Source organism: Strix aluco, chromosome 13 (assembly GCF_031877795.1).
Source record: "Strix aluco isolate bStrAlu1 chromosome 13, bStrAlu1.hap1, whole genome shotgun sequence".
NCBI lineage: Eukaryota > Metazoa > Chordata > Aves > Strigiformes > Strigidae > Strix > Strix aluco.
In genome coordinates this window covers 964,697-1,107,300 of record NC_133943.1, presented here as the reverse complement: position 1 = coordinate 1,107,300, position 142,604 = coordinate 964,697, and the positions used below count along the sequence as shown (strand labels likewise).

General features: G+C 48.0%; 2 protein-coding genes and 1 long non-coding RNA gene across 5 annotated transcripts; 1 reads left to right on the top strand and 2 right to left on the bottom strand.

The window, feature by feature from the left end:
- Positions 1–23,280: 23,280 nt before the first annotated feature.
- LOC141929170 (uncharacterized) lies at positions 23,281–31,691 on the bottom strand. The gene is made up of 3 exons (XR_012624978.1): positions 31,349–31,691; positions 24,404–24,638; positions 23,281–23,557 (listed from the first exon to the last, which is right to left on the bottom strand). It is a non-coding gene; the product is annotated as an uncharacterized LOC141929170 (long non-coding RNA).
- A 2,411-nt stretch (positions 31,692–34,102) lies between these two features.
- YIPF5 (Yip1 domain family member 5) lies at positions 34,103–41,423 on the bottom strand. The gene is made up of 6 exons (XM_074838653.1): positions 41,337–41,423; positions 41,002–41,112; positions 39,312–39,484; positions 37,973–38,118; positions 35,835–36,016; positions 34,103–35,178 (listed from the first exon to the last, which is right to left on the bottom strand). Exons 2-6 carry the CDS (start codon positions 41,100–41,102, stop codon positions 35,016–35,018), a joined length of 765 nt encoding a protein of 254 aa, XP_074694754.1. The 5' UTR covers positions 41,103–41,112; positions 41,337–41,423; the 3' UTR covers positions 34,103–35,015.
- A 122-nt stretch (positions 41,424–41,545) lies between these two features.
- Positions 41,546–128,898, top strand: KCTD16 (potassium channel tetramerization domain containing 16). Of its 3 annotated transcripts, none has more exons than XM_074838499.1 (3): positions 41,546–41,884; positions 50,314–51,451; positions 122,021–128,898. In XM_074838499.1, exons 2-3 carry the CDS (start codon positions 50,620–50,622, stop codon positions 122,470–122,472), a joined length of 1,284 nt encoding a protein of 427 aa, XP_074694600.1. In that variant the 5' UTR covers positions 41,546–41,884; positions 50,314–50,619; the 3' UTR covers positions 122,473–128,898. The 3 variants fall into 3 exon arrangements, with proteins under 3 accessions (XP_074694600.1, XP_074694599.1, XP_074694598.1); XM_074838498.1 differs by having other exon boundaries at positions 41,546–41,958; XM_074838497.1 differs by lacking the exon at positions 41,546–41,884 and adding an exon at positions 49,628–50,041.
- Positions 128,899–142,604: the final 13,706 nt, after the last annotated feature.

The following is a 142,604-nucleotide window of genomic DNA, read 5'->3' as shown; positions in this document are numbered from 1 at the left end:
ATGCAAACAAATAGCTTGCCTCTTCCTTCCGAGGTAAGAATTTATCCACAACCAGGTGGAACCCACCTCTTGGAAACAGCCTTTTGTATTGAAAAGTTGTAAGAGATCCTCTTCCTTGTGCACTTAGCGCTGCCTGTGTGAGTAGAGCTGTGTTCTTTTAGAAGACAGACTTGTCTGGGGTGCTCCATACCTTCCACCATTGCACAATTAGTTTTTCAGTTACACATTTAGGAACTTATGTGTTCATTTCACCATAAAGGCATTTATTCTTGTGCAAATTTCACATAAAATATGAAGAATCAGACAAATGCTGAGACCAAGCAGACAAACTGTTTGATATTCCCGTTCTCCAGTGAGAAACTACAAATGACACAAGAAAGTTGAAAAATTAAGTCCCTCTGATTAAGGTCTATCCTCTGCTGAAAACATACAGATCCTAAAATGTTCATTTTCAGCAAAGCTTAGCTGTTCAACATGACGAGCTTCATTTGCTCTTCAGTCCCAGCTTGCCTACCTGCGATATGCAATAACATTTACCTGCTTCAAAGAAAATTATGATATTTAATTAAGGACTGTTAAGCCACTTGAGATGCTTGATGGCAAAGTTTATTATCAGAATAATCAGCCCTTAATGAGTAAAAATGCAAATTACTGCAAATAAATTCACATATGCAAGTCCATCTAGCTTTTTTTTTTTTTAGATTATTATTTCATATTACTGCTGAGCAAAGCCTCTTCTACCTGTTGGGCTCACCTACAGCCATCGTTACCCCAGGGGTGTACACACATCCTCATGTACTCAGAGGAGTTTTGGGTGTGTGAAGAGAACAACCAACCATCGTGGTGACACGATACTCTGTGCCTGTTCTCATGTTTAACAACATATCGTCTTATCAGGCCTGAGAAGCTTCAAGCATCCTTAATGCTTAAAGTGACTCAACAAGAACAGCTCAAATTGAGCCAGAACTGAAGAGGCCAAACGCAGTCATCAGTGGCAGCACTAGATGACCGCAGCACACACAACCAGGGTGCCTCGGAGTCAGGATCAAAGATGATTTTGCCTTCCATAACTGCAGAAATCTGTCCAAGCATGTTGTGCTCTGTCTGTACTCAAACCGAACGCAGTCCAGCCAGTTTAGGGAAGGACAGCAGAGATGGGGCTGTCAAGGACGTCAGTACCAATTAATAAGACAAGTTACAGACCTGAAACATCTGCGTACATTAGCTACTTGAATTCCTCCTGCCAGAGGCTCCCCCACCAGTTACACAACCTGCTGTGAAAGTTGTACCTCTGCATTATCATCTCTACCAGCACAAGTATCGATCTAGTAGCCAAATTCAGTAGTCCCATCTAGCCTCTAGACATGCCTTGGCTAGGCTAGACACCTCCACAACCACAGGCTGCCCCGCTGAAGTTAAATGGGAGTAGGCATTACACAGGAGTTGAAATGAAAGGTTACATTTTGATGCTAGCAATGCTTGTAGACCTCAATAAAGACAAAACCTATGCGTCAAGTCATGCCTAAGCATACACTGAAAGAAACAGAGTTTCCAAGACATGAGCCAAGCAGGGGGCAAAGCACAGATTTGAATGGAATTGCCTGAGGTCACGGGGCAGCTGTCGAGCTGGAGCAGAGAACAACATCTCCACAATATGCTCTCATGTTTTACAAGCTGGATCTCGGTGCCCCACACAGTTCCTTGTCACTTGTTTGGTGATGGGCCAATACAACCGAAATCCTCCCTCTGTTTTGTCTCTATTGTTATTGTTTTCTTATGTCCTAACACTTTACAGATCGTTACCACTTTCATTTAGCCATCTCCATCTTCCCCTCAGCGCACACACACCCCACAGATATACTACTCTATACACATCATTACAGTGTCCGCCCAAGATTAATCATGGAGGATGAACGTAAATGCTTTATTATGTATCATTACTCACTAATGTGGAAGAGAAAATACTTTCAGATAGGCACGTGCTGTTACAAATTTAGACATGGCAGACGCACTTTGCCGTGTTTTAGCTGCATTTGGTGTTCGTGGGGATTCACAAGCAGCTCTGTCATTAAGGCAGACAGGGCACAGACACGTCGTTCCAATTCTGCACTGCTGTAAAGCAGTTTTGTATCGACTACAACATGATTTTCCTTAGCAATTACTGGGATGAAGCTATTGGAAAGGCAAGGATTTAAAAATTAAAAAAAAATTAAAAATCAAAAGGTTAAAGAATCCTTAGTGACATAAACTGTAAAGATTTTCACCGCTCTTAACTACAGAGGGAAGATACTGGAATAAACATAATCTTATCTCCTTTAACTTTGAGGTTTGGGAGGGCCTGAAGTCCAGCTGGGATGATCGGAGGTAACAGCACCAATGGAAATCAGCTCCCGTTCACGCGCTTAACACACAGGTTTAAAATGCTGGCATTATTGTTTATTTTGGCAGCTCCTCAGTTTTGTTTTTAAAATTCTAGGAAAGTCTCAGCACATATATAGAAGCACCTGTTCCCGAGCCAAGAGCTAAGAAAATCTGTCTTTGTAGGATGGTCTAGACAGGAAGAATCTGATGCCTGGTGTACAAGCGATTAATGCAAATGGATGTCCTGGAGATTAAATTATTCCCTCTTTCCCCCCCCTCTCCCCATATACAGCACCTCCAATTAAAACCCATGCTGCTATTGCACGAGAAAGCCCCACACTTATTTACCTACAGATTTCTTATGTTATGGATTACTTTTAGCTGTACAGTAGTGAACAGTGGTTGCAGCTGAAACGCTAACGACGGCTTTGCTGTGCAGTCACGCATACTGGTTGTTCAAAGGAATCCTCGCAGGTCCTGAGCAACAAGGCACAGCTCTTTCCTGTCTGCACTTTGTAAAATTTAAATGTTATTATGAAGAATTCACAGAAAAGAGTAAAAGCCTTAACTCATATCCCTAGATGAATCTTATGACAGTAACTGCAGCCGTGGAATCAATCATATCTTGAACTGTAGACTTAAGTTTTGCTTGATGGCAGGCACATAGATCAACAGTTTTTGAAATACTCTTCAAATGCAGCTGTAAAATGCCCACTGCCACGAGGCTGTCAAGAAATCCTCAAGACAGAAGCAATATTTAGTAATCTTCTGGCTTCCCCCAGCAAATATCCTGAAGCCTTCCTGCGTTTGATCACTGGATAGTAAGGTGTTCACACAGCTGCATTCCTGGGCAACATCTCATCTACTCCTGCTGAACGTATTAAATGTTCCCACCATTCATTATGAACATGCTATTAGTTTTCTGATTGAAGACTTCACTTACTGGCCACATTTTCCCATTACCAAACCAGCACTCTTCATTAGTGTGTCCCAAGCCTTATCTGGCACTGACCACGGGAAAAACAAAGACACAGGTGATGTTCTGGGTCAAATGCATTTCATCAGAAAGGACAGGACAGACCAGCAGAAGTGAGTGGCACACTTTTATCCTGCTCAGCGTGTGTCTGAACACAGCTTTATCCAGAGCACCATTAACCTTTTGTCACCACCCTCAGTCCCTGGGCAGTGGCCCCACTCGCCCATCACCGGTGGCCAGGACGGGCGGGGGGTCAGGCAGCAGCGGGTCTCTGCACAGGTCTCCGACACCTTCAGCATCACGCAGCCAATGAAAACAGCTGAATGTCAAGCAATAACGTCAGCCACTGGTAAAAAAAAACCAAACCACCCATTTGCTGTTTAATTAAAGCCATCACCTAAGTGGCAGACCCGCCTGTGCTCACAGCAGCCGCTCGGCCGCGGGTTTGGGAGCGACCAGTCACCAGCCAGCACAGTGGCTATGGAAGGAAACACTGTATTTCCTAATTAGCTGTTTTCATAAAATTGATTAACTGCAGGCAGACATGCAATCAACAGGAACTTATGGAAAGCTGTTTTACAGTCAGCGCATGTGACACTGAAGTCACTCGGGTGTTGGAGCATCAGGTCGGCCTTTTCCAGCAACCAGCTCTGCCTGTTTCTGGGCGAGCCCCTGCCCCCAGCCGGCCCGAGGCACAGCGGGCTGCTCACATCTGAGGATGACAGCTTTTTTCCCCATCACACTCCTTAGAGAGGTCCCTCTGATTCTTTTGTGATCTTAAAGCTAATTAATCCAGCAAAAGGAAAAGCTCAGTGTGGGGTTTTTTTCTTTTGTCATTTTTGTTTGGTTTTGGGTTTAATTTCTAACTTCACTTTTCTTATTGCTTTCTCAAGAACTTCAGTCCCCTTTAAAGTAAAAATACATTCCAACCAGACCTCAGGACTTATAGTTGTTATTGTAAAAACCCTGTAATGACTCCTGGCTTTTTTATTCAAGGCACCTCTTGCCAAACTAGGACTTACTCAGTGCAGCAGCTGAAGTTGGCAGCCGCAGCTTTCAGAGAAACCTCAAAACTTCGCAGAGGATTAACTAAGGTGACATTGAGATTCAACAGCATCTTAGCACCATCTGTTCCCTGATAAAAACCTCCTAGAGGGGAAAACGCACTAAACCAGCTTTGTCTCGACCTCGATGCTTCACGGCGAGCTCCTGCTGCCAGGCAGCCGTGCCCTCCCCACTCCTCCCGCCCGGGACCTCCGAGCATGAAATGGGATTTGTTGCCTCTGCTGGGAAAGGGGCATCTCACCCAGGCTGCTGGGTCTTCATCAGATGCGTTTGCAGCCTCAGAAGAGCCCCGCAGCTTCTGTGATGCAGAGTTTAGATCAGATGAATGGGGCTTTGCCGTTCAAACACCCAAGAGAGCTGCACAGACACTGGTATCACAACCGCAGGCTCTTCAGGTCTGTGTTGTGACAAATACCACCTTTGTTTGAAGACACCCCCAGAATTATTTTTTGTCATTCTTGGGGAAAATGCTCAGAGGTAAGCGTTCTCTCATGATTTAAAAACAAGACTAAGGTTGCTTTTCCTCAGGTCTTGCAGCCAGCACTCCAGCCACAGCTCTGCCCCCAGCAGAACCGCTCCTTGTTCAGCAGCTTTCCCTTCTTCCCAGTCCCCAGACCTCATACTGCTCTGGAGGATGAACGTAATCTTCTTAAAAAGAGATAAACCAAACCACACACCTCCATTGCCAGAGGTACCTGGTTCACCTCAGGTCCCCAGGCAGCGGGCTCAGCACACCCTGGACCATGGGGCCCTGCACAGGATCATATCCCCCTGCATGCTCCCCAGGCAGCCCCTTGCTCCCAGGTGCCTCTTTTTTGTTTGTTTTGGTTTTTGGTTTTGCTTGCGTTGCTTTTTTTTGTTTGTTTGGGGTGGTGGTTTTTTGTTATTGTTTTGGTTTTTTTGGAAGTTAAAGGATACATAGTAAACAGCTTGCAGGTAGCAAATTGTGGGCTGGAGAAAAGCAGTATAGTTAACAGAATTTAAACGATTAGCTGAGCTCAGGAGATGCAGCCACCTTCTAAGTGACTATGAATATTCAGGTAAATATGTTTAGCTGAAATATTGAGTCATCAGCAGACACTACATGCACAAAATGTACTCCTGCCTATTTTTCATTAATTTAAAACACAGTACTGGCTAGCACTCTTGACAGCTTGCCATGACACATCTGTAGTATTTCTCAGGTATGTTATCTTTCAGGTCGGTTTGCTTTCTGCCAGCATGTTACAGAATACAGAAAACAGCTTTGCATACAGCAGCTGAATCTATAGAGATAAAACTCAACAGCCGGGGCTGGAGCAGGAGGAAGAGGAAGGCAAGAGTTAGATGGCATGTTTTTCCTTACAGAGAAAACTTATTTACCGTAAGACAGGGCTCCTTAAATGACAAGCTTCAAGGATTTCCAACGGCAAGGATGGAAGTCTGACCCCAGGACATCCACCCTTTCCTAGCTGGCGCGTGCAAGGGAGGCAAGCCCAGAGATGGCAGCGGAAGAGCAGGATGGAGCAGGGGCATCGCCTTGCACCTCGTGCAGCGAGGGGAGCAGTGGGCACCGGGCAGAATAAAATTTAAACAGTAGGCAGTGCTTGAGGATTAGGGAAGGGAGATAAAACCATGCAGAAAAGAAATGTCTGCTAGGGGCAGGGAGGCAGAACAGCATTTTCAAGGTAATATTTTTCATTAATTGCTGAGAAATGGGGAGAGCTGAACTGACTCAGATGAAGTTCTGCAGAACAGCAATGGAATAAAGACAATAAATCTCTGGGATGTTAGAAACAGGCAAAACCAGCCAGAATTAGAGGAGCTAAGCAAGGAAGAAGTCTAAAACAATGAACCATAGCTGTTATGAGCATGATGGAAAGGAACTAGAAAGGAGCACAGGAGGAAAACTGAGCCCCCTGTGCAATCCGTTGGGAGTCAGTTGGCAGCTCAGCACACGGAGTGATAAAAGGACCCACCAAGATACGCTCCGTGAACTGGCAAGAAGAGCTGTCTCATGTGTTTCTCACTAAACTGTCTGAAATGGGCTTATACTCATTGTTCCAAGACAACTTTTTTTTTTTAACACATCACTGTCTTAACAAGTTGTTTCAAGTCGTACGTTGTCTGATCCCGCTGGCAAATCTGGCCCCATACACTGGTGTAAAACACTGCAAACCAGCCTGTTGATGGAGAGATGGTGACTAAGGGTCAACTGCCAGTGCTCTGCTGAACTTCAGAAATCTACAGGCAGCCTGCACCAGGTGAGGGACAAGTGCTGCACTGATTTTTATTTATTTGTTTTGAAATAAATCCTTATTGGAGACCAGGAGCAGCTCCTGCACAAGCCCCTACAGATAGTCCCGCACTGCACAGCTGCCGGGTCACACCACTGCAGGGACATGCGCTGTCCCACCCATCGTCCCCGCTGACCTCTCCCGCCAGACAACACGACTTCAGCTTGTGGAGAAAAACATCATTCTGGTAACTCCAGTGTTCAGCCACCCGGATCCCCACGGTCCCTGCCGCTCTGGTTTGGAGCAGAGGCTCAAGTTGCAGTTTTACAGCCCGATCTGAACAGAGGCCAGTAGAACTCTGTAGCTCTGGGACAGCACTAGGAAGTCAGACAAGTAAAGCAGGAGGTAACGATGTGACTCAAATCTCAAAGGGAAAGTGTTTAATCCATTTCACTTGGAAGTCACATTCTCCCCTCCAAGTCTGGCAGCAGCTTGGAGGGTGAAGCTCGCTGGGGCTCTGGCCATCAGCATCTCTTCCCCTCTCAGCACACCCAGGGCTGGCTGAGGGAAGGGACGTTCTCACTTTTTTCTTTTTAAAGTCTGTCTATTCTTCTAGAAGGGTCTACAGCTACCACATCTCTCCTTGTTCTGTGTTCAATTTGGAAGCCATGCATTCGTAGCTGGAGAAATCCCTGTTCCTGAAGGACGTGGCCTTTGCCAACATCAACAAATGGTTTGTGTTTGTTTCAGTAAACCCTGCCATCTCATATTTTTAATGTGCTTATGGACTAGGACCAAAGCTTTCCTTACTAGCTGGTGTAGACTTCAGACTGCCTGTGATCTATTTCTATAGCTTGGCTGCATTCACTTTTCCTCCCAAATCTCTTGTTTCTGTTGCATGGAATTTATGCTTTTGTTCAGCTGTTGCTGTGTGACTCCAGGTCTTTCCGAGGCTGCGTACGGCCTCTGGTCATTCTGTGCTCAGTTCCTAGGAGGAAACCTCCTCTGCTGTACAAAGCCAATACTGTTCTGGAAGAACATCTCAAGTACTACATAGCCCAGACTGTCTGCTGCCTCTTCTCCAAGGGCACATTAAAAACACACGCTCTGCATTTTCAGAGTAACTTATTGGAAAGTTACCACCATCAGAAGCAAACCTATTGATGTGGTACTGCCTTTAAACCCAGAACTTTGTCTTACATGCAGGAGAAGGTGTTCCCTGGTTTGGGGAAGGGGTGAGATGGGGAGAAGAGGGTAGGCTATGCATTTTGCTAACAGGTCTGGATTAAACGGTGCACAATGGAATTTCTTTAAAGCTTCCTTTGACATCTGAAGAGAATATGATCTTTAAATTTGACCTCTCATCCAAGCCATTTTTTTTAATCTTAACAAAACAAAATTCACACAAAAACCCAATTTACTGTTGTAATTAATCAAGGCCTTTACATCTCCCCTCACTTTAACAATTGGAGGCCAGTGCAGATTTAGAGCAGATTTAATATGCAATACACATCTCAGAGGTTTTCTGATATTCCTTAGTCTTTCTTACTTGAAGTGCAAGTCACACAAATACACTTAAAAAGCCACTGGCGTCTCCTTCCCAATTTAAAGAAGTCTTCTGAAGATGAACACAAAAGGACCTCACCCTGCCACAGGGTAAATGGTATCTCAAACCTGTGAGTATGTGATAAAGAGCAGAACCACAACACAGATCTCTGCCTCCTGATGTGTTTATCTGAGAACTACAACGTGGACGCAGATGTGCCAAGCAGCTGCCGCTGCATCACAACTTGCCCCCCGAGAGAACAAACCCCCAGACAAATCCATACAAGCCACACGGCCCAGGAGGGGAGAGCTTCTTCAGCAGGTCTCCTCCCCTTGTCCAAACCAGCCGCACCATCATTCAAGCACTTTGCGCAGCTGATGTCTGGGAGCTGCTGGCCTCTGAGGACTTGTGCTCAAAGCAGAGCTGCAGGGACCCTACAACAGGGAGCAGGCAGTAAGGAATAACAAGAGCAAGATGCAGAGTCCTGTAACTGCAGGGGAAGGGGCCCAGCACCCCAGTGGGACAGCTCGTGGGGACACACTCCATTCCAGCAGCCACTCGGTCCCAGGGAAACCACAGATGTGGTGGGGCAAAGAGAAGCTAAACTGCAGACAGCAATGGGCACTCAGTCCTCACGAGCTAATAAGCTACTAGGCCTTCCTGTTAATTACTATGTAGTAAAAGCAGAAAAGCCCTCAGAAAAGGAGGGCTTCAGCATTTCTCAACACTCATGTGCTTCTCCACCCTCTCCATAGCCCGGGCATCTCTTCCTCCAGCTCAGCATCCAGGGGACAACCATCTCCTGAACATCCACAGCAACTAAGTCTCTCCACGGCTTCTCGTGTGAACTTGCCACACGAGGACAGTGATCCCATACCACCCTCCGACGAGGGCATCAGCCTCGGAAGTCCTTCAGGCTCAGCCCCACAGCCACTGCAGTTTCAGAGAGCTCAACAACCTGACAGTTTAAGGGGGAAGCCCCACTTGAAGTAAAGTTTTGGTCATCACCAAAAACCAAAACACACCCCCACCACCCTTAAGTGAAGATTTAGCACACATGGAGTATCTCTCTGGGGAATTGGTTAGTGAGTGGTTAACTGCCCTGGAAAACTAGTTTGAAAGGTACCCATCACTGAGGTTAGCTAACAAACCAAGAGAAGCACAGGGTAGTGAGGCTGACGACAGCCCAGCACACTGAACACTGCACAGCCAGCTGGGGAAACAAACATTGGATGAAACAGAGTCCCTAGACAAGCAAAGCTGTTTCACTCAATAGCAGTGAAAAAATACATTGTTAAGGAGCAGAGAGTATTGATAATTAACCTCTGGCACTTCATCATAATTGTATTCATCAAAACTTATGATTTGTTTGTTATCAGCTTTAAAACAATCATTACTAATAACAGCTCAGGCTTGTTTCGCTAGCGCTTTGTTTGACTTGCTGCTTTAATCTGTATTCTCCTGCCATTTCTGAGCTCTCCCCAGCCAGCGCCGTGTGCTCACCCAGCTCGGGCTGCGGTGGCGTCGCCAGCTCACTGGTGAGAGCTGGGAAACACTACACACCCTCTTCAGATCACGTCTGGTACCCAGACGCAGCCACTGCTGTCAAGATTCCCATCTGTTTTATAAAGACAGTCACAGCAAATAGAGCTGAACAGGGAGGAACGTGGATGAGCTGGGTGCAGGTGAAGCACACTGCAGCACCTTCCTCCTCCTCCTCCCACCAACACTGCGGTGGCTGTCCCCGTGCCGCCTGGGCCAGCCCAGGTTCACTGCAGCTCACTGCGAGGGCAGCAGAGGCGAAGGTGGGAGCTAGAAGGTCTTTTTTTTTTTTTGATGGCAACTCTGCTTCTTGGATTGGCTCAGTTGTGAAGTCAAACCACACCTTGCGAGACAAGTTACACATGTGCAAACACAACTGTCATAGTATCATTAAACATTATTATGCTGGTCACCTTAATAACCCCAAGCTATAATGTCCTGCTCACAAGGGTAGCTCTGATGCTCCTTTATCCCAAAGCCATCTGACTTCAGCCTGTCCAGAAAAGCTTCAACCCTTGCCAGAGAATCATCCCTTGGGGCCTAAAGACCTGGCAGATGTTTGCAGCAACACAGAAAAGCTTGTTTCAGAGCAAGACCACCTTTTTATTTTTTTCCCCTTCAACTGAAACAAGATGCTCAGGACCTTAAAAAGCAAAGTCTGTGCAAGGGAGAGTCCCCTCCTTCCTGGCCCAGGTATCCCAGACCTGTGATGCTCCACTCAGTACCAGCAGTTTTGTCACAGCCTCAACAGCACAAGACCTTCCCGGCCAACAGTCAGCGCAAGTTAAACATCCAGATGATGGTTTCAATTACTGCTAAAGAGCAACTTCATCTGCATACTGGCAGCTCTTTACAGATTAACTACATTCATCCTGATGCACGGATGTTTCATCCCCAATATTATGAAAAGGAGAGAGAAAACCAAGTAGGGTAATTTCCTTAAAAATAATCCAGCCCTTTCTCATTAACTGTGAACAGAGGGTGCAGAATATCTGTATTATTGACTGCAGAGAAACAGCTGAATTATCCCTAATCTTTGACTAAGCTGTGTTGTAGCACTCAGTGAACATTTTCTTTACAGTCCACAAGCTCTTCTCATTTCACTCAACACATGGATCTTATTTAAACAGGCTTAGTGGTATGAGGAGTAAAGGAGAACTGGGAATAAGAAGTGGTGAGGGGGAAGTTAGGAGAACAATGCAGTAACAAGTTTCCAAAATCTTACATTTATTTACAAATTTCCAGCAATTTCAGGTCTGCAGGGTACAGAAATATATGCTTAGGAACACCAGGCCACAAAAGTGCAATGGTTAAGAAAAACGGATAAAAAGCAAACTGGCAACAGAAAAGGGCAAACCCAACAACTAAGCACATGCAAATTTCCATTAACTTAAAAGAAAAATCAGGATTTTGTCCAAAAGTTAGTAGAGATTTAGCCAATAAAATGGCCAAGGAAAACAAGGTACAGTTAGGAATGCCCATAGTCTTCCAAACACTGGTTTAAGTACAGCATATGGGTAATACTGGACTTACTTGAATCTACTCCCACTTGGCAGGAAAGCTAATCTTTTTTCCTCCCACAGCTGTCTATATGGATGTCCTGTCTTCTTTTTAAGTACATCTAACATCTAATTTAATGCCTATTAAGTGTTCTCAATCAGATGTAATTTCTTTCATTTTAGGGGGGAAGAGAGATACATCAAACACACAGTTTGCTCACACCAAAGAGCACCTAGTTATTCATGAGATGATGTTAACAGAAAGCCAGGTCCCACGGATGCTCCTATAAGGCCACCTCTAGGCCAACCACTGGAACCTCGCCGGAGCTGAAGGTAAAGCTCACGGAGGGAGACCTGTACCAGCCGCGGGCAGCGAGGGGCTGCAGGCCCTGGAGCGCTCCGTGGGCATTCTCCAGCTCCAGAAATACACTAGCACCAAAAAAACATTGTAATTAACAAATACCTGGCATGATTTTGTAGAGGACAAGTGATTGCTTGTATGGCATCACTGAAAAAAAGATGGTCTGCTTTTCTGACGCCCAGGCTAGGAGGGGAACACACCAAAATGTCTCACTGCAAGACATTTTAAATATTTTCCTTCAGTTTCAACCTTTTCATGACAGTTTCAAACAGAAAGTTACTCCCAGCTTAACAGGTCATTTTCAAAAAGGTCCTCTAAGATTAAATTAGAAGGCTAGGAAGAAAACTACCCTTTTTATGAATAGTTTTTGTTTTACAGATCAATATTTTTCAATGGAAAAAGAGGTCTTAAAAATTTTCCAGACACTGCCATATGCAAAGTAAATGTTGTGATTACTTTGGTAATTAGAAACATAATGACTCCTATCATATGTTCCCTCAAATCCTGGTAACTGCATGCTGCTTTTCTACATGCTCCCAGTAGCATTCAGACCTGACAGCATCGTTCCTCCCCGCCTGTCCCAAACAGCTGAGCGTGTCTGTAAAACAGCCAAACTTCCTTCCCAGACTGTGGGAGGCTGAAACCCCTCATGTAGGAAAAAAGTCTCACTGAGTCCATCCAGATCAGACATAGATAGGGCCAACATTATTTTGAAATCAATATAAAAACAGTAAATTGGGGGGCTCATTCTCTAACGAGGCTGGAGCAGATCAAGGGCACCTCTTCCTGCTCAGGCAGTAGCAATTGCTTTTGTTTCAGGTATGTTTAATAATTTTATTTACACATCCTCAGCAAAAGCAGGCTAAAATTTGAGGACGCCATGTGAGTTAACAGAAGCCAAACTTACTGAAGAGATGTGAATGAATTTAGGTGAATACACTGAACTTTAGAAACACACCCCTTGCTACAGAATAGATTAGCCTAACCTACATAAAACATGACTGATAACAAATGCTGCTGTTCTGCTTCTCCAGCCCTAACCGCACTATTAGTATCAATCGCAGTGACCTGATATCAGAACAGCAACCAGTTGAAACACCTGAATATGTGACTTTGAGCCCACTCCACCCCTCCATCATAGTTTTATCTTTGCATTCAAGTATACTGACTCTTCAGTAGCACACCAAGACTCTTCCCTGGCAGTTCTAACAGCCCATTTGTTTGCTAAATAATGACACTTCATCCATCAGGCTGTTGGCTTTCAGACTAGTCCTGAAGGTAACATCATATTTTTACTAGATGTTTGGTTTAAATCCAACTGGATTTCTGTATTTCAATACGTGTATTTGTCCAGCAAGAGCATTCGAGGATAGAGGGGTCACCATGTGGAGACACCAGCCTTGCTCCAGAGAGCAAATGCTCTTAATAGAAACAGCCGATGGGGTAAATAGGGCAATAGTTCAAGCAGCCTCTGGGTTCAGCATCAAACACAAGCATTGCGACAGAGCACGAAGTGCCACACCAGCCCAGAGCTGGGGCCCCGACACTGCTTTGGATGTTTATGTAGCTACGCGGCACCACAGACACCACCATGTTACCAGAGGTCTTTTAACAGAGTAAATCTATTAGAAAGAAAACAGTCTGGTAGTTGAAACACAAGGTTGGAGACCCCAGAAGTAGGCTGCTTTACAAATCACACCACACATTTTATCTGTCATCCTGTAAAGATGGCAAGATCCTCCTGGACACAAGTGCCTCACATGCAAATGAAGCTGCAGATGCCTGTGTCACCACAGCCAGCTGTAAAAGCTTTGACATATCAAGCAGAAAGCATTGACATGTTACTTCAGGACAACCCAAACTGCCAGCATTTATGAGACACAGGGTAAACCCTTGTTTTTTTACACTGGGGAATCAGACCAGTCATTCCCAGGCAGCCCCAGTAACCAGTGCTGGGAGCACAGGGGAGTCCGGTGACATCACACTGGATTCTCTGCGGACACACAGAGTCCCCAGAGGGTTTGAGGTTCCCATTTAACCACAGCCCCAGCAGGCCTGAACCTGGGGTGCCTATACCTGCACCCACGCACAAGCGTGCCAGAGCCTCTGCAAACACTGCTGCTTCCCATGAGGGGTGGCGGACAGGAATAGCAGGTCACCAGGGAATTGCCCCCACCCTAACCCACCCTGGCCAGCAGGGTTGAGCTCACCCCTCCGTGCCCGCTCCCCCCTCACCCCAGCACACCAGGGAGCAGCGCCAGGAGAGCTGCCCCCACGCAACCATCAGCTCTTGGAGGCCCTTTCATCCCAAAACAGCTGTAGAAAAAGGGGAGATAAGGGACAAACAGAGCAGTGGTATAACCGTAGAGATGTCATCAACAGGAGATTTCAGAACCTTGAGCAGAAAGCACAAGTTTTACTGTCTACTACCCCAGAATGCCACATCCCACAGTAACGAGGGAAACGACTATGGCAACCAGCAGCCATTTGCTGCGGTCTCAGAAGAATGATCGAACAAACACAGCACCAGTGATGGCTCAGGCACTCGTTAACAAAACACGAATCAAAGCCCAAATCCAGGAGGGGCTCCTTGATGGGACAAGATGTACCAGGAGAATGCTCAGAGAGGGTGGAAAAAGCCTGACTTCTGCAAGCACAGCACCGCTCTCAGGCCATTGCTTCTCTGGGTTCAAAGAGCTCCCCATCAGGAGCAGCCTTTCTCCTCCATATTTGCAATTTTTCATGCTGTTGCAATATAAACAGTAATGACTATGGGTAAATGTTAGCTTTCAATGACAACCACTGTACATATAGATTTCATACAGTTTACTTTTCGTGTTTTGGTTAAAAGGTCAAAGTAGTGCTCAAATATTTGGAAGAAGCACGAAATTTATAGCACCTAAGAAATTACAGCACATAGTAAACACACATGCACCCTATTTATATGTCTATACGTATAAAGAGAAACAGCATGGCTTTGGCAGTTAATTTGTTCCTGCTGGAAGGCAGGATACAAGAAGTAAGCTCGGGTGCACGGCCTCACCCCTCCGTGCTCTTTGGAAATGCCTTCATTCTATGGCACATACTAAGCTAACGCATATTTCTATTTACATTATCTTTATTTAATTAAATACCGCTTTTCACACACACATACTATTTAGCTGACCCTTGCAGCTCTCCCTCTGAATGGAGGAAAATTTCCTTTCTGTGGCCCCTTCTCCAGATGTTTGTCTTCCAGCAGAGATGCGGGATCAGCCCAGCTGCAGGAGAAGCAAGCAGTGTGCCCGACACCATCCCCACCTCAAGCCCCAACACACCGGGGAGGTGCATGTTCCCATCCCTAACACTCTGGGGGGGGGTCAAGGCAGGGCTGTGTGTCCCCCCCCCAGGCTGGCTCTCCCCCACTGCAGGCACCGCACCACACAGAGGGGTGCAAGCAGCTCCTGGCATCCCTAAAATCCTCCCACCTGAGCTCTGCTCCCAGCAGGGGGGGGCTGATCCCCCTTTTCCTCTGGGTACTTTGCTGTCAGCAGGAAGGACACAGGTTTTCCTGACTTCCACACAGGCAGCTTCAGCCTGCGGGTGGGCACCAGCTCTGCAGGGGACACCCTGCCATCAAGAAGGGTTCACTGCCTCTCACCGTGCCTGTGAGGCTCCAGAGATGTCCAGTCACAGCATTACACATCAAGAAACCTCAGCAGCAAGCAGCTGCAAATAGCCCCTCTCTCCTTTTTGCACCAAATCCCCAAAAAAGGGCGGGTGCGAAACCTTGGGAAAGCAGGAAAAACTCTCCAGGGAGCCCACGGGACATGCTGCCGTCCAGGGGAGGGTGCTACCACCAGTCACAAGGTATCTACCAAAGAGGGACCTAGAGACAAGACAGGCAAAGCACCTTAAACGATCCTCTCCAAGCACAGTGAAACATCAAGGGCCTGACCCCAGCACACGCGTGAGCACGGGAAGGGGCAGAGCCGTGTCCTGCAGCGGGGACCTGCCGCGAACAGCACCGACCCCAGGATGTCCACCAGGGCATCCACAGTCTGCTGGGATAAGGATAGAATCCCCATTTTCAGGGGGAATTTGCTGTTCTGGCAAATACCATAAGCAAGCGCCCTCCCTGCAGCCCTTCTTCCCAGCCAGGGCTTTATGGCTCAGTCACGCTGGTGCAGCAGAAGGGAGCCGACTCGCCTGGCCTAGCGAGCACATTCATGAGCAACTCCATGAAAGTTTAATTATGATTAATAAAAGGATTGCAGCTGCAGCTTGGATTTGACATAATAAAACTCATTTCTCCAGTCGTTCCAAGAATGACCTAAGTTCACTGTTCTCTGCAGTTCAAACGTTGGTTCCCAAGCAGCACCCAGCGGCAAGAACAGTGGGCTCTCCTGATAAAGCAGAGCCTTAAGGTTTTGCAATGTAACCAACTAAATTTAGAGAGTCCGCCCAAGCAAGAATGTGTTTATTATTATTATTAAGAGAAAACAATACACTCAGTTTCAAGAGTTGTCTTTCACAACACAGAACTAGTGGGAAAAGCAAAAAAGTAAAAGCTCCTGAGCTGGGTTACAAAGGATGGGGAAGGCAGCCAGTTCTGGGCAAACACAGCACATGCAGAATAATGCAACTGGAGGAAGGTTACCTATAAAGTCATTTGTTCATAATGCCAATATGTGATTATTAGGATTAGCCTAACAATTGTTACTATTTACCTGTACAACAGCCAGCCCAGACGCCGCATCCGCCCCCAGTGTTTGCAGATAAAGCCATAAAACAGCTATTGCTGCTGCTTGGGTTTGTACCACGAAGTCCCACAGTAGGATTTTGCTCAGAAAGATTTTTAAGTTATCCCAAAGATGAAACTCCAACTTCTTTTCCCTCAAACAGATTATGTCTATACATTCAAATTCTGAGCAGGAACTCCCAATAGATTTCGTCTCTATCCTTTATATTCCAGCATGGCAACTGCCACCATGCTGAGCTGCAGCAGAGAAAACACGCCGGAGTGTCACCTGCCAGCTTCTGCAAACATTTTTGCAGTACCTGACTCTTTCTAGGCTGTAAGTTACAAAGAGAAGGAAAACTTAAAAATAAACACCAGAATTCTTTGCATAGAAAGCATTTTAGAAAATCCTCATAATTGAAATAAAATGTGGTCATTTTGATGTACATCATCTTTTTCCCAGGTTTATTTTTGGAATTTTAGTTGCCATAACAACACAAAGTATTTTACTGTATGGTATATACTGAAATGAGTTTGTTCTTCCTTCTAGTACACAGCAGAGCCCTGACCACCCCCTATGCCCCAAAGGGGAGGAACATTCCCCCTGCTCCAGGGCACCCTGGTGTGCTCACAGCCCCAGTACTACACATGCCCAGCAACAACAAGCCCAAGAGCCAGGACTGCAGCTGTAGTAACCTGGGCACACACAGCAGCAGCACACACAGAAAAAGCAGCCAGAGAAGCAGACACAGCAGCCTGGCAGCATCAACCCAGCTACGTTCTGGGTTGTAGCAACTATTGCACAGCCCCCAAGGAACCCCTCTCCCACCCCTGAAGCCCATGAGAAGCTCTTACCTGCATCCAACACCCTCTCTGCAAGCAAAGTGACCCCCAGAAAAGGAGCAAGGGCCTGGGCTGGCTGCACAGATAAGCAGGGCTGAGCAGATGGGGCACACCTGAGCAGATGGGGCACACCTGAGCAGATGGGGCACACCTGAGCTGGCTGGGCAGTTGGACTAGACGGTCGTTGTAGGTCCCATCCAGCTGCAACAGCCTATTCCGTTCTATTCTACCCACCTGTGTGGATGGGGCACACCCGCAGCCCTCTGCCCAGCCTGCAAACCTGCCAGACAGGGGTTGGGAGCTGCTCTGTGCTGCCCAAGGGCAGGAGCTGCGTTTCCTGGGGGTCTCTGGCCGTAGTTACAGAGCTGAGCTGCAGGCAGGGGGGCCTGAAACAAGCAGCAACAGGCTCCTTGCTGGCATCCTGCCTTGGCTCCCAGCACCTCGTCCTGCCCATTTGCCTGCTCTGATTGCATGTGACCTTTAGAATATATGTTTTTGCTAGTAAATAGTGTTGTTGCTGTAGCCACAATGACCTAAGACTGTAAGCAAGGGAGGAGGAGATGCAAGAGTGCCTCTTGTGCTGATGCCGATTGCGTACAGCTGGGGACCAAGGGGGCTTGTTAAAAGTTGTCCTGCCCCAATGGCTGGAGAGCTCAAGGGGTGCAGGGGAAGGGGGAGTAGAGCATTAACCTGTTCACTGTGTGCTTTAATCCCAATCCAGCAAATGCAGGAGGGCTTTGATGGGGTCTGCTGCTGCCAGACTTTGGCAGCCCCAGGGCCCTCTACAGCAGGCAAGAGGCTCCTTAGGATTAGTCATGTATATAAACTGTTTATTGTTTCAAAACATGTTTTATCTGAAATGCATTTCTTCTGCTTGAGCAGTACTTTGCTTCCCAAGAGCTGCCTGGTCACCAGGTAACTAAAAGAAGGGAGTGGTGGATGCTGAACCCAATTTGGAGAGCTGGATGATTGCTAAACGCAGTTTTTAAATGTTTTCAAATGTTTACTCTCTTCTATATACCTTTTTTTGCAATAAAACCGACAGTATTGCTTCCAAACAAAATAAACCAGAGGCAGTGACAGCAGGTTAATGCTCCTGGACACTCCTGCCATTTCCAGTCCAGCTCCCGCAGCAAACCGGGCTCCCTCGCCTGGCCCTGGCGCAGGCGGACGCGCTCGCACACACTGCGTGGCTGTAGAAGGCACGTTCCATCTTCAAGCAACTGAAGGACTTTAATTAAAACCAGGGAAAAGTGTTTTAAGCACAGAAAATACCAATCTTCTCCAAAATTATTTGTTCTGCTTGAAAGCTAAGGCTCTGCTTTAAGTCTGTTTTTATATGTCTCTTGGACTTGAATTATGGCACATTAATTATAGCCAGAGGCAATGAAGAAGTGTTATTCCTTTACAAAGAAGATGGAGAAATTCAGTTAAAAATAGATTATAACAGTGCTGTCAGGCACAGGCATTTTCCTGCCTCTGCTGGATTTCTGTTTTCCACAGACCAAGGAGGAATTTGCTCACAGAACATATGGAATTTTTATATTACTCAGCATAATTAAGTGTAACTGGTTAAATGAGTGCAGTGACTGTGGAGGTCACTAGAACAGCCGTTAACTTTTCCCTGCTAAGTGAAGTGGCGGTTAGCCAAAAAATCATTATCTTCCTCCGCCTCTTTTTTTTTTTTTTTGTAGTATTGGTACACAGGATTTTGAGCTTCTGTTGGAAGGGACGAGGAGAGGCTGCGTGCACCTAACACCCACGGGTGCTGTGGGACTGCGCTCCCAGTAGGAGACAAAATTCGTGACCAGATCTGAAGTCAGACACAGAGCACCAGACCCAGGTGATCCACTGAGTTCTTGTAGGACCTGGTGCCACCTGGAGACATTGCTGAGCTTTACTCAACAGGAAAGGAGTACAGAAACAGCAGGTACCCACCACCCCCTCTGGGAGAAGAATGGAGTGTTCTTTAAAAATGTAAGCTGTAGAGAAAGTGGAAACTTTTGATAATTCACAGGTCAAAGTGAGGATTTCTTTCCTTACGCTCTGACATATTAGTGAGTATTCTTAAAACAGTGTCACTGCTTTGAATATCTTTGAGTATCTTTGAATATCACTGCTCGGCCACACTGTCATGCTGAAGATGTTCTGCCTTGTTGCCCCCCCGCTCCCTTCTTGTCCCCTCCTGCCGCATTCATGTGGCCCTGCCACAAGCCCAAGCTCAGGGAACTGATTCCACTGAAAATGAACCCAATCAAGCTAAGAAGAACCAGTCGTTGGCAGGCGCATGTTCTGGGCCCAGCTCCCCCAGCCCCGCGTCCCGCACCCATGGGTGACCGTTAGCGCTTCCCTGGGGAAGGCATCCCACCTCGGGAGCAGAGCCCATGAGCCGCCAACATTCTAGCAGTGGAGAGAAGGTGGAATACACAGATTGCCATCTAGTGGCACAGGAAAATGGGCGCTTGGAACTTGGCACTCGAGTTTTGTTGACAGGGGATGCTGATTGAGTCTAAATATTGCCGCAAGGCTGCTCTGAAATTGCCTGACCTCTCCTCCTGCTGCCCGTGGCAGTGCTGCTGCGATCAACGGGTCTGGAGGTCACATTGCTCTGCTTTCTTCCTTTGTTAATCCTGTATTTTAAATTTTCAAGATATTTTGGCTAGAAAGCAAGGCCAAAGGGTGATGTTGGGAAGAAGGTTCATTGTCGGTGCTGCTTCTCCTGGGTGAAATAGGGGTTTGAAGTTGGGGACGCTCTGCCCGTGCTCACACTTTACACCAGGAGGTTTAGGGAACCCCAGTGGCCTTGCCAACGCCCCACTCACATGGCCAGCGTGCACGAACCTGTAGGACACGACCTTTTCAAGCAGCCAGCTGGAATCCAGCGACGGCACTGGGTCAAGGCGTTACTGCCTGACTTGGAGTTGGCTATGGGGCTCCTGCTCACCCCCCACTGCCAGGTGTCACTGCACAGGAGATCCCCTCCCACGGGGACACGTGCCCTGCGTGAGCCAGCCTTGCAGCTGGCCACCTGCACCCCTGCTCCGGCCTCGGGAAGGGTTCACCCCACGGGTTACGGAGGCCTCGTGCGTGTCTGAGTCATCCCGGGTTGCCTCTACGGTCAAAGGGTGTGACTCATCTGACTGATCACGGTAGTCTACTTTAAGGTAAGAAAAAGACCTTATAAACCCTATTTATTTCCACTGCCTGTAGAGCCTCGAGTGATTTACTCCTATATCTACACGTGCGTTACAGATATCCATCTGATCAGGACAATCCCCCAGCCGATGAGTTGAAACAAAGGCTGAAAATGGTGAGAAGTATTGAGAACCACAGCAATATAAATATAGCAGTTAAAAATACTTTATTGGTTCAGAGAACGATGCAGATAGGTTGCTGATAACGGTATAGATTAATGAGCAAAAGGTAACTTTTGCTCTGGTTTTGTTTTCCCAGCAGAACTGGGGACCTCGAGTGTGGTTCTGCTTTGCTCGCTCAGTGACCTCCAGACAAATCATTCCCCTTCTCTGTGTCTCAATTTCTCCCTCTGTGATACAGAAATGATAATAATTAACCAGCATTTTTCTAAACTGGATTGGCTGAGACTGGTAAAAAGGGAAAAAGCATTTTATAGTAGGAGAAAACCAGAGCAGAATTATAATCCGTGAAGCTTTGTTGGCTTTCTAAGCTTCATCAGGTGTTGAGTTCATGCGTTGCTCTTGTGCTTGAAAGTCAACACTCCTGCCAAGATGTATCGCCTGAGGATCTGCCACCTTGCTTAGCTGCAGGCTGGGAATAACAGAAACTTGATGATAATAGAAAAAAGCTGGGTAAAGACATCAGTGTTTTGGTTTGGGTGACCCAGGCCCGAGCCTGCCACGTGTGTGTTGCACGAGGCGCCCGCACCAAGGCACGAGCCACTTGAATCTTGGTTTGTGAGGGGCTGGAGCTGGCGGAAGGGTCGTGCTGCAAACCCCGGGCAGCCCGGCCGGGCCGTGAGCAGGCCCCGGGCCCCAGCGATGGGGTGGGGATGATGGCTGAAAAAACCTCTGCAGTGCGAATTCTTGGCAGCGCTGCGAGGGGACTGAGATGCTGTATGAGCACAGGCCAAGGCTGTTTATACTGCCAGAGTTTCTTGGAAGCGACTAGCAGCGTTTCTGCATCTAGCAAGCCCATCTCTACCCAGCACACTCCAGATGGCATGTTCGTATACCAGTCCTCCAACTTCTTGTGATGGTTAGTGGATTAATCAGAGGTTATATGAAAAAGAAAACAGGGCCATAGCAACCAGACTAACACAGCCGGGTGGTATCTAAACATCAAGCCCATATACATGAGAGTGAAGTGAGTTGTTTGGGGGATTACACTTCAGGTTTCCATGGAAAAAACTCCCATAGAACATACTTCCAGCCGAATTACTGTGTAAACTGAAGAGAGGTTTCAGAGCTTCAGCTTGGTGTTTTTAATGAGTATTATCTAGCTGCTGCCAGCATTTTACAATTTCAAAATTTAGCTTAGCTGTATTTTCTCCAGGGTCTAGAATTCTGCCTGTATTTGCTTTGAAAATAATGAAGGAACAAGAAATGGCCTCTGTCGTTACTCATTCATCTGCTTAGCAATCCAGAGCGAAAACAAACAAATGTGCTGGAGGTAGAAGCGGGGAGAGAGCTGAACGTGAATGCTTCAGAGCTCCTTACAGCACGAGAACGTTGGTGCCTCCTCAAAAACGCTGCGCGCCTGAAGAGCACGCAGCCTCCCTTATACAGACAAAATAATCAGAAGTAGGAGCAAAAACCCCTACAAATCAGCAAAGCCAATTTATTACAGATTGTGGCAGAAGGACAAAAACTGTTGTTGCGTTTCACCAGCGTATATTGAAGATGCTTTCAAGTGCCGTGGTTAAAGGGGAGTTCAGCACCCCTAAGGCAGGTCCCTCTGCGCAGGGATGCTTCGCCTTTCAGCAGTGCAATGGAAACTCGTGAGCGTGGTTGGAAGTGGCCTGGATTGTGCAGAGAAAGGAAGAGCTCTGCACTGGCAAGGAAAAGGGGCCATGAAAGGATTTTAAAGACTTTTTTTTTTTTTTCCTTACCTCCAGTATTTGAAGTCCATTGGGATCCCCAGTATATCAAACTCTGCTGAGTTTCAGCCGGTGAGATTCTCCACATCAGTAAAATTAGTTTTCTCACCCAGAACTGGACTCCAGGGTAAGACTAAGGTATCGTGCACCAGAATTTCTGTACTATCAAAACCCAGTATTTTTCATATCAACTTGACACAGAGTTCTGGCTGAGAGTTGCAGCTACTGTAGAGCATTGCTAGGATATACTTTAATGCTTTAAAAAACATGATCTGAAATAATCTAATTTGAATATTTTCATGCTGCTCAAAAGAGGTTAATTTTTAATAATTATAAATACCACATTCATATGTAATTCATGATGGAGAGAAATTATTTTAATAACATTTATTATTTGAGAATAATAAGGAATATTTGGTACGACTACTTAACAGTTATAGAAGTTAGGCTGATAGCAGTTTTTACAGCTTCTGTGATTCAACTGGAAATAAATATTTTGGTAGCTCCCTGCCGGCCCTTCCCCTCCTCTCCCCCCTCTCAGCAGCACAGACCCTCAGTCCCAGCTCCTCGCTCCTGCTGACGGGCTGTGCATGGGCGCAGCGAGGCCGCTCCCTCGCTGTGCTGGAAGACGGGACCCCCAGCCCGGAGAAGGGCTCAGGCAGATGGCGAAATGAATAATAACGGTGTGCGCAGGCTCCAGGTGTGACCAGAAGAGCCAGAGCTTGCCTAGAGCAGGGCGGGTGTTTGCAGAGCTGGGGGGTGCTGCTACAGCTGCTTCTCTGGCAGGACGGGAAGGGGAAAGTCTCAGTTCTGCTTGTGTGGGGGGAGCAGACGGGAGAGGGAGGTGGGACGGGGTGAAAGTCCCCAGAGCCATGTCCTCCATCGGTGCTCCAGGCTGGTCCGTACGGGAGCCACCGGGCTGGGAAGGCCCATCCCTGCGCTCCCAGTTTGGACTGGAAAGGGGCTGATGAGCAGCCGAAGCTCATAATAACGGATGATATTTGAGCACAAGTCACACCCGCCCCACAAATTCACTGATAATCGATAATTTGAGAACTTTTAACTTTGCCTGTTCACCTCTTGCCAACTTTGTCCTCCTGCTTCTTATCTGTAATCTGCAATAGATCAGCTGTTCACACCCCCAATCTGATTTAATGGCAAATTAACATTCTGTGCTTCTACTTAGCCAGTTTTGGTTTGGTTTTTCTCCCCTGCTAGCGAGGCTTTGCTGGGACAACCAACAACAGGCGGGTTTGCAGCCTGTGGACAAGCTGCAGACGGGCTCTGCACCGCGTGGATTCGCTCCCCGAGTTCTTTTTCTGTCATCCATTCCTCAATCCCAAATAAAAAGAACCTGCAAAAAAATAATTGGTTGTTTCGCCATTTGCATGCAAGCAAACAGAAAAGGCATTGCTATTCTTTTTGTCTCCTATTCCCTACTTAAACCGATGTATTTTTTTACAAGGTACAATTTTGGATGTCTTGTAAAACTATCTGAAAGATACTGAATGCAAAAAGTACAAAGAAGAACCAAGGGGGTTTTTTGGTGGTTTTTTGTTTGTTTGTTTGTTCTTTGTTTTTTGCTGGGGTTGGGGTTTTTTTGACCATTTATCCTCTGCGTCCTGTCTACAGACACAGGCAGATACTGGCAGGCAGGAGGCAGAAAGCTGCCTCAGACCCTGTTATACTCAGATGGGAAGGGAAACGCTTGCTGTGTCTTAACAGGAGGCTCGTCTCCGCTTCGTGTGAGCCGTGGGCTCGCTGCGGGCTCCGCTGCATCCCCTGCGCCGCTCGGCCCCTGGCCCTGCTGACGGCTGGACCCACCCAGGAGCATCCCATGGCTGCATCCCACTGCTGCATCCCCCGGGAGCATCCCCCAGGAGCATCCTGTGGCCACACCCCGCCCACCACACCCAGGGTCGGGCTCCAGCCTGGCCTCGTGCAGGGTTTGGTACCGTGACGGGGAGGGGAGCACGGGGCGAGGGGCTTTCAGGGTAGAATTTACTACATATCACCACGTCCACTATGTACGCTGGGATGATTTATCTATGCAGGGAAAAGCCAAGAAAATTCCCAACTGAACTGTGCTCCTGACTCTTACATTTAAACAACTTCATAGCCAGGGAACATGTTTTTCCTCTCTCTCTTTTCCTGTGTTTTTCATGACCATTTGTTAAACATATTACAACCCACGACTTACCTCACTCTGAAGCTCTGAGACCTTTCGTGGCTTTATTCCCTCCTGGCATTCTCTAGATCAATCACTGTATACTCACAACAGATTTTATGAGAAGTGATAGGAGTAACGTGTGGAACACGCGATCCCGTTCCAGACGTGCCTGTGTCTCAGCGATCTGCTCTAAAGCGACCTCAGCAGCCAGAGCAGCGCGTCAGCAGCTGCGCCGCAGCCTCCGTCCTTGCGTGGATGTCGGAGCCTGGTGATGGAAGGAAAGACTGGGTGGGAAAACTACCGCTAGCTAATATGTAGACAGGAGGATCATTTACAAATTTAAACTCTACATTCACTCCAGGTCTGAAACAAAAATAAGAATAGATTTGAGGCAGAATTAGGCCCTTAAAGCTCAATTAAAGCTCAGGCAGAACATTAAGATCTTCATACTTACTACACGAGTGAAGATCACTTGATTGCTGCAAATTTATTCCAAATTAACAGTGTGCGAAGGAGTGAAGAATTAATCCAGTGATACGGGCTTGGACCAATCAATCATTTATAATCATGATCTTGTCTTTTGTCAATATGCGTATTTAAAATTTAATTCTGATGCTTTATTCAGATATGACAGGGAAATCACCAGAGATTAACGAGTGAAATGAGAGGCCTGTTCAATTAAAAAAACCCAACAAAAAACCCCCACACAAACCGTGATATTTAAAGCAGATAATGTTATCTAAACATTAAATAAATGAACAGAAATAAACTACCCCATGGCATCAGAATTGTTATCATCTTGGTTGTGTAAACAAGGAAATAAATAAACTCATTCAGTCTAAAGGATACTGAAATTAAGTTAAGATGAAACATCTGCCTCTCTCAGAAAGCTGTTACTGACATATAAAACTGTGAATTCTCAACCTCCAGATCAAACCTACTATTACATGAGAGTTAAGTACATCTAGTTTAGATAAAAGGATTCTGAGTGTAAGAATTCCAGGAGAGTATAAAATAGCCAGAGGAAACATTAAAGCCCACTGCAGCTAATCAAGCAGATGTTCTTGTCACTGAACCACCGCTACTGAAACCCACACCCGGGGCGTTCTTTTCCACGTAAGATTATACCCACAGATCCCTTTTCATCCTTTAGCTTTCAAGAACAATACAACTGCTGCGGCTTTTATTCAAACAAAATGTAATTAAATGATTTAATTGTTTTACTGAAGTGCGCATTTTTAACGGGAAAAGCACTGGATTGAGAACCTGCACTAGCAGATTCCACTCACAGCACAGTGCTCACCTTCAGTGACGCTGCTCCGGTTTGCCTCTGCCTTCAAACACTCTCCCCCTACTCCTCCGCCCATGGCTGCAGCTCCAGAATTAGCAATCCCATTTTATAATTGATAAACTGATCTCAGGCCAGTTAATTCCCAGACTTGTTTAACTCAAGGCTGGCTGCTAAAATCAGCAACCTGATTTGCAGAGGATTGAGCAAATATTCCTGCAAACAAACAATTCAAAGCAAAGCAAGGGCCGCCTTCTCCTGTGTTGTGTAATTCAAAAGCACTCAAAGTCACCATTTTGCATGTATTTAAAGACTGAAGTAGACCCAAAATATTCAGTGATGAAACTGTATGTCTGAAAGGCATCGAGAAGGTCAAAATACGGAGCGCTATTTTTATAATACTCTAGTCTGATTATTTCAGCTTCTTCTCTAAATAACATCTCAATGGCTGATGACAGTAAATGAGGCCATCAAAGAAAATTTGATGCGTGTTCTTCTAGTAAAGATGATGGAAAAATAAGCAGCCTACGCTGAGGTAAAAGGAAGAGTAATAAGTGATCTATAAACAAAGCTGCAGACAAGACTAACCAAAGTTTCTATGAATATATTAGAACAAAAAGTAAAAGCAAAGTACATGACCATTACTTAACAGGGAAGGGAAGCCAGTGCTGCCGGATGATAAGGAGGTTAACGTGCCCTTTTTATGTGAACCCTCATCAAAACACCAGCTGTGACCAAATGCTTAAGCCCTTAAAAGGTTAAGACTATTTCTGTAAATTGTGTGGCTTTATTAAACGGTACTGGAGGATTCTCAGGGAACCAGACAGAGCAATTGCTCAGCCACCTGCAATCATCTTGAGAACGTGTGCTGCCAGCGCAGGGATGGGGCCACAAACGCCGTGGTTACAGAGGGACAAATAAAGCACTTTTTAAGAGGAAGGCCTGAGGAACAAATGCTAATGCCTGTAAGGAGGCTGGAAAAGAATTAAAAGAATCTGTCTGTAAATACATAGAAGAAAATGAGGTGATAACAAACAGCCAATATGGGCTTGTAAGGGAGAGAGCAGGTTAGGAAAACCTAGTTATCTCCTTCCCCAGCTAACTGGTCTTATTAAAGTCAGGGAAGCAGCCGATGTGATATTGTGGTTTACGAGAAACACAGGTCAGAAAAATTTACTATAAAGGTTGAAATGTGAGCACAAAATTATGACTGCACCACTATAAAATGCAGGCAACATACCCCACCCTCAGTCTGAACTATCAACTATTTTAATCAACATGGGGGATGAAACTTAAAGAAATTTAAAGATGATAACAAAGTGGAAGACATTGCAATCACTTTGGAGATGGGATTAGAGTTCAAATTGATCTACATAAATTGGAGAAATGATCTGAATCGTTAAGATGGAATTCAGTACAGCGCACAACGCTACTTTAAAGAAGAAATGTCAACGCCTATACACAAGACGGGATCAGTAGCACTTCTGTAGGAGAGGACTTGGGGATTGCAGTGGATAGTCAAACAGTTTTTTTCAAGAAAAGAGAAGAACGACAGGGGAAATTAGAACAAGTTCACCATTATGTAAGAGGCTGCTGCCAAAAGGAAGAGAATAAGCTGCCTTTCATGTCTAGTGTGGATAGAATAGTAATAATACAATGCATTAAAGGGAGGAAGAAATAAGCCTGACATCATGAGCCATTTTCTAATCATAAAGTTAGCAAAGGACTGACAAGGTGTTCAAGGGAGATTGTGCCATTTCCTCCAGCTGGAGTTTTAAAGGACAGGTCAGCAATGAGATAATCTTGCCATTACACCAGGTGATGAACTTCTCTGGTCCCATCCAGACCAACCTTCTGCAGCCGAGCACAGAGAAGGACATGGGAACAGGCAGCCTTCACAGGGCAGGGGGGAGGCAGCCACGGGAACCCAGCCGGGGTGTTAACTCTTGGAAAACCGCCCTGTCACCGGTGGGCTCTGCCTTCACCCCCAGGCCAGGCCCTGCCTCTCCCACAGCAGAGAAACGGGGCTTCACCGCTGACTCCGTGTGCCCCCCTCCTGCCCCAGAACAGGGGACCTGGAGGAAGGGGCTTCCCCCGGGGAACCAAACCGGGGGCTCACAGGAGGGCGATGAAACAGGGCATCCATATGATTTTCAGAGATCAGTTCTGAGGCCTCACTTCAGAAAATCTGGATCCAATTTCATGAGTGCGGCCACTAGACTGATCTTCTGCCGAGCACGACAAGGCGGTGACAAGGCAGCCAGAAGTCTGTGCTTTCAGGGGGTATGTGCTGTGTAGAGAACCCCATCTGACTTCCCTGGACCACTCTATTCCAAAAGATAAAAATCACTCCTGTGTCCTCAAGGGGAATGATAAAATTTTTCAAATCCCCTATAAAATGATTAAAGGTAATTCTGTACCTTGCAGGCTCAGGGCTTTTACAATAGACCAAATGGGCATTTGGCAGAATTTATCTAAATGAATCTGTAAGAAAGTAGAGTGGCAAGTAATGTGACATCTGCTGTTGGCATTAGTTAAGTGCAGACACGGCATTCTTTAGATCTCCTAACCTTGTCTGAACCAGTAATTTTTAATTGGGACAAAACTCTGGAATGAGACAATCATCCTGAATTTAAATGTTTCGATTTGTGATTCAATAAAGCAGCTGCGCTACCAGCAGAGCCTTGCCAAGATGCTAGATTATCTTTTCCTACTGGTAATTAAGATTTAAACTAGCCACTAAAACAATCGGAAGATTGACTCATATTGATAAAGTGGAGATTAAATAAAGAAAGAAAACGGCACCAAACTCATTAAAAACCTCCATAACATGTCATGAGTCTTCAGTGTTTTTCTTGATGGTATGAGGACAATATGACCTTAAACTTTCTTGGGTAACTGAACATGAACAGGTTAATACAATAAGTTCTTAAGGTGGATTTTCACTTCTGCAGATTGCATCCTTTACTAGAACAAAAGGCCTCTATGCACACACTTTTCAGACTCTACATTTCTGAGGTAAGGAGCTGGCATCGATCTCTCAACACAAATTCTTTTCTCTGCGGATGTGGCTAGTCCGAGCACAGGCTTGGGAGGCCGGGCACCGCTCGGGTCCAGTGCTGTCTGGAGTAGAGGTACTAGCCAAGTGTCCTAGTCTCTCAGGTTTATTCGTAATTAAGGGTATTTGTCCAGATTTGCCTGACATAATTATTGGCCAAATATTCATCTTGTTGATTCAGCTAAGTCTCCTGTTGAGCTAAATGGGAATTCTGCCTGGAAAAGAACCGAGAAGCTGGCACCCACCAGAGTGGGATAAATCACGCCCCAAGTAAGAACGTCTGGATTTTACCCTGAGGCCCAAACGGCCTCGAGTTTGGATTCATAAAAACTGTGGAAGATAAGCCTTTGCTGGTGCTTGCTGCCAACGGGCCTGGAAACTCTGGCAAAAAGTGCTGGGTCCCGCGCTGAGCTGGGCCGCTAAACCGCCATCTCCAGTGAGCCCCTCTGAGAGGCTGGTGGGTGGGCAAGCTGCGCGGGGGGAGAAATAGCCGAGGTGAACTAACCTCTTGTAGTGCATTTAGCAACACGAGATGCAAACCGTGCAGTCACAGAGGCAAAAACACAGCCTGTGCCACAGGAACCACCCAACCCTCTGTGCCGGGAACCGGCAGTCCAGAGAGAGGGAATCTTCCCGACTCCTCTTTGGCAGTAAATCATTATTCTCCAAACTTGAGAAAATAGAGTAGGTAGAGTGCTTTTGGCAGGGTCTGGTCCAAAGCCCAATGGCAAGTGCGTGTCACTGCAGTGGAGAGAGGCCCGCGGGAACTGGGGTCGTCCTTCCGACCCAAGCACAGGCGGCTTCTTCCCTTTGGCTGCAGCTCTGGCACGGAAGCGGATGCAAATTCCATGACTGAAAAGCGAATAGGTCTGGTAGATCAATAGGTGAGGCAGGTATCCAAGAACATTAGATTTTCCTATGCTAACAGCAGAAAAGCAAGAATGTTGGGAAAAAACAAATAGAAATATGTACGGTAAGAGCACTGTAATTCCAAGGATGATGTGGTGGAGTTTAGCGTGTAAAGAAATAGAGCAACGCCCGCCTTCCTAAAGACACGTAATTACAGGACAATTTTTGAGAGAGGCCTGTTCCAGTACTAGTGTCTAATTTTAGACAATCTTCCACTTCATCGTGCCCGATGAGGACCAAAGAACCCTCGCTTTTCTAATGTCAGTGCTTCCTGCAATAAAGCAAAGAAATAATAGGAGAAAAAGAATGCCCTTAAGAGCACAATGGTTGCAGTCCTTCCTAAAGCATGGCCTGCTGTTTGGCTAATGGCCTGCTGGCTTTGATTAGCAAAGCACAAAGCTGGCAAACACAATCGACAGACTTTTGAATTACAAAATCTCCTCCTACTTTCAAACTGTGTCCCAGAGAGCTGGGCTGAGAATTCCCCCCTGGAGAAACACCCCGTTATGTTTTGCTGGGGTAAAGATGGTCAAATGCAGCAGGACTTACACAAATTACCTACAGCTCCTTACTCCATTCCTCATCTACAAAACAGGACAAGAGAACTTCCCCATCTCACAGGGCGCTCAGGGATAACCACAATCAATAGTCTGAGGTCCTCACATCTTGAGGCATTAGGGCTTGCAACTCCTAAGCAACAAAAAGTATTTTAAAAAACTCTTTTAATCCCATAGATTGTGTAAATAATTTTTTTTAGTTTTGAGAGGGATGCTATTTAACAAAATTTAAAAAGTATAGCAAATGAAGGACGTGTCAACTTACACAGACAAAAGATACCAAGACAGCGCTACAGCACAGTGTGATCCTCGCTAGGAAGAGCTTGCCTGCCTGTGTCACCCAACACTTGGAAAGGCACCGAATTACCCAGAGAAAAATAGTTTTATGTGCTTTTGGACTGTGTACAGAAAACGAAGAGACTTCCTGGTAATGGGAAAAAAAAGCTGGTCAGAAATATTACAGCTTTTTACAAAGAATGAGACGTAGCAAAGGTTTCCCGTTGGCAGGAGGGCTCCCCAGCACACACGGCATCTCCGCTAATCCGACAGGCCACGACTGGAACGATTCCCTTCCCCATCGCAGGGGACAGAAACCCAGCCTGACAGCGTTAGCTGCTCGCCTGCCTGGGAGCGTGATTGCTACTGATGTTGGGGCAGACGAGCGAGGAGGGGAGGAGGAGGGGAAAGGCTTCCTGGTGCCAAGCCGTGCCAGCCCCGAGTCCTGCCTCGCAGCGCGGCGGGAGCGTCGCAGCGCAGCAGACATGCTGCAGGCCCACCCTGTGGAGAAGCAGGAAATGGCAAGTCCCAGTTACTCCATTCCTTCACTTTTGTTAAGATGCAGCGTGTAACGTGAACAGCAGACAGGCCAAAGCACCTCGCTGAAGACACCGGGACTGACAGCCTGTCCAGGTAAATCAACCAGCAGAGCACAGCGGGGCGCTCTCTTTTGCCACCCCTGCCTCTGTGCTGTAACATCTGTCGTACCCCAAAGTGCTGGCCGTTCTTTTAGCTAATGGAGCTCCTAAAAAACATTTACAAACTTTTAAACAATGATGTTGACGTGAACTAACGCACCATTAGTGCACTAGCGAGCGGCTCCCTCCCCCCTACGGCTCTCGGCTGTCTCCCAGCCCAGCCCATGCACCACGAAATGTGTGCCCAACCTCAACCATCGCTCCCCAGAGGAACAGGAGTCCCAGCTCCTTGTGCACGGATTATCCACTGAAAACATCCTGGTGCTGATGCCTGGAGCCAAGCCTAAGGGTATTCCAGGAACCCGGTGTGGAGCGCTCCTCTCCGCAGAAATAAGGTCATCGCTTTGGGGAGGAGGCGGTGCGAGTGCGAGCGGTGTCGGTGCCCCCAGCGCAAACCCAGGATGCTCCTCTCCAGCTGCGAGGACGGAGGAACATCTGGCTTCCCACGAAGCACCACATCAGTCCCTGCTCTCTGCAGCTTCTGAAGGTATTCATCCATCGCTAAACCAGTAACAGCCCCTCGAGAACAGATGCCAACACCAGCGCACAGCTGAAAGGCAGAAGAGCACAGAAAAAACACGTTTTAGTAAAGGACGCACCATGGGACTTGTTGGTACTTACAGAAATGTTGCCTACAGAAACCAACTGAGCTGCAGTCAGCAGCCGCCTCACAGCAAAGCAAGTGACCTGCAAAACAAAGTCACTGTGGAAACATCCACAAACCGGGACAAAAAATGGACAAACCAGGAAAGGTAACTTTTAACTTTTGTAGAATAGGAAGTAATTTCAAGATTGGGCGTGATAACAGAAGTGGTTCTGAAAAAGCAACACCCGCATTCATATTTGAACGCTTTAAGCTGAGTAACATGAAAATGTCAACAGACAATGCAGGATGGAAGCAAGTAATGTTGGTATTTCATCTGAAAACTACATGAGAATACCGATGTTAACAGACTGTGGGGGAGAGATCAGATTTAGAAAGTAAAAAGAATTAAAAGTCCTACTAAATATGAAAGGCAAATGTGGGAGTAAAGACTTACAGCATACAATCTTGTCATTCTATGAGACGGCAAGATTAAACCGTCTGAAGTGTAACTAAAATTGAAGCAAGAACTAGGACAAAACATTATTACAGAAAATCAATGGAATTGATTTTGGAAAGGCAATAAACACAGTCAATGGAATCACGTTGATTAATGTACCAGGAATTTGGGATATTTAGGACTACCAGTCTAGACATAACATCTTGTTTTTATGAAGCCCTCTATGAATTACAGCGTTGGACCTTCTACACCCCTCCGCTTCTCTCCTGCCCCCAGGAGACCAGTTAGAAATCCAGTGCTAAACACTCCACAATGGGAGCTGGAGAACACAAAATGCTCCTGAAACTCACTGGCCAGACCTTGTGGCTCAAGTAGAGTATGTAGGATCCTCTGTGGCCAGAGCAAGGACTTGGTGAACGTATAGATCTAAATAAACACCTTTTCACGTGGCCTTTCCAAACGCAGCAGCTGTATGGCCAGTGCTACACTGAGACAAGCTAATTTTAATGTTTTTCCTGGGCACTTAGCTTGCTCGTGCTGTGGTGAGAGAAACAGTTACTATAAATAACAGTTTAACACAGATGTAATCACCCTGGAAGTGATCCACAGAATCAGCGCAAGCCTTAAGAAGTGAACCACATCTGTCTATGCAAGGTAAGCTTAATTAGCCACTTCACAAATATACAGTATTTGAGAATTAGAACCTGATACGCTCAAGAAAGTTTGTGAGCTTTTATACTTACTAGAACAATTCTGTATTTAATTAGGCCTCATTAGTAAAGATAATCAGTGTAATTTATTTGCACAAATACAGGACATCATGCTCCATCAGCAGGTAATGTTCTTCATTAAAAGGAGTAAGAACTTTGTGCACCAGGGCAGACGTGGTCTACTAATCTGAAGAAATCAGAACTACAAAGTACAGAGTAAAATGTTTTGCTAAATAAGATCAACTCACCGTTTTACTTAGGATGATAACTTGCAATAACATATCAAAGTAGAAAATTATCTGAGCTCTTGAATTTGCTTCTGGGAGAAAACTGAAGTGTTTTATCTGCGTCTTGAGTTTTAAAATTCATTGTAACAGCCAGTTACAGCCCCTAACACGGGTCAGAGGGGCTTTGGGCATCCGCGCGTGGCTCTCAGAGGCTTTACGCTCAGATGACACTTCCCACAACTCCCAGTGACACGAGCAAAAGCTGGCCCAGGCCAACAACAAAGGGGGTTGTCAGTAGCTTCTGGTGGCACTAGGAAGGTATTTTTAGGAGAACGCCCAGGACTAAGGAAAGAGTGAACAGAGAGGTGTGCTGAGCCTTCGCAATCATTCATTCATGGATCACAAGGAACAGAGTTTCCCTCTGAGGATGCATTTGCACCCTGAGCCTTACCAGAAGGTGTAAATGTAACACACCTGACCCCTGACTCAGCTCCCCAAGTCTAGAACCAGCCCATCCCAGGGACATGACAGAGGAACTTCAGACTAACCCCTGCGGTAAATTCAGGGAAATGAAATCCCTTGGATTAAATTGCTGAAGAAACAGCCGTTATAAACTAGCACCTGGTTAGAGCTTTTCCAGGTCCAAGGCGGGGCAGGGAATTACTAAGTAACCCCCCCTCCCCAATATGAGTTAAACTATGCCTGTATCCTTTTCTTAAGAATTGGCAAGTGCTGATGTGAAGAACAATCTCTGCTTTCCCACTTCTCACACTTGTAAGACTTCTTGTAAGTGACTAACATCACAATCTCATTGTGCTTCTCATGGAAGATTAAGTATTTGTGACTGAGGCAAATAGCCAAGCCACTAACTGAACAGTTTTAAATATGATTTTGCTTCGCTGTTGAAGTTTGTTTTAGTAAGTGAACCCCATTAAAAAGGAAAGATTAGAAAAATCAAACACCTTTTTCAAAATCTAAGGAAAATTTAATCAATACGCCTTAAATTATTTTACAGTAACTACAATACTGACAAGCATAACATTTCCAAAATGGTGTTTTCCTTGGAAGTACTGCAAAAGAGATTACTCTTCATCTACCAGTATGTGCACCATTAGGAAAAGAGACTCTAGTTGAAGTCATCTTCAGAAATCCAAGTTAACATATAGCTACTTAGACATCCAAATGTATTCAGAGTTCAAGTGTGACAGAATTACAGATCCCTTTAACTTTTAAGCATCTGTTTTCTAATTCATAATTTAAGTATGTTAAATCCCGAAATACCATCACATCAAATGAACAAACAAATGAGACCAAAGAGCTTAAGAGTATATTTGTCAAAATATAGAAAACACTCTAATTGCTTGTGTTCATTTGTGCATTTTGCTGTTGGTAAGAGGGGAAGGAAACAGGTTCCTTATTACTGCAGATTTATTCAGAGTACCCCAAATCTACTGCAAGTGCAGTTCCGTTAACTTTTCCAGATAAAAATCTATCATTTTATAACTGCAACCCTTCTCCCTCCCTCACTCCCCTAAAAAAAGAAAAAACAAAACAAACAAAAAACACAACCCTCAAATAAACAACCAAAAGTTACTTTTCTAAAGATAGAGGAATAGGAAAGAAATTACATTAACCTGATAAGCATGAACACTTATTAAAGCTATAGACACCTCAGGTCAATTGAAAACAGTATTCAAAGTCCTAAAAAAGTGAACACGAGACATTTGTTTTCATTGTTCCAGATGATTCAAAACAGGTCTAAGTTTTGTGATAGCAACACTATACAGTTGTTTGCAGCTGCTTCTGGTCCAACTAAAGGTTCCAAGTTGATGTTTTCATTTTGGCCCACTGGAGTCCAACGGTTTGGACAGTCTATTCAAAACACAGAAATGAGAGCAAAGACTCCGTACAATAAAGCACAGGGGTATGCTACTAGAAGTTGTTGTCCTTCCATTGCTAAGGCAGAAATAAAGATTTTGGAAGCAGAAAAACTGCACCAGCCAATGATACCAGCCGTGAGAATAATCCCCATCATTCCCCTGTAAAGACAGAAATAAAAAGAGAATTCATGTAAGACTGGTGTATGTATGCTTATAGGAGTCCTAACTGGACTCCTCCTAACACCTTTTACAGATTCTAAGATGAATTTCAGCTTTTATCTTTGACTTTTTAAATTAAATAGTTCCAGTAAAGACTTCAGAATGATATTATTCAATTATGACAGTATAAAAAAAACCCCAAACTATGTGCATACGAAATGTAAAAGCGGTCAGTAAAGGAACTGTAGCAAGTTCTTCCTTTTCAGTCCCTAATTCTGTACAGCTATGAGGAATCACACTGATTTTCTTCTGTTTGTCAAATTCAAATTTGCATCTTAAATTATAATTACTTGTAGACTTCACAGGTACTGAGATCTGTCAGATTCGAAGCTGACTGCAAACAAACTTGATATTGTTATTTGAGTCTATGTACTCAAAAGCTGCCAATTGACTCACAGAGAAAACCAGCATTCACCTTTCATCCAGTAAATGCCTGAAGACCGTTGATATTTATGTCTTCACACTTACTACAAATTCCTGTTATATTCAAATTATACGCAGCTTCATCACTGAATATGACAATCCCTTTTAATAACTTCCTCCACCATCTGACGGGAGAGGAATCTACTACCAGATCACAAAGTTTATGTACTTACTGCAACGAAAATACAATTGCGAAAGTGGAAAGTAGGATCATAGGAAGGAGGCAGTATCCAAGGACACTGGCGATGCAGCCGAAGGAGACACCCGTCATGCTCATTAAGTTCAGAAGACAAAACATCCCCAAACACCCGATTGCACTTATTCCATACACGTAGCCAAACTGGATTTTACCAGCCTGAAAGCGAAGCAGAGTAACGCCCGTTAGTGACCAGCACGAGTAACGCCGCCCGCAAACGAATGTTTCAGGGAGTGTCTTCACCTTCCCCCCGGTCCCCCACCCCCAGTTCCTACATTCAAATCCAACAGGCAGTATTTTCCCACAACGGGAAGGAATTCCAGGACGTCTGTATGTTCCAGGCACCCAAGAGGCACATTTATCCAGACTTTACCTATCTCGATGAGCAGATTTTGATCGAACTGTTACTCTTCGATCTGAGCTGCAAATCCTATGCATTCTTTAAGGTTTAATCAACTAGCTTCTCATGCTGATTACTTCCAATAATAATCTTTACAGAGCTAGTGTGTAAAGACAAAAAGTTGTAATTCAGGAACTTCCTAACAAATCCAAACCTAATGTCCTTTAATTTGTGACAGACTCCACAAAGTTGTAGCACAACATAAATTGTAAAAAAATTCCCACAAGCAGCTGAAGCTGAGCTGCAAAGCACTGTATGTGAACGGCAGAATTAACTCACGTCGATTTTAAAAGGTTGAAATCAGAACGTTGCTTACTACCAGTATGCAGAAAGCACACACACATTGTTCCAAGACATACATATCCCACGTCACCGCCTCTTTTTCCAGCAACGTGACCGACGCTTCCCTCCTAACACCCATCAAAGCACACACTGCTCGGTGCACGTGCCTGCAGGAACACGGCACGGGGCGTCTCCCACTACTAACTTCCAGTTTACTTATAACCCAGCCCTCTTCTTCCTCAAACACTACAGAAACCAACCGTATCTGCTTTAATCTTTTTGGTAAGCCAAGCTTGTTTTCTTCCACTATAATCAACGTATTTACAAAAAAAAGCACACAGGAGAAAGTAATCATTTCTTGGGAAAAGAACATCCAAATGTATCTATTATAAACATGTTCATTACTTCTACTGGCCTAGTTTCCATAAATAAAAATTACTTATAGAAGTAGGCTTGAAGTCCCTTTGGTACCAAAACACTGTGTTCTAAGTGTCATAGCAATGTGAAAGTTTAGGCAAAAATTAAATGCAGTGCCCAAAGGCAGAGAAAAAATCTGATTAAAAATATTGAAGCTTTCAATGATGAGGAAGACCGTTTGCTGCTACTCTGTCATTTCATAATTGGCAGTTTTGAGTCACTAGCACAATCTTACTTCAATTAAGCTCACTAAAAAAAACCATCAAGCTTCAACAGCTGCCGACCTATTAAGAAATATAAACAATCTGAAAGCAGGTTTACTGTAGAAGTGTTGTACCAGACTGGCTCGATACTGACACATGCCTAATGTATCAGCACTTAGGAAATCACTTTTTACACAGGAATTTTGAGTTTCCTTGCCTCTTGAGTTAAAGAACAATGAATAAAGAGCATGGAGAGTATTCAATACAATGTAACAAAACAGGGAAATAGACTCAAATATTAAACACAGTAAGAGTTCAAAAATAAACTCTTAAATGGAGAAATTAAATAAATATTAAATATTTAATGTGTCCACTGTTCTGATTCCTGGTAAGACAGAAGATGACAGAGACACTGCAAAAAGACAAGGCGTGATTCTGAAAGTAAGACATCTCAATCTATAAAAAAAAACCCCAAAATCTGAAAACATGGGGCACTCTCATTCCTGTGACAAAAGGGAGCCACATTCCTCAAAAGCAAAATAAGAAAAGAAATACAAATTACATTGAAATAATTGCCATGAAAAAAAAAGCACAAAGACTTGGATTCAAATGCCACAGAGGTGACGTGACAGTGAACTCATTCATTTCAGTCAGTGGTGTGTGAAGCCCCAGCTCCTCTTTCTTGGTCAGAATCTGCTTTTTTGGCCACGGTGCCAAGAATTCACTTCTAATAAACCTATAGATACTGGGAAAAAAGCCAAGTTGTTTCCAAGAATATTAATGCACAGTGATATTCTGCAGTCCGTATCTCACCAGTAACAACGTGGCCCCAAACGCCAGGCAGAAGACCATCGGTCCAGCCAAGTCAGTCTCATTCATGATGCTGCCATCTGCTACCTTCAACGGGTGCAGCACTGTTAGTGTCTTCTGCCAGATGTGGTCGAAGTTGATCCCCAATTCTACAAGTTACATGAAAAGAATTACACACATTTATTTCATTTTTTCACTTCCTGTTGCCCCCATTTGATTCACTCTTAGTTTTCCCTGCCTCTCCACTTTTAAATCTCCTCCAGGTACCATCCTATGGGGACCAGAAATTCATCTTTCCTCAAGCTGCCTCTGCAGATGCCAGGTCTCAAATGCTCAGAAGAGACAAGGTGGTTTCCCGAGGACCAGGTAAGAGCAGAAACGCAGTGTTCTGGGGCAGCCCAAAAGTTCTTTTAGCCCAGTACCCCATCCCTGGAAGTACCCAAAAGCAGACGTGTACGAGAGCATAAGCACAGAACATGCAGATTCACCAGGTCTCCAATGACCAGCGCTCAAGGATTTCTAATTCAAAGTAGTTTCTCTGGACTTAACTACCCTCAGCGGATTTCTCTTTCATAAGCAGCCACTAAAATTCCACCCACCCTTTTAACACTCAGTGTCTCCTGACAAGGAGTTCCAGAGCTCCCTCCGATACGATTTCAGGTCTCCATCCACCCAGTTTGACCACAGTTGCACATGAAAACCTAGTTATGAATGCAGTTCCTCTTTGCCTGCCTCAGACCCTGGGACGCATCTATTTTTTGAAGAAAACAAAAAAAGCACAGCAGGGTGGGAATGCCCATCTCTCTAACCAGTAACAGCGAGGGTTTCTTCAGTTGTCTGGTACTGAACAATGACAGCTGTAAGCTAGAAACCAAAACCATGGATCCAGACGCTAACTACGTGTCTGGTCTGCAGATCTGGAATGCCTGCAGTGTCTAGCATTCCTCTTTAGCAATGAAAGATTTCAGTTCTAACCAGAGAATCAACCGAAACTAACTGCATCGATCTATTTTACAAAAACTGGGCAACTGTCAGTATTATTTGCAACAACAGAAATAGAAAGTGTTTTGTCGCAAGAGCTGTCTGAAGACACGTTATCCATTTAATTGTGTCTCCCACAGAACAGCTGGTGTGAAGTAATAGCACACAATTCTAAAACTGCCGAAGTTCACACAAGAATATGTATTTCATATACCGAAACACAGTTAAACAAACAAACAAAATTAGCAAGAATTTCAAATCAACTGCGCTCTTTCAGAAGTGGGGAATACACACCCCGCTGCTCAACCTATCCCCAAACTGGGAGGAGTTTTGGCTTTTGGCCATAAAACATAAGTTATACCTTCTAATAGAGGAGGCTCATCCTCAAAATTACTTCCATAAAAAGACTGTGCTGAAGTTGGAGTGTATGTCTGTGTTGGCTGGTAAATCTGCCCCGTGTAAGGCTGCTGCTGCTGCATCATGTCTGGAGGGACAAATCCACTTTGTTGAGAGTATTCGTAGCCTCCATACTGCCTGCAAAGAATGACATTGCATTGTGGACAGAGACAGACTTTTGCTTTAAACATCTCTCTGCAAAAGCAAAGCTTATTTTCAGGAAGCAAACTTCAGTAAGTTGTTTCAGCAAACAATCCTTCCTCCTTGTTTTTTAAAAAGTCACATTAGATGATCCCCTACTTGGATCTGGGCCTTTTAGGCCTACAGCCACGTTCACCAGTTCAAAGCCTTACAAACCACACTGTTAAGCTAAACAAGATAATTCTTGCTAGATACACTGGTTTTAAGTCAGCAGCCTGGAGAAACAAGCATTATCCAGGGACTGAATTACTACAACTGGCTGTAGACCTGGAAAAGAGGAGGAAAATTTTACATCTCAAACTTATTCAAATATTGTCCATTAATTACCACTGACAGCTCATTTGATGCCAGCATTAATTTGCTATTCAGAATGCTTATTTGCAAACTCACTATTAGAGAACAAAGTTATTCATACCGTCACTTTTGTTCCCCTCTACATTTAAAAATGAGCATAGCCAAAAAAAACAGCTGTTTTCCCCTTCACTTGGGCACCACGTGTATCAGGCAGCATTATGACATATAGGGAGCAATTATGATACAGACATTAAACACATTGTGACATCTACCTACAGGACGTGATGCAGGAGGGAAAAAAAAAGGCAATTTTTCAATTTATTTCACATACTCTCAATTATTTTCTAACATATCAATTTATACTGTCTTTGGAATACTTTCTGTTATAGATTTTATATGTATAAAAATATACATTGCTATCTTTAAAAAATAGCCTCACCAAAGCTGTCCTTTGTTCCTAAACAAACTCATAAATTCTTGCCACTAGACATTTTGAAGTCTGAGTACAGAGAGTTCAGCAAACATCTCCAAAAGATAAAGAATGAAAACCCAGCACTCCTTCTCCTTTCCTTGTGTTAGCAGAGTCCAGCCCCATCCTGGCCCTGTGACCCTTCCCAGGACACAAAGAGGCACCGACCGGCTCCGTCTAGCGCAGGAATTACCCCGGTCACGTAACGGACCAAACCCTGCGCCCGCCACCGGCCATTTGCAGGGGGCTCCCGGGAGCTCCTCTGACCTCGACGCCTCCGCCACGCTTCCCTCCTCAAGTCCAGGCACCACCACGGACAGTGGAGGCTCGTTTATCTGACCCTGTAACTCATTTTTATTCCCTGAGTGATTGGAGATGGACTTAAAGAACAACAACATTTTTTTTCCCAAAGATGTGAAGATTGTTCATATAAATATGATGACTCATATGATTTATCATCTTTGCTTTAAAACGTAGAAGGCAGAGTATTCAACATACAACTGCTTCGTATCTCCACATATAGAAGTTATGCTCTTCATAAAACAGAGCATCAGGAATTCATTTCCAGGCAACAGCAGCTGGCGGAAATGCCAATCTTTTCCTGAACAAACAGACTATCCCTGAAGAATCTCAACTGGGGCTCTGCCACTAAAGCAGCATGACACGAGAGACAAGGGCATGCACAAGTTACTTGCTGTACGGCCTCCCACTGTAATCGTAGGGCTGTGTCTGGTCATCAATGCTGTAACTGGTCTGGAAGAAGTCTGTGTTGAAGCTGTCAAACCCAGACATCGCAAATTATCTGCAAGAGAACAGCGAGGTTGGCTCGGGTCTCCAGACCCACCCCGCCTGGGAGAGGCCGAGCGGCTCTGCCCGCCGGGCCCCCCTCAGGGCCGCCGCGGGCTCCCGCAAGCTCACAGCCCGCTCCAGGGCTGCCCGCCCTCAGGCCGACCGCTCAGCTGCCGCCCCAGCCCCGGGAGCCCCCTCTCCCCCCCTTCTTCCCGCGGGGAACCCGCACGGACCCACCTGCACCCCCCGGGCCCGGCCCCGCACCCGCCGCCGCGGCCCCTGCGACGTGTCACCCGGCGGCCCCAGCACTTCCGGGGTCACGGGGCCGCGCGTGCGCACGGCGCGCTGGGCGGGGCGCCCCACTGGGCATGCGCCGAACCTGCCCCGCCCCCGGTGCGTGGCGACGCCGCAGGGGGCGGGGCCGGGGGCGTGGGGCGGAGGCAAGATGGCGGCGGAGCCCGGAATGGAGGCTGCGGGCCGCTTCCCGCTGTCCTCTGTTCGCACCCCTGGCGAGGTTTGGTGGCTTCGGGCTCGTCCTGCGGGAGGGCTCGGTCGCCCCCCTCAGAGCTGCGGGCCGCCTGGCCGCCGCGCAGCTCTCCCGTGAGGGGGAGCGGGCGTTTTCCGCTGCCTGGTCAAGCCTTCCTGTTATAACAGGCCTCGAGGCGTCATGACTTCTGCCTCCCCTTGTTTTGCCTGACATCTGAAGAAAAGCAAATCACTGGCTTTTAAATACACGCGAAGAATAAGCTTCTGTCCAGATTTCTCACGGCGTTAAAGCATCAGTAGTCAGTACCTCATTTTACGTGCCGAGTGTCAGATAGCCCAGCTGTGAAGTGGGAGGACTAATACTGATTGTGAGGTGAAGCCATAATACACTGTGTAATCGGTGATAGTTACTTATTTTTACTGCTTTCTCCTGGTGCAGCCACCAGTGACATGTAAAAAAATTGTGTTTGGAAATCTTCTCATCTAGAGAAACCCAGTTGGCAAATCTTGCTGTGGTCGCAGGGCAGATGTGATGGCGTGAGACACTTTATGGAAAAGCTGAGCTTTTCTTCAGGAGGGACAGAAATGGGCAAAACAGGGCTCTGGGGATGGCAGTAAGTCGCGCAGTCCTCCTGTCTGTCACTGCTGTGTTTGCAATTAGTCTAATCAGTCTGAAAGAGCTGCTGGGGGAGCAAGGAGAGGCTGAATTTAATGGTTAGCAGTAGAGCAGAAGCCCAGAAGCGATGCTGGCTACAGGACAGCAGCTGGGGCGTGTGCCGTGGCCTCAGGCGCAGGCTCAGGGTTTGCTCTGGCTCAGCCCCACACTGCTCTTCCACGGCATCTTCATAGGACGGGGATTGTTCAGGGCACCAGGATGCAGGACACTGCATCCGAGTGAGCAATATACTCCCTTTTAATGCAGCTTCCTGAAGTCTAGAACAGAGGCTCTAGGGCTGGTGGCATCTGCCAGGTTCCCTGTGTTTGCTTATGCTCAGCAGCATCGTCTGCTTTCAGCTGGGTGCAGAATTTTGGTTTCACTACAGTTTATGTACACGGACAACATCAGAAGGTTTTCAGTAAGGTTTAGGTTAATGCATTTGAGGCCACAGAGACATTTGTTACTAAGCAACTTTTTAATTGTCAAAAATCTCTTTCTCTCCAGGATTTTTTTCCTATTATTCATCAGAAGAAAGGGTACTGTGGGTCCTTGTAGAAATGTGGAGCAGGGTAGGTGGTGTTCACAGGATTCAGACAGAATTCTTGTTGACATCATTGAAGAGAGTTGACTTTGACCCTAGAAATACTATTTTGCATAATGTTCATTTAAGGCTGGGGCTTTTTTCTCAAGGCCACAGCTTAGTTCCATGAAGTGGCTTTGCCTGCAAGTTTAGCACCTTGCCCCGTGATCTGTCTAGATCTCCTCCAGGGAACAGGGTGTCCTCTGTTCACTGCATGGATGGGGGAGTTTATGTGAAACTGCAGGCACAGAGGGAAATGGGGTAGGTGATGGTGCTGCTGAGTGAAAACTAAATAATCGCTGTCATTTAATATTAGACCTTCATACCCTTTCACATGCCCACATTAACTAAAATTAATTTTTTCCTGAGGCCAGACAAAAAATTTGCTAGAGCCGTGAATCTTCTTGTCTTTATTAAAGCCCAGGTGTTAGCCTGCGCCTCAAAAATGAGCTGGAGGACCTGGGAATACAGTGGAACTGAGGAAAAAGAAGAATGACTGGGTCTGTGAAGGCACTCTAATGTGAAGAAGCTCCTTTCCTTCACAGTCCTTTCTCAGTCACTCCATTTATCCTTCTGGTTTCATCATTTTGCTCCCTTTTTTTCACGTAGGGCCAGGGGAACAGGCTGTACTCAGACTGTTAACTAGAGTTTGTTTTTATTAACTCCCCCCAGTCCTGGCGCAGGAAGGAGCGAGCGTGCGCTGATGGCTCAGGCGGGCTCTGCAGTGGGCAGAGTCAGGGCAAACCCCGGCTGAGGTGGCGCAGCCGAACCTTCAGAGTGAAATGAATCCTGATGGCTGGTTTCTCGTTGTCGCTGAAGAGGGGCATGGTAATGAGGTTTAGAAATACGTGAAATAGCTGTGCAGGCATAAACAGTTGCAATCCCACGCTTGATGTAGCGTAACTTCTTATACGCATGCTGGAACCGAATGCTTGCCACTTGGGCACGCAGGCTTCTGCAAGGGCGAGTCCCTGTTTTGAAGTATGTATATGCTTTTCCTTTTTCTTTAAATTCATTTTGGCTCAGGACACGATTACAGTTATTTTGTTACAAACTCTCATGTATGTAATCTTCTTCTAGTGAGATTACTGTACTTAAATTATAGTCCTGTCACAAACCTCTCTTGCAAAACGTATCTTGTGGTGCAGCGTACACGGTATCTCCTGAGAACAGCCTCCCAGAAAATATGTATGTTTGTAGAACTGAATGAAATAACAGTGGGGGAATTGCAGCCACGGATAATACAGAGATCAGTAACTGTGGTATAAGGTGCTTCTTGCCAGTGTATACTTTAGGTAAATCAGTGTTTGAAGGCTGAGAAGACCCCAGTGCTCATTGAAGACCTGTAGAGTGTGCGGGCTACATCTGATGTTGGTGACTTAGTGCCACTTTGCTGGGCTGTGTGACTTGGTTGCAGTTCACTAGACGGTAAAATGAGACCCAAATCCCAGGCAGTGGGCTGTGTAATTGTGATCTGCTGGTGAAATGCTCTTTGGCTGGAAATCTATTTGGATTTGCTTAGATTATTAGAATTTACTGACAGCTTAGGTTGAGCTTTCATTAATTAGTTCTCCCTGCACTAGGTGTCTCAACCCTGCTCTAGGGTATCATCTGCTTCAGCTTTGCAGGACAAGTTCCCCTTGGAAACCTTGGAAAGGGCACCCCAAGAACAGCCCCGTGCCTTGGAAAGGGCACCCCAAGAACAGCCCCGTGCCTTGGAAAGGGCACCCCAAGAACAGCCCTGTGCCTTGGAAGGGGCACCCCAAGAACAGCGCTGTGCCTTGGGGTGCGGCCTGGCAAGGCACCAAACACTCCCTGGCAAACACCGTCCCGTTCTGGAGGGCCCAGCTCCGGCTGTGCTGGGGTTATCTGGAGAGGGCGTCTGGCTTTGCAGGAGGCCTCAAAATGGCTCCAAGCTGGGAAGAGTAAAGGTGCTCATAAAATTAGTACGTGGATTACACAGTGCTGATACCATGATAATGCTACCGGGTGAGGACTGGGCGTTGTTTTAGCTGTAACATTAAAAAACAGTAACGGGATAATTTGAACCAGACTGAGAAGGTATTATTCAAACAACTTTGGCAATGTTGGAGGAAGGGAGGATGGAGGGGAGGAAGGAGTCTGCTGAAGTGGGCTTTGCTGTGGCAGAACGTGTGAGAGAGAAGGGAGGTCACAGCAGGGTGACTGAAAACAACAGGTTTTGTTTGAGGTTAATCCTTGGATGCTGGTGTGAGCACACATGAGGTCTCTGTCTGCCTGTGCACTCTGAGTCCCCTGAGGTGTCAGAGACCCCCAGGACTGTTTCTATGTTGTTTGGACTTTGCTGAACAGTGTCCATGAAATTCTAAAGGATTTGTCAGCGTTGGATATATCAATTCTTGGTCAAAATGTATCTGACGTGCAGTGATTGTTATTCAAATCAGTGGAACACGATTCCCCCTTGCTGTCAGTTTTTGAAAACCTAGAACCTCGTGCGATGGATTTGCTTCAGGTTTGGTGTTTGACAGAAGGAGCACAGAGTTTTATTTGCAGAAGCTGTGCCCACACTCTGTATGTTGCATGATAGAAAAAAAATGTTGTCGCATGTCTTCTATTTTAATTGTTTGCCTTGCACCATGCCCGGGCTCACATGCTGAGCGGCTGCAAAAGCTTTTCTTCCCCTTTGCCTTTTTTTGATGAAAATACATTATGCACTTGAGTTATGAATAAAAGATCAAGGGCAAATCTGTCTAATGCTTTACTGTGCACTTGTTAATAAACCTACTTTATGGCACTCGCGCTCTTTTGCTAGCAGATCCTTTTCTTAGGGAGATTCTGCCATTTGGTGTTTCTTTATGCTTTTTCTTCAAAGTGAAAGATTTGTTAGGGCTTCTTATTCACATATACTGCTGGATTTCAGCAGATGAGATTTTCGCTGTATGTAATTCGTGCTGCTGGAGCAGTGGATAATGTGTTATTTTAGCTCAGTATCATGCTTTTTCTTGCCAGCTCGGTTCTTGGGAGCTCAGTTTCTAGAGCTACCTGAGTGATGTCAAGTCCGCTCCACCCTAGGAGTGATACACCCCTGAGAGAAAAGTGGCTGGGTTAAAGGGCTGTAACTCTGCAAGAGTCTGGAATTTATTCCTACCAGGGCTCTGGTACCGCTCTTTGCTTTGGGTCAGAAGTCTTGCCCGGAGGCGCTGGGCGCTGCCAACGGTGCGGTGCTGCTTCTCAGAGCACCCTCCGTCCCGCTGCGCGCTCCGACAATAAACCACAACGGCCCAAGGCGTCTGCTGGGGCCAGGCGGTTCTGCCCTTTGCCGTGCCACCCTTCTCGGCAAGTGCTCTCTCCCTCTGGCTTGATGAGTTCTGCCCTGGCGAAATGTTGCGTTGGCTCAGTATTTAGCTGTGAGACTGCCGAGGAGCACTGAATGTTGCAGGATATGGGGCTGAAGGATCCTTAGGTGGCCCCTTGAAGTCGTTTCTGAACCAAAGCGTAAGCCTAGAACTGGAAGTACTATTTTTCTTTCTTCCTTTTTTTATTTTTAACTATTGTGTGTAAAAATCGCCCAGAGTGATGAGAGTTCCCATGTGGCTTTTTAGCTGAAATCTTCTGTCCAAAATCCCACTTAGATATTCTTTTCTTCCCAGAACTCCTCCTTCAATTTCTGCCACTTCCAATTGCTACTTCTCCGAGTGCCTTGAAGTTCTGCACCGTGTTGCTAAATGCTGATAAACAGCTTCGACATTTCTCATTACGCGTGGGCGACTTGGTTCGTATTTATAGCTTGTGTGTTCACACTGCGAGATGTGAGGTGATATGTTTGCACACCACTGCTACTACAGACCCAGCCGAGTACTACCCCTTCTTTCTAACATTTGTTGCTGCTTCTTTTAAGACACCTTTTTTTTAGCACCCGCAGAGTTTGATGAGGTCAGTTGTCCCATGATTTCCGGGAAGTATGAGTGCTAATTTAGCACTCTGCCGTAAGGAATGGCCTCAGAGCCGTGAATGACGCCACATCATTAGTGTACCGGGTTTAAGCACAGCTCTGCAGTGGCTTTTGGAACACTCACAGCTCGGGCTGAATTTCCCCCTAGCAGTACTGAAGGTTATGGAGGCATCTGTTAAAAATGGAACATGCTTCGTCCTCCTCCCTTTGACAGAAGCTGCTTTTCTTTTCCATCAGAACTGGAGCTGCTCTTCAGATGAGCTGCGCTGGTGCTGCCGCGCAGTAGGTGAGGACCTTAGTGGGGGCCTGACATATATTTTACATTTAGGTCACCAGTGTATTTGGCCCAGATTTTCAAGTTTCACTCCTCTCAGGCTGCATTTTGGTGGATCTGGCCGATGCCTCGTCTTTAGCTGGGAAGCATTTTGTGGTGCTTTTACTACTGAAGTAATTTCATCAGAGGAAATTATATTATGCTACAGTAAAGTGATTGGAACATCCTGTGTAAAGAAATAAAAGCAGGTGTTGAATTTCTTTCATTTATTATTTGAAAAGTGCAGATGCATTTCTAAAGGTGTTGTGATTAAAATTCTAAGGTTTTTATTCTTTTCAAAGGGCAATTCTGATTACAATTTTTCAAAATACTTAATGCTTAAATCTCTCTGTACTCACTAATCACATGCTATCCATGTCAGAATGCTGCACAGAAGCCTGTCAGGAATCACAGTTTTTCAGAAGACTCTTGTCACCACACCACTCGCTAAGTGCTGGCACATCAGACTTACTGCGTTGTCTCGTCAGCCCCAGAACTTCCTCCCGGGTGATCTTTATCCACCGCCTCGGTGGCGGGGATCGTAATCCCACTGCCTGATCACACGCGGCTTTGGGGCTTCTCTGGGCAAGAGCAGTTTTTACTGGGGAGGGTGAATTGATTCTTCAAGCGCAGCCACTATGGCATCGCTGGCTTTATGAAAAGTGATTTAAACGTTATTACAGCATATTAACTAACATTAATAACTAAAATATTTGAGAAAGCTGATGCAATACTGCTTGCTTTGAGCAGGGGCAGCACTAATGAGTGTAAATCCCGAAGGAAGCTGTCATTGACGGGACTGGGCACGCGGGTGTCAAGGCCCGTACGCGCCGACACTGCCAGACTCTTAGAATGAAGTCGTGAAGGCGTTGACGTTCCCGTGCTCTCGCATCCCACCTCTCAGTCCTGCTCAGGAGGGCTGCGGAGCACTGGAGGAGTGCTTTGTCAGGGGAGGATGCACAGTACTTCATCTTTTCTCTTTCTGGGATCTAATGAGCATTTTCCATAGCGGTACCGGATTCTGCTGATTTGAAAATTAGAAATCAGATCCGGCAGTAAGAGGCAGAAGCTTGGCTCAGGAGCCCAGCAGTTGCTTCAGCATTAATGAATTGATTAAGGTGAAAAGCGAGGGTTTGATTAACTACTCTCAGATTTGAATTTGAAAAGTCTGTAACTACACAAATCAGTGATTTTCTGCCTTAGCCTTGAAAATTGTACTTTTTACATTAGCACGTTGTGTTAATTTTTTTAATTACAGCCGTGTTTTCAGGACAATCTGGCTGAAGTATCTGCAAGTTAAGTGCAGTCAGCAAAAACGATCTGTGCGTGGTGACTTCACACAAAGATTTCACTCTAAAGCTTCCCCTCCAGGTTTTGGTTGCTGTTGGAGTAAAAGGCTTTATTTGGCCATACTTTTATCATTCTGCGTAGCCCGGTTTTGCCCGGCGCTGATGTCTCGGCACGACGCTGGGCTTCCCCATTCCCGCCGCGTGCCCAGGTGTGAAATCGCTGCCGGGTGCGTATCGTGGGCGCGATCCGGGGAGTTACCGACGCAGCTTCACGACTTAATTGTTTTTGTGCCGCGTTTATCTACCCCGGGGCACGGGCTTAACGTCCCGCGGGGGTGGGGGGGCGGGGCTCTCCGCTTTGCCCCCCCCGGAGCCCGCACCGGGCCGCACCGCGACCCCCCCACACCCCCGGTTTCCCCTGGAGCCTCCGGCTTCTCCTCGACGACCCACCCCCCCGCCCCGAGCAGCCGGGACGATCCTGCGCGATCGCGGACACGAGGTGGCGGTGCCGGCACGGCCGCGGGGAGCGCGGGGCGGGCGCGGAGCCACGGCCGCTGCTCCCCGCTTCCCCCCCCCCCCCGCCCCCCCGTTAAAGCCCCGACTAATAAAGTCGGTGCGGAGCCACGGCCGAGCCTCCTTCGGGGTCCCACCTCCTCCCTCCCGCGCCCCGCATCACCTCCCTGCCGGCTCCCGCCCTTCCTGGGTCGCTGCCGGGGAGATGAGGAGCGCCAGCAGCGTGATACAATCCCGGTCCCGCCTGCAAGCCACGGGCGGGCGAACCGGGAGCCCCCCACCGCCGGGCGCTCCCGCCCTGCCCGCCCGCCTCGCCGGCTGAACGCCCCGGAGCCGGGAAAGGCACGTTTCGGCGGCGGGGGGGCGGGCGGGGACGGGGCGCTGCCGGCTGGAGGGGGACGGAGAGGAACGGAGCGGGAGGAACTTTCTCGGAACAGGGGGGGGGAGCGGGGCGGCGGCGGCGGCCCCGGGGCGGCCCCGGCGGGTCCCCGGGGCGGGCGCTGTCCGCGGTGCTGCCGCTGTCCGCGGTGCTGCCCGCGGTGCCGCCCGCCGTCCCGGCCCGACTCCTTTAAGATGATGCAATCGGCATCTCCGGCCCCGCGCCGCTGAGCAGAACCGCGCAACGCGGCGCAAGAGGCGCGGGAGCGGCCCCACGGCCCGGCCCGGCGCAAACGGGGCGGAGCGGAGCGGCAACGGGGCGGCCCCGGCGGCGGCCCCGGCGGGGGGACATGGGTGTGCCGCCGGCCGCGCTGCGCGGGGGGCTGCCGCCGCGGGAGCCGCCGGAGCCCGCCCGCCCTTAGCGCAGGCTGCGGGGTTTCTGCAAGTCATCTGAGCCCGCCGAAACGCGCCCCCCGCGCCCCCCCTGCCCCGCTCGCCCGGAGCCCCGGCGCGTTTAGTCGGGGCGTTTTGGTGCGGTTTGGTTGGGATTTTTCTTTTCCCCAATCATACTGTACGTGTCGGTTTCTCTGTCACCTGCCACGGTTAACTTTCCTGTGACTCGATTTAACTCTCGAGATCTACGCGGATGTTGCTCAGAGCACTTTTCTTGCCTTTGCTGCCCTTTGCTGGGATCGGATTTCGTGCTAACTGGACTCTCTGTGCCTGTGTGTGTGTTCTGAGTGTCTTGAAATTTTGCTTTCCTTTACAAGAGCTGTGCATTAATTGTAACCAAGGTAAGACTTGCTGTTCTTGTTCCCTCGTGTGCATGTCTAAATTAGATGTTTCTTTAAAGACGAAGTACGTATTTTCTTTTAGACGGCAGAGTCGTATGTAGTCCTTCCATTGATTAGTACTCGTGAAAAAGAAGCGTAGAACTCACAAAAAAATAGACCTATGTAGCAGGAGATCTAGCTCGGCTTTCTAAACTGTTATGCTTTTCTCTGTCGCAGCTTCTGTGATGCTTAAAGGAATAATTTGTGTCTTATTTTGTTTTCCCTTTCGACAGACCTGTGAAGGACCATAGGCTTGGCTTGACCTTGATTTTGATGGCTTTGTTGGAAGATCTAACGATGTGATTGCATTTCACAAAGTGATTGCTCTCCAGCTTCTATGGCTTAGGGTATAAGCCACTTCTGCCACACTGTCACTCATGGACAATTCAGATTTTTTTTAAACAAACCTTTTGGCTATTTTTCTTTTCTCACTTCCCTTCTCCCCCCTGTTCCTCCTTGATGTTGGGAGCCTTATTCTACACTTTGATGTGATTGAGAGTCCTGCTGCTTCCTGCTGCTGATTTCTGTTTTAAAGTACAATGGCTCTAAGTGGCAACTGCAGGACTTACCTTCCTTCTCGAGAGCAGGGGACTGGGCTGCACTCCTTCCCAGAGGTAGTGGAGCTAAACGTGGGCGGCCAGGTTTACTTCACTCGCCACTCCACCTTGGTTGGCACCCCTCACTCCCTGCTATGGAAAATGTTCACCCCAAAGAGAGACACAGCCAACGATCTGGCCAAGGACTCCAAGGGAAGATTCTTCATCGACAGAGATGGTTTCCTTTTCCGCTATATTCTGGACTATCTCAGGGACAAGCAAGTGGTTCTGCCTGACCACTTCCCAGAGAAGGGAAGGCTCAAGAGGGAGGCTGAGTACTTCCAGCTCCCGGACTTGGTCAAACTCCTGACTCCCGACGACAACAAGCAAAGCCCCGATGATTATTGCCACAGTGACTATGAAGAGGTCTCCCAAGGCAGCGACACGAGAATATGCCCACCCTCGTCGCTCTTACCGCCTGATCGGAAGTGGGGATTCATTACCATCGGGTACCGGGGGTCGTGCACTATTGGCAGGGAGAGCCAAGCAGATGCCAAATTCAGGAGGGTCCCGAGGATTTTGGTTTGTGGAAGGATTGCTCTGGTCAAAGAGGTCTTTGGAGAAAGTTTGAATGAAAGCAGAGACCCAGACAGGGCTCCAGAAAGGTACACTTCCAGGTTTTATCTCAAGTTCAAGCACCTGGAGAGGGCTTTCGACATGTTGTCCGAGTGTGGATTCCACATGGTGGCCTGTAACTCCTCGGTGACGGCTTCCTTTGTCAACCAGTACACAGACGACAAGGTCTGGTCCAGCTACACCGAATATGTCTTCTACCGTAAGTACAAGGCATTTCTGAGGGAAATGTAACTGCCTGTTTAAGCTGCTCTCTTCCGTTGGCTGTGCAACTCTCGAAGCACAGAGAGCGCCAGTTTCCTTGTGTCTGCCGTGAACCCAGGCTTTATTTAGATCTGGGGGGGGATTACGCTTGGGTTTAAGCTTTGGAAATGTGAAGGAAGGCTGAACTGAGTGGCTTGGTCTTGGCTAGGTGGCAGCACAGACTGCCGAAAGCACCCATCCCCGTGGCACCCATTCCCACGGCACCCATCCCCAGGGCTGAAGGGTGCTGCTGCCCTGGCTGTGCGGATCAGCCAGCTGAGGGCCTTGCACACGTCCTGGCTACGCGTGGGGTGAGACACAAGCCTCGCAAACACACTGCAGATTTAATTACAGAAAATCTTCAAATGGGATTCAGTTTACAAAGGTAATAGCTGCTTGATAATGGTCGAGCAGAGTCAGCCGAACCATCTGTCAGCAAACCTGACACCCTGACACATAGGGAAGGGAAAATACAATCCCCTCCCCTGGCTGCTTTTCAACAGGGGCCTTCTCGGCGCCAGCTGATGCTCAGCAGCGAGGGCTCAGAGCAGGGCAAGTTGCTGTGCCTTGTTATGCAACGTGCCTATGAAAACCCAACTACCCTCGTCCTGAGAAGTAGCTGCCCCACTCACTGCAGTCACAGCAGCTCCCGCACTGCTGGGGGGAATTTAGCTGCGAGCTCGAGCAGGCTCATTAACTTCCCAGGTCGATATCCAGGTAGAGGCGCCGTTACCAATGGTAACACCAGGGTAATTTTGATTCTGTAATTTTGTATCAGATGAGCATTCCACAACTGCTGTACTTAAATATTTGAGAGGTTCACGAGGCTGTTTTCCTCCATTTTCATTTCAAGAGGGTGAAGGATGGAACATTTCCTCAGTAAAGCCCATTTGGAGAAGAGCAGGCTTTAGCCAGCGGCTGCTGCGGGCACTGGGGGCGAGGGAAGGCTGATGCTTTGTGGTGGACTGGCTGCACTGCACTGAGTGGGCTCAGTCTCAGAATTAGAGGGCTCAGTCTCAGAGTTAGTGGGCTCAGTCTCAGAATTAGCAGGCTCAGTCTCAGAGTTAGTGGGCTCAGTCTCAGAATTAGCAGGCTCAGTCTCAGAGTTAGCAGGCTCGCTCTCAGCAGAGTTAGCGGGCTCAGTAGTGTGGAGAGCTGACAAAAGTTGTAGATGGAAGATATATCAGGAAGTGAATAGTTTGTGTGTAATACCGGCTTCAGCGCCATCTACTCTCGTGTCTGGGCTCAACAGGCAGCCCTGATCTGCTTATGTAATGATGCTTAAGTTAGCACCCTGAAAAGCCATCTGTATTTTTGACATGCATAGATTTACTTAAAATTAGTTTTCTAGCTGGATTTCTTAGCAAAATGCTTCTAAGGTCATGCATCCGCTTATATTCCGACAGGGATGGATGATTTCTATTATTGGGCTTCTGTTTGCAATCCTAGTGTCTTGTACAAGTTATAGGAGGAGATTTAGTGTAGTAAAGGAATGGATTAGAATAAATGGTGTTTGCATTTATATTTAAAATCAGAAAAAAAATATGTGTGCCTTATAGGCATAATGGTTTGCTAATTGAAGAGAGGATGAACGTAGGTTTTGCATGAATTAGCAAACACAGACTCCTGATTTTCATATTATTCAAATTTTTCCCTTCAAGGATCGCTCATTGCTTCCACATCACTACAGCCGGGTTAGGTACTGAGATGAGAGGTACCTCAGAAATTTTGGAGAGTGAACGTCTATAGAAGGTGTCACAAAATCTTCTCTCACCAGTGCAGGGAAAGCCCAATCCAATTAAAGTTCTTGGGAAGACTCTTAGCCAGTTGAACAGGCTTTGCATTTGGCTCATCGCAGTTTTGTGGGGTTTTGACACTGATACAGTTTCAGAGATGGACTCTTCAAAGGGTCCTTCCCTAGGTTAAAGCTAAAGCGATGACAACCGTGGTGCCAAATCCCTCTCTCTTATCTCAATCTGAATGGTGGTGTTGTGCTCTGCGCCCGCCGCTGCTTGCTGCGAGAGAGCTGGTGGAGGGCTGCTGGGGCTACTGGGGCTGCTGGGGCTACTGGGGCTGCTGGGGCAGCTGGCGCTGCTGGGGCTACTGGGGCTGCTTGGGCCCGACTGCAGCTGGCCGGCCCGGGAGCAGCCACGCTACCTGCAGGATTCACCTGGGGCAAAAGAAGCCCCTTTCCAAATTTCCCAAAATCATTTAATCTGAAACTTAGGACCAATAAAATTGACATCTGGCTTTCTAGTGGAACATTACAACTTCTCTGCAGCTGCTTAGCCATAATTATTTAATTAGAAGCTGCCAACTGTGTCTACATAAGCATTAATTCATCAAGCTGTTGTGATCAGGTTAATGGGCCTAAACATGGGAGGTGTCTAATCCAAGTGGTTGGGCAGACGCAAGGGTGGGCTTTGCAGAGCTGCCTCCTACCCCCGGCAAGCTGGAGAGACTCCAGAGCTGGGAGAGGATCAGTATTTCCAAAGGATAGAGGGAGGAATATTTTTTTGATACACCACAGACATTGTATGCTCCAAACACTACTCAGAAGGTACATGGCTGTGGCTGGCACAAAGATAAAGAACATTCTTCACGTGCAAATCCTTTTGAAAGTAGCTCAGATGGACCGAAGGGGGTGTAAACTGTGCAGCTACTCACATGGGTACGGTGTGTGCTGTTAACAGAATTGCACGATTAATATTGCATGACGTTTTCTCCCCTTGTTCAAATTGAGGTGCTATTAAGGCTAATGGGAGATTCATGTTCTCCGTGGAGGAGGTTCTCCTGAAATGCAGGGCATGCAGAAAGCTCCAGTACAGCAAACCTGCAGCTGCTTTGCTGAGTGGGTGGCACGATGGGCTGCAACGCCGGCGCTGGGGATGACGGCGCAGCTGGGCTCCGCTCCAGTGTCAAACAGGCCGATGCAGAGGAGGGCTGGGAGATGGGCTGCGCTGGTACATTAGAGCCGCAATTAAACAGTTCTTTGAAACGCAGCTCCTGCACGGTGGGGAGGCAGCAGTCGCAGCCTGGCCCCTGCTCACAGGTGGAGTATCAGTTGAGGAAAGGAGATGGAGATTCTGCTCGTGCATTTTCTTTCCCTCCAGTTTCTCTTATGTCAAAGACATCTACTTAAATTTTATACTGGCTGAGGAGGGATTTCTAGCTTGAACCATTCTGTTGTGTCCCCCCCCACTGTTTTGATGATCTTGAAGTAAAACCTCCTCTCCAAACACTCTCGTTTTTGAAGAGGGTGATAGCCTGTGCTTGGATCTTCATTTTTAAATGTTTTCAACCTTTACGACGGGATGAATCAAAATGTGCACTTGAACATCTGGTAAATGTTGTGCTGGGGGTGAGGGGTGTTACAGCATATGGGCTGGCTCAGTCTTTTGTAGCCTGGCCCCATTCCTGGCTCCGCAGCGGCAGCAGCCCTCTCTTTTCACCACCTCCCATAACCTACAAACCAGCTCTTGCTGCCTCGTTCCAGTCTTGTGGCATTGCCAGGACTGTGGGTGACAGCCCTGCACGTGGATGTTGTGAGTGCCAGAACAGCAAAAGAACAGGTTGGGAACAGAGAAGGCTTTAGCTTCAGACAGCAGCCAAGCGCCACGGCAGGCTGTGGGCACGTGTCTGCCGAGCAGCTGGGACCTGAGCGACGTGGCAGCGGGACGGGACAGGACGGGACGGGATGGGGACAAATGACATGGCAGCCCTTGGCTGCATCTTGCCGTTGCCCCCAAAACCCCGATGCCACGTCCCTTCTGCCTCTGCTTGTCAGCGGCTGGGACTGCACCGGGCTCTCAGAAGAGTTCACCGTGCAGGGGGGAGATCTCGACTGCAATATATCACATCGAACCCCTCGTGCTTCCTCTCGTGGCTCCCCGCATAGCTGTGGCAGCATCGACAGGAGCGCGGTTGGCACCCCCACCAGCAGGTTGCCCTCTGCTTAGCTGGAGCAATAGAGCGGGGGGAGAGGAGAGCTGCCAGGAGAAAAGGAGCAAATATAGAAGTACAGATGGAGGTGAAGGAGAGAAAATTCACACACAATCTGGAGAGATAGAACTAGGGAAAAGATGGGGGTACTAACAACTCCACCAAGAGAATTTGTTAGATATGTCAAGCCTTCAGTTTAACCCAAATGTTTTCCCGCAACAAGCAGGTGGAGAGGGGTTGACAAATGCTCCTTCAAGTTCAGTAGCAGAAAAGAATATGGGGGCTTAGACAGACAACTGTGGCTGCCCTTCCTAAGGCCGTGTTTCAAAGTTTGAGCAAGTGTGAGAAAATCGGGACAATCAGTTGCGCCGGCCACTTCACATCTGCACACAGGGAGCAGCTCAAGCACTTGCAGGTGTTCAGAGGAAACTGCGAGACCTTCCTGGCACTGTAGCTCTGAAAGCCAAAAATTAGTCGACAAGGCTCTTGCTCCTGAAGGACCCGTGCTGCCTCTGCTCGCTCATGGGACAGTTGTAAACTTTGGCTTTCTCACCTTACTCTTTCAAGAAGATGCTGGCTGGGTGGGCTTTTGCTCGCTGGTGGGAGGCTGATGTGCAGAGAGGGTTGTGGAGCAGGCTTCAGATTATCCTGGGCTAAACAGATGAATCGTCTGGGGTGGGGCTGTGCAGGAGGGAAGAGAAATGCCAAGTGGTACCCCCTGCGACTGCACTCTGGTGGCCTTTCATTGGAGATATGTCTCTGAGATAATCCTGGTGGCCTTGATACAAGATGATCCACTTGGGATTAATGCAGCCACCTGCGGCCCGTCTCTGTATGTGGGAACGGAGCTCAGAAGTCCCGTACTGCTCTACCCGTACTGCTGACTCATAAATGAATTGTGTGGTAGAAATGTGACGAACAAAACCACCTGTGTCACACCTACAGCTGTGTTGCCAAATGGGTTACATGTGGAAGAGGAGTGTCACCTATTTTCCCCTCTCTTTAAACTGATACTGTCATATGTTCTAGTAGCTGGTTCTGTCTGGTTTTAAATCAGGGAAGATCAAAATGACCCTAGAGATAACAACGTCTAGTCCAATGAATAATGCAAGCTCCTTTTCCTATTGACAGGAGATGGGTTTGTTTCCAGGTAATTATTGTCATCATCAGTGAATCTGGTCCATCCTGCCAAACAAAACTCTCATGAGGATGATGGTCTGCAGGTGGTGGGGCTGTCATCAGCCAAGTCTGTTAGCATATTCGTGTCAGAAGGACCTTGCTCCGAGCTTTTTGGTCAGCCTTGAGTGACAGTTGGTTTTTTTCCCAGTTTGTCCTGGCAGACTGGAAAGCCTGCAGAGTTTTTGATTAGACTTATTCCACAGATGAAAAATGTTATTATTTATTGGAAACCACTAGTGTCCAATCTGATTGTTAGATTAGTGTAAGAATCTCCAGCTCAATGGAGAACTAAAGCAGAACTTGATAAAAAAGTTGGCTGGGAATAGGACTTGGAGTTCATTCTAACAATAGTGGTGATCAGGAATGGCAAGGACGGCTTTTGGGCCTTTGTCTCCTTTGTCTCCACCCAGGTTTGTGGCACAGCTGGTTATTTCATAGCCCTTTGGATACGTTCTTTGTCGGCTTGAACGGTTGAGGTAGATGTTTATAGCATGATTGTACAGATCTGTGACCTTGCTGCTCCACAATACCACTTGGCGATGCACATGCTCCCTCTGTCCCCTGCGCAGCAGCCAGACAGGCTTCCTCCAAAGCATAATCCTTTCCCCTCCGTCCCGTGTCCATGGAGGACACCCGGGGAGGTGTGGAAACGGGGAGTGCCCCGTCTGCTGCCCGGGCCGGCAGAATCCCAGGGGAAGTGGCCCAGCGTCCTGCGGCTGCTCTCTGCGGAGCAGCGTGGAATGGCTCCCCCCAGCCGGTTTCCTGCAGCTTTATCCAGCCTGGTGAGGTCTGGCCTTTTTTAAAATTTGCTGAAATGTAGTTGTGGTTCTTATGAAAACAAAACCCGAAAGACGAAAGGAGTGTAAATAAGAAAACATACAACAGATATTTGCCATTTGATGAATATCAGCAACATATTGTACACACAGACAAACACTTCCTTTGCAGCAGGTTGGGTTTTTTTCTTTCTAGCCATCCCGGATTTGTTTAAATTTGTAACCACAACATTTTCTCAGTTTCTTCTCCGTTTTTTTCGGCTTTTCAAGTTCAAGGCTAACATACAGTAAATATGGAGACAAAAAATCTAAATTACATCTTTGCAAAGAGCAAGAGTAACCTTTTATGAAACGTGCTCAAAACCGTAGTTTTTGTAAAGGAAGAAAATAGACTGAAGTGAATTAGACTTTGTGGAATTGCTTAAATTGTCAGTAAAACGTAATGGTGACTGAATTGGCCAGTCCAGAAGATCCTGCTTGAGTGATTTCCCCCTGCTGCTTTCAGAAGACGTGCTCAAGTTAATACCGGAATACAGTAAAACATTGCTGCCATTATAATGCTGCCTAACGTTAACCCAAGTGCTCAAGGAACGTTGGAGCTCGAGCTTCAGATCTGATGATGTGAGGGCGCCTGTTATTTTGGTTTGAACACCTGCAATACCTTTTAAGTCCATGAAGATTCAGGTCTGAATACGAATGTGTGATATAAACGCTTAGTGCAAAAGGGAACGTCTCGCTTCACTGGCCCCGTGTCAGAGGCTGGTGTTTGTTTCTGTGCTCATGGCCCTTAAAAGGGCCTTCCCAAGAGCTTTGTACTTTTCTTTTGGAGCCAGTGTTCTGTGGTTTTAGATAAAATAGAGAATGAACAGGAGTATACTGGGCATCAGAGTACTGGGCAGGCCATTTTCCTTAGTTTCCCCAAATTAGCTTGTAGTCTTAGTTTTCTAATAAGGTTTAAAAGAAGGCAAGAAGTCTAGAATTGTGTGAACGCTTCTTACATTTCAATAGCTGGGTATAAGCTTTGTTGAAATACCCATAAATATAAACTGTTCAATTAGAGCGTGATCCTGTCGACCACTTTGTATTGACTATCAGTCGTGTGAAATGCCTTTCCATCCCTAAGCGGAGTGTTGGTGTGAGCTCTAATAACCGGCTGGACTTAGGGAGCTGGTTCATAAATCACCGGCGCCAAAAATTTTCCAGTGCTGCTTCTGAATCTACTAACAAAGTGATTAGCACTTTATAGGAGCTCATTGATTAGCTGCTAAGGCAGCTAAAAAATTCCTCTACTGAAAATATAGTGAAGAAAACCTTGGCCATCCTGTTTTGCAATCCATCTGAAAACTTCGAAAACAAACTCCTTTAAGTCTGCACGTGAAAATCTCTATAGCTGTGCTCCAGACACGGGGCTCTGGAGTTTGTTGGAAAAAGACTAAAACATCCCCAAACCTTTTATTTCAAATGGGAAAATGGACCCAGGTTTTGGTGTGCGCCTCTGGAGGAACAGCCTGACGTTGGAGCGAGCAGCAGCCCAAGGGACGCTCTCATCCTCGCTCTGAGCTCGCCTCCCCGTGGGAATGGGAACCCTGTGCTGCGGGCTGGGCATTAGTCTTTGGCCAGGGCCTGAAAGACAAATTTAAAGGAGAAATTCTCTGTCTGAATATTATGGAGGAGACTTATTTCAAGACTTCAGATTGAATTTCCATCAAACTGGATCAGAGTATATTTTTACACCAGAATTAAATCAGGCTGAAATAGAACCCAATGGAACATGCTGATTTGGACTGAATTTTGCACTTTAAATATTCTCAAAGCCAAAAACTCAGAGCAAAGCTTGAGTGAGCAAAAAGAGAGCTTGAAAAAAATGTTTATTTGGGCTCCTACAAAGGGAATTTTAATGAATTTCTTTCAGCTCAGGATTTTCACTGGTAGTGTGGGAAAGTCCGATCTTTGTTCCACAAAGGACCAGAAGGATTGCAGAGGCTAATCCCGAGACTGGGAAGCGAAGACGGCTTTTTGCAAATTTACTATTTGCATGCTCATATGAAAATGTGATTATTGATCATCAGTTAAACTAACTATAACGCCTGTGTCAATAACGGATGCCTTCCTATAATATTCGAACAGAATTTTCTCTTGCTGTGTCGTTGCCTTCGGGTGCTGTCACATGGCAGATGAGCGTAGGCTGGGCAGCAGAGCAACAGACTGGGGCTTCACTGAAGATCTAAACCCCCCTTGCTTATAACATGCAAAAATCAATACGGAGGAATTTGACAAGTTGCTGATTATTTTAAAAGTATGTTGGCTTTGGTTTACTCTCTTAGTTTTCAGGTGAACACCAGAGGCAGCGCAGGGAGCTGGTCCTCAAGAGCCTGCCGGGTTCCTTCCGTTTGGTGCGATGATGCAGCCTAATCGTGGGGAAAAGAAACTACCACTGTCCTCTTGCAGAATTACAGAGGGAATTGTGTTTCTGAATTAATGGCCCAATAGTGGTCAGTGGTAATATAATTTTTGTGCATAAAGAATGCTATTTATTATATTATTTATTACCTTTACTGTTAATATCTGTTGTTAATGTTATATGTATAGGCAGAAGAGTAAATCTGAATTGCTGAGGTTCATGCGAAAGCTCCCTGCGCCCAGCAGAGCTGCACCAGCTTCCTCAGCCAAGGCCTGGCCGAGCGCTTCTGCAGCGCGTTACCCCTCTGTCGCTTCTCGCCCTGACAGACGTGTGCTCCTGCCTGCTCTGCCCAGTTAGGAGGGTTTGTGAGAGCAGAGATCTCATTCTTTGGCACAGCAAATATATTTGATGTACTTTATTTAAATACAGCTGTGCTTTCTTGAGAGGTCACTATCAGAAACATGATGCTGACAATTTTCTGACAGCTGGATTCCCTTTGTCTCGTTAGTCTGACCGTGTCACGCTCTACGCTGAGTGCTTTTCTCTGGCTGATGGACCTGTCCGTCGTTCCTGTCATTTTTGGGTAGAATGACTTTCTCTCAGTCCTGCCATCACCTCTTAAACCACAAGACTTGCCAGGAGGAGGGGTTTTGTACCCATGGCTCAAATAAATTCTTTCATCCCTTGGACCTAAACCTCGTGCAGCCCAAGGGTGTCCTCACTTTCCCCAGAGAAGCCACAGCTATCAGGATGCAGAAGGGCGGGTTTCCTAGCTGGGGGAAGAGTAGTTTCCAGGTATTCTTGATTTCATTCATTTGTGAGCATTCAAGAGAACAAATCCTCTAGTCTCTCAAGTCAGTGCACTTATATTACATGAGGAATAATTCATTCCCTCCTTCAAGTCAGAGCAGATACAAAGCTGGCCTGCCTTACTTTCAGTAGACAAAGAATATTTAAATAAGGATGCTGATAAAAAATGCTTTCACCAGTGACAATTTGATTAAAGAATCTCTTGCTTTCCAGAGTCCTGTAGGTGAAGGCAGACCTCAAAAGATACCATTTCTTGCAGAGGGATTGAAAAGCTGGTTTATGTTTGATCAGTGGGAAGAAGTTCCACAAGTCGGTGACTTTCCCAGTGCTGGGGAGGGAGCAGGTCCCTCCCCACTGGCTCACCCGGCTCCTCTGCTGCAGCCCCAGGGTGGCTTTTGCTACGGCCCGTTCACTGCTTCCAAGGGTGCTTCTGATTTCAGAAGTCCAATGAACATTTTCACGTGTTATTGTAAAGCTGAAAATATAGTAGCAATAATTCTGTGCACTGGTTTCAATGTCCTTCATGACAGAAATAAATAAATAAAATAACCTCCCTCCCAGAAGGACAGTATTGTCACACTACTTGGACCTAAAATAGAAATGGGTGTCACAACTATTTTTTTTCCTGTTTCATATCTGTTAGTTGTTGTGGATTATTTTTCCGCTTGCAGAATTGGCCATGAATACAAATGAGTCTGCCTCCCATGATAAAGACAAACCAGAATTTCCCAGATATGGGATTAGGCAGCCCATAGTAGTCTGCATCCCATTGAGGCTGGCAGATCTCTTGGAGGTCATTAATGGAGAGAATCAAACTCTGCTCTAACTTACTTCCACTTTTAAATCTTCAAAATACTTGACTTGTACCTAGGAAGCATCAGTATTTACTTTATAAAGATATTCTGGGTCTAAGAAGTCAGAAGAACCTTTCCTGTGCTGAAACTCGAAGGACTGGAGAAGATGATCCATCTGAAGCTCTTACCAACTGCATCCTTTCCTTTCCAGCAGCAGCCCCCGTGCTTCCAGCCAGGCTGGTACAAAGCGGGTGGCACGTGGACAGCCAAGTCCTGTGTGTGTGGGCAGGGTGATGGGTTCGGGTCCCTCTCCCTGGGTGTCTCTGCAGCCTCTTTGATTCAAGAGATGAGCCAAAGGACTCAGACCTCCTCTCTGCAGCTGCGCTGTTCACAGCCCTGAGATGTTTCCCATCCCCTTTGGCGGGGTGTCGCACGCCGTGCCATGCCCGGATAAATTTGCTGAGGTAGCACAGAGCTTTGAGTTTGTGTATTCGCACTCCAGCAACAACAGACTCGGGATCAAACCAAGTCTGGATGCAAATGGGCAGAAGCCGGGGATCCCGCAGCATCCGTAGCTGCAGGCAGCAGAGCTGAACTTTCTTCAGTTGTACATTTCTTTTCCGACTTTTCCTGGTGGCATCGTACTTGAGGTGCCTCTAAATACATTCATGGACTTTCTTTGCAAGAAGACAGTCATGTACAGACGGTGAATGAAGAGCAAACCTTCCCACAAACCGTTTGGGAAGCAGCCTCTCTACTGCACGCCTGCTGATGAAAATGCAGCGGAAACCAACCATTTTCTGGATGAAAGCTAAAAGCTACATGACAGATAGTAAATAAATAATGGCAGGGAAACATTGCACATAGATTTCTTGGGGAACAGAACTTAATTAAATTTTGTGAACATGCCTACGTAGTTCCATTGATCAGGAAAAAATGGATATGTGCTACGTCGTTAAGATTTTCTTGCTTGATGGTGTTTTGCCTTCCTCCCGCCCTCAGTTTCATTCACTTTATATCCTGCAGTGGTAAGGGAACACATTTCTGGTTTTCTTTCTTGAAGAAATTGATCCTAAGAAGCACAGGACATGATGTATGGTTTGTAACTCTACAAGATTGCTAAGCAAAACCAAAAAAATCACTGAAGAAGGCTGGGCAGATATTATGTTAATTTCCATTTTAATATGGATTTTTTCCCACTAGGAGCAACAAAAAATATGCAAAGGCTTTCAACAGCTTCTCTAGAAATTAGTTAAAAGATGGTATAAATCTTGCTGGGCTAATTTAGCAAGGTAGGTTTCTTCAGACATTTCACAAGACACTTTTTTTGCCATTGAATTCAAGCTTGCCCCTGAATTCCCGATACCAATGCTCTGGGTCTCGCTGGGATCTCCGTGTCTCCTCCTTGGCCCATCACAAGCAGAAGTGACGGAGGTGATGGCGGCTGGTGCCTGGCACGGAGGGACCAGAGAGTCACAGCTGCAGCCCGGCAAAGGGCCCTGGGGCAGTGCCGGGGCCTTGACCCGCGTGCCGGTGGCGGTGGAGCTCTCTCGGCTGGGAGGGCCCCTCTGGGGCTGCAGACTGGGCAGGATCGCAAACGCGCTGCTGTTGTGGAGAACAAGATATATTCTGCAAGAACCCAGAGAAGTTTTTCTGTTCATTTTTTAGCCTTCAGGTGTCGTACCCCAACTGCCTTTTTCTGTCGGGCTGTGAGGGCGGCTCCCGGCCTGCCTGGGCCCACTTCCCCCACCCCAGGGCGAGCACCAAGCACCCGCATTCATTTCACTCCAAGTTGGTGGCTTTGTGTTCCCCGTCTCACTGAAGTACGGCGGCAAGTTGTTTGGTAAGTGAGGAGGCTGCTGTCCTTGCTAGCATAATTGTGATCTGGCATATTGGTACAGTATTAAAATTCCAACTGAACAGATGGTGTCAGGATTTTAACTTATGCTTATGAGATGCAGATGGTCCAAGGAGTGAACTTGTACACTAGTTATTTTTATTTTGAACAGGTTAAGAACAAATTACTTTTTGACCATTATTATTATTATTGCTCTACTTGTCCTTTTTTCTTTCCCTGTGCGTGTGTGCGTGCATTTGTATGTGTGTCTGTGCACATGTGCAGGTCTTCTCAGAATCTCTTTTCCTTGTAACTTTAGATTGAAACCAGCCCTATTTCTGCCTGAAACTCCTGTCTCTCTCTATTTTCTCTTTCCTTCCCAGTGGCTCTTTTCTTTCCCCTTAGGCCCATGCGGGGTCTCCCTGCGAGGCATGGGGAGGACCTGCCTGGGAGGACAGGACCAGAGCTCTGCCCAGCCCAGCCTTGTCTCCGGGGCCAGGAGGTCCCATCCCCTGGGCTAGCAGGTCCCGTGCTGGGCTCATGGGTGGCAGCCGCTCCAAAACCTCCCGTGGCTCCAAATCCCGAGGCAGGGCTGGTGCAGATGGGGGTGCTGGATGGGCCTCGTGCCCCCGTGTGACGGGGGACGCTAGGGCAAGGTTCTGGTCTTGGTTGCACTGGAGTAAATCCAGGTTGACTCCACTTTTACACCAGCAAGGGTCTGATACTTATGTAATCCTGTTGTGAAACACAGGCCTATATTTTTGTCATAATTTATAAGCTTGTTTAATCTTTTATAGAAAAAAAAGTAATCTACTGCTACAAATTATTAATGCCCACCTGAATATTTTACACCTACTACATAGTGCTGATTTTCATGCGAAGATGCTGGTGATTTGCACAAAGCACCTGCGTGCATTTTCCGTGTTGTTTCTCCCGCCCCCCGTCACATACTCAGGGGAGGGCCCTCGGAGCACGTGTTTCGGGCAAGTCTCTTGTGTGCCAACCTCGATTCTGCTTTGGCTTCATGTCTGCTGGGGGCTGCAGGTGGTAGCGTCTTCTTGGAGCGGGGAGGTTTGACGTGGCTCGTTGATCTTCCCTCTCAGCAGGGGTGTTTGCTGTGTGCAGCTGGTCACAGGGAAGCTTGTGCCAGTCCATGGTGTTGGTGATTAACTTAAAGCCCAGTCCAGAAAGCAGGAGAGGCCCAGTGCCTCCTGCCTTTGAAACAAGCTGCAGGTATTTGAGATCTTTAGAATGGGGAGAACAATCTTTCCCAAGGGTTAAATCATGGAATAAGTGTCTACCCAGCTTACTCCTAACAAGGGAACTTATTTCTGAGGTCTGACTGTGATCAGGTGACTGGACCAGCAAAAATAACTCTTAGTCTATTACCTGTCCTTGGTGCTTTCACAGGTACATCCTGGAAATATCGGCTGCAGGGAAGGTTTCCATGGAAGATGGTGCAAACATATGGCATAAGGGCAAAGACGCCGGTTGCAGGTGGAGGTATAATCAGGTTCATTTATTCCTCCCTCGTGCCTGCTGCCATTACTCATTCCTCTCGCATGCAAATGTACAAATCTCCTCAGTGCTCATTAAAGCCCACAGTGATTTAGAAGACACTTCCCATCCTTAAAACGCAGCGGGGCCGGGAGCACAGCGCTAATGGGATGGAGGCGCTTTCCCATGGTACCCAGGGACCCACCTCCCCCCGTCCCCACTCAGGGCCCACAGTCACTTTTTTTGGGGCTTCCTGGGAAACTGGTGGAGAATGAAAACGGTTTTGGTGGCGGCTGGGCCAGGGGTGCGCCAGGGGCTGGCTGGGGGCTGGCAGGGGGGCTGCAGGGACACTAGGGCAGCCTCCAGACCAGGGTGTCACTGAGAGCATCTCCAAAGGCTGAGAGATGCTTCGTCCCCACAGGGCTGGCACCTCCCCTCCTGCTGGGGTGGCCGCGCTGATGCACGAAGGGCTTCTGGGATCCCCTGGAGTGCAAAAAATTGCCCTCCCGCCTATTTCTGATAATTAGTATTTTCCATAATTATCCTGGATAAGATGACATTGACCGAGAAGGCCGTGCCATAGCCAGAGGTGTTTGAGCTAATTTGGTTTTCCTCGGAGTGCCTGGGAAGGACGGGCTGTGCGCAGCTCCCGGCACCGCGCGTCGAGGGGCACGCGGCCGCCTCTCCTCTGCTCCGATGCTTAAGTACTAATGGGGACAGGGTGAGTGGGGATGGGCAATGAATATTTCATGGGAAAATATTGCAACATCATCTATGAGAGCAACTGACTCCATCACACCCTCGCAGCTGCCTCCTTGCTTTAGCCAGTGCAGGTTTTTCTCTCTGGTTACCTGACGGGGAGCGAGGCGGTGACAGGGGAAGGGCACCGGGCACGCATCCAGGCTGCCACCTTCTCCCTCACAAGCGTAAAGATCGGAAAGTTTGTGTCGCTACTTCTGCACGAGGGGATCGCAGAGCTCTGAATATGAACTTGCACTTTATGGTGTGGTTGAAACATTGACTTCAAAACCACAGCCCCTCTGGCCCCTCTCTCCATCCCCAGTAGAGATCTCAGAGCTGGTGGGACCTCGGTCCACCCACCGGGGGCTGGGTCCTGGCTGCAGGGAGCAGGTTATGGCTTTACACCGTCCCTTTGGGAGCCCTGGGGACCGTCCCCCGCTCTTCTCCCCGCCCTTGAAGCTGTTACCGACCGGCACAGCCTGGCACCACGTCGCCCCACCCTTGCTAGCGAGGCCCCACGGCCCCTCGGCATGCCCACGCCTCCCCCCTGCCCGCTGCCCGCAGGATCCGTGTCCCAGGCAGATCTCCCCACGCTTCGCTCCACCTACGGCTTGATGGCTTGAAATCAAACCAGGCCTTGAAATCAGTGTCAGTGCCTCCGCTTGCGTTACACAACCGTAAAACCAAACTGAATTCCAGTATCATATTCCGAGTGTCCACCGGGCTGTTTGGTGACATAAACCATTGCCTTGGGGAGAGAAAAATTCTCCTGTACCTGAACTTCCTGCACCTGACCCTGCCAGGTTTCTCCACTGCATGGAGAAACCCAGCAAAACAGATCAGTGATGAAGATGTTTGCAAGTTCTGTGACCTGATTCTGAAATTATTCCAAAAAGAAAAAAGTGAAATTTAATAAGTAAAATATTAGCTAGAATGTGTTTGCTCAGCTGTAGTGACAATTCTAGTTACACACTGTATTTTTTGTTTGCAGATGGAGCTTTTACAGAGCCTTGGCTATAGGACAGATTAAATATTGTTTGAAAAAGTGATCAGAGATTTTGTTTGCAATCATACTGTAGGTCTTCTCTAAATATTGGAGGCATTTTAAATTGGTTTGTATTGATAAAGGCATTGTAATGTCTCTTCTTGCTTGTACAGATCGTCAGTGTTTTAATGTGCTTATTCCCAAGAGATGGAGTAACTGAAGAGAACAGATTAAGTTAAACCTTAAAGAATGTTTTGTTAGGGAACATCATATTTCCTTTAAAACGGCTTTGTGTAAGGTTATTAGGTATTTGGTTATTTGTATTTCTCACTGCTTATGTAAACAGTGTTCGTGGCTAGAGCTCGGTTATCAGTTTTCTGACTGCAATGCTCTAAGTCCAAATGCATAAATACACAAGACCTAAGTCAGGGGTATTTCCAGAGCCTTCCAGGAAAGGCTCTTCCCACCATGTCCTCTCCGTGGGGTGGGCAGTTTGTGCTGAAAGGGGGGTACCCTGACCTCCGCCGTGACCTGCGCCCGCGCCCTCCCCTTTCCCTGCAGGCTTGTGTGGGCGCCCGCTCACGTCACTGCCAGGGCTGAAGGGAGGTGGCTGGAGCCTCTGGACCTTAACAGACGCTGCATTTTTAATCTAAAGCATTTGCTTTTACTCCTATCTGAAAATGCAAACCAGGGGACGCTTTTGTGTGGAAGTGCTCGTCCGTATTCCTGCCTGTCATAGCACGCTCCGTCATCTCCTGCGCTAACTCGGCGTGCAGTGACACAGCCCCTTCGGAGAGACAGAGCGGGTTTGATAAATTCATGAAGACACAGTTTGCCAAAAGCTCTGTGGATGTGCAGGAGTCACCTTTTTACTGAGCTGTTCTAAACACGTCCACCTGGATATAACCTTCTATAAAACAATCCCTTCAGCAGGACAGGGACATGTCCCGTATGTCCCCGAGGGCGGCTGAATCCATCTGACGAGCTCTCGCGCATCAGCCCTCGGAGCTGACACGTACTAACAGCAAGGTCCGGAGTAAAAACACGTAAACCTCTTGCTGATAGTGAGATCAGAACGATTGCTGTGCCCATTCACTACCGTTGTTAAAATGATTTCAGTGAGACCTTCAACTTCTTTTCAGCCTCTGTAGCTGAAGTTCTGTTTGGTGTGTGTTGCACACCCTGACAGCAATGTGCCAATAACACGTGTTTTTATTTGACCCTCCCAAACGCACCAGAAACACAGAGCTGGCCTCGACAACAGGGAAGGGTTTCCTTGTGCTTGGAACTGTTGTTTAAATATAGGACGGCACAAAACCTGCCTTGTCACCGTGTTTTCTCCTCAACCGCTTATTAGCGTGCGTTCAAGACGATTCACTTTCCCTAAGATTGCATCGCTGGCTACCGACATCGGAGATACGATGTGGATTAGCAGGTCTTTAAAACAACACAGAAGGATGACTTCCACCTGACACCGTGTGGAATTTAGTGACAGAGAGCCGCACGCCCCCATCGTGGGGCACAACGGCCGTTTCCTCCTGGCTGATTCCCCTGGGCCAGCCGGGAGCAGAGCAGGAGCCTGGGCTGATGAAACCGGTGACTCGTGAAGCCGCCGCATTGTCTCCAACTTGATGTAAAAGCCCCCCCTCCCGGGTAAGCCTGCCCCCAGCTGTAAGCTTACAGGTGGTTCCTGCAGCCCCAGGGTCAGCACTGGGACTTGTATGTTTTGCTGTAAGCCCACGCAGATTCCCCCAGGGCAGATGCACCCTGTCTCCAGGCAGGTGGATGGGGATAAACATCAGCTGTCAGGGGAGGCTCAGCAGAATTACCGGCGTTGGCAGTGTCGATGCGTACGCGATACTCTGTTTATGTTTATTGCAGTGAAGAATATGATAAAAATCCCACATAACTAATGTTTCAGCTGATCAAAAACTGGCTTATCTGTTCATTTTTATTGATGCTCTGATCTCTGGTGAGAAAATAATTGGCTTAAGCAGCAGAAGCCTATTCCATTTAAAATCAATGACAGCTTTGTTCAGTGGAAGCAGTAGGTGACCCCATATCGAGTAAACAAACAAATATTCTTACTTATGTACCAATCATGTGTTATATAATTTAAACTCTGAAGTATCCAGTTTGCTTCTCACTAATTATTGTGCTGTCTCCTTGCATATGTCTCCACTTTGCTAATTGCAGTTTTTAAACTCTTGATTGCACTGTGAAATAGCGGCAGGTTTGCAAAGCTGCGAGTTGCAGGCTCTGCTCGGAGAGGATCCGTCTTTGAGAGCGGCACAGATACGTGTGTTTACATTTAAATTACCGATATCTCTGTTGTGCACAGGATAGGAATGTTCTATATTTTCTCAAATACAGCTCAGAGCTCTATAGTTCCTCTTTCAGCTCCGAAGGAGTTGGCCCTTGCAGGGCCACAGGCAGGCGAGGGCAGGTGCGGAGCAGCCTCCGAGGAGGTGACGGAACAGCCTGAGTCACCAGGTACAAGTGCAGTTGTGGGAACCCAACGCAGAGTTGTCGGGGAAGGAGTTGTCTGCTAAAAATATGTGTCTTCATTTCCTAAAGTCATTTATTTTTGATAAATGCCTCAGCCTTGCATTTGTTTAGCAGCAGGACAGTGTTCCTGTATTGCCTCAGCTGCAAGTAACTCCTGGGGCCTAAAAAAGCTGATTTGTTTCTTATGACAGTCTCTAAGTTTCTCCACTTGTTGCTAGCAATGAGCCTGTCTTCATCTGTTCCTTAGAAACAGTCCCTACTACCACTTGCAGCCCAACTTTTTCTATTTGGCACAGCTGGGGCTTAAGGTGAAGCTCATTTATCTGCAGGGGCAGGTCTGGGGAAGTAGCAGCTGGCAGAGTACTGGTGAGTGGAGGCTGGAATGTGCATGGGATGAAGGTAAGGCTGGAGCTGTAGTTGGAAAATGAGCTTCTCAGTTGCTTTGAATATTTTTGTATGGATTTTTAGACTGGTTTATTTTAAAAATAAGCATAACTTGATTTTTTTTTTTTTTTTTTGTAGAGGCTAGAATCTGTGCCTGTTCTCATAATCTAGAAATACATAAACTAGCTTAATAAAACTTAAACTTCAATGCATGATTTAACTGTATGATCAGCTGGGTTATTCTGCATATTGAATGTATTTGGTGCTAAAGTGAGAACATAAAGAACCAGAGCAGTGTAGAAACCTAACTTTCTGTTAAGATAATCTGCAGGCATGTACAAATGTTTCATAAGAAAGCTCAAGCTGAAGGAGCCATTTCTTTGCTGGTGTTACAGATGGAAGAAAGAACTTGTTTTCACATCAGCTTAGGGTTTTGCTCTGCTTAGGAATGAGTGTGGGATAAAGCCAATCATCAGAAATGCAGATTCCTTCCCTAGCACTTAAAGCCATGCTAGTAATGATTAACATAACAAAGACATGTGCTAGTGTTCTACTGATTTATGGAAAAATGTCAGCTTGGGATGTCAAAACATCCGAGGAGCCCCCAGTGGGTCCCCCAAACCTCTTGGGTGCCCGTCGTGGCCCTGTGGAGGCTGCAGGCCGTGGCTGGTGCCATGGGTCTCTGCCCCTCTGTGGGGGAAGGCCTGGCTAGGCATGAGGGCTATGATGGGTGGGGGGGCTTCTAGGCTGCGCCTCAGTGGGGTGTTTCTGTTTGGCTGGGGAGGAGGACTGGGATTTGTGAGGGTTTTCCCCTTCCTCTTTGGTCTTAGGCTTGTCTTTGTTTTCAGCTTTTGTGAAGACTTGTTCTATTTCTTGTTCTCAGAAACTCTACCCGGGCTCTCTGCTTGCTTCTCCCGATGATCTGATGGGTATCAGTGGCACTGGGTTGATTAGAAGAGAGGAGGGTTGCTCCGTAACCTGAAGGCATAAATGTAGTGTCATGGCTGAGATACTACAACATGCTCTGAAGAGATATAGAGGGTAACAAGGAGGTTAAAATATTCATTTTACTGAGGAGCACAGGAAAGAAATCAGGCTTTTGTCTAACTTCACTTTTGATGTAGAAGACAAGCAGCTGGTTCCTTAGCTTGCAGGATGGCTCAAGCGAGCCGTTACCCAGCTGAATTGTTTATAAAGCTGCTGCGGGCTCCAGCAAAGGGCCCTTTAGAGCTCACAATCCCTCTGCAGGTCTTTGCTCCCCCCAGGCTCTGGCTTCACCGAGCGCTCCTGATGGCGATGGGGGCTGAGCCCCCGCTGATCTGCTCTTGGGCCTTCCCTGCACCAGCCCGGGTCTCACCCACTGCCCTTCCAGCTCTCCCAGATTCCCCTGTAAACCACATCTTTCTTTTCTAAACAAAGCCCACCAAAGCTGGGCTGTCTCAAAAAAGTAGTTTTGTTAGAATGGTACTTAGCAATTCGGCAGCTCTCGTTCCCCCTCAAATGTGAACGTTACTCAGATAACACTATTCACATGAAAAGATTTCTTGAAATTCTTTAAGTGCACATTAAAATGCAAATCGTTCTTCTTATTAAAGATTTCTGGAAGTTCTCTGACAACACATTTAAATGCAAATCACTGAAACGTAGACTCAATATTAAAATCCAAACAATTATTTGATCCACATGCTGAAATTAAAATGGGACCATGCTGTATGTCTCCATAAGGCCAGTGCCACCTTAGGAGCTCTGCACGGGGCTGGGCTGGCCTTATGGGAGGTGGTGCTGTGCCACGTGCTGTGTCCCAGCATCACTGAGCTCTCATGTCCCCCCACAGGGATGCTGTGGGGTCAGACTCCTCTCTGAGACAAAAGCTTCTGACATGGATCTGGACTAGTGGAATGAAAAAGCCCGGCTGGAATCTTGATAAAGTGTCCCTGATGGCATCAAGTCCTCTTTTTGTCCAGTTTGGATGTCATCAACATATGCACGTGAGGAGCAAAGGCAGAGCACTTGAGCTCTGCCTGCGCAGATTCGGACTCATCAATATCCAGGAAACGCAAGCAGGAGCATGTGAGGCAGCAGAACAGACTATTAAAATACCCTTAATAAGTAAGAAGCTACAGCTAGATTTTTGAATTTTCCCCCAAATTATGCAGTGTGAGGTTAAAGCTCTACCCCCAGCCAAATTGGTGGTAATTATTTGATGGAGTTTTAATGGGTGTGCTCTGAGGCCAGCTCTAAAAGCTCTTGGTGTTATGGGATGCAGCTCAGCTGAACACATCTGATCTGGTTTATTTTAAAGTATGATAATCCATTAGGAGCAACATGCTCTAAATATATTTAAAACTGAATGATGTCTTTTTTTTTCTTTTGCTCTGCTGTACTTGTGAAGTTCCTTCAGAAAGACTTGAGAGAAGCAAAAGGTGCTTCTCCACCACTCTCTTTCAACCCCCACTCTCTGAATTTTTTTAGCTGCTTCCCCTTAGGCTTGGCTTTTGCTGTTAAGTAACCTGGAGCCGGGAGGTGTGCGAGCGCCTTCTCAAACAGCACGAGACGGGGGAGTTGGTGCTGTGGCTGCAAAGTGCTGTCCACTACACTAAGGAAAATGTTTATTCTTCTCCTCCAAGTTTCTGTCCTTCAACTGTCTTTAAAATAACACTCATCATTTTCAACAGTACCAGTTATGCCGTGTGAGGAGTCGGCATGGAAATGCTTGCGCTGATACGTAGATAGAATTGCTCCACGTTTCCTCGTGGAGCAGCGTGTGACAAACCCCGGGTGTGGCAGATGCAGCCTTTGGCTTATAAGCTCGTTGCTCTGGGTCTGCTCAAGACTCGCCGTGGTTAACCGCCAGCGGGTGGTTGTGAGCCTGGCTTTGCTGTGTGCACTCCCGCTCCCCGGATGGTTCAGAACCTGGATGCTGTGACCTCACGTGGCGTTTGCTCCTTGGCTGGAGGCAGCGTGTTCCCGCAAGCAGAGGTACAAAACAGGGCCATCGAAAGGAGGTTGAAGATTAGCCAAATTTTAGCATGGATTTGCTAAACATGAAGTTTCGTGGATGTTTCTTATCAGCACTGCTCATGGCACATGAAGGGTCCCGTGTGTCATCAAAAGGGACAGAAATAGGTTGACTCTTGAGTTGTTTCTTCACAAATAATTGGAATTATTTGCATTATTTAGCTTTAGGCAGGCCAAAGGGAGAGAGGACAGTGCAGGATCACTCCTGTCTTAATTGGTCATGTCAGTTTTTGTTAACAGTTGATGTATAGCTGACATCTGAAGCTTCTCCAAAAGAAAAGAAAAGGGAGATTCTTTTCTCTCATGAGTTGGATATCCCACAAATGAGCTTTGCCAACACCAAGGTTTTATTTATTTGGGGTATTTGTATTTGAGGGATCTGAAGCCCTGCTTTTGTTTGGATCTTTTATGTTATTTCATGTGCTAATCAGGGCTTTTTAACTTGACTGTCACTCAAATGCTTCTTGATGATAATGAGCAAAACTAAGTTGTTTTGCTGCTAAGCGTGTATCATCAGTGAATTTCAATTTTAAAGGAAAAAGTGGGTTTTCTTCCATGTTTTAAGTATGATTAGTTAAAAAAACAGGATAGTGGTGTTGGACAGATAATCATCTAGACAAAATTGAATCCAAAGTACAAAATGAATGTGGTTGTTCCCCCCCTCCTCCATATACTGTTTGCATTACATAAAAATAAATGTTGTGCCCAAGTAATTTTGATGGATACACAAGGAGAAAATGTGCTGTAGCTGGTATCTATCAGTATTTGAAAAAGAGAAAGAAAGGGAAGTGTTTCAGCTCATGGTACTCATGGGTTACTTGTCTCTGCCCCACCCTTCATTGTAAATGTTTCTGTGTGGGGAAAATTGAAAATCCAGTCTTGAACTGTAAATGACAGAAAATGAACTTTGTATGTAAGTGAGTAGGAGCCTTGGGAAAAGGGGAAAAAAAATGTTATTGTGCATAAAGAGAACATGTAAAAGCAAAGTACCCGCAGGCCTCTGGGCACAGGCTGGTCCCTGTGCGGCTGGCAGAGGAGGGGCAGCGGCGATGTCTGTTCCCTCCCTCCGCAGCTGGGCCAAGCAGACCGACACCGCTAACCCCCTCTCGTCACTTGATGGAGCAAGCCATGTTTGCCATGCTGCTAGGTTTTGAACTGATGTACAGCTCCACGGGCCTTCCTTTACAGTGAAGATCTGTATTTTCCAGAGACATATACTGCAGAAGTGCATAACTGTTTGTTACCTTCTTAGGCAGTGAGGAAGAATAGCTTCTGCCACTGACTGCAGGCGATGAAATCCCTGACATGTGCTCTTTATTATGGGTTTAAGAAGCCTGGAAAATCACGGAATTGGCAATCCCTCAACATAATACATGTTAGCTGCAGTGTATAGTACAAATTGTATTGTAAAACTGCGTTATTCTTGAGCTATTTGTCCGTGGGTTTTGTCACTAAGTTGGTGCTTTCTCATTCAGAAAGAGACAGAAATGCAAAGTACCTTCTCCTGTGGGCGCTTGGATCCGTGGGGAGGGCATCTGCTTCGCACCGGGAGCGCGTTGCTTAACTTTGTTCTCCTCCCCGCCCAGACCCCCACGTTCTGTATCAATACTGGGAATGTCTTCTGACGATATTGGGAATTCATAGAAATTCCTAGAAACAGTCACCTCCTGGGGTGCTGGCACTGAGGGAGCTCAGCACCCTCCCCTTGAGCATCGCCAGCCGCCTGCACCCCCCTGCCCCGCGGCGTCGGGGGGCACACGAGCAAGCCTCTGCAAGACGAAGAGGGCTCCGTCACAGATACGGTCATGTGCTGCTTTATGGGCTTAAAATTCAATTTCTCATCCTCTCAGACTACATTTCTTATGCTCCTTTGTAAGTGCTGCTCAAGCATTGCTCGTTACATTTGCTCCAGTCGTCCTTGCTCGCTGTGGAGGCAAATGCATCGATCGGCGCCTCGGCCCTGCCTGGCCGGGGCCGTGCCGGGGACTCTCGGTGCCGGTACCTTCCCCGGAGGGAGCGGGGTCATCTGCCCTCGCTGGGGTGAGGCAGCACTGGAGCACAGGCCTCCAGCTGCTTCATGCAGAGATTTTTCTGCATCTTTTAAATGCATTTGATTTTGATTTTGATTTCAGTTTTTTTTAAACCTGGAAAGGAAAACTGAAATTCAAGATGGTGAGTTGTACTACCATGAAAGGCCCCTGAAAGCCAAGCAGGGTGCAACACTGCATGTTGTATACCCTGTTGTTCTCTCTTACTTTTTTTTCTTCTTTTTTTCCTTTCTTTCTGTGATCTTTTTGGCCCAAAGTAACCTCTCCATGTCTCTGTTTTCCCCCTCCCAATTGAGTTGCTCTTGCTTTCCCCTGCGGTGCAGTGGAGGATATTTCTATTTTGCTATTGAATTTGCACTCTCTGCTTGACCCAGCTTAGGAAACTGCTGTCCTCGGGCTTTATTTGAGATTTCTGGGGGAGGGAAAACCCAGCAACAAACAAGCATTGACCAGTTCAGTCTGCCCGGCTTCCCGCTCCTCCTTACTGGGGTAGAAAAGGCATTTCTCCTAACAGAAACCACCCAGCCCCCTCTGCCTGCCCTGGAAAATATTGCCCAAACACATTTCCTGTGATGATCCCAGTGCAGCAGTCAATATTTAACAGTAGCTCTTTAAAGCTGCTTTCTGGGCTCCAAGGAGCATTCCTAAAGAAACAGTTTGTAGGAAATGTATTGGAAAATTAACTTCATGTTCATCAACACATCATTAACGGTTTTCTCACCCTAACAATCAAAATGTCCGTGATTGTTTCCATCTTGGAGAAAGGTGAACGCTGGCACCAGGCAATATGTTCTCTCATCATTTACGTCTGGCAGCGCTGTTCCCAGGGGGCTGCAGCTTCCTAATGAGTGGGGACAGCAGAGAAAAAGGCATCTGGCGTGTTTATGAGCCTGTTTACAGCATGGAGTCTAAAAACAGTCAGTGTTGGAAGTGACTTTTTTTTTTTTAATTTTTACAAGAAACAGGCATCATTCATTAATCCCTTTTCCTTCCTTCTCCTTCCCAGTCTCCTCAGCCACCCTGTGCAGGTTATCAGCTCCTCCTGTGTTTCCTGGCATCTCTTTCCATTCTGTGTCAGCCTTCTCTGCTGCATGAAGAACATAATTTTTTTATTAATCTTTTTGCTTTTTTGGATGCTGGTCTCTGAATGTATGGTTGGTTAAAAATGCCAAAGCTTAGGTTTTTTTCACTTGCATGGGATAAATGTGAAGATACGCACACACACAATTTTTGATGAGTCTTAAGTAAGTTGTCTTAGAGCCTGGGATTCTCCCTGTTGCTTCCTATGAGTAGTGACAACCAGAATGATCAGATAACTTGGCTAATGGTCCCCAGAGCAGAACTGCTGAAGGTTGGCAGATGGGGTATCCGCAGGCAGACAGGGGCTGGGGAGCTCCTTCCCAAGGTAGGTCACTGCTTTTAGGTGTCAGTATGAGAAGCTGTTTCCTGGCAGCCTCAGGGAGGTCACCCTTCGGCTTCCCACGAGCTCTCCAGGAAGACAAACCCTGCTTCAGAGAGGAGGGAGGTAGAGCAGCAGCTTACGGCTGTGAGGAAGAGGAGGCAGAGGGGGGGTTTGCAGGGCAACATGGCTGAAGTGAGAGCTGTGGATACAACCTTTCCTGGGATCTTCTGGTAGCGTGTGAACGGCTGGAGAGAAGAGTGTTGCAGTTATGGAGATGAGGATTTTGTTAACGTGGGAATAGGAGAGAAGTTGCTCTTCAATCGCTGGGGTAAAGAACTGGCAAGGTGTGGATATAGCCAGGACAGGGGGATGCAGGGAGACCCACGCTGCGGCCAGTCCCAGAGTGAACCCCAGTTACTCCTGCAATGAAGATGTTGACCACAGCAATGGAGAACAGCATGTGGTGAATGTGGCGAGAGAGACTGACCTCTTCGGTCTGCACCAGAGCCAAAGGACAGACCTCAGCCAGGCTGGAGCAGGGAGCCTGAACCGGGGGCTTGAGCTGAAGAAGTGTCTGGAGCTGAACGGTGCATCTGTGAATCATCAACACAGGACTCTTAATTAAAGATGTGTTGGTGGATGAAATCATGCAGAAACAAATGAGAAGCAAAGACAAATGAGGCAGTTTGCTGAGAACTGTGTGGAAAAGTAACGAAGGTGTCAAAGAGGATTCTCCAAGTGACAGGCTGCAGGAGGGATTTCGTGTAAATATGTGGAGTTGAGAGAGAAGAGGAGCTGTCTGAACCCCTGTTAGAAGGGATGACAGACGTGCACCCTCTCCTGTGGGTGCTGTGGGGTCAGGGGAGGCTCCAGCAGAGTGTGGTGGCCAGGACTGAGACTGATAGTTTGGGCTGGAAGTGGAAGAAGGGGCTCCTCGCAACTGAGACAACACCTGTGGGGAGAACAGGACAATGGAGAAGCAGTGGGAAGGGGTGACGGGGATATACTTCCTTTGACAGTGGGCTTGCGGGTGGCCAGTCTGGTGGCTATGGAGACGTGGAGTTGTGTTGGAAAATGATAAAAACAGAAGAGGCAGCACAGGACTTCGGCGTGGCCGGGGTGAGCGCAGGAGGCAGGAGCGAGTGCTGCAGCCGTGCGCTCATTTGCATTTAAACAGCGTTTTCCCTTGCGGGTGAACATCGCTAAGTAATCTCCTGTTTTGCTCATTCTGACATTAAAAAGGGAATAACAATAGGGTAACAAAAAAAAAAAAGATTAATTTTTAAACAGCAATTGCCTTTTTGTTGATAGCGCTGACAATGCCCTAGCACCTTCCAATTACAGTTTTTTTCGTGCCTTCCCTTTGCCTCGGTTCCTGCAGCTGCACGCCTGGAACAAGACCTGCAATGTCAGTCACCAGCCTTTGATTTACCGCCGTTGCCCCTTGCCTGTTGGGAAAGGGAGTGTGACAGTGGGGTTTGTCTTGTGCGAAGAAATCCCCTGTTCGTAGGAGTTGTTACCAGCGTTGTTTCCTCCGACTGCAAACAGCCGCACGCGTTAAGGGATGTTGCTGAGAGCTGATGCGCAGGGTTTCATCTGCTCCGGGGCTTTATGTGTTTATTCTTTGGTCCCTTTGGTTCCTCGAGTGCCATCCCCTGGAGGGACAGTGCAGGAGAGGACATGGACAGTGCCGGCTCCAGCCGGGACCTCTCTGTGCAGAGGCCAGGCACAGCTGATGCTTCTGCACTTACCCGGTAGCTCTGGAAGTGCCGGCGTGTCGCTGCCTCCCTCGCAGGAAGGGCTCTCCACGTGGTAAGGGCTGGTGGGAAACATGCAGCATATGTCCATGAGGTGTGTCTTGCCAATCTGGTTCTTGACTGCAGAAAAGACATAGTTCTAGAAAAGTTTTTAATAATGCCTTGTACTTTCTGTGATCGAACTTCCCACAGGTGCTGTAGGGTTGTGCTCTCCTAAATACCTGCAGCACGGACCTGGCTTTGTTTCTAGGCTGTGCTTAAGGCTCCAGCCTTGGCGGTGGCCGTTGCTCCTTCTGTGCATGTGTGGTCCTTTGCCAGATGCCTTTGAGATGTGCTGGCTCTGACAGATTAAGGTGTGTTTCATGGTCTCGGGACTCCCGTTGTCCCCAGGGCTCAGGCACTGCGTCAGGGACAGGCTGGGGCAGCCCTGGGACTTGGGGACCAGTGTCCCCAAGGAGAGACTGCAGTGTTATGTTATGCCTCAGCTCAGAAATGGCCTCGCGGGCAAGTCCAGGTCAATACAATCAAGGTGAACATGTCCTCTGTTTAACAGTTGAGGAACTATCTTTTCTTCCGTTTCAGTTTTTATTTGCATTTATAACCCAAGCAAGTGTTAAGGACAAACGGATCTAAAAAAAAATCAATGCCTGTTAGCTGTTATTCTAGAAAGGCCGCAAGCAGTGCAGTAGATCTTATGCTTAAAAAGACTTTGAGGACATCAACAGACTTGTAATAATGCCCCTGAAGTATCAGGCTCACTTTTTGCACACATACATTCAGCCCTGCAGTTCCCTCCTTTGCTGGTGTTTCTCAGTGCCTTACATCATGACCCCGGTTAGGGGCAGGGCGGCATCGCTGGGCCCCGGTGCGCCCTTCGCCCTGGAGATGTGGTACCAGGCAAGTGCCGACGATCGGCTTTCCTAAACCAGACTGGTACCATGGCTGTCTTACAGATTCATACCCAGAAATACCAGTTTGGGATTTGCAGCCAACCCCAGTTTCACCACATTTGGTGTCTTTGCCTTTTCCCTCGGTCCTACAAATCTTTTGCTTCAATAGTTTCAAGCTGAGCATCCTGCCCTGGTGCAAGCAGATGGGAAGTGTCCTGCCCTCCACTCGCCTCCCCCCAACATTGATTGTTTTCTAGACCTGGGTTATCGATAAGATTTAGAATGGAATAATTAAATAATTGGAATAACTATATAATATCTTTATGAATAAATTCCTGTGAAGCAGGATAGTAGTGATAGTGTAAAAAGAAGTTATTATAGCGCTTGCTTGTTCATACAGTTCAGAACAAATGATCCAGGATAACTGATGTTGCCAGTGAAGGGACCTGTGGAAATGCAGGTGTAACGTGTGGGGAAAGAGCGTGGAACAGATAATCTGCAGGTCAAGAGAGTGAAGAGTTTCTGAGCCCTGAGCCTGCATCCGCACCAACAGTAATTCAGGCAGTAGGATGTTGCGCTGGACCCTGGGGACCCCTTGGCTCTGAGCGGGTCGGCGCTGCCCTCGGCAGGAATTGCATTTCGAGGTCTAGAAGCAGATCCTGGACAAACCACACTGATGCCTTCAAGGGGAATGACTTCCTCCTCCAAGGTGTGCAGCTGGATCTGACCTGACTGAGGTGTTGTGCACACACAGCGTGATGCTCGCAGGCGTGCCTGGCACGTTCGCAGGGTGGCTGCGGGTCCGCAGTGCACTGGTAGTCCTCAATGGCCCACCCGGTCCGCTGACGTGCTCGGAGATGCCCTGTGGGGCAGACAAGCTCGTGATGAGGGGCAGTTATTGCACTTAGGTTTTTGGCTGCTCCAATTACACACACGAACTCTCGGTTTATGTATCAGGGATGATCTAGCCCTAAAATGAGATTTTCTTAAACTTCTTTTCTGTTTAAATGGGGTGATTTAATTCTTGGCCCTCTTTGTGGACATGGGTGCAATACACATGCTGAGCATGAACGATACATGTCATGTATTGCCTGTGGGAAGCACCGTGGGTTATGGTAAGGCTGGGATGTATGTGTGAGGGCTGAAAGAAGCCAAAGAGATGTAGAAATGCACTTTGTCAAGTGTGATTTGTCCCAGGATAATGTAGGTATATGCATGTAATGGGACTCCCGCCTCTCTGCTCAGTGTCCTTTGCTCCAGGAGGAGGGTTGTGCTGTTATGCTGTTGTTGCCTCACTCATTACATCCGCTGTGCCAGAAGCCCGATCATGTCATCTTTCCTGGCTGCCTCTCCTCCATAAAGTCATTTCCCTGAGATCATCTTTCAGCCTGTGATTTATCTGACTCCCGGACTAGGTGCTTTGAACAGCGCACTTCTGCGCGTGAAGACATTTCCCGCATGTCTGCAGTTGTTTATCTCCCAATTTCCAGCAGCCTTTTAGTGTTTCCATTTTTATGGGTGCTCACACCTTCCTGCTTGCAGGGGAAAAAAAAAAAAAAAAAGCTGGTTTTAGGGAAAGAAGAAAGGATGGAGGACCTGGGGGGTCAGCAGGGATTTCCACAGGCTGGATGCAACTGCTCCTTTTTCACAGCCCTGTCATTTGGAGCCAGCAGATCCTCGTGAGCCCGTGATCACCAATAACACCCCTTCGGGCCCTCCCTGGATTTCCGAGTGCTTTTGCTGAGTAAAACACAGCAGCTCTGTAATTCTCCCGAGGTGTTTCATGCAATGGCAGTTGGCAGCACCACCCCTTGCCTGGTCTGTATCTACTGGCTCCACTTTGTCTCCCTTTTCCCTGCAAAGAAGAACATGTGCGAGGGGCTGGAGCGGCTGGGGGCTGGCAAGCAGCACCCGAGCCTGGTGGGTGCTGCCAGGAGTGTTCCGTGAGCAGGGGGGGTGCGCTCATCTGGAAGTTGCATCAGGAAGCCGAGGGGAAGGAGAAGATGCACAAGAGGCTCCACAAGCCATCAAAATCGGATAAAAGCAGTCTTTTGGGAAGAGCTGGATATGGTATTTGTGGTCTGCATTCATTTATTGCTTTGATCCACCCACCCCTCATTGCAGAGAGGCGCTGGCTTGTAGCCGCGGAAGTGTTGATATGGATTTATACTTCCACAGGTAAAACCAGAAGCACTTTAAAAGCTGCATTTAAGTTATATCTGGGTGAACAGACGCCACCGCCAGCAGCATACTCTCCGCTGCCGAGGATTTGAGAGACTTCCCATCAGCATTGCCCAGAGCCTACAAAATCGTGGTTTGCTTTTGCTCCAAGTTCTCTTTGGACCAAAACCAAGATGGTCCATTTACAGATACTGGAGCGGTGAGAGCCAGGAGCTGGGAACGGGAGGTTGTATTGGGAACCCTCTCTCGCTGCACTGACTGTGGTGATGAGCCTGTCAGTGGCTTCAAAATTGTAGGTTCTCAACAAGCCTGTGTTGGTAAGGTGGCAGGAGAGGAGGGTGCAATAACCAGTGTAAGGTGGGCGAGATGCAGATGCTCAGCAGGTACAAACCTCTACGCTAAAGGTGAATTCTTCTCCTTATTTTTTGTTTCAAGGAGAGCCAGCATGGCCAGGCTCTCTGTGGAGAGCTGGAACAGTGGGGCTTTAGGTTTAGTTTCTGTTCAAATGTACGTCAGAGAGTATTTATCCTTTTGGATGCTCCAAGTCATTTGGGGGTGCAGGTTTAGGGTCTGAAATCACCATTCACTCAAGTCAGTGGGGAGACACTAATTTTTAGAGGAGTTTGGACTGAGCCCTTGAGCTCTGGCTGTCAGGCTGGGAGGCAGCTCCCAGGACAGGGCCCCACGTCTCAGCCTCTCTGTGCCTTTTGTCTTTGGGATCACCCAAGAGCAGCAGAGCTCTGTGCAGGGAGTACAGATGGTTCTTAGCTCGTCCTGTGGTGTTTGTCCACCACAGAAGGCAGCAAAGCTGGAGGCCTGAATTAAGCCTTCGGCAGATACCAGACACCATCGGATACAGACCCCAACTCATTTCATCACGGGCTGGATGCAGAGAACCAGCTCTGAGCTGGGGTTTGCTCACCTGGGGAGGGGGCCCTGAGGAGCGCAGGCGGCCTGGAGCGAAGGGCTGTGCTAGTGTCCACGTGAGCTCATGGAGCTGCCCGCGGGCACCCGGCAGCGTCCACCCGCTCCCCAGGAGCTGATTCGGGTGGGTACAGCCCTGCGAGGGAGGCAGGGAAAGCCCATCCACCCATCGCTGCCAGTTCCTGCACTCACAAGTGATTTATCTGCTTGTTTTGTGGAGTCTCCTTTCTGCAGAAGCTTCAGTGAGGCGTCTCCGAAGCCAGCAGCCAGCCTTTCTGCCAGGCGTCGTGCTGACGGCGGCTGACAGCGGCCTGGCACCCGCTGCCTCTGCTTCGCTGCTCCCCGAGGAGCAAAACCAATGGGGAGTGGGCACGAGTCTGTAGTGGAGCAAATGTGAATGGGAAAATAGGAGTAAGTGACCCTGGGCGCGTGTCGCTGTAGCCAGGCGCACGTGGCTGCTGGTCTCTAATGCTGGAGTTGCCGCCCTGCCCATCTAGTCCTGCATACAGGGGTTTTTCAGGGTGCCAATTACAGTATAAATAATTATTTGATTACATGATTTTCACTAACTGCTTTGTTCTCCATCTTGTTTTTGATCACTCGGGAGCATTGCAGGGTGAAATAATTGCGTGTTCAGGGAATTTGCTTAGAAGCTGGTAATTATTAATTTCCTCATCAATTCATTTTCTATGTGCATTTGCTGCACCGTGGGCTCTGAGAGCAGCAGGTCGTGCCGGGGAGTGGATGATGGAGATCACAGGCACTTCTTCCCTAACGCAGAGTCCAATTACAGACAGCGACTTTCCTGCTGCCTCCCAGAAAGGGCGGTGACATTTGCTTTGTTTTACTGCAGTTACATCATCGTAGCTCTGGTCAGACTAATCATTTCTTGGTCTTAACTAACTTTCCATATATTTTCTGTGCCTTTTCAACTGTATGGTTATGTAATATAATTATCTTGTATCTTTTATTTGATGACCCTGTTTTATGAGTAATGATGTGCTAATTATTCTGGTTCTCTGTGTGTTGATAATTGCTTCATATTATGATAGTGGTTTAAAGATCACGAATAATATGTAGCACCTCATCCTGTGAGCCATTATTAACTTGTCCTGTAGCCCCTGAAGAGTTTAAACTCAGTTTAAAGCTCCCCTTTCCCTGGTGGAAGTAATGTATAGGTATGATGATAAAACCCTCATCTTCACCCTTCGCTGTAAATGCCTAGTTAGTCTTTCCCGCAGTTAGACCCCTTCTGAACTTCCTAACTCTGAAAAAAATCCCATTTCTTATGTCTCTTAAAAATACAGTAATGAATCTTTCACAGAGCTTGAGCTGGGTGCAGGACAAACATGGCAGGGGAGATGTGAGGTTGCCTCCTGGCCCTGACACCGTGTTTCACTAAACTTTAGGCTATAATATAAACAATGAGGCTGGCCTTAATTCTTTTTTTCAGCCAGGGCTTTATCCCAAGAGCACTGATGTCAACAGGCCTTGAAGACCGTTGGGCTGTGGGTGCGTAGGAGCCAATCCATCATGGTGGAGGGGGGTTACTGGGGGAAATCCTCCTGCGGGGCCAGGACCTTGGTGATCTGTACTTTGCTCCTGTGAAGATCTTGGGGAGAAATACAGGAGCTTCTGGAGCAGAAGCGCTGGTGGCACCTTGTCTGAGCGGGGGGTGCTTTGGAGGCAGACGCAAGTCGTCGGCTTTCCCACAGGTAACTGTGGAACTGGCTACTCACAGGGAGTAATTTCCGTTAGGCTCTTCCATGCTCTGAAACATGGAATTTTATACGCTCGTTTTATACACCTAAGTGCCTTGTTTACCAATTTTCACAAACGCATGAACTCTGAGATGTCTGTACAGCTGCTGCCCGCTCTCGGGCACAGCAGTGCCCGGCGGCCGCCAGTCCCGCAGGGAGCAGGCAGGAGTCCTTGGAAAATTGCTTTGGGCTCTCACTGAACTGAAAACTTTGTACTTGCACTCTTTTTCTTTTAAACCAAGATCAGTATCTCAGCTTCTGAAAGATATATGTGGAAACGCTTAAATTCTCTCTGCTGTATTTTGCAAAAGTTTAGAAATACTAAACAGAATCTGACATATGAGAGAAAACAATTATCAAGATGTGTGTCTAATTGCTGAATACATAGCAGTGGAGGGACATGTTTTGCAATGTGTTCTGTAACAAATAGGAAACAAATAATTGTTTGAGAAGAATTTAATTAACCTGAATGAATTTAGTTAAGCAGGCATTAAACGTTTTACCCCAAGTATACGCTGTCTTATTTTTTCACGTATACAGGAATATGTTCCTTGCTGTGTTTGCGCACGCTACCTTGGTTTTTATTAACTTCAGTGATTTCATTAGCTAACTGTAATTAAATATTTATGGTACAGTACATTGACATTTCTATAAAATATTGAAAGCAGAAAGGAAATACATCTTCAGGAAATGGAGATTCGGGTGAATGCAGGTGTAGAGTTCAGTGTAAGGCTGGATGGGGTTGGGTTTGTGCCCCACGAGGACGAGCGGGTGTTGCTGCTCAACAGCGTTGGGTTCTGCTCTATCCAGCATTTACAGTCAAACGGGGGGCTCTGGCCAACCATGAGCCTGGGACCAACTGGGTCGTGAGAACTAAGAACATGAACCCCAGCTGCCAGGAAGGGCAAACAACAGCCATCTTTCCCAGCAGTGAACTTGCCTGCCTGGGCTCTGCTGTTTTTCTTAAATTAATGTCTTCTGTTGGGATGCACGCTGGTTCATCATGAGCAGTGTAGCATTTAGCATTAGTCCTCTTAAATCACGTTGCCAGTGTTTGTAATTCAGGCTAGTAAAATAGGCATGACATACTTGTGTGGTAGATCTCATGGGGCCATAAAATTTGGGAGGTTTAGTTAGATTTAGTTAGTGACATGAAATAGTCTTTGTCGGACTCTTTCCTCGCAGAAGCCCGGCTGCCTCCCTCGGCCGTGCTGGCTAAGCCAGGGTGGTCCTTCCAGAGGAGGCTCCTTCAGCTGAGGCTCCTGTCTCTGAGTCCACAGACCAGTTAGAAAAGGGACTGCTTGACAGAAAGTGAATCTTCACGTATCACTGTGAAAGGCTTCCCACGAAGAACCCCCAGCCCCACGTGCTGTGCCCACGGCACCGCTCTCGGTGAACCCTGCGGCTGCACGCCAACGGGCAGGATGCCTCCCCCTGCGCAGCAGAAACACGACTGCAAGTTTTAAGTCATCATTTTTGTGAATTCAAAGGCATCAGTGGGAATTTCCGAGAACAAAGGAAAATCCATCAGAAACCAAAGTAGGATGCATTTTTGCCTTTTTTTCATTGATTTCATTAAGGTTGTGTCAAGTGTAGTTGATATTATATAAGGCAAAGATTTCAGAAAACAGTTTGGGCTTGTTGATTTAAAAAGAAAGAGGCAGGATCTCCATTAAGCAAAAAACTCAGTAGCTATTACAGCAAGGCTTTTTTTCTTTTTAAACAACTAATGTGTTTTTGTTTTAAATAGAGGAAAGGACAGACTATTTATTATTGTTGAGAAATCTGGATGGCATTAGCAGCTGTGTAAATTAGTTTAACTTCATTGACTTCCGCAGAAATAAACAGATCCATCTCTGCTGAGAATCTGGTTCCATGGGACTTAATTGATTTTCAAGCTGACATTTTTATTAGTAATAACACTTAAGGTTCAGATAATACTCATCAAATATTTGCTTACTGGTCTACACAGCATTCTTTCTAGGTAAATAAGGTGATTGTATGTATATAAATCTGGATAAATAGATAAAAATCTAGACTTTATGTTTATAATTAACCAACAGATAAGAGGTGGAAGGTGAGGTTGCCTGTCCTGAACCGTGCGATAAGGGCTGTGACTACAGTGAGCAGCCTACGGCCGCCAGGGAGCTGGTGTCGTGTCACCTGAAATGAGGCGGATTCAGTTCCAGGGCTCTGGCTATGAAACAGGTCTCAGAGATTCAAAAGGTGAAGCTGGTTTGGGGAACACAAGCACCAAATGATCTTCACTTTTAAGCAATGCAGGATATGTGCATGTTCTGCAGATGTGTGTGTATATATCAAATATGCATAAAATACATGTTGTATCATGTGAATGGCTTGGAAGAACCTTGTGATGTTTCTGCTGGTGCCGTTGTGAGGATGTCCCCTGCGTGCTGCTCTGTTATCTCCCACCCTGCTGTATTTACCTTTAGGTAAAAGGAAAATAGCCTGCTTGGCTGGACAGCTGGGGACCTGTGCCTGCACTTGCAGTCTGCCACACGCCCCCCGACCCAAATCCCCCTGCTGTGTCTGTACCTGCCTGTGTCCCGTGGGGCTCGGGCCTGCCTTGCCTCCCAGAAGAGGAGATCAGGAGCAAGGTCCTTGTGACCTTAATTTTGAGCCCTGTTGGCTGCATCTTTGCTGCTGATGGGATCATGTGAGGTAACAGGTTTTGGGTCTGTTCTGGGCTTTATTCTTACAAAAACTATAATGTCTTCCCCTTCAGTATTGGGGAGCTCAGATGTTCTTGCTCCAGTGAGTGTGGTCACCATCCCCTCTTCCTCTGTGGAGGAGGAGCTGTGTTGAGATCATGGCTCTGCCAAGGTTTCCAGTAGCTGAAAATAACATTTACTTCTTTACTTTGCTGTGTCACGGCACACGGTGCCTGCTGCGGGCTCTCGGCAGAAACGCGAGGATGGCGGCTGCCGTTCCGGATAGCAGCACCCAACTCACTCGATGGCAGGTTGGACAATCCAAACCAGGATCCAGGCCTTGCCCAAACGTTGTCCTCAGAGCAAAGCCCTCTGAATGAGTCCCTGTGAAAAAGTGTTTTTTTCTATATAGGTATATGCACACACACAATATTATCATATACATTATAATATGTATATGTATAATATACATATATGTATAATATTACTGTTATATTACTATATTATATATAATATTATGTATTACCGGTCTGAGTTGCTTAAAGGTGGGTGAGAGTGAAATCCAGTGTATGGACCCCACTGTACAGTCTCCTGCAGTGGAGAAGGAGAAGCAGGAGCTGGTTTGGGCGGGGCGGGGTGACTGTGACTGCTGCTGGGGCTCCTCTTCGGACGTTCATCTCTCTGGGAGCTACTTAGCCTGACATTAATTCCAGCTATACGTTAGTGTGTGACTTGGAGGGTAAAAGAAGTAGGAGGAAGGAAGGAAAAACCCAGAGGAAAGTGTATCAAATTGGTGCTCATTGACAATATTTAGTCTTAAACCGTAAATTCAGTGCAATATGTAAAATACTGTCGCTGGCACCAGCAAATTGTTCTTTGAGTAATTGTATTATGTACTTCAGTGCTTCTTTGATAAGATGTAATTTGTGTGAGGTGATAGCGAGTCAGTAATCCCCAGTGTTTCGAAATCCTTTTACAGGCAAAGCTGCTTCTGATGGCGATGGCTGGCTGAAACCTGGGGGGGAGTAACGGGCTCGTTTCAAGGGGGGAAAACATTATGTGCAGCTTATTACGGTGACCCTGGCGCTGAAAACCTGATACACTTAACTGGTTTGAAAAGTAAGGAAATGTAGGAGTGTTTGTCCTTTGGACAAAGGGGGTTAAAGCGCCAACTGCCCGGAGGTCGGGGTTCTGCCTCGGGAAGGAGGTGCTGGGGGCTGCAGGAGGGGCCACGCTGCCCTGGGCAGGTTTCCGAGCGCTCCCCACTTCTGTGGGGGCACAGTGAGCCCCATCAACAGAACCAGGTGGGAACAGAAGGAAAAAATGTCAAGAAAAATTGACAGCATCTGCCCTTACTTGTTCTTGAGAGGAGAGATATTGACCCTCACTTAGGATTTCTTGTTTCCAAGTGTGTACTGGTTTTTGTTGGAGTCCTTCTGGCAAAGCAAAGATGTGGAATTTTTGGTGTTGCTTTTTTTAACTCCTAAATTTCTTCCTTTGGCAGCCGGAGACATTCTGGGTTCATAGGAAGCAGGGGTGGGTGGGCTCCCTGCCAGTCCCGGGTCATCTTGGGGTGGTTCTGGGCTGGGGGTTGGCAGCAGAACGAAGGGCTCGGCCTGGCCGTCGCTGTCACCCCGCTGATCCAAACGCCCCTTTGTAACACACATCAGAACTGAATTGCAGAGAACAGGCTCTGGGAGGTGTTAATGCAGACTAACTGTCTTTCTGTTGATCCTGAGACAAAATGTTCTGAAGTGAAAGAGACTTTGAATCACCCGGCTTTGATAGCATTTTTTGTAATTTAACCATTTTGTCTCCTAGCTGAGTCGCAGGAGCCAGGCGGTGTTGATGTTGGGTAACCTCATTATATGAAATGACTCCTAAGATGACCACAGTGCTGGAAGCCTTGGACATCATGGAAATATTTGTTAAATTTCCTCCCTATTCATTATTTACCAGGATGGGCAGTCTGAGATCTCTGCAGGGTTGTGTTTTGGGTTCAGGTTAGGATCTTCATAGCATCATATGCAGAAATAACAAAGCTGGGCAAATACAGGTGTCTGCCAGGTATTATTTTCCCTTTTATCACTACTGTATTAAATGCTGCTACTCTAGAAACAAATGTGTTGTGCAATAGTTTGGTTAAGTGCCAAGAACAGCATCTGCATTTGCATTCTGTGAATTAGAAAGCAATCTGTTGCTAGAGGAGAGCTTGTGTATTCATTCCTGGTTCAAAGTACTCTTGAGATATTTCACCGAAAATACAGTGTGTCTAAGGCCTTCCCTTCCTCATGTCTCAGATAAAAATGGCCGTGCAGGTGCTCTCTGAAAATAATAATTTATAGCTTCTTGTGTCACTTGCCTCATCTTGTTCTGGAGAAACAACTGTCCTAAGACGGTTCCAAGGGAAAACAGATTTATTTTCTTTGTGAAGATTTTATTAGTAAAACTAAATGCTTGGATTGTTTTATCTTTCTGTTAAAAAAAAAAAATGGCAACATTTCTGCTTAGGTTCTTACTAAGGGGTATAGCACACCAAACGATGCGGTACGATCAGGCTTGTGCTGTTTGCAACAGACACGAGGGATTTTATTGCAGCTGAGAGGATGATGACGCTGGGTAGCTTGGTTTGACACCAGTCTCTTGGCTGTTTGTTTTAATCTGCTGGATGGATGTCATCAAAGTCTGAAGTTCATTAGGACTGAACTGAATTACCAGCCAGCTGCAGAACTGGGTGTCACCTCCCACCTGCAGGAAATTGAATTTTGGGTGACACTGATACACAGCTCCTGCGTGGCCTGGATTAACTGTAACCACCATGGTTGGTAAAACCACCCTCCTGAAGTGTGCTCTGGGCCGTTGTACAATATAAAATCGATTAAGCTGTGCCGAGCACGAGGGGTTTGCAGTGACAGCTTTATGTACGTCTGCCATGGTCTGTAGGGGCAGTTCTGCTGTGGCAGCGCCTGCAGCCCGCAGCCAGACCGGCCGTGCTGCTAGCGGGCCAGGGGCACGCTCCTCTTCCTCCTGAACCCTTCAGAATGCCCTGGTGAGGATGTAAAGTGTGCTCAGGCTTTGCTGCCAAGAGCTCAAAACCTGTTGAGTTGATGTGAGCGTATATGCTTTGTAAAATGAAAATAAGAGCCTGAACCCGTAAATACCAGCTGGGCCAGAGCGCGCCGTTTCAGTGGGTTACACAGATACTCTGTGCTGGAATGACACACACGTGACCTCGATATGCGGGTGGTAAATAGAGACTTTTAAAATGACACCTGCTGCCGTTCTGTCCTGAAATAAAACCTGTGGTGATGACTTTTCCCTACTGAGCCTTCAGCTGGCCATGGCTGTCACGGCCTCACTGGCCACGCTGTCCCTGAGATGGCAATTTGGGGTAGCCCTGATAAAAAAAGAAGCAGAGTCTGGGAGCAGCCACTCTGTCTGATCAAACCTGACCACAGACTTGTATATAGGAGCAGTTTTTCCTCCCACTCTTTCAAATAAAATAAGCAAACCATTGTGAGCGACTGAATTCACTGGACCAAAAGGAACTGAGTAACAAAAGTACCCAGTGAAAGCCAGCCCCGGGGCAACGGGCACCTTTTAAATCATTTGCCTCTTCTGTGTCCTCTTTGCTGTATCAAAAGATGAAAGCTTTCTATCTCAGCTCAGTCTTACTAATTAAAGTGGTCTGTTCAGCTCCCGCAGCAGCTGCTGGATCGGCCCCACCTCTGCTTTTAGCCTCTCCAACATGCTGCACTTTAAGATAATACGGGCTCGGGAAGGGTTTTTGAAAGCATGCTGCATTAACTTCCTCTGCTTCCCTTGAAGCCAGGGATTAGTCAGCCAAGTCCTCGATGCTTTTGAAACATCTCCCTCTGAGCCTGCGTGACCTTCGGACAAAGGCAGGGTTAAAACAAAGGGTAAAAGCCTCCGTTTGGATAAATTGCCGCAGCACGGCTGGAGGCAGCGGAGCTTCAGCCGTTGAGACCAGGAGAGAACTTGGCCCGGAGTGAAGAGGCAGTAAAGGGAACAGCCCTCTTGAAAAACATAAAAGTTAATTGTTATGCAAAAGTGGTACATATTTTTCAGCTCTCAAAGATCAGTGCTCATAACTTCTCCATAAAAAGTGCAGCTGGCCAATATTTCTCACTTTTTCCTGAGCGAATTGAAAATGAAGGCATTTTTCACACTCTCGGATGGAATTTTGAAGGAGAACTGCTCTAAATAAAACCTCGGGGCTGGGTGGGAGCTGAGCTGGTCCCTGGACGCCCATCAGTGGTACCTGCTGTCCCCGGAGCGGTGGCGGGAGGATGCTGTGGGGCCGCCTGGGCGCTGACAGCTGGACTCACCTCTGCTGTCCTGCCCTTCCTGCAGTTGCCCCAGAATGTCGGGCAGGGGCTTGTGCTCTGCTCTGCTCCTCACCCTCTCCACAGCAGGTCTCGTGTCTCACTGTGAGTTTGGCCCCAGCAGGTTCCAGCCGCGGGGGCTGCGATGGGTGGCGAGACATTTGGGTGCCGTCCAAAGTCTGCTGGAGCTGACGGAGGGACTTCAGGGAAGTTTAGCGTGTACTCAAAGTGCTGGATTTGTTTCATTGCAAAAGAGCAGATCCTGATTTTAATGCCTCTTTTTGTCAGCATCCCTGGAGGTTTTATTTACTTCAGCTGCTTTCTTTGCAAACTGTGCCGATTCATTTAGCTGAATCCCTGTCAAGTCGCTGGAGCTAAAATTGAGATGCAAATGTACGGCAGCTATTCCTGTTTTTTCAGATGTAGAAAGCAGGCATTGGAAAGATAAATTCCCGTAGTTCCCTTTAAGCACATATTGCTGAGAAGCAAACACTGAAACATCAAAATAAAACCTTTTTTTCTTCTTCACTCTTTTTTTAAAGCAAGAATATAATTATGCTCCGTGGATCTCACCAGAGCACGGATCAAAGCAATTAAGTAATTGCTCTTGGCTTTGTGACTGTGGTTTTGAGTGGCACGCACGGTGTTCATACAGCTGCCACCACGGGGAGCAGCCCTGGCACCCCGGGAGGGCTCAGCAGGTGCCTGGGTGCCCCCGCCTCGGCCCCCAGAGCACCAGGAGGAAGAGGAGCAGGAGCAGGGCCCAGAGGGGTGGGGGTGGTCCTGCCCCCAGCTGCTGGCCGTGTTGCCCGAGGCAAATGACTGCAGGCTGATGCTAAAATGGATGCTCATATCCAGTCGCTTGTAGCTTCGGTGGTTGCTTGGCTTATCTCTCATTTAGGATAAACTCTCTCTGAATCTTGGGGATGCCTAAGAATGCAGGTTCCGTGACTCATACTTTGCAGCAGGACAAATTGGATCCTAAATCCAAGCACTGATAACCAGCAGTTTGAAATTTGGCAATGGGTGCTCGATCATTTTTACTAGTACAAAAAGGAGACTGAGCAGAGCTGAGACTAACCATAATTTTTCACATAGGGAGACTTGGTGAAAAAATGACATCTCAAAATTGAAAGCATTTTATATTTCCCCACGGAAATGCTCCCCTATTTTAAAAATAAAATAGTTCCCTTCTTGCCTTGCTTCTGAATGCATGACCCTCCTGCAAGGCAAGTTATAGCACCGTTTTATTTCTAATTGCAGGGAAAATTCCTATTTCTGATTCACACTCTGGTACTCGATAGGCTTTGTGCAATTGTTCCTTTCATGTTACTCCTGGTACAATCAGTATATCGAATGAGCAGAGAATTTATGACAGCAAATTGCAATACAGATGAGCTGCATAATGTGGTTCAGAGGAGGATTCTGTGCTCGGCGTCTGGCTGTGGCTGCAGGCACCCGCCTGCCAGCCCTGGGTCAGCACCCAGGAGCGTGGGGCCAGCTGCGGGCAAAGCTACCGGCTGCATCTTCCCCAGTTTCCCATCAGAAGGCACAAGGAAGAGGCTGAAGAGAAAAATCGACTGTGGAAAGGAGAGTTGAAGAGAAAGGGTGAGAAGGAAAGGGAATGGTCCAAGTGGGGAAAAAGAGGGTGGCCCTTGCAGGTGCAGGAGCTGTGGCATCACATGGGTCCTGGCCATGCTCAGCTTTAAAACCCAAATTCTGAGAAACTCGCCTGTGGCTGGATTAAGGCAATGCAACATTTGGGCAAGACCCAGACCAGGTCCCAGATCCACAGGGATCCACTTTGACCCATGTGCCGCATAATTGAAAACCAGCTTAAGATGTGCTCGGCGGTGTAGTGGCGGTGGTAGGTCTGTGGTTTTACTCAAGGTGTCTTCGAGGAATGACTTCTGATAATTTTTGTGGTGGCCTCACCAAAAACTGCAAATGTAGATTTGAAACACTGCAAAAAGAGCCTTCTGCAAGCAAAGGTGTGAGAAATAGATCACTAATTGTCTTGGGTTAAATTCAAAATTTGGAAAAGAAAAAAACAAGTTTTAATGAATGATGTTCTTTATCCTTTGCACTTTTTCCCGGGCTGCAGGAGGAGAGCTCTCAGCCATGCTATGGATGCAATTTAATTGCCAGAAAACAGACTTAGAACCAGAGTTTCTCTGACATGAGCAAGGATATTAATTAAAATATGTAATTGTGGAGCTCCCTTAGAAGGTAATGATAGGATGCATAATTGTTTCTCTGTGATTCTTGTTAATCAAGAAGAGAGCCAAAGAAACAATATGTTAATCACAAAGGTGAAGATTTTTGAGAACATAATGATTGATAAGGATCCAACTGTCATTGATTATCACTGGGAGTTTTACACACAACGGTCTTTTGTGCCTTTCAAAATCTGCCTGAAATGGAAAAACCATGAATCTCTTCTAAGTCTGGGCAATGAGGAAGGGATAGTAATTTGTTTGCCATAATTGCGTGAAGGTTTAGTAATAGGAGGATTTGAGCTTCTATCTGGGCACCTGCAAATCTTGAATTCCTGCCATCGCTACTGGTTTGCTGAAATAAAAAATGCTTGCCAGATAGCTTGGCTGGAAACAGTTTTACCTTACCTAATGTAGGCGATCCTGTCTGGTTTAATCAAAAATCTCCTCAATGGAGCTGGAGATTGTTGTTCAGCAGAGTACCTGTAATAAAAAGTACACTTCTTACTGCTCCTGGAGGGACACGTAATCTGGCACTTTCTATGACCCCTGAAGGCACAGGATTAAATTGAAGGACTTGTACCTAATTTTTGAGGCTTAAATAACTACCAGAGTATTTATTAAGATGTAGCTGCAGAGTCTTTACAGGGCTTTGCTCTGCCCCTTGCGTAACGGGAGGAACGAGGACTCAAGCGCATCGTTTGTCACGGCGGTTTGGCGTGTTCACGGCACCGTGCACTTAATTACAGCCCCAATCACAGGCTCTGAGTAGAAGTAGTAACCAATAAAAAGAAAACCAAGAAGTAATTGCTTTGTAATTATTTTTAGGAAAAACTGTCTCCACAAGAGCAGCCAGAGATGAATCTTTAACCTGATTGAGCAAGCCTCGGCTGAAATCCCTTCGTGGTGGATCCCCCAGCCTGCTTGGGGTTGGGGGGTTTGTTGGGGCCTCTGTGGCCTTTGGGGTTGCCCAGCTGAGCAGGGGCTGGGGACCAGCATCGTCTCCTCAGGGTGATTCTTCCCTCCAAGAGGCAAAGAGCTGCAAAACAAATTGTCTGACTTGGCTGTGTAGCAGCTTCTGGTTTCTGTGCAGGTGGTAGATCCCCTCCTGGGTTCTCCTTATCTCTCAGTTAATTCTCTCATCCCAGTTTTACTCCTGGTTTGAAATGTATTTGTTGAGCAAGCAGTAAATCTGTCATTCTAGCAAGCGCTTAATTGAGCTATTCAGTCCCGGGAAGTCTTTCTTTCCTTTTAGAAGATAAATAAATACCATCTACCAACGTATTTCTTCTTCCTTCCCCCCTCCATTCATCTCTTTTTCCAACTAAACATTTCCAGGCAGTGGGACTCTTCATCCCTTCTGCATTCCTTGTCGGACGTGTGCGGGCCGAGGCGCAGGCTGGCACCAGCCGTGAGACCCTGTGGCAGAGCTGCTGCGTCTTGGCGCAGGCTGGGAGTGGTGGGATCCGCTCCCCTGGCTCTCCCTGCCCGCTCTCCGCGCTCCCATCCCAGGGGCCACCGCTCAGCTCTGCCGGGGACAGCTCCGGGTGGCCTAAAGGACCTGAGGAGAGCATGGATAAATACTTGTGTCTCCTCTGCTGGTTCCGTTCAGCTCAGTTACAGCCCGAAATCAGGGCCAAGGTCGTTAAATAAAGCAGTTTCTGCAGGAGTGGCTGGCAGGCTCCCACCACCTTGCTCAGGGGGGTCCTTTTGGGGCTTAGCTCCTTGGCTGTGTGCGGTGCTGAGCTCTTGCCAGAGCTCAGTCTGGGGGGGCTCGGTCACTGGGGCCATCTCTCCCCAATGCCCATGTGCGCTGGCGTGGAGCTAATGGAGCTCTTTAGCTGGAACCTGGATGCTGCCAACAGCCCTTTAAACAAAAATTTTAAAAAATATTAAAAAATAAAAATAAAAGGTAGAATTTTCTTCTCGTACTGCTAATTAGATCAATAGGGATCCTATTCACCGGTTATTGAAGGAAACAGTAGTAAACTAATTAGGCAGGCGCTGGCTGAGCACTGATGCTGCTTCTGCCCCTCAGTTTCCCGAGAGCAGGAGATGGTCCGGGGGGCTGCAGCCCCGGGCAGCAGCACAGAGCAGCTCCCGCGGGAGGGAGGGTGGGTTCCTCCTGCACAATCCCCCCGCTGCCTGTGCTGCGGCAGAGGTGAGGCACCGAGGGCGAGCGGGCGGCAGCCGGCCGGGCTGTGTCTCGCTGTATTTAGCCCTTTGCTCCGAGGATAATGCCGGGAAGGGGTGGGAGCTGGCTGGGGAGGAGCAGGACAGAGTGGGTTCATCTGGGCCCCCCCTCACTGCACCTGCACCCCACGGGCCACGTACCCCAACCTGCGTGTGCCCACCCGGCCAGGGCCCGCGGGGCTGCCTGCCCCTACGGTGATCTATTGCATTAGGCTAATTGGAGAACGACGCTGTTTGCCGTTACAATAATTTTCAGTGTCAAATATTTTACTGTTAATTTGAGCACATGAGGCTTTCCTTAATACTGTTTAGGGCTTTGAAGTTAAATTGCAGTTTCATCAGTTGCATGATAAATCATTTAATGAAATTTCCCAGATGTTCTGAAATTAAGTTTATATTTTCCTAAAAGAATGTCAGGCCCATTGCTGTGAAGGGAGCTGGAGGATCTCTCACAGTTTACTAGAAATTTAAACTTCTTTCTCAGTAGCTCAAAGTCCAGCTCCTACTTTCTGGGCATTTTAGAGGTGGGGGTGAGCAAGGTCTTGCCGGAGCTGCATGCGGTGCCTGCAGAAGCACAAAGCAGATCTCAGTAGCTGCTCCTGGGGATGGGCTGACGCTCGTGGCTCAGATCGCAGCTGTTTTAAATTTGAAAGCAGTGCAGAGTGCTGTTGCGGAGTTGGGACCCACATCCTGGGTATTTTTTTGCTCTGATAAGGGACCTCTCCTTTGACCCCTCTGGTGTGAACGTGGCCGAGATGTCCCACTCCTGCAGAATGACGGCATCACCTGCGCGATGCACTTGTCTTCTGAAGAGTCACTGGGGGGATTTTAGAAACACGCTTGATCATTGAAGCGTGAACCTGAGAGAGAAAAATCTTGCTCCAAGTCAAAATCTCAACGTTGCCAACCAACTCGTAATGAAGAAATGGAAATAAGTGAAATGCTGTGAGCATTCTGGTGCTGTGGGAGCAAGGGGAGGCAGCTCAGGGCAGTTTTCATTTAGTCTGAACGCAGATGGAGCGCACAGCAGATCCCGCTTGCGCCGGGCAGTGCTACGGGCGGCTGCAAACCAGGGATGTGCTGGGAGACGGGGGCCGCCTTCACCCCAGGGACCCCGAGGGACCCAATGTGACCCGCATGTGCCTTCCTCCCCCACTGCCGTGGGCAGTGCCTGGTAGCAGCATGGATGGGGATGAAGAGTCAGGCCACAAAGAGATTGGTACATTGTACGGCAGGCTGCCATTTACCGTGGAGAGAGCAGGTCAGCTGAAACAGCTGAGCCTGGTGGCTTTTAATTCAATAATCACGTTGCTTTGATTTGTTTAAAAGTTGCCCGTTGGCTACGAATGCCTCAAAACGTGATTGTAGTTAGAGAAGATGTTAGGATTCAGGCAGGGGTTTTCAGGAGGTCGATCCAGAGTGGCAGTGCTGCCTGGCTTGGAGCAAGCACACGGCTCTGATACACTTGTGCATTTGGATGGCTGCTTGATTTGCCCATGACTTTCGGTCTGGAAGCACAGGTTCAAGGGGAAGCGGGCGTTGCTGCAGCCACCCAGTTTCCAGACATTGGTCTGTCTTCCCCTCTTTGATGTATCCGGCAGAGTTTTTGTCTCCTGCGTAACCCATAGCCGGGTAGGCAGCTCCAACCGTGCCGCGAGGAGCTGGCGAGGCCGGCACTAGAGATACCTCTCTTCAGCGCCCGAAGAGGTGTAATCGCAGTGCGGATTTGTCAGTGGACGTACTGTGGTAGTAGGGGACCCAGTTTGGGGTCATTAAATGGCTGTGCTGGGCCCAGCACACAGGGTGTGAATTACTGTTTTTCTGCCCATGGCGAAGAACAGGCAGAATAACTGCCCTGCCCGTCCTGCTGGCCAGGCTCCTCAGTCAGTCCTTCTGCTGGAGGAGCTGACCTGCCTCCGCATCATATGGTCGTCACGCACAACCCGGAGTCTTTAATTAAAGCCTTTGCTGGGGATGGACTGAAAGAGGGCCAGGCACTGCTCTGGGCCAGCTCTCGTTCGTTAGCGTGGTACTGCTGATGATCTGAATTCAGCTGCCTAAGGTTAATCAGGCAATGTCAGTTGTATTGCCTTCTTCTAATCCTCTTTTGTGCATATTGTACAATTACCAAGCATGACCATGCAGTTAATAATTGTAAGGCAGTGGGGCAATGCTGGCATTAGAGGAGGAGGAAGCCCAGCCTAAACTGAGGACTTGCTTTCCATAGGAATTTTCTTTCCCTAAAACGTACCCAGGTATGTGCTGTCAGACTCATGTGGCAGTGTACGGCTGCCATGGTAGGCATAAGGATGTTATCTGCTTTTAGCTGCCTGCACAAGCTGTTTCCAGCAAAAGCCTGAACACTGCTCCCTTTGGGCTCGTCTACGTGACTTTCAGATGTGCTGTGGGCTCCTGTAGACACGCTATCCAGCGCAGACTCCGAGCTGACTTGGCTCTTCCCAGGCTGTTAATGACTGCCTAAATCACGTGGCTTTTCCTTCAATCCACCATCAAAATGTTGTAAGCTGGGGGCTCCCAAGCGAGGACTAACAGCCAACGGGGAGCGAGCGGCGCGTTCCTGGCATGAGCAGCGCTGCCCTAACACCCCGCGCGGTCGGCCGGCTGCGTGGCGTGGCTGAACGGCTTCGTGGCGTCGCCCCACGCCAGGCTGGGCATCTGCCGGTGCCGGCAGCGACCCGTGGGAAGGCTCTGCCGAGGCTGGGGCAGCCGCTGCGAGGGACCCGCTTCCCCCCAGCTTTGTGCCACCAGCTCCCCGGGCTCTCCCACAGAGGCTGAAAGGTGCTGGGAGACAAATACTTTTGGTGACTCTTGTGGGTCCCTGCTCGCTGGTGTAGTTTCCACTTTGCTTTTTTGGATGTGTGCTGGTGTGGTGACAAAGGGGGGGGGGGCGCGGGGCCGGGGGTGCGCGGGGGGAGCGGGCGCTGGCGGCAGCTCGCAGTCGTGCCGGGATTCCTGCGGGCTCCGTGTCGCGGCTTGGGGTTTGTGCGTCAGCTCCAGAACCCTCTCCAGTGCTTTCATAACCCTTCCAGTGAAGCCATCAATACTTAAAGAGACTGCAACTGCTCGTTTCCAGAGCTCCCTGCACGCAGGCAGCAGCATTTCACCAAGCGTAGCCTTGCGTAGAAAACTTTTTCTGGGCCCTCCTCCCTTTCTTTTTCCTCGGGATGGATTCAACTCTTATTATGTATATTCTGAAATGAGGATACCAGAAAACATATATTAGACCAATAACCATATCATAAATATGTATTTGCACTAGAGTGGACAAATATATTTGCTGAATGATTTTTTAAAAACAAAATAAATTCACAGGATAAATTATTCAATGATTAATATTTGACCAGTTGTAGTGTATGCAGAGTTATCTTAATATGTTTGTAGGCCAAAACTGACTCAGTAATACAGTGCTTGTGCAATATTTTTACAGCTGTTAAATATTAAGGGCCTATCGGTCATGTGCACCAAAGCCCCATAAATCATTTTGGCTCTGTAAAGGGGCCTTGAAGCATAAGTAAATTACGTTGCTGCTTATTTTATGGCCCTCGTATGCAGTAAGAAAGGTATAAAAAGACTTAATGTGTAAATGAGAATCTGACTTCACTGGTTTTGGATTTGTAAAGCTTTCCAGATGACAAACTCCCCACGATAAGTGGGAGTTTGGCTGGAGGCAGCGCGCGCCGCGGCGGAGCAGCTCCCTGCCCCATCCCACGGGCTGGCAGATTCCTGGGGTTCTGCCCACCCTGGCCCGGTGGGCACCCACTGCCCCCCACCACGGGGGGACCCCAGCCCCAGCGGCTGTGCTGGGGGGACAGAGTAGCCCCAGGGTGCTCTTGGGGTAGCCCTGGTGTGCTCTCGCCGTGATGAGGTGTCTCAGGTCAGCTCATCTGCTGGTTGTCAAACCAAGTCTTAAAAATAAGTAAACCTGGAATAGTTTTTAGGCTTGGCAAGTCACTAGCCTGTGCTCCTCACAGCCCTTTGCACTACTTTGTTAAGGACCAAAGCCCCTCCTAAGGTTGAATAGCTACAATAAGATTCATGCATGTTTCCCAGATAATGTTTGTTTTCATTTTATTTTCACTTAATATGTAAGAGTAATCCATTAAATTCAAGGCAATATGTAGGCTGGCAAAGTGAAAACTGTTTCAGCCAAGATGTCACTGTGATATCATAACTAGTGCAAATGGCTTTTGATTTGGTGATGTCAGTGAAACAGACCTTCAGCTGTAAATTATTCATGTAAAGGACGAGTACAGCAAACACACAGAGCTGTGCCAAAATACTACTTGGTTGTTTGTTATGCTTGACTGCAATATAGACGAATGATTCCTTTGTCTTAGGCAGGATTTGGTGATACGCTGATCTTCAACTAATGCTTATCGTAGCACAAATGCAAGTACCCATGAAATGAAATTTCACTGTATTAATTAAATATTTTGTGTTAGAGATTAATCTCCCGTGCGGAATATGAGGGTTTTTTTTGAAGGCAGTAGGTTGAACTTTGAGAGTGCGAAATGCGATATTAAGCCCCGGAGAGTGCATAAATCCTGCTAACCCCTGCACCCAGCCACGAGCGGCCCACGCGCAGGGAGCCGCGTCCTCCCGGCTGTCAGTGGTGCGTTCTCCTGGCCGAACGCTGCTGAGCTTCCCCCCGCTCTGCGACGAAGGGAGCCAGGCATCCCCAACGGCTCGACGTCCCGGCTCCCCGCGCAGGTCTGCTGCTGCTCCCATTATCCCAGTCCCAGGACCACTACGCGCCTCTGCTGTGGCGCTGGGACCCAGCCTACACCTCCTGCCTAGCCCAAGCCCTGCCCAGGCTGTCAGCTGGGGTGAGCTCTGCACGGCACACTGTGATGTGTGTGCGTTATTCCCTATTAATTCAGGTCTAACAGCTCCTTTTAGAAATTACTCACTGGATTTGCAGCTCCTTCTAATGGCTGCAGAGCAGAGCTGTCAGGAACATTATCTCCCCCGGGGAGCAGGAGATGCCTTTGCCTGGATCTGCGCCTGCCTGGCAGCAGCTTTATGAGGGTGCGAAGCCACCAGAGACAGTTCAGGATGGAGCTGGGCTGCTGCAGTGGTGACCCGGGCCTGAGCGGCTCACGGGGAAGGTGGGAGCGGTGTAAGCAGTAGCTTTACTTACACGCTAACATACTGAATTCAAGCTGAAACATTTAGACTCTTTAAATGATAGTTTGGGCTTTTTTCTTCAATTTAACAATCATATTTTTATTTGCCTGCACCACTTAAAAAGTGGATTCACTGCTGGCTTAATCCTGTTTTGGGCTGAGCGGTGATGCTGAAATAGGTGGGTGCAATACAGGGGGCAGCCTGACCCTGCCCATCCCGCCACCGAGCTCCCGTCCCGCTGCCCAGCCAGTGCTCCCATTAACTCCCAGCCCAGCTCAGACAGCTACCAGTTCCAGATTTTGATCTCCTGCCTGATAAATAAATAAAGACCGTAAAACACTAAAACAAGCCTCTTGAACAGCAGGTCATGCGTACATTTAGAATATAATTTATCTTTCCTGAACAATAGAACTCGGTTGCAGCGTTTGGTTTTCACCAGATAAAGCTGAAATAAAGCAAGAGGAAGGCCCCGAGCAGCCAGTGTTAGCATCAGTGACTGACGCAAAAGACTCCCAAAAACTAGCTCTAAACCACATCCTTACATCTGGGAATTAAGAGAGCTGAGGGAGATTTTTTTAAGCCATGGGCTGCTGAGGAATGGAGGAAAAGGGAGAGAACAGACTTGGGGAAGCAGCGGGGGGCTGATTTCAGGATCTGTGCCAGCACTGAGCCCCCCCGCCGCTGCCGGGACGCAGCCAGTCACCCCAACAGTGGGTACGGGGCCACGGAGCAGGATGGTGGATGAGGGCTGAGCTGGGTCCTGCAGCCCTTCACGAGCAGGATGAGGCCCTCTTCCTCCTCCTCCTCCCCCAGCACCGAATCCCTCCCTGTGGGAGAAAGCCCCTCTGCCATGTTCGGGTCGGTCTGTCTGTCAGCACGTCAGGGTGGATGGACCTTTGTGATGTTCTGTGTTTTCTCGTGCCACTGAGCTGTATCATGTGTTAATAAGCTGCTTACTTGACCAAATTACTTTGTTTCTGTAGCTGATTTGAAGGCAAAAGGGCCCAAGAGGGTACAGGAGGGAAGGGAGAAAGGAGTCTTCACAAGTAATTAGTATGATTAGAGCAGCTGAACGCTCTGCTTCGCTAAAACTGCACTGTTTTCTCGGGAGACTTTTACTGTACAGTCGCCTGCGTGGCATTAGTCTGAGTGTTTCCCAGTCGGGTGGAGGCTGGGGCGGAGCGGGGGTCTCGTTATGGAGCTGGGCTGGTGCATCCACCCTCCAGCATGGCCCGTTTTCCTGTGCGATGGCCTCGCCGTGCGTAGTGAGAAAGGCCTTTGCGAGGTCCCCTTAATCCTTGGATGTTGTTGGATACCACCTGCGAAACCGCGTTTTGTCATTATTTTTCTTTTTAATTTTGTGTGGGAGAGCACCTTTGCAGGCAGTGCCTGGTGGGGTCTGCTGGGCTGGAGCAGGAGAGGACCCCGCACCGCCTCCATGGACCCCCTGCCTTTGCCAGTGCCTCCGCCCCCGTGACACTCCTTTTCCATTTCTAGAAAGTGTAAAACTCATCGAACAAAGCTGCAGTGCTGAGGCCCCGGGGTTATCACCCGCCCGTGCTGCGGTGACGGCCGCCACCCCGAGGGGCCGCATCCTCGGGGCCTGCGTCTGCAGCCCCCGCAAAGAGGTAAAATGTGACCTCTTGCACTAAAGCAGAACTGATGGCAGGTGTAAATGTGCCCAAAAAGAACCAACATTTGGTGAAGTCCCAGCTTGGTCACAGGCCGGTGCAGGGTCAGGAGGGGTTCGGGATTTTGTATTTCTGGTGAGCAGGTCCCCGGCTGCAGGCCTGGAGCGGCAAGTGATGGCCCCTGTGATGGCGACCAGCCCTTTCCTGCCCTGCGGCAGCTCCTGGGGCAGGGACAGGATTTACACCTCTCCTTTCCTCTTTTTTATCTCCACTTTACTCCCACTCAGCTCCTCCCGGAGAACAAGCACACCTCAGGTTGGGAGAGCTGGCTGGAGAGTCCCATTTCTTCCCAGTATCAAACAACTGCAGCGGGCAAAGCAAAGGAACCCGTTTCTGTTCTTGGGTATTAACTCCAGGATGTTTCTTACTTCCAAATGTTCAGTCTTTGCGCTTTGGCAGGGAGGTTTCCTCAGTCCTGGGGGGCCCAGGGTCTCCCTTGCCCTGTGCCAACCCCAACGGGCAATGTGCAAGTGCAAATCTCTTCCGAAGCAGACGAGCGTGCACGTGGTGTCTTCAGCATCGTATCTGCTAAACTGCTCTTCATCTAAACCGAACGACAACAGCTGAAGGAACAGCTTGAGTCAAGGTGGGGCTTTGTAGGTGCTTTTTGTTTTGCTGTCGCAAGGCGCATGTGAAACTCCCGGTGGCATTTATTCCCTCCTGCTTGTCGCACGAATCCTGCTGCACCTATCGCAGAAAACCAGCAGCGCCCTACACGAGTCAGGGCTGACATCGCCACGCGCTGACAACAGGCGAAATGATTTTCACAGTGCCAGAGGTAACTATGTGAAAAAAGATTTAAAAACACCCATAATGGACCTGTTTTATTCTGAATCTTTCAGGCACACGTGGGAAAGTGTGTTTTCCTCCAATAGAAAATATTTAGAAAACATTGCAAGGTGTTTGCTGGCTCCAGCGGAAATAGCTCATCTATTGTGGCAGCCGTAAGGCAGTGTATGATATCTGCAGAAATAATTGTGCTGCCCATTTATCACTTCAGCTAAGCAGTTTCATGCGTTTTAGTATTTCAGAAAGCCTTTATATGTGTGGCCATGGCGATCCCTCAGCCAGGATCTGTCCCCACCAGCACAAGGGTCCTGCCGGGGGGTTCGTCACCCACCTGACACCCTGTGGTGCAGCGTCCGCTCCCAGGGCAGCAGATGAGGATATGGAGCTGGAGCCAAAGGCTGCAGGAAAACGCCTCGTGCCCAGGAAACCCTGGGGAATGGGTACATGGAAATTCCCCTGTAACAAAATGAGCCGCGCTCCGTTTCTTGGTGACGGCCCCCAGCAGCACCCTCCCGGTTGGACCCTAAGGTTACTAAGGGAAACCAGTGTGGAAGACCATGGTGAAGGAGACGGCCCGCATCTCGTTCCATGCCAGAAGCGGCATGAGTTTGAGGACCTGCAGAAGTTACGGCTGTTCCCCCTTTTGTGGGAAGGTTTCCCCGAGTTCTGCTGCAGATCCCATTTCTTCTCCGTGAGTACGAGTGGATGAGGCCAGTCTGGGTCTCTGCTCAGATCCAAGACCAGCTGGGCTGGACTGGGTCAGCCTTGGCTGCCACGTATCGAGGGCTGCCTTCCGCGGGCTGTGGGGAAGAGTTTCTGTCATTGCTGATTTCTGATGGCTGCTGGAAGCACGGCATTCAGTCGCTCCAGAAATGCATTACGGGCACTGCTAATCAAACCTAAAACGAATAACAGAAATCAAGAAAACATGAATTATATGTTCAGTTACTCCTTGGCTCCACCACTTCAAGCAGATGGAGGCAACACTGGCTGCTCTTCCAGGGCCTCTCTGAAACCTCCCGTCACTTTAACACGATGGAGCTGAACCTGACTGTGGTATATTCCTGTCTGTGCCTTGTTTCCTGCAATGAAGGCTTCCTCTGCAACATCTGTAGGTCACTTGTGCAGATGGACCAGTTACCCCAGCGCCAGGTTGCTGCTACCCACGTCCTGCTCCATCACTGACCTGCTGGGTGCTACACTGAGGGGTCCTCACAGAACCAGCCTGGGAACACCAACATACCAATCCTGAAATTAACTCTGTCTTTTTTTTTTTTTTTTATCTCTGAGGATTTCTTCAGACTCAGCCCGCCTTCACAATCTGTCTTATTAGCTTTTGGATAGCTGTGAGATGTAGTGATTTCTAAAGAAATAGTGTCTATAAGGTAAAGAGTACAAAAGTACACCATGATGCTACAGCTGCAGCTGGCATGCTGTTTTGAAGGTTTTTCAGTCAGTGGAAATGCTCACATTATTTCCAGAGGGATCAGGATCAGGTCTTTACATAGCTGAGAGCTCACTTAAATTTTCAACATTTCTTCTAGGTCAAAGGACAGCCCAATTTTTCCATGTTTGATGCATTTCCACATTACAGAGTGTAGAAAAATCCTTCCATTATTATTATTTTGAATACATCTGTAATGCTCTGAGATTTCCTGTGAATATGTTTTTCATTCACAGAGGTACTGGACTCATAATCATTGAGATTTTCTGCATTCTTGTGGAGAAGTTATATGGAATTTAATAATGCTCATAGTAGTAGAGTCTCTGTAAATGACACTAAAACCCTACAGAGTATAATAGAAACCACTAATATCTCTAAAGACTTTTTGCATCTTCCTGTAGAAACATATGGAAGAGAATATCTAATAATCTGTTAGATTCGGCAGGAGGAAAAGAAGTATTTTCTTCTGTAAATGCAGGGCAGAGCTGTATATTAGTTAACCAAACCCAGTTTAGTTTCCCCAGACTGATCCAACCCAGTGTGCCCACCTCAAAAAAATCAGATTATCCTGATTATTTATCCCATTAGGGTAAAGCCCTACAGAACCTGGTGGAAAACCCTCTCCCTGGGATCTGCCTGCGGCTGCCGGTGTTGAGTGCCAAGCGGTGCCGCTGCCTCAGGATCCCGCGGCTGTGGGCAGCAAAGGATGTCACGTCCCCGCCTGCCTCTTTGTGCCCGTCTCCCCCTCACTTTCCAGTAAGAGATTTCTCTGGTTCGCCGTGTTCCAGCACATCCCCTCCGTCACCTAGGCATGGGTGCTGTGTTTTGTTTAGTTTTCCGTCTCTAAATGTCACTCACTCCAGATTTCACTTGGATTTACTCCCACGGAGCAGGTTGACAAATGTTACTGATCCGTTTTCTGGAATTACTAGTCTGAAGGCCGTGTCCCCGTCTGCACAGTGAAGTCAGAAGTGGTGGGGCAGGTTGGGCTTTGGGTGGTTTCTACAGTTCTTTTTTATACATTGCAAAAATAGAAATAGTTGGGTATTTCATTCATGCTAACACTGCGTGCTGGAGAGCTTCAGTGACCTACATAGAGACCTGCCTTGCGATGGGAGACGAGCCCAGCTGTGGTGTTTGCTGGCCCTGCCAGGCTGCTGCCGCGGCTCAGCACCCCCTCGCCCCCCTCGAGGCCCTGTGCTTCATGGAAGAGAAAAGCTGTGATCCGGGAGCACTGAGGATTGCCCAGGCATGGGTAACTTAATTGGTCTTGAAGCTGGTGCTAAAAATGTTTGGAATAAACTGCTGGATTTTTTAAAGCAGTATCTGGAGGGTCTCCCACTGCATGCATTTATTTGATGCAAAAGTGCTTTTGTCTAGATGCTAAAACTGATAAACCAAACCATTCATTTCTTAAAGTTCAATTCACCACTTAGAGGATAGAAAATAAACCAAGCTAAGCCACAGCAACATTGAACAGCAAGATACAGGATTTAAGGCAAAGCACACTGTGGCTGGGAATGTTTCTCTCACATAAACCAAATTTATCTCTATAGAGCAGAAGGCTATTTTATGAGGTTCAGACAGGAAAAAAAGAAAAAAAGAAAACTTCCAGAGAGTGTGTCTTAAATAGCTCATAAAACCCAAGCGTCTGCCCCTATGGAAGGGGATATCTGATACTCCCAGAAATGCAGCAGCCCCGATGCAGAGCTCCGGTACCGTCCGTGCCCCTGGCCGTGGGTCCAGGCTTCCTCTTTCATTCTGGCAGCAGCTGCCTTGGTCATGCTCCAAATAATTAACAAACACCAGCCCTGCAGGGCTGCTCCCTTCCCTAGCAGCCCCTCACTTTCCGATTTCCTTTGTGTTTACCTCGGTGAAGCTGTGCCGTGCTGGTGGGGAGCAGGACCCGGCGGCGCTGGGCAGCAGAGGCTGAGTGGGGGGATGAGCTTGGGGCAGGTGATGAGCCCCCACCCCCCCCGCTGGTCCCTGGGACACGGCCCCCCGGCTGGGACCCGCCGCCCCGTGTGGGCCACCCAGCACCACGCGAGGTTCTTCTTGCTGTTCGGTTCAATGCTGTTGAAAATGCGCTGCCACAGCAAAGAACGTGAGTTATTTATTAGTGCCTGTCATTGGTGTGAAATACCACCAAGAGTTTTCTGTGATTCTAAATAATAAATAAGCGGGGAATGCTCTGCAAACACCGCTGGCCAGGTCTGCAGTCAACTGCGCTTCCATTGCAACGTTAATTCCCGTTGACTAGGGAGGTGGGGTGGGACGTCCTTCGGGGATGTGTCCTTGTGACAGAGGACGGGTGCCTCGCGTCGGCTGGTGAAAACCACCCGAGGTGCAGCCCGTTCGGTTGGGAGGTGCCACAGCCACCAGGCAGCTCCTGGCCCTATGGCTGGTGTCCCTGCATGGGACACGCGTGGCCATTTTGTGCAACGCTAAATGATCGGTGAAGGACGTTAGGTTGTTTAAAACAAGCCTAGCATAAGAAGAAAACTGCATCATGGCAACTAGGGGATTAGTAATAGCTTTAAGCAGGGAAGAAGAAAGTCATTGTTTTCAATAAGCAACTTTTTCAGTTGGATCTCTCAGTAGGAGAACCATTCCTGGCTGCTGAGCCCGTCCCGGACCCTCTCGCTGCCGCCTGGTCCAGGTGCACAAGCCACGGTTCAGCTCCCTCCATAATAACGACATACATCATGTCACTGTTCGCCATCCAGAAAGCAGCTGTTCCTCTCAGCTCTGCCAGTGCCGTCCAGGCTCAGGGGGGAATGCCAGCAAACGGCGCTAAACTAGGCAGAAAAGAAAAGCTGCTAATAAACTCGTCGTGGGTTGATGGCTCTATGCTGCTGTCCCCATTGCCCACACAGGTGATGCTCCACGGTGCTTCAGCCTGTCTGAACGGCTGCAGCTCCGCTCCGGGCACATGGTGCCATGGGCAGACCTGCAGCACAAGCGTGAAAGAGAAGGTGTCCTCTACCTCCTGCCTTTTGCTCGGTGTCCAGCACGGGCGCTGGGTTTTGCTGGCACGCTGGGAGGGTGTTACTAAGAAAGGGGGGAGCCCTGGAGCCCCCTACCTGGGGACAGGACATGGGCCCTTGGCAGGAGCCAGCGGCTGCTCCGCTCCTCCCTGGGAGGTTGTTCAGCCTCACTAGCTCTCCGGGGATGAGCAGCACAGCTGCATTAACTCACCTTTAGTAACCTTGGGCTCGCAGTCAGAAAATCCCCCTGTCCTTTTTCAACTGAGTCATTTCAGTTGTGAGTTATAACAGCTCACTGCCTATCATTGCAGCTTAATTATTAATTGATAGCATCATAAACCCCCATGCTGCATATGTGTAAAGTGAAGGAAAAGGACTGGTAAAGAAAAGAGACAAGAAGTTGGTAACCCCAAAGGAAAGGAAAACTGGACTGCAGAGTCTAGGGGGGCACCCGACCGAGGAGCCCCCATAAACACTTCATGGAGAGGGTGACTTTTGGGAACAGCATTGGAGTAGAGACAAAGAGGCGATGGGAGGATACTCCCAGAATAGCAAATCACTTGATACTAGGAGTAAAAGATGAGAGAGAAGAAACTGGAGCAACAGAGAGACTGCAGGAACAGAAGAAATGAGAGGTGAAAGGAGGTGAATTTATCCATGTGATGATGGTGAGCATAACTGTCCACAGAAGCCACTGACAGGATCCAAGGAGATACATATTTATATATAGTGTGTATTTATATATGAGGACCAAGTGGAAAATGAAAGGGGAGAGAGTATGTGATTAAACAATCAGGTGAAAAAAGTTTAACTTGGCTCTGTCAAAAGGGGAGCTGAGTTTGCTCCAAGTATAAGCATAATAAAATGCAATGAAAAAACAGCAGAACTGTAGATTGATTTAAAAAAATACCTTACTGGCTGGTTGAAACCAGCACTGTTAGCAGAAACTCCTCATTTAAGAATTAGTTATCTCTTTGCCTGGGGATTTTTCTACTTGACATCATGAAATAGCCTGTCAAGCTGGTGCGTGTCTGAATGTAGATGTTGAATGACAGACTTGCTGTCTTTGAGCACACTGGTCTTACTCGCAAATGCCTCTTGCTTCTGAGAGTTATATCCCTGTTGGATTTCCCTGCTGCACCAGCTTTTGCAGTAAGCATCCAGCCTGTTGCTGAACGCTGTACAGTTATTTAGGTCATTTGATATTTATGTCAAAATAACTCTGTCAGGATTTGGGGGTCTCTGCTGTAAAGCCAGTCAAGCTAAAGACGCAAACAAACCCGCTGTGTTGCCCAATTCCAAACGGTGCTTCCTTTCCCCATGAGTATATGCACAGGTTTTTAAAAAGAACCCATGGAGCTGGAGTGTAGAATTGGAGGCGGTGGCTCTGGACAGGGCCGCTGGCAGACACACCTTTGGGCCTCTGCTTTCAGCTCCGGAGCACTGGGCACTTGTCGGTGCCTCCCTCCCGCTGCCATCGTTAACCCAGCGCTTCTCTCAGCTCCCGCGTGTTGTTTCATCGTCATATCTGGAAATCCCTAACGGGTTAATAACGCATCTGTTGCCATGGCAGTTGCTCAGAAATGTGCCTGTCTTGTGCCGGGGCTCGCCGGGGTGGTGGGCGCACGTCTCGCCTTCTGCTGGTGTCCCTGCTGCCAAGCGCCCGTCCTGCTCCCGCCGCGCCTTCATCTCGGCAGCTCTGGAGCCTGCCAGCTCCTCTGCAAGCGATGCCATTGCTAACCCCTTCATTTCGGGATATTTTAAGCTTGCCTTTTTTCTGCCTGTGAAATCAGATTTTTCAGTTCCTCTCCAGAGTCTGTGATCTGTCTTTGGACACACCAGTCCTGCACTATAATATACAAACCAGGCTCCACTTTGCCTTCTGCCTGTGACGCTCTTTCCCCATTACTGCCTGGATTTGAGGTGCAATGTTCTTGGAAGACATGGGTTTCAACAGGAGACATCTGTACTGTCTGGGAATCCAGGGAGTAAGCAAATGTATTTAGTCAATAATGTCAGAGCTGCCATTTAGAAAAGTTTTAGAGGTGGATCCCCAACAAGTGACTGAGATTCCTTGTCTCAGTCCTTGTCTTTTATGTTTTTTAAATCTGCAGCTTCTGATTTTATTGTACCTGCCAAAGAGGCAGAAGGAAATCAGGAATCAGGCTCCCACTACTCTTTTTTACTCCATTTCCTGAGATTTCTTTACACCGATGTCATTTGTGGTGGGGGTAAAAGGGAGCACACAAATTATTCCACATTATGTTCAGAGTAATGATAAGTCTTAAAATAGCTCTCAATTAGCAATTGATTGCAATTAATTGGAACAACATAGGCTGACATGATAGCTTCATATCTCCAGAGTATTTTTGAGTTCATGAGTTCTAATTTTCAAAAATTGTGCCTCCTGTATTACCATAACCATCTGTCAGCAGTTTATAATATATATTTTCAAGAAGCAGGAGTGATACACACTTTGGCTTTGCTAATTAAAAAAGGTGTCCAAAACAGGACTCAAGTCTGAATGTAAACTGTTTTTCACTCATATGTATGCAAATATATATATATATGTATGTATCTCAAGGTCTTTCATTCTAGATCAGAGCGTGTGCAGTCACGATACACAGCGTTGGGGTGGGCTCCTGCCCCGGCTGGGTGCCGAGGGCGGCGTAGCTGCACTGGGGAAACTGCCCCGGCTTTGCATTTAGGCGTTAATGCTTTGTTGACATTCGTCTAATTCTGAATTTCTTTGCTTTAGCTGCTGAGGAGTATGCAGTAATGCTCATGTGGGTAATTCTAAAATTAGGTCACTGGGAGGGGACGTGTTTTCTGATTCTTCAGACTAATTTGGTTTTACCTGTGTTTTAATTAATGGAGGATTGGAATTTCTTTCTTAATAAACATCAGGAATATGTCAGTGTGAAACAACCGTGGGGGTTCAGTCAGCGCTGCGCCTGCATTGCTTCCCTGTTTCTGGCGGGTCGGTTTAAGGTCCTGCCGGAGGGTTTCACGCCTTTTGCTAACAGAGAGGCAGTGCAGCTGGCGGCTCGCGCCGTGCTTCACTCCAGGGGATTGTCCCGAGGAGCCGAGGAGAGCCCTCGCTCTTTAACCCAGCTGCCTTCATTCAATCAAACTTCACTTCCGAGTTCTTGAGCATCAGTTTAAAGTAACAGAAGGTAAAAGGGAAAACTGTTTAAGATGAGGCATTAATATGTCGATAATAAATCAAAAAAGATACAGAAGAGTCTTAAATTTGAGGGGGCAAGGCTGGACTTGAAGAAGGAAGATGATGGTAGCAGCAGCAATTAATTCTCTGTGCATCAAACTTAACCGAGCTGGAGATGTTTGGCAGAAGGACAGAAAGAGCAAACGCTATTGGCAGAAGGAATGTTCTCCGTCAGTCTCTCATATCAGCATCATTTTCCCAGAGGAAGGTACACTTAAATGCCACAGCCCTGATGGCCAAACAGTATTTGGAATGGGGAGTACAAAGCAAGGAAGCCAGCGGCACTGAATTACTCCTGGAATTTCTTCTTCTTCCACTGGCAATGCTGAACAGTCAGACCCCTTCTGCTCTTCCTACAACCCGGGCTATTCATTTTACTTTTCTTCTTCAGGCTAAATGCTTGCAAAACTGTCAATGAAAAATACAGGTGAGAACTGAAAGAGTATTGCTCAGCAACGCTCCCATTTTGGTCTGGCCAACGATTTCACTTAGTGGATGAGAACTAAAAGGTAGAAAGGCAGATAAATCTGGGTTGAGCAAGCCTGAATGATTTCTACAGTGCTACCAGAGAAGGATTTGGCTAAGCAGACAACGATGGTTAGACTGATAAAGAGGTTTAAAAAAAGGATTGATTTGAAGAGACCATAATCAGAAACTATTAAAAGCTGACAGATGACCTGAATTAATGATGGAGACGTTTGCTGAGGTATCGCAACACATCTTCATAGTGAGAGACAGGACAGATTTTTCCTGAACACGGAAATAACTCGCCCAAAGGTCACGCGTATGGAACCACAGGGTCTGCCACCACCCTCCAACCTCCATTTCAAAGCTGCAGGGGCTTTGTCAGAGCCCGCCAGAGGCTGCCTGGAGTCACCCGGGGCTGAGTCTTTAGTGCTTTTGTTTTGCTGCTGGGCGGGTGCGGCGTAGCCACTGCGGCCACCCCGTTCCCCAGGAAGGATGCCCATGTGCTGGTGAGGCCCAGCAGCTCCTGCAGCGTGGGCTGCCGCCCTCACCCCCTGCTCGCCCAGAGGGGAGACGCCTGAAGGTGAAGGGTCCCCCAGGGTGTACCTGCTGGTTTGGACAAGTGCTGAGTCGCCCAGGGACAGGCTGTGTCTCCAGGCAGGCCAGCACGGGGGGTCCAGGTAGAGTCAGAAATGCTTATTGCACAGCAAAGTGATGCCCAAAAGAATAAATTGAGCATGGAAGTGGTTTTTGTCTGATAAAAAGGCTTTTGTTATGAAGTGTAAGGGGTCTGTATGACTTGGGGTATACCACAACTTTCAGAAACAGTCTGACAGCAGTGACCATGCTTGACCAATTTCTCTAAACGCTTTCTCTTTCTTACCATACACTTGGTGCTTCTCTTTCCACTCAGAATTTTAACTTCATCATGTGTTACTTTGAGAAAGATCTATATATAAATATTTTGGCTCATTTAATATGCCTTATGGTATTTTATCACCAGGTCTCTTATTTTCTCCACCATTTGGGGAACTTTTATTTTCAAACAAATCTGATACTCTTTCAGAAGTTCATTTCCAGAATTGAGTGTTTTAGGAAAGATTGCAGGAGTGCTGGTAAAATGGCAGAGTGCTGGGGAGACTCCTGATAAAAGTGTATGTGCTGGCTAGGGACTGGCTGGAATTCTCTTGCATGAATCATAGACCTCCCCAGACAGAGAGACCACGGACGAACAATTCTGGTTTTTACACTGGGTTGGCAAGTTCAGAAAATGTAAATGGAAAAAATTTAAATGAGTAGAATGGACTAGGAAGGAACCAGGTAGCTGCGGAGAGCAGCTCAAGTCCTGGCCACGGCAGCACCCAGGTGTCCGCAGACACTCCCAGGAGGGTTAAAAATTGCATTAGCTTACGAACTGTGCCTGGCAGCAGCCGTTGCCTCCGCTGATTCTCTTCCTCCCCCTTCACTGCTGGCTTTGAACATATGGGAGAGTTCAAACCAATAACATTACTGTCAAGTCCTTCCCTGGTTTTGTTTGCTTGCTGAAATTTTACTGAAGATACTTGATCCTAAATGCAAATAAATCTACCGCATGTCCGTCCTGCTGCCAGCGCTGATCCCAGAGCCAATTACTTGCATGGCATTTGTCATTGTTCCTAAGCTTTACCTTGGCAATTTTATTTAGACAGGGGCATTTTCTGCTGATAAATCTAGCTCGATTACCAAGTCAGAATGTATTTATTAAAACACCAATTAGACCTTCGTCTGTCATCAATCACAACACCTTTAATTCATGCACGGATGCAAAAACTGTTTGAGGCGTTGCGCATGCATGAATGCGTGATCTAAATCAAATTGTCACTTTACCGACATCACCTTATCTTCAGATCTAGAGGCAATCAATTTTTTATTTACCATATGAATAATGTGTGATATTTTTAAAAGCTTCAACACTTCATTTTTTTTGTGTGTTGAAAGGAGAATACTTGCTTCACAAGGCTGGAAACAAAGGTGAGTGTGGAGGTGAGGGCCCGGCCCGTGGAGCACTGGGGTGATGGGACCCCCGTGGGATGGGGGTGATGGGAAGCTGGCTGGGGGGGGCCACTCTGTTCCCACCTGCTGGTAGTCCTGGCTACCTGGGCAGTGCTGTTAATTACTGCTCAAGTGGGGATCAGTTGCTGCAGTTGGCCCCAGCAGAAGAGATAAAGTGTGGAAGAGACATCAAGAGAGCAGTTGAGAGGTTAAAGTTGTGTGGACGAGGACGAAGAAAGGGAATGTGAAGTAGAAATAAAAAACCAAAACCAGCAACAAAACCCTGAAGCAGAAGAAGCATTAAGAAGAAGAAAAGGTGAAAGGACAACGTAAATGGATAAGATTTGATTGAGAACAGTAGGACAGGAAAATGGCTCAAGTGAGGATGGCCACAGCCTGAAAGGTTGGTACAGCCCACGCACACAGAGGTGATGAACGTCTGGGTGCTGAAAAGGTCTCCACCTGCCTCAAAAAGCACATGGGGTGTGAGCGCCGTGTCCTGCCTGGAGACATCGCCCGCCCCAGCCGCGTCTCCGAAAGCTGCTCCTGGCCTAGGGCGATGCCCGGCCCTGCAGCGGAGGCGGCTGGTGGGGCTGCATGGGCCGAGTGGACATTAGCCCCAGCAGCTGTGGCTCCTTCCCACAGGCATGGGTGGCCCTGGCAGCCAGACCCTCGTGCTGCCTTCTGAGCGAGAAAACTCCCTCGTGCCTTTTGGTTCATAATTCATTGCTATCTCCAAACCTGTAGCAACAAAGCTGCTGTTTGTTATTTTGTAAGACAGGCTCAACCATCCATCTTCCCCTGGAGAAAAAAAACCAAACCAAAACCCAAAACCAAAAATAGCCCAAACTTGAGGAAAAAGGGCTGTGAAAACCGTGAAAGCTGAATAAAAGAATATAAATTTGAGAACAATGAGCTCGTCTGCCTGTAAGGTCAGAGCTACATGAGAAAGCAGTCTCCATCCCATTGCATGTTCTTACACATCAACATGTGCTTTCATGTCAAATTTAGTAGGAAAAAAAAAATCAAATTTTTTAATTTTCTTGTGGAATTCTGAAATATCACAACATTGCACTTTTATAAGTCTCAAGCATTATAATTATAATTTTTAAAATTTCTTGTAGAATTCTGAATTCTGAAATATCACAACATTGCATTTTTATGTCTGAAGCATTATAACAGAAAATTAACTATATGTAATGTGATATTAAAACTAATATTATAATATAGATGTCAAAATGAAAGGAGGTGATGAAGTGATCCAGCTGAGCACTTTCCCAGTGCAAATGTCATCAAAATCACCGTGCTCCATTTCAAGACAACAGCATTTATCGGTGAAAAATTGCCTTAGTGTTCAGCCCTTTCTCCCGGGATCTGTCAGAGGTTTCACACATTTGATTACGCTCCCTCTGCGTTTCCAGGTGGGCTCGGAGAGCAAGGGGTGATGGTTTCTTCCCACTGCAGCAGCTTGTTAGAGCGATTAAATGGGGGTGACGCCTGGGACAGGTAGAGGCTGAGGCTGGTGCCAGCCCCAGAAGTGGATGCAGCTACGAGGTAGAACAGCACTTGCCTGCAAGTCACTTACGGATGGCATTTGCATTTGAATAGTGTTACATTTCTGTTAGCCTTTTTCTGGGTGAAGTAATGCAAAAACCTACTTCTCAAAGTTCCTAGAAGTCGAGGAGGAGGAGATCCCCCAGCCTGCTGCGGCAGTGGGGTTTGGGGCAGTTTTAGACACCCCAAAGTTCTTCTGCAACCCCCCCACGATGGAGCATCTCCACTGGCTTGGGGGTTTGCAGAGGGACAGGGTGGGGGGGACCAGGTCTGTCTCCGTCGGGCTGTTTATCCAGGCTTAGCACTACAAAATTCAAACACCATCGTATCTGAGATGGACTTCGTGACAACTAGGGTTAGGGTCTGCGTGCCATTTCTCACAATCAACCTTTGCTGATTTTGGTTTGAAGGTCCTGTGCTAATTTTATTTTATATCATAACTTCTCTCTCCTCCCTAGTTTTCTGCTCACCAGCCATCCCTCTTCGCGGGGATTTCCCGTTCCTGCTTACAGCACGTTTGTTGTGAAAGAGGGAGAGGAAAAGAGAAAAACTGGATGGCTGATGGTTTGTGTGTCAATTATACATCAGAGGCTTTGCTGCTTCTTCAGAAGCTTCTAATAATAATAATTATAATTAGGGCACTGGGAGAGAAATGTGCTGAGATCAGGGAGAAAAGCAGGAAAGCCAGGCCAGAATTAATTAGCCCCTTTTATCTAAGAATCTCAAAGCATTTAGACATTAATTAATGAATTCTGTGGTTAAATCAGCACGATGTTTGGTTTACTGCCAGAGTGGTGGCCGGTCTCGGGTCTCAGCACCCATCCTTGCTCAGCCATAGGTCCTGCGTGGGTTGATGCTCCTGCAGGTACTTCCCTCTCACTGCAAAACCCACAGAAATATTTTTTTTTTCCTATCGGCTCTGTCAGTCACCCTGACAGCACCCAAAACCGGGATGAGGAGGCCCAACCCCATGTGGCAATGCAACTGGGCCGATTTACAGTGCGGGGAACCGTGCGGATCTGTGAGAGACGGGACGTGACAGGATCCCCACCAGCCGCGCGTCCCTGCACGCCCAAAGCTGGTGGCTTCCCGTGGGGAGCAGAGGTTCTCTGCCGACCCAGACCCAAACTCACTGAAACCTGGGCGAGTCCCGGCGCAGCCAGCAGCAGCCTTGCAAGGGTGTTGGCGTGGGGACTCTAGGCTGGAAGTTACTAACTTCTCCCCCAAAATCGCAAGAAGTGAATAGCTGGGTGAATTTAAAAGTCATCTGGGAAATGCTGGGAAAAACACCTGAAGAGCACCAATGGTGTGCTGGCACGGGGATGAATGACTTGCCTCAGCTCTTCTTTTTAATGGCTGTGGTAGTTCTTATTTTTTAATTGATTTCAGTTCAGTGTGCAGCCCTTGCTTTTAGTTAGCACCAGCCTGCATTTTTTCAGTAGAGCTTTATTGATTTCCTTTTCCGTGTGGTCGCTCCACGACACACACGACTGTTGAAAACCGTGCTCCCAGTCTGGAGGAGCTGATGTGGCCCCGAGCCTCAAGCCGCGGCCGACCCTGCTCCCGCCCGGCCGAGGTCAGCGGGAGGGTTTGCGGTTCGAACGCCGCGGTCGCCTTGACCCCGCGTGGTTCTTGCTGTTGAAAACTCGTTGTATCCAGCAAAGGAATGTCTCATGTGTGCGCATGGAAGGTGTGAAGGGCGCTGAGCTCTGCTCATTTCGTTACAGTTCTGATGCAACCTCAGGTTTGTCAGCAGCTTCTAATTACACCCAGATGTGGGGGGGTTACATGGAGGTGGCACATGGCACAGCCTGGAATCAGTAGCCCTTTGTCCCCCATCCCCCTTTCCATGCTCCAAAACATCTTTTAAAAGTGAGGGGTTTTTTAAATAGCTAAACAATGTATTATTTTCCTTTGGTAGGGAGTGGCTGAAGCATTTTGGTTGAACGCTGCTAGAAAAAAAATAAAATCAGTCTGAGGCAAACAGCAGTGAATTTTTTTCTCTAAGTCCTGAGCTCTTTCACATCCCCCTTTGCCATTGACCTGCCCTGCAGTGGCTCCCCGGCTAACGCACAGCAGCTCCCTCTCACATTCGCCGTGCTGCTGGTAGCCCAGCTCTGCAACCTGCTGCCCCTTTCCCCGACTCCCAAAGGGCTTTTTCCTTGCTGATGATGCTGTTGAGGTTTTTATTTCTAACAGGCTGCGTTGCAGCCGTGCATGCCATTATCTGTAATTCCCGAGCCTGGTCCCTGTCTCTCTGTCTGACCGACCGATCGTTTTCCCTCACTTTGATTTCAACTAATTGATGTAATACAGAGAGTAATTTAGTTACTTAAAATGATGAAATTAGATCTTGTATGATGTGTCTAGCATCTCCAACCTCCCTTCCTTGTTAGAATTTTGCTGTTGTATTTCCTTACCGCATAGGCTCTGAAACTCTATGGGCAGAAGGAGTGTATCCTGCAGTAAGTTCACTTCGCTGGAGAGTTCATGTGACTGATAGCTGGCTTTGGATTGAGGCTGTTCACTGGGTTTTGGCAAGTCTGCCTCTGGCACCCCCTGGCACCCTCTGGCTCCCAAGGAGGTGACAGAAGCCATCTCGCTGAGCCCATGTCTGGAGTTGTTTGTCAAAGCGTGCGGGAAGCAGAGGTTTCCACAGCCCGCGCCTGACTGAGTCAAAATCAGGCAAAGGACTTCGCGAAGCAGTAAATTAGGCAGCTGTGCCCACACTTTTTGTTGTGCACCTGCAACAAAGTGGAGCTCAGCTTGCTTGACTTGACATCAGATAATTTTAGAGTACTGTTTTAACTAACAGAGCCAACTTCCTAGCATGGTAATTACTTTGATCCTGGTTGGCACAGATGTATTTTTCATCTATTATTGCTTAATACTGGAACTTTTCTTTTTTTTCTTCCTCTGGTATCTGATGATAGCCTAATGAAAATTATTTTTTCCCCTACCTCATTAAATGCTAAAGGGCAATTCAATTTTCTCTGTAGCGTTCCCTCTCTCTTTAGATTTTCTTAATGTACTGCTCTGGCTAGCCTGATATGTTGTTCTTGTAATGATTATATCAAGGTCTTTTCAGCATAAAACTTAAGCTCATTTTGTAGCTCAAAGTAGAAGCCCACGGCTGGCGATGCCCACAGCCCACACACCCGCTGGGGTTCTGGCTGCGTGACGCTGGGCCGGGGCCAGTGAGGGCAGGGCTGGCAGGGAGGCTGGAAGCCAGGCTGGCCGGGTGGTTTTTGAGAGTGTGTTTAACTGTGCAAACAGCCTTCCCCACCATTTAAAGGTGTCAAGAATGTATTTATCAGAAAGAAATCTGTTCACCTTTGCCCCCCCTTTTTCAGCGGAGTGGAGCAGTTGCTGGGGTTGCCCAGAGGACCCGGCTGGTTTTCGCTCTCCCGGCCGGGCTCTGCCTTTTTCCAGGGCTGTTTGGAGATCTCAGCCTGCAGCCGCCGCCAAGATGCTCTGCACACCTGGAGCATCTGCGCTGGCCACTAGCTCTCCTGCCAAGCCCCCTCCTAGTGAGCCCACCCAGCCCAGCTCGCTGAGCACTGGTGCCGGCGGGAGGTCTCTGCCCGGAGAACCTCTCCAAACCCTGCAGCTCATGCCAGCACCCAGGTTTTTGCTGTCTGCCTCATGAATGGATGAATTTCTGCCTCCCAGTTCACCCATGGTATGCCCATCGTTGGTGAATATTCATTAAGTGAAATTAGCATCTATTAGGTCTTAATTAAGGTATAACAGGCTTGTTTGGTGGTAATGAAGTATATACTCTAGATGTGCCTGATGGCAGCTGCTGGCTCCTCTGCCTGTGCAGCCATCCCTGAGCAGGGTCCATCCCCTCTGCCGGGGGCATGGGGGACTGAACCCCTTTTTTTCCCCACAGCTATGAAGTCACAGCTGTGAGGAGGTGTCTGCGACCCAAGCGTGTGCCGAACATTAGCTCAGGGTTGCAAAGTTTCCTGAGGTGATGGCAGCAACGTCCTGTGCCACTGCAGTGGTCTCAGATGTGGTGTTGGGTATTTGGTGTCGGATGTTCGGTGTTGGGGCTGTTTGGGCACTTGAGGCACGTGCTGGAGTTTTGTTCCTTGGCTGGGGGAGTGCAGCGCTTTCATCTGGGCTTCATGGGCTCTCTGGCTGCTATGGGATGGGGATGGGCTTTGCCTGAATGTCCCTAGGAATTTGCTTAGAAATTATGAGGGAGGTGCCGAAAACTGCCATGCTGAGAGCCAGCGGTGGGATGGAGGAGGAGGTTGCACGGTGTGCTAATGGGAACTGACCTGAGCTGTTACCTTTTCCCTCTCAACTCATTTTTCACCGTTTTTCAGACTTCATTCGGTCCAGCATGGGGTGGGGAAGCAGCAGGAGCGTGTCATCCTGGTGCTGGAGCAGGAGAACATCGCCAGCGCTGCTGGCTGGGAGCTCAGCCCCGCTGTTCCCCAGGGCCGTGGCGGGAGGGAGCCTGGTGTCCGAGGAGGGAAAACACCTCATGAAAGGGCTGCTGGCAGCAGTGGTGCTTGCCAAACATGTTTCCTCCATTAGGATTCACTGCCACCCTTAAATGCACGCAGGCAGCACGGGGAAGATGAGAAGAGAAAAAGTAATTACAGGCGACTGCAGAGCAAACAGAAAAGGAGAGCAGGAGCTGCCCTCCTGCCGGCCAGGAGAGCCGTGACAGGGATGCACTCCCCTCCCGGCGTCGCTGTGTTCCCACCAGCCAGAAACACCCTCACCAGTTCCCTTCCACTGGGTTAATTTTTGCCTTTCCAGTGGGAATAACCAGTTCTGTGTGTGGGAAGGGCAGAGGCGCCGAGGCGGCCCTTGCAGGGAGCCCTCAGCAGCCACAGCGCAGGAAACCCCTCACCGAACTGGAACGTCTGCTGCAATGAGGAGCTGCAGATCAATAGGGCTCATGGATGTGTTTTTCAGGAGCACGTGTGATCAGGGTTTTACAAAGGCTCAGTGGTAATGCCTTTGCCAAAGCTGAGCAAATTATTAAAAAATTTCCATTTAGCCACTATTGACTTCTTTCAGACAAGATACAGAACAGGTCTTGAAGCAAGTCTATAAAATAAATTTAGCCACACAGCTCCACAGACTGAGAGACTCCTTCATCATTGACAAGGCAGAGGAAGGAAGAGGTGAGGAGAGGCTTCCTGACTCCTGTTTTCCCACCAGTTTCTGTAAATGATATGCATCGTGCTTATGGTTGTGAGAAAGGCGGAGGAATGGGCGAGCAGGGCAGTGGCTATCAGCAGTGCAGCTCTTTAACATTTTGCTACCATGAGCTTGCAAACCCCATTCTGCCAGGGTCTGCTCCCAAGGCCTGGGGGTTTGAAATTGGCAGCAACGTGGGGTTTTTTATTTTTCTTTTTTTTTGGTCCCTTTTTTTTGATGGGGACCTGTTTCTGGAGCGGTGGCAGCAAACGGCCACCTTGGACCCTGGTGTGAGGAAGAGATTCCCCATCGGCCTCACCCCCCCGCCGCCGTGCAGGAGCTCTGCAGGAACCCTGGGCCAACTGACCTGGCTCTTCCCCCTCCCCGTTCCCTCCTCCTGCCCTTACACCACCATCACAAGCGCCACAAGTGCCGGGGGACATCACTGGCTACGGGGGCCTGGTTTTCACGGGTGAGACCAGGGGCTGTTTTGCTAGTCTGAACTTGCAAAGCTGAATTATGTATGCTTTTCTTGATCTGGATGATGTTACCAATCTGCATGAGTTGGAAATGATAATTACTTTTTAGTGGGAAGATGGATGCTTCCAAATGACATTTAAATCCATGATTATTGCAGTGGTTTGGTCAGGGAACAGTTGTTCTCAATGCCAGCTCTTCCCCTTCGTCATGGATTACTGCGTTTGGGCAGGTCTCCAGCTGAAAAACAAAAACTCGAGCCATGCGCTACATGAATCAGGAAATAAATGAAGGGGTTCCCATCACCGGTGGGTTATGCAAAGGAAGGACCGTGTTTCCCCAAAGCCTCTGGTTTGTGTGGGACCAAACCCCCCTGCATGGGGAGGCTGCCCCTGAGGTGACATGACTTGTCTGCAGGGTTCAGGGCCTGGGCAGCCGGAGGGGGCTGGAGGCTGCCGGCACTGCCTGCACCCTCTTACAGCTGAAGCTGAGAATAGAGTGTCTGGAGAAATTAGGGGTGCTATAGCTGTCAGCAACGGAAAAGACAGTTTCCCAAGCGCTATTCCTTGGAGGCTGGGGAATCCAGGCACCTTCTGGTACCCAGTTCTCGATTTTATAATGGGCTGTATCTGTCCTTTTTGTTGTGGGAGTGATGTTTATTGAGCTAAGTAGCCAATGGTCCCCTGAATGTTTGACTTCTTACTTCAGAAAAGAACAAATAGCCATATTTAATCAAATGACAGTATAAGAACCGCGATGATGACAGACTAGCATAATAAGGAACATTCTTCTGAGCAGTGAGACCAGCATTGTCTGAACATTTTGTTTTAGGCATGAGGAGCATGTTTTGTTTTGCTTTGTTTCCCGCGGTGAGGAAGGCGTGTGATGCCAGGCCGTGTGCCCCGTGGCAGTGTCATGCCGGGATGCTGCCCATGCTGTCGTGCCTCCACAGCCCCCTGCTCGCTCGCCATGAGCTGGGGGCCAGACCCAAACCCCTAACACTGAATTTCATTGTGATTGCCAAGATTTTACCTCTTAAGATCCAGAGAAATATCAGGGCAAGCTGCCCGTAGCCAGGATCTGTGTGTTTTGCTTTTTGTGCACATGCCTCTGCCGTTCACCTCCCACGTTTAATTTGCTGCAGCCCCTCACACCATGGAGTGATCCCACGCATGTCGTGCTGGGAGGAGACGGGGGAGCCACGCTGGAGGAGCCCCTCTGCTGAAGGACTCACCGGTGGGCTGGCTCCCAGCCTGGCATCGTCCCGTTTCTCCCCGGGGGCAGGGCGGGGATTGCTGCAAGCCAGCTTGCCATGGGGCTGCAGGGAAATGCCACGGAGCCACCGCAATGCCTCTGCGGAGCGGTGATGGTGCCTGACCCTGCAGCGGGGCTGGAATTCCATCTCCACTGCACGGGAGAGCTGCCGGCCATGCCACGTGGCTTGCACGGCTCTGTCCTTGGGCAGAGCCCGTGGCAGGGTGTTTGCCTGTGCTGGTTTGTTATGTGCGTTGCTAACAAGGGGTAGGACTCTGAGGTTGTGCATAAGTGCACGGAGAAGGGTCATAGCAGCATCCTCAGGTTGTTGGTTTTAACCTGAACATGGCAAACAGGGAAAAAATGAGATAGGTTGGACTTAACAGCGTATTTGACCCTGTCCTTGTAAAGGCAGAAGAATGGTGAGGCCGGGAGCGTTCGATGGGATCGGAGCAGCCTGGCATTCCCCGGTGAGACCCCTTGGTCCCTGCAGCCATCTCAGGTACAGCCTGATTCCTTCACCCACCAGCACAGACAGACCCTTCCTGTTCAAACAAGTTTTATTCCCTCCTGTCCAGACTTCATAAAGCCCCATGTGATCTGCTCAGGGTTTGGCCTTGGGTTGGTGGGTGGATGAAGTAGCGGTGAATCATTACAAGCTGGGAAAGCTGCTGGGGCTGCTGAGGCAATGGTTGGTCGCTCTGGTTAAACCCCTGACTGGGTCCTCGTGACTGTTCCCCACCGAGGAGCTCAGAAAACTTTCAGATGCACATTGGGTGTCTGAGCAACACATGCAAGGGGAGCAGATGAAGAAGATCCAGCATTAATGGGAATCAGCCTCTCCTCGAGACTGGGTGGAGATTTTGCTGGCAGTTCGTGGTGACATTCAGGAAAGCTCCTGCTGTGCCAGGTGCTTTCCTCCCTCCCAGCTCTCACGGGTCTCGGCGGTGGGCAAGGAGCCTGTTTCTGGGTGCGGGCGGGGGGGCCTCAGAGCTGTCGGTAACCCTGGGGCACTCTCGTTTGTTCCCCTTGCAGGTGAACCCTCCCGGTGGTCCTCATCCCATTGCGACTGCTGCTGCAAGAACGGCAAAGGCGACAAGGAGGGAGAGAGCGGCACGTCGTGCAACGAGCTGTCGACGTCGAGCTGCGACAGCCAGTCAGAGGCCAGCTCCCCCCAGGAGACCGTCATCTGCGGCCCCGTTACCCGCCAGCCCAACATACAGACTCTGGACCGGCCGGCCAAGAAGGGGCCGGTGCAGCTGCTGCAGCAGTCCGAGATCCGGAGGAAGAGCGACCTGCTCCGGACTCTCACCTCCGGCTCCCGGGAGTCCAACTCCAGCAAGAAAAAAGCAGTGAAGGAGAAGCTCTCCATTGAGGAGGAGCTAGAAAAATGTATCCAGGATTTCCTCAAGATCAAAATCCCAGACAGGTTTCCAGAAAGGAAACATCCCTGGCAATCCGAACTGCTGCGGAAGTACCACCTATAGGCTCAGGGTGGGGAAAGCACACACCTTATTACCGTTAGAGCAAGATTCTAAGTGATATGAAAATAATTCCCGATAATAATTATTTGTTAGGTCACAAAAAAAAAAAAATCCATCTCTATAGTACTGCCTAATTTGCCTATTTCACCCTAATATTTATAGTTATAGGGTAACAATATTTTTCCAGTGGTGGAAGCACAATGACAAACGCTTTTATTTGTAAACTCTTGAGTCTTACACAAGCTGAGTACCTTAAGGGCACAACCAGACCGACCCCAAGAGCTGCTGGCATGCGGCTGCTGCCGGTGCCAGCGGGAAGCTGGCGCGGGAGCAGGCGGTGCCCGGGGTGTCCGTGGGCTGCATGCCTTCTGCGTTCTCCCTGTAGTGCGTTTGTTTGGAGGGATGCACCCCGCTCAAAGAAACAAGCTATGCCATGACAGTTTACCTTAAGCATGTGTATATATATATGTGCATATATATATATGTGTGTATATATATATCTCTGTGTATATATATATGTATATATATATCAATATATATTGCTTAAAGATTTTCTGGCTCTCTCCTTATAACTGCACTTTCTCAGAAAAGAGCATTTTTTAGCAGTCTGTGGATGTTCTGTTTCTTCTTCAGGTCTTTGAGGGTTGAACAGTAGAAAACCCGTCTCACTGTCCCTCTCCCTGCTCCCTCTCTCTCCCCCCTTCTCTGAGACACTGTAAATCCATTTCAGTGGAGCCCAGGGAACAGCGTGTGGGTCTTTGTAACCGTCAGCAAAATATTCTGTTTGTTTTTGAAGATCTTGTTCCCTCCGTGTCCTCCCCACACCTCTTGTCGTGTTTCTCGAGGCTTCCCGGTGCCGGTGGGTTCAAGGCGTGATGGTCCCGGTTGGAAGCTGTAGGGATTCTTCGGGAGCCGGGTGCAGCGGCGGGCGGTGTGGCCATGCCGAGGATGGCTGAGCTCTGCGGGCTCGCCTGTGCCAGGAGCGTTTGGCCCCGGCTGGCAGGGCCAGCGGGCACCACATCCTGGCCAGCGCAGAAGCAAACAGGCCAGTCCTGCACCAATCAGAGCGGGGGGCCCACAGCCCCCGGGGAGGGAAATGGGGCTGTGGGGTGCAACAAGTTGTCCTTGCCAGGCGAGGCGTGAGCACAGCAGCCCGGAGCGGGGAGCGCCCAGGAGCTGGGTGTTAGCAGGTGTCCAAGGCGTAGGGCCAGCAAAACCTGGAGCAGGTACACGTGGGGCTAGGCTGGGCTCAGCGGGGCTGGGCTCAGGGGTGAGCTCGGGCTGCCGGGGCGGGCGAGCCACGGAGTGACGGAAAAATGAATCGCTCCAGCCAACCTATCTTGGCCATAGCTGGGAACAAACCAGCTGGAGTATTTGAGATAAATTATTTGTTTTCTAAAGGCACAGGAAGAAGGAGATTTTATATATATATATATAAAAAAATATGGGAAGTGATAGTGCTGGTAACACAAAGTATTTGATCCTGACTTACTTAGCGTCCTGCAGGTTCCAGGGCTGCCCCCCTCTTAAGTCTGAGACTGCTGCGGAAGTTGATGTCAAGTACGCACAGATTATTTCGTCTGATCGTCGTGCCATTTCGGCGAGGTGGTACCTTGGTGCTCGCAGGGCTCCCCTGCGCCCACGCACCTGCCCGGGGCGTTTGTGTTCTGCCAGAAGAACCGTTGGGTCTGCACGAGGACACAGGCAGAGATTCATACCCAGCGCTCAGCTGCAGACCTTACATGGGTGTTCATTGGTGAGGGTGAAAAATTTTACCAGCAAGAAAGGAAGCGATGCTTGTCTGGAGCGATCCCTAAGTGTGAGCTGGCTGTAGGGAGGGAGAAAAACCCTCCCAGCCGTACCCCTGCCAGCCTTTGGAGAACAGGGCTGGGATGCGGCAGCTCGGTGTCATCTCTGCTGAGGTTTTACACACAAGAAGGTGCTGTTTCTTAGGGTGAACATGCGGTGTCAGCAATGTGGAGCGAGGGCTGTGAAATAGAGGGTCTGATCTGGGGAAAGCTGAGCTCAGGGAGAAAACTCAGCACTTCTTGGGATCAGGCTCTAGAACCAATTCAGGTTTTAAGACGTTCACTCACACTCGAGTGCGGGCATGGTAGTTGGGCAGAACCTCCGCTTCTCTGCTCATATTTCACATGGAAATCAACATTTTGCACAAGATCCACAGATTTGGCTGCTCTTAGTTATTTGTTTGTTCATTTCTAACATTCTTCTTTTCCCACTCAATATTTCCTGCATCTTGCCTCCCAGCTCTGGCACCCAGTGAACAAAACCGGGGAACAAATAGGGCCCTGCCTTGGGATTTCCAGCGGAGTGTGCAGTTTGGGATGGATCACCCCTCTTCCTCAGCAGCAGACTGCAGCTAAAACTTTGTCCTTCCCACCACTCCAGATCATTCCCTGCCTCTTTTTAATATCACAAATATTTGGGCTATAAAATACGTGTGACAGAGTGGGAGAACAGGCGCTGGGTGTGTGTGTGTGTGCGTGCGTGTTCCCAGAGTGACGTTCAGGGTGCACAGGATTGCACGATGATTAATAACTGTAGAAAAATTAGACCAAATGAAATGCGCCCGAATGGGCTTGATTTATGTGGCCTTCACGTCTTCAGTTTTAGATGAAATGGTGATTATTCTCCAGTGCTACACAAAAAAAAAGGTCTTAAACTGCAGAACTTCAGTAGTCACGGGCAGGCCAAGCCTGCTGGGAAGCACAATGCTCGTTGCTGGTCGGGACGGTGTAGGGCGGGGAGCGGGCACCCAGGCGTGTGCGTGCACGCTCGTGGGTGTTCACAGCACCTCCTGCTGCACAGCTGCAGGGGCCCAGTTCTGCTCCAATGTCACATTGCAATTGTTGTACAGGGTGGTTTGGTTTAACAGGGACTCGGGGGCTGTGCTGCACAGCTTTTTGCTCTCAAGACTGGCTGTCAGGCTCGAGATGCCGCGGCCTCTGTGGCAGAGGAGCCCCTGGGCAATGGTGGGGGAGCTGCCCACCCTCCCTGTGGGGTGTTAGCCTAAATGCTCTTCCTCTCCCTCCTTGCCTCACTGCTGCTCTCTGGACCCCCAGTGCCCCATGGCAAGAACCGCACCCCACCAAAGAGCCACGCTTCGGGCACCTTGTTCTGCCACTGTCAGGTGGCCACAGGGCTACCACCGGGCATGGGACCACCACCAGGCATGGGACCCTGCCTGTGGGCAGAGGGTGGAGGAACCTTGGCCAGGGAGAGACAGGCATCAGGGTAATTAAAACCACTGAGCCACGACGGCCCTGTAGTTCACCTGCAGGTGGCAGTGGGTCGGGAAAGAGCGACCGAACCTTCTCCCGCTGGTGGGGTCTGTACAGGCACCAAAATGGTGATTTTTCTTAGCACAGGAGGGTGATGTGTTAACTATGGAAGAGCTTTTCCCCAAAATAATGTCACGCACACATGCATATACATCTATACCCATACAGAAGTACATACCCATACACAGATGTATCCATGCGCCTCGGGGTGAGAGGCCCTTTGGGCCAGGTTGTTCCCCCCGTCCACAGGACGTGGCACCACTCGCTGTTAGAAGGGGCAGGAGAAATTCCTGCAATAGGTGGGCATCCAAACAGCCCCTCAGACCAGCCCCCCGTCTCGGCAGAAGCAGGGAAATGTGGCTGGTGCTCAGCACGTCAGGCACCTTCCCCCCTCCTCGGCTTCTGCCTGGGGCTGGAGGGGAGGGGGGGGGCTGCAGCCCCCCTCTGCTCACCTGCCGACGCGAGGCAACGAGGGAGAGAAGGGAGATGGCTGCAGTGCAGCGGGGGGATGTGGAATGGGAAGAACAGATTGTCTAAAAGGTAGCTGGGCTTTGAGCTTTAAAAATATTCAGCTCAATTCTATTTTGTTTCAGCGAGAGAACCCGTGTCTGTCCCTAGGACATTTTTGGTCACTTATCGGTGGCAAACCAAAATGAAACTCGGTTAACAGAGGACTTTATTCTTTCTAAAATATCTGGGGAGGAAATTGCGCTTTGAGCTACTTTCCACGCATAACAAAGACCAAATATAAGTTCTGTTGAAACTAATTTGAAAACTTACATTGACTTCAGTGGGACTGAGACTCTCCTAAAACACCTCAAGAAAAATGGGCACCGGCCTCAGTGGGGATGAGAGGAAGCCATTAAGCTGTAATAAAATCCAAATCCACTTAGGTTGCTCACAGTGTTCATCACTTCCACGTGTGGCAAACAGGTCTGGTCGTTCGGTGATGGCCTTGCCAGCCAGGCTTTAATTATCAGGGTCTGTTCAGCCTTGCTTAACCTTTGCGTAGGACACGGGGCTGGAGGAGCGTGACAGCTGTATGTACGGGACGAGGACCTGGCCGGGGGGTGACAGAGCCCTCCACAGCTGTGGGTGCACGTGGGGCCCCGGACACTGTCCTGGCCACGAGTGTGGCTGCTGCCTGGGCTCAGCTCAGCTGGGCTCAGCTCAGCTCCCATCACAGCTACACGGATCCCTGCTGGCCTTTACGCCTCTCGTGGCCAGAAATATGTTTTCCAAGGGGCCAAACGCCTCAAGACAGACACTTGAGCAGGACTCAAAGCATCAGGGGGAGACAAAGGGAGAACATTTGAGTTTACATAGACCCATGGGGACCAATTTTTTTTTTTTCCCCTAAATAATCTGCACACACCGAATAGAGGCTTCACAGCACTCTGGAGAACGTTTTGGGGTTTAATTCTAGTTTTGTGAGTCCATTTATTAATTTTCTTTGCAAAGCCGTGGGCTGAAGGAGAAAACAAGGTTGATTTTTATTGGCAATGACCATAATGTAACCGACACCTTCAGCCGTATCTCACACTGCTCTCCTAGCCCCAGAAAGGCTGGAGGAAACTTTCCAATGTCTTACCCTGCCCTGAAGCCCTTTCCACCATTGCGAGTATGCACGTGGACTTGATTTTCAGAGTACTTTATGCATAAGGCCCCATGTATATCATGGTACAAAATAATTGTCCAGTCTTATGGATAGCTTATGCCCCAACGGGGTTTTGTAGATTAATAGAAAAAGAACAAAAAAGCACTTTTAAATTATTTATATTATAAAAAGACATTCTTTATTTTTCTTGGCATCGATATCACTTAGCTAAAAAATCAGTTTATAAGTATGATATTACAGATTTTAAACTATAGCAAACATGAAAAAACAGAATTCAGAATTAAACAGACAAAACCTACCGACGCGAAGCAGAAGGATGGCAAGGCCCAGCTGGTTGGGTGGGAATTGTTGGACTTCAGCGGCGGGGGAGGATCTTCCCCGACGTCCCTTCCCGCGTCCGCCCTGGCCCCGAGGTACGGGGGCAGCGAGGGGGGGCGGCCCCTTCCCCGTGTTTGCAGGACATGCTCCGCCCGGGCACTTGGGTCCGGACAGACGTTCCCGCCTTAGAGGAGCGAGTGCTGCCAGTGCAATATTTTCCCAGCCAACACAGGATTTAGAGGGGGGTTTGGTGACTTTGTGATCTCTTCGGGGCCTTGCTCATGTTACATTTTCGGACCTCATACAAGCACTTAATGACTTTGCTGAGGCTGAGTCAGTCTGTTGCACATTGATGTAGATTAAGTGGCACCCACTGAATTACCTCTCTACTTTCCAATGTGGTTCACTTGTACATAAGTGTAATGTCAAATTGTTTACAGGTTATTTTGTGCGTAATTGTGGAAAAAAAAAAAGTTTTATCTACAAATTTAAAGGAATTGATTTTACTGGAAGGTGTTTAAAAAAATGAATGTGCTTAATACAGTATAGACATCATTGATTATGGTCTCACATGAATGCATGTATCTCCGTGTTGTCAGTCCCCACCAGTGAGGTTATTGGCAATATTCTGCAGTCTGTGAATAGCAAATATGCATAAACTACTGTGACTCTGACAAATATAACTCGGTAACTGTTTCTACTGTGGTATGTAAAAAAAAAAAAAAAAAAATGTAGCTTTTAGCCTGCTGTATTTCCCTGGTACAAATAACAGCATGAAAGAAAGAGAGATGTTGGAAAAAAAAACAAACAAGTCATAGCTGTGACCTGCGTGGAGTCATTTGTGCAATGGCACCTGCCAGGTAGCTGTGGGCCAATTGCCAAAAAAATGCCTATTTATAGAGGCTGGGAGGTGGCAAATGAAGGTGTTGCTATTGCCTTCTGCTCCAGCATCGCTGCTGGCGGAAGAGATGACCTTCTGTTTGGGATGGTGATAAATGGAGAGAGCCACTCCATGCTAATTGTTTCCACGTGCAGGTTAGTGTTACACAATACGCTGGTGAAAAGTGCAGCTATTGGTGTCGTGGCATTGGGCGGCTGAAAACTGCAGCTAATTTGTGTCTTGCCGTGCAAATAAATCGGTGCATATCCACTGTAAGAGCACAGACAAGAATAAATAAGTTGGTATCCTTCAACTGTCATATATACACACACATAAATGTATAGGTAGGTACATCCATGCTTTCCTCCCACTGTGGTTTGGCATCAGTTCATGTTAACCAGTTCCCTGCAGGCTGGGGTTTGCTCTCCCTTGAAGGTGGTGGGTTTTTTTTTTCCTCATTTATTTCTGGGTTAGGCTGAAAAATAACAGTTCAATGGTCACAGGGTGAGATTCTTCTGCCGCCCTGTCTTGAACAGAGATTTTCTGGTGCCGTGATTTGAACATACTTCTGGAAAAGCCACCATTGCATCAGGGCTCACCTGCCAGAGTATTTCCAAGAATGCTTTGAAATACTTTCATCCTCTCTCATTTTAAAGACGCCTTGGCAAGGGATGGCTTCGCTACAGCCAGTGGCTGAGTCACAAATGGAGGAAGCGCAGGGCACAGCAGGAGGAGGAGGAGCATGCAGAGGGAAGGGTGGGACGTCTCTCCTGGACAAGGAGAGGAGCCAGCTGTGCTGGTCCCCACATCATCCCTCCCAGGCAGCTCCCAGGGTCCGCAGATGGTGCCCACTGCGAGGCTTTACGTCCCTCCAGTGGCTGCTGCAAAAAGTAAGAAAGGCTGCGGGGGGGCAGGAGGAAGCTGTTTGCCATCTCTCCCCCAGCAGTGCCGTTCTGGCAATGACAGACTCATAATTTGGGTTTATTATCACCCCTTCTTCCCTTCTGCATGGCTGCCTGGGGGCAGTCAGGGCTTGGGCCCACTGCCATCGCCGCGCAGGGCGGCCCGGCTCGCGTCGCTCTCCCAGCCGCGCAGACACACCAACACGGCTCGCGCCGGGGAGCCTCGCTGTAGGCAAGCTGGCTCTGAAAAAGCCAGAAAACCAGGCAATTGCTCACTTGGGCTGAGTAACCTGGGGTGGTTTTTTTTAATTATTATTTTTAATCTGTGGTACTTGGCTGTTCTTCAGAGGAAGCCCTTTCCAACGGCCCCTTGTGGGAAAAGGGGAGAGATCCCGTCTTTGCAGAGCTGCCCCCATATGGTGCTTCACCCCAGCAGGGATTTGGCTGCTGCAGTGTCTGCACAAGCATATGGAAAGCAAAGCGTGTCTGGAAGCTCCATCCCCTCAGCTGGCGAGGCGCAGTGCTCGCCGCGCTCTGCCCGGCACAGCTTGCTGCACCCGCTCCGCCGCTGGCAGCCTGTGAACGCCCGCGCTGGAGGAGCCACGAGCCAGAGGAGGAGGCGATTCCCGTCCCGGCAGATGACTTGGGAGCAACGGTGACCGTCTGCCTTGGTGACAGCAGGCCAGTGCCTGCAGAGCCAGCAGCAGGGCCCTGCCATCCCCAAACCGCCACCGCCGCGAGCTTCTCCCACATTAACGACCCCTGGTCCGGAGCCATGGAGGTGGGGTGACATGAGGAGACGGTTCTGCTGCTGTTTCTAAACCAGCCCGCTGGTCCGGAGCCCTGGTTACCTGCCTGTTTGCTCAGGATTTGAAACCCGGGTTCATCACCCGCTCGCTGGATGAGCAGCAGGCTCGTCCTCTGCGGGGCGGGGGGCGATGAAGGTCAGCTCACACGATAGCACACTCCTCTTCGACAAATGGAACAAGCACCAATGCTGCTGTCGCCAGTTTTGTATCAGAAATGACACGGGTTACGTCTCTGGGGACGCTGTTTTATCCTAAAGGCACATGTCGAAATTGCTGTAGGTGAACCAGTAACTGCAAACATCTGGACTCCAGGTGTCTGTGGAGCTGCGGCACTTGTACGTGGACAAGATCTTGGTGACTAATGGATTTTGACTTTGCTGACCAATTTTTTTTTTTTTTTTAAATGACCGTTTGGAATAAACAGAAAATTGAAGCTTTTATTTTCTTTTTTAAAAATTTTTTTAATGTGAAACTACAAATACCATTTCATCTAACCCGAAATGAAAGAAATGTTTCACTTCAAACAAAAAAGAAATTAATAATGATTTATTACACCCATTTTTGCTCTTTTTTTGTTTTGAGTTAGGTCAGTTTTAAACTGAAAGATGAGAACTTGTGAGAACAAAAGTTGGAATCCTTCACGTTTAGAATGGCAATGTATGCATTTTTGCACATTTCAGCATGTCCCTGTTCCACACATTTTTTTTCCATCCAGGCCTGTTTCCCAGACTCGCTGTGCATTCCTGAATAATCTTATTTCTGTGGACCTGCTGACAACCTGTTCCCCTGTCCTGGCCACCCCTTTCACCCCACAGCAGGCGGGGGTGGGCTCTCTGCGAGCCCTGGCAAGCCCAGCCACTGCGCACAAACCTGAGCACCTGTTGTTAAAAGACAGCCCCGCTCCTTCCGACATCTACCTGCCTTCATAATACACTGTGGCTTTTTCAAAACAGCACGTTTTGCTGAAAATATTTTAAGCTGCTCTACTTGCTCGCATCTCTCGATTTAAGACATGCCCTGGGGTTTAAGTGGGGCTTGGGGGAGGCAGACACCTGTCAGAGCTGGCAGCACAGCTTGGCTGAGCCCCCTGAGGACGAGCGTACTCATCTGTCCCAGGAAAAAAGGCCTTTAAGACTTCCCGAGCTTTTGGGAGGTGTAGTTAGATGTCCCAGACTGTTTCCATTGCCTGGGCAGACAAATAAAGACAAAAATGAAAGGAATCAATTCAGGATCAAAGTTTGTTTTGTAAAAATGATTTGCTGTCCTTTGGCGGCTGAGGAGACCCCAGGCAGAGCAGTAGCACTCTACCTGTTCTTGCACTTCTTTCAACTTTTATTTAATTATGATCAAACATTTTGTCTTAGGCAATGTTGTGGCAGTTCTTGAGAAGCTGCGTTCCACAACCGTGCCCCGTTACAGAAGCGTCGTGACTGCGGGGTCTCGGGGACGGGGTGTGAGCAGACAGCCCTCCTGTGCGAGCGCACGCCGTGCTGCTCAGCCCAGTGCCAATTAGCAAGGCTCTGGCCAGCGCCCTAATGACAAATCTTAAGAAAAGCTGAACCATTATGGAATATTGTCCTTGTTCCCTTACACGTTGAGAGAAAAACCCAACTTGCTCTTCTTTGCTGACTGCCAAGGCAAAGACAAATTCCAGCAAGCAGGAGGAGAAACGTCCAGAGTCATTGGTCCGACCCAGCCCGGGCTCAGGGTCCGTCTCCCCCCACTTGGCCCCTGCCTGGAGTTTGCTCTCACTCCCCGTCTCTCCCAGTCGTCCCAGTCTGCACAGGAGGAGGACGCATCGGAAGCAGCTGAGGTCTCTGGGGCGGTGGCAGGGTCCTCTCTCCGGGAGGTCACACCTCTGTCCCGAGCAGGCACTCAGCTCTGCCGCTTCCCATGGGTTTTCTAGGACAGGAAGCTAAATTTTGCTATTCCTAGCACTTCTGAGTACTATCTTGTCTTCTTTTCATGTCACCGCAGGTGTGAAAGAGCAATCGATGTTCAGGTTAGAGTACCTGTACGATAATTACTGAAGACTTAATTACCTTCCCTACACAGCATTGTATGGTGTGCATGGAAAGTAGGACAGATTCCCTTTGATACCAGGTGATATCAGAAAATAATTGTAATCCGCCTTACAACTGTGTAATTAAAGGAGCTTATATATAGAAAAATATATATATATATACAGATATGTATATTTCTTTTTCTCACTGATGGAGTTACAGTCATTCTAGCTGGTGAGCAGCCCCAGGGTGAGCAGCCCCAGGCTGGGTCTGTGCCTGGAAGGTGGTGGGAAGGACAGCCGTAACTCATCACTGGTCCAAACCCTTGTCAGAGGAGGGGACGCCTCTCCCCACCTGTAATCCCTGACCCCCCCAAATGACAAACTGTGCAGGCACTCGGTATGTGGAGGAGCAGGTCTGGATGGGGAGGGTGGTGGTTAGTACCTGTGTTGCCCTCTCTGCCGCTGATCTCAGCATGTTCGGGCAGGGCGAGGCGTGACTGTGCGAGTCATCGTGGGCTTGACAGGAATGGGAATAAATTAGTACAGTGCCCCAAAACCAGAGGAAATGAGGAGCTCAGCAGCTTGCTCAGTGTATCTGGTGGAGAAGGAAGTTCTTTTCCACTCAGGTGGGACACAGACCCCTGCACCCTCCAGCCTGCAGCAGCAGCTGCTCCCTGCTGCACCCGGGGCAGGGCAAAGAGGAGACCTACTGCAGGGAACTGAGACAATGAGGTTGTCTCGTGCGAGAGCAGAAAGCAGCAGATAGATACTCACGTCATGCTCAACTTTTCACTCCCGTTGCTGCTGCGGAGTGCCGAGGAGCTGGGCTGCCCCGTCCTCCAGCCCCTCAGGCTCTGGCTGTCCAAAAGTCTGTAGGGGAGAACTCTGTAAATACAGCAGGTTAAAAACTGGCAAAGTAACAGCAGATCTGTATTTAATGCAGATGTTTCCCATGTTTTGTAGTATTGTTTTATTGATAAATAAAAATCAACCAAAGACAAAAAAAAGGCATTTGGCATTGTGTGTGTGTGACCCGGGCCAAGCCCCTCGTGTGCACTTGCTCAGAGGAAGGGGACACTGCCCGTCATGGGGGGAGCCGCACAGCCCATGGACTAAATAAGGAATTCTGCCTCGAAGCCCTGAAGACGTCCATGATCATCCCGGTGTTTCTTCCCTGGTCCCTCTTCCAGCCCCAGCACAGGGAGCTGCAGGGATGGAGGAGGCTCTTTGTCCAGTGAGGGCACTTTGTCCTGATGGCACACATCACCTCCACTGTGATCAGTTTATATCCCACTCCTAGATCAGAAATATGAAACAGAAGTTGAATTTCAAGACAGAGTTTTCTGTAACATAAGACATAAAAAAAAAAAAATAATTAAAAAAATCAAAATTGTAGATTAGAAATCTAAATCTGAACAAAAGTATGTCTGAATTTGGCAAACTCTAAGGGTTGAGTTCAAGGATACTGTTTAAAAACCAGACCAGACTGTAGCTCTCAAAGGCACTTCAGACTCATTTTTAGAGCAGGTGATGAGATCAGGGGTACAGGGCTGGTGCAGCACCAGCGCTGGGGCTGCGGGCTGAGGGGGTGGTCCCCGTCCCCGCAGAGCCGACACGCTGATGAGTTGAAGTGTGGGTGCCTGAGCTCTGCTTGTCTCTGATCAGGCAGCTCAGCACCTTTTGCACACTCTGCAAACATTTAATTTTAAATATTAAAAGCAGAATACCTCTTGTAGAGAAGTGTGGTGGGATGAATTGAAATCAGGTCTGAAAGAGGAGAACAATTCCTAAAATATAAATCTTGTCTTCACCACTGGCATTGAAGTCTCACTTCTTGGCCACTCTGCCCTTTATTTTCAAGCCCAGATATGAATATTCATAAGCCATTATAGGTTAATGGAAAACCAAAAAAATTTGGTAGACTTTAGGCATAAATGTTATGCTACATACTTCATCCACCCATTCCTTGTTTAACCACAACATGAGAGAGAGAGACTCCATCAGCTTAGCAGAATTTTAACAAATGAAAAAAACACCTGGGATTTGCAATTTGGTAGCTCCAAATTAAGGGAGGCAGGACCTGATTGTGATTTCAATCAAGTCCATTCCCAACCTGAGAGAGAACGCTGTGTATATTAAAAAACCAGCCCTCCTGCTGCCACCTGGTCTCTGGGAGCAATATTGGTACGGCTGAGGGGAGAATGACAAAGCAGCAGCTCAGATGTTCTTGGAGGTGGGTGTGAAACCGGAGGGGAAATTCATCTGCCGTGAGGGGGAGGCTGGGCCGGATGACCTCCAGAGGCATCTTCCAACCTGGCTTGTTGTCTTGGAGGGGGAGAGCTCGCCAGAGGAAAGGCAGATCCATTTAGGGAGAGACAGGGTGGAGGACTGCAAGATGGGGAGCAAACCAGGAACAGAAATAATGCAAGGTGGGAGATGAGAGCAGCCCTTCAGCTGGAGGAGTGAGAGCCAGGGCTGTGGAAGAGTCACAGACAATGGCGTGAGAGGAGAGGAGCTTCCCCTTGGTCCGAGAGGTGCCCAAGGGGTGAGACCTTTGTGAATGACACCAAAACTATCAACCTTGCGACCGGCTTCATTGAAGTGCTTGGCACAGATTTAACCCTGGAATCTGGGTATAATTTGCTCCACATTGCTGAACACTGAAGCCATGGTCCTCCAAAGGGAAGGACAAAACTCATCTAGCTGGGAGCCAAGAGGGCACTTTATCTGCGTGCTGATGGATACCCGGCTTTTGTAAACTCCTCTCGAGATGGCAAGTCCAGGTGACACTTACAGCATTGAGTCCTGACACTTACAGCATTGAGTCCAGTGTGCATTTTCTTCTCAGAAGGAGGAGAAACTCTCAGCATAGAAACAATAATTCCCATGCATGTCTTTGTGGGAAAATGATGTGTTTGGAGGCACCAGTGAGCCTGAAACAGCCCTTTCACAGCCCAGCTGGGCTGCAGCACTGGGCAAGCCTTTGAGCACGCCTGCATGTTGTGGCTGGAAAACAAAGCCATGACACATTCAAAGGAAATGGGATTTTTTTTTCAAAAAGTCATTTTTTTATCTGAAGGAAAGTACTGACACAGGGCACCTCATATCCTTTGAGCCATGTGGTTAATGAGCACTGATGCCTGTACGAACTCTGGTATTTATTTCTTAAACGCTGCCTAGGACAGACAGGGAAGGGCACTGCACACATCCCTCTGAAACTGAATTATCAGGGGTAACACCCTGCCCAGCACGAGGGGCGCTGGGTGAGGATGTCACCGCTGCATCTGGAGCACCACAGCTTGACATGGTTCACGTTTATCCCTGCCGAGCCCTCCAAGAGCTCAGGTCCCCTCCGGGTCCGGGTGCGCTGTGCTGGGCACCCCGAGCAGGGCTCTGTTGGGTCCAAATGACTCACTTCAAGCCACATGAGGAACCGAAGCACAGACTACCCGAGACCTGCTGAGCTCTTTTAACCACAAACCCCCTCCGTCCTTCCCCCACAGCACAGCTGGCCGAGCCTCAGGAGGTGCAGCGTGCCCCGGCACAGCGCTGGGTGAGGGGGAGCAGTGTGGGGGGATCCCTCCAAGTAGAGACCCCTGGCCTTGGGCCTTTTCTATTGCCACGAGGGTGCAGCACCCCAGTCAGCAGTACGAGCCCCGGTAACTCCATCTCAACATCACTCGGCTCGAGGCTTTCTCCAAACACAAACGTTAGTTTTTCTTCTCCACCTGAAACATAAAAATTAAATTACAAACCCTGCCCTGCAAACTCCCCGCCGTGATGAAGCATGGGCAGCTGAACTGCTAAGCAGTTGGTGACATTCTGATAAAAACCTTCTCCTACCCCTGTTTAAATTAACGAGAAAACGTCCACTGAGCTTAGCAGGAAGAGGAGCCGCGCACTCGTCACCGGCTGCGAATGCATCCTGCTCTGCAACGGGATTGTTGGTGCAATACTGAGTCACGAAGCAGGACTGCGATGACAAAAATATCACTAATGGCTGACAAATTATCCCAAAATGCTCAGGATTTTTAAAGCACAGCAAGACAAACAAAACTTGAAGCAATTGAACTGCATGCAAATTAGCTGCCTCCCAAAGAAAAGCTTGAGAAAAATGGTTTCATCAGAGACTTGTTAAAAATCACTAAAAACGTTAATACTGTAAACACCCTCTCTATGGCATAAATTTTGCATCTTTCCAGATGTATTTTTATTATTATGCCCATTTTATGGGAGGAGAAAGTGAGGCACAGCTATCAGGATTATTTTGCCCCAGAGATCACAGTAAACAGGAGCCAGGGAGCACTAAAACCATCTCATCTTATCCAGTTCCCAGTGAGGTGTGCCTGTGCTGCACCAGGCTGCTAAATCTAAAGCCCTTTATCAGATTTTATTTAGTCTTTACTGAAGTAAAACATCCCCTGATTTCAAGATTTAGTGCTGACGGAACTGGGAAGCCGATCCCTGCGATTCCTGCGAATGTCCATTTACCCATGAAATAGAGCTGGGCCAGCAGAAGGAACGCGGGAAGAAACTCTGCTTGGGATTTAACCCCTTGAACCGCCTGGGAGGTATTTACAGAGCTCTGCGAGCTTCAGACAGTCCTGGGCTGTCAAAAATTATTTAGCGCATTTCAACGTAAACATATTTTAGCGTATGGACTTGCTGAGCTGCTGAACACAACTGAACGCAACATCGCTGCGTTTGCTCTGACGTCCTGGGCCTCATCCGCAATCCTGAAATCCTGGAGGTCGGAGCGTCGGGTATCGACAGTGTTGTGCTGACCCGGGGAGGTCTGGGGTCTCCCGAGGACCCTCAGGGAGGGAGATGCTGTCAGGGAGGGAGATGCTCTGGCGGGGCGGGGAGGGAAGGGAGCTGGGGGGGAAGGGAGCCCCCGTCCCCCAAGCTGTGCTCTGCCACCACCCTAAATGCCAGGGGCTCCCTGAACCCCCTAGTCCCTCTGCACGGAACCGGAGTGACTCCAGTTCGTCTGACTCGAATGTCATTATTAACTTTGCTCCCCCCACTCCTTATTCCCTCTTTTATGAGTTGAGGTAAAATGAAGACAAGCTACAACAACACCTGAGCAGCCACAGCTAAAGGACTCCAAGTGTGTAATGGGCTGTACGCAGCGGCAGCGGCAGCAATGACCTTGGCTGTACCTCCAAAGATAAATCTGCAGTTTCCTTCTTTTTTATTTAGTCACAGACGTTAACCCCCAAGTTACATGAGCAGCCTGCGGTGGCACCATCCCTTTCCAGGACATCTGACAGGGTGCAGGCGCTCCCAGACACGTATCGAAAATGTAATTTCAGCTTTCTCTATGATCTTGCCTGTGTTACTTGAAGTTGTTATTAAGCGACTCTAATTATTTTTTACAATCCAATAAAGACATCTAATATGTGTAATTTTAACATAATGTATTGGGAATAGTATGTAGTTTAGTGATATTACCAGTGCTAAAATAAACGGCGCTACTCATGTAGCTATGAGCTTTTATTTTCATCATTAGCCCAAAAGAACAGGTCTTGATCTATTTATAATTATTCATTAGGACCATCACATCTGACCCTCGTCTTTCCTTTGCCATAAGACACTCTCTGTCTTATTGTGAGCGTTGTGAACAACCACGGAATTTTGCTTATGTTGTGCTCTTGAGGGTGCACGATCTATAGACGGACAGATGGAAATAGGTGTAAAAAGTGCTCAGGCAACCTGTGGCATGTGGGTAGGGAAACCAGGCGGGACAGAGCCATGTGAGAGAGAACATCCTTTTTCCAGTTGCCACCAGATCTCTCCCTGGCCTTTTGCATTAATGAATTAATCCAATCTAAACCTGTGAGAGCTGCAGAGATCATGGGCTGAAATAGCATGGCTTTAGGCAAAAGGGCAGCGGATACAGAGGGTGCAGCAAGGCTGAAGCTTTGTAGTAATAATAATAATAACGGCAACGTGGTTGGCAACACTTAGTGCAGTTGGGCTGCCAGGCTGCTGAATTACACAGTTAGACTGTGACGTACAGCCTGGGAGGGGTGACAGGGAAGGTCAATGCCCACACATGCAGCACCAGAAGGATTAAAAATATGTCTCCGCTCTAATAATCCCTCAATTAACAGCAGTATTAGCCTGGATGGGTCCGCCCAGCCTTTCAACCCAGAGGCCTGGCCGTGAGTGCCTCGCCCAGGCTGCCGGGAAGGGGAAGCTGGGGAGGGAGGATGGTGGTGGGATCCTTCTGCCATTCTTTTGGGCAATTAAACCTCACACAGCCTGTCCCACAGCCCCTGCGAGTTAAGCTTTGAATTGTCACTGGTGCCCATACTTGTAGGAAGAAAACAAAACAAAAACCAACCAAACAAAAAAAAACTCAACCAAAAACCAGCAGAAGAAAAACCTAAACCAAAGCCAAACCCAAGAGCCCTCTCTTCTTTCATGGTAAAATTGTTATTTAAGGGAAAACCTGTCCCTGACTGCAGCAGCAACAAGCTCTACCTCCCTAAAATGCAGATACCTTCAGCCCTACTTTTCCCTCTGCCCTAACGTCGCCACCTTTCCCTCCAGCCTTGTCTCCTGCTTAGGGCTGTTCTTCTCACTGCAATTATCCCACACAGCTACTGCCACGTTTGTCACTACATTACAATTTAGCTCCTTAAACTGTCCACAAATCTAATATATTGATCTAATTATCTACAGAAGTCATTCCAGTCCTCACCAGCCTTTTCATGCATTTTTGCAGCTTTTAGCCAACACAAAAGACTGAAGATTTTCCCTCATAATTTCATATATTTTTAATCACTCACATCTTCATGCCATATCTAATACCTCCCTTTATGGCTAGGGCAAACCACACTGCGCAGAAACCATTCTCCAACTCCTTACCTCTGCTACTGCTTCATGCTGCTTGTCATGCCCTGCGCTGCACTGCAGCATTAGTACTTATCTCTAACTCACAAGCATGTTTATTTTTCCAGCACTATGGATGAGAAATAAATTCAGCTAACAATGCAGAACTAAAAACTGGCAGTTTAATTGCAGCTGTACAATATGCCTCCCCAGCAAACAAAACACGAGCGAGAACATTTCCTTCTCTTCCCTGGTGTACCGGGCCGTTGTTACTGCGGCTGCGTACCCTGTGCGACGGGGACCTGACGTGGAGAGGAGTGACAGCTCTTCAAACACTTTAAATTTTTAGCAATGCCCTTGGCCACATCTGTAGCGTCCTCCCCTCTCCTGTTGGTCTCCGTGGACTGACAGGACAGCCAAAGCACCCTGGAGAAGCAGATTGCTCACACCACCCTGGGCACCCCCTCCCAAAGCCTTGCAGGCTCCTCAGCGCCGGCGTGGCAGAAGCTGGGTCAGTACCAGGGACCACGCCGGGGCCAACGAGTAAAATGCACTTCAGGTTTCTGACTTCAACATGCCCAAGCTAATACTTAAGCACCACAACAAAAAAAAACCCACCCTTTTTTTTTTTTTCCTATCAATCAGGATAGACCCATCAGCTTTGAAGACACGCCTGTCACTGTGGTATCTACACTTCCTGTGGTTCCTGCATGTCTGAAGTTAATTAAGTACCAAGTGTTACCTGGATGCTGAACCCAGCTTCAATTAATTAAACTGAATCTGCTCCTTTGGGTGGTCTCTTCATCAAATATTATATCATTTCATAACCTCAACCATAGTGAAATAACAGGCTGCTATGGCTTGTGGGGCAGCAAGTTACTCGCTTTGTTCTGCACCCGGAGCCACAGCGAGTCTCTGCTCTTCCACCCAGAGCTGAAAACAAGGGCACTGGAGGGGGAAGTGGTCAAACCCCTTGGTAATTTCTTCCAGCCACTAATCTATGCCCTGAAACAGGAAAATGGATATTCCCTTTAGCTCCACCTGATAGGAATACAAATGTTATCCTGCTTTTTATAAATGCCCTAATACTATATTTAAGTTCCTTCTAAAAGGACAAAACAGGTGAGCTCTGTTTTACAGCAATCATTTCTCCAGGCAGCCCAAATTTTCATCCTGCAGCTGTATTTTAGCACTGTTATAACTAATCATCTCCCCCAGGTTAAACCTGCAAAGGCATCCCAAATCATGTATTTAAATGATAGCCAAAAAATTCCCCTAACTCCTTAAAGTTAATGATGATCTTCATTTTCATTTTCCACATATTTCTCTCCTTGTAATAGCCATGTGCTAAATCTTCATGAGATTTTTATAGTTTCACTGAAGGAATATTTGCATAATTATTAGTGCATAATCTGCTTTAATGGTCCCACTGATTTTACTATTATAGCTAAATGTATGTGGTGTCAAATTGAAGCATATAAAGTTTTGGAGAGTTCTCGGGCAAATGCTGTGTCTGCTGGAAAGAAGCGTGCCCGTGCCTGGGCGGGCTTCAAAGGGAGGAGCATGGCCTGTGCCAGGCAGGACCCCCCCTTGGCTACTTTCTCGGGGCTGCAGAAGCTCCCCAGGACGACGAGGTGCAGGCTCAGTGCTTGCCCTGCCCTGAAGGGGCAGCAGAAGGAACCCATCCACTCTTGTTGGCCTTTACCGTGCCACGCTGGGGAATTATAATTTGGAGAAAGGCAAATTTGGAGAAACAGTCGTCTGCCTTGTTGTGGTGTGAGGCGTGTCAGTGGGTGTTACCCCCCGCTGGACACCGTCCCCTCACATCCCTGCATCGGGCGCTGCCTAACGCTTGGCTCTGGGGATTTAGGGGCAGGAGCCAACAGAAAATTGTAGGCTCAATGCTGAGCGTAGGTTTGGTGCCATGCTCTCCCATTTTGGAATCTTCCCCCATGGGGTTGACGTGAAAATATATAAAAAGGATCTCCTAAAATAAGAGGAGTGAGGCGTGTGGATGCTGTGATGACAGCAACTATATAAGGAGACAGCGCAGGATTTTTGAGGGAAAGCATCAAGCTTCTGCTATTTTCCAACCAGATCATACTCTCTCTATAAAATGTCATTTCTAGAATTTTTTTTAGACTGTTCTAATAGATGCTGATAAATGTTCTTTTCCTTAGGGCTTGTCAAGAACAGAGGTGATTGATACTATCTTCAGAAGTAGACAAAAATGTTCAGTACAGTATCTGCCAGTGTGACGGATCACAAAAACAATGGTCTAAAGATAATCTGTATGAAACTTTTTAAAAAATATTTTAAATTACTACAACAGCAATTTAGGTTTAAACCATACCTCTTCATGAAAGCCATAGGAAAGACCTTTTCTCTTGCAAAATCTGGAAAATAAATAAGCAAAGCATCTCAGAAAAAACATAGGCAACGGTGTGGAGCGAGTACAGTTTTGGGGCAAAATGCTTTCTCTGCATTATTTTTGAAAATACACTTATTCAATTAACATGATTTTCTAGAAATACTAACATGTTGTAATTGAGAGATTCCCCAGGCCTGCACCTGGAGGCTGGGAATGCCTCTGCTCTCCCAGATCTGAGCTCAAGCCCAAAATGAAGCTCTTAATGCCTTATTAACAGCAGAGAGTTTTGAGTGTAAAATGATCTGTTCTTGAAATGATATATTAAATTAACTTTCCTTATGTATTTTCAGACAGAAGTTAAATATTTCCACATAGCTCTAGACAGCAAGTGGGATTAGGTGAACAATTTTTTCTCTGTTAAATGAGAACTCCAGAGCCGGAGCGGGGCCGGCGTCGTGCCGCAGCGCTCCGGCCGTGGGGCAGCCCAGCACGGAGCGCGGTACGGTGCCCCTTGCCTGCCATGTTCTTCTTTCATGTAGAATTTCCATGGAAATCCAGGAGAATTACTTACCTGATGGACACCTGTGCTTGGCAGAAGCCGTATTAATAACGAGCATCCTTGTGTTTGTTGTATTACCTGAGCTGCTCTGGGGATTTCAGCTTTCTGAGACACTGTACATTATTCCAGATTTGTTCTTCCGTAACAGCTGACAAATAACATTAATTGCTACCCTTTCAGCTATATTAAGGCAACAACAGTAGAAGTTTGTGATTTTTATTTTTTTTAAAACAGAACCTGTCAGAATAACATGATTAAATGTTGCTGTCATATCCCCAAATTGTGCATACTGTAATCCTCAAGTTTTTTCAACAGTTTTGATGGTACCTTATTTCCATAATAGCACATAAACAACCATGTAGTACAAGGCTATAATTTCATTGATTGTTCCTGGCAACCTTGCATACCGTGACAGCTCCTGCAGCTCGAGTGATTTGTCACTTGGAGCTCAAGATGCAACTCTTCCGTCTGACATGGACTCATATTTTACATACGACCCACTTACATTTCACAACCCCAGAATAAACATAT

What these genes read in the sequence shown, in the direction of transcription:
- YIPF5 (XM_074838653.1), bottom strand. Translation starts at nt 41,102, where the DNA reads ATGTCTGGGTTTGACAGCTTCAACACAGACTTCTTCCAGACCAGTTAC. An exon ending in AGTGGGAGGCCGTACAGCAA is followed by an intron (nt 39,485 to 41,001) that starts GTAACTTGTGCA and finishes CATTCTTTGCAG; the next exon opens with GCAGTATGGAGGCTACGAAT. An exon ending in TTGGGGCCACGTTGTTACTG is followed by an intron (nt 36,017 to 37,972) that starts GTGAGATACGGA and finishes CTTCGCTTTCAG; the next exon opens with GCTGGTAAAATCCAGTTTGG.
- KCTD16 (XM_074838499.1), top strand. Translation starts at nt 50,620, where the DNA reads ATGGCTCTAAGTGGCAACTGCAGGACTTACCTTCCTTCTCGAGAGCAG. An exon ending in CACCGAATATGTCTTCTACC is followed by an intron (nt 51,452 to 122,020) that starts GTAAGTACAAGG and finishes TTCCCCTTGCAG; the next exon opens with GTGAACCCTCCCGGTGGTCC.